This window comes from Dendrobates tinctorius, unplaced genomic scaffold, assembly GCF_039654945.1.
Source record: "Dendrobates tinctorius isolate UK_male_01 unplaced genomic scaffold, ASM3965494v1 ptg000032l, whole genome shotgun sequence".
NCBI lineage: Eukaryota > Metazoa > Chordata > Amphibia > Anura > Dendrobatidae > Dendrobates > Dendrobates tinctorius.
In genome coordinates, this window is record NW_027361700.1 from 44,255,250 (window position 1) to 44,399,428 (window position 144,179).

Consider the following 144,179-nt stretch of genomic DNA (forward strand, 5'->3'; position numbering starts at 1 on the left):
GTGAAGGTGGCTCTTCTGTTTCTGACCCCTAGTAACACTGAAATATTGACTTTTATAACTAGCTACTCATACCTGTAATGTGTCCATAGGTATGGTGTTAGGAGTCAGATTTCTGCCTCTCCTTTGCTGAAATCTAGATCCTCACATTCTGCAGTCTCCTGCTCCTCATCTGCTGTAGAGGAGACTGCAGAGGAGATTGCCTTGCGGCAACTCTCTCCAGAGGCGAAGTCCTCTAGTCCTGCGTCTGAGCATGCTCATGGGACGAACTCCCATTGGAGTTCGGGAGTCAGGTGTTCAGGTCCTGTGTCGGATCCCATTTCCTCCTCTTGGAGACCTGGAGATTTCCGGAAGGTCCCGTTCGCTATAAAAAGCGCGCATGGCTGTTCCGCCATGCGCTAGTATAGCCATGCTGCTGCTGTATGTTTGTTGATGGATGCATGGACTGGTGAATGACTCATTGGAAACCCCTACCCTCTGATACTACGTTTGTGAGAGTGCCTGAGTTATTGCCAGTATTAGCGCCAGCGCGCTATTGCTCCATTGCCTCAGCAGCCTAGCGTCAGCATTGCGCCTGCTAGTTAGCAGTGTCTTCACAGCGGCTCTGTCTTTGCCGCGCTGCAGTTGCAGCTCTTCGTGCGTCCGCGGTTTCGACGCTCTACACCCGATCTTGTCGGTAGGTCTAGACAGAGTAAGTACCGCCATCTAGTGCTACTCCTGTGACCAGATACTGCGGGTGCAGCGCTGTAGTTCTGTGTCCTAAACAGACTCAGCATTTTTGTGTTTTGTTTCTGTGACTCTGAGTTCAACAGAGTCTGAGCAGTGCACATTGGGTGCCATTAACCCCTGTGCACATTACCGCCAGATTGCTCTGCCGTCACCTAGCAGCAGTTATTACATCTTCTGCACGGTGGATCCCGAGTGGCGAAGGTACTTTATTTATATTTTTATTTAGTGCCTTCCGCCACTCCTAACATTTGGTGTATCCCCCTGTATCAGCCGCCTACCATCTGTCCATCATGAAACATAAGAAAAACCAGAGAGTTTTTTGAATCCTATTAACTACAATGTAGAAAAAAACAGATAAATTTTAATCCAAGACAACTTTAAGAGAAATGTATAAATTGTCTTTATTAAGAATTGACATTCATGTGAAAACAAATACAAAATCAGTGCTTACAAAAATTAACGTACACAAGAACAGGCGGGCAGCGTATAACCTTGAAGCACCGGAGGGTGTCACACATGAGACCAGAGGTATGCATCAAATCATTAAATAATAAAGTGCATAGTGCAGTCACTAGTAGCCAATTTGTATTATAACCTCATGCAGAAATTAGGTCTCATACACAAGTATGAAAAAGGCAGGGGATAAATAAAGGGCTAAATGCCCATGTTATATAGGATGTATAACATCAAACAGGTAGCATAGTTTGGCAAATCTAAGTAACGATAGTAAATCCCATAAACAATGATAATAATGTAAATCATAAGCCAAAAACCCCTATGCACAGATGGAGCCCAATCTGGAACCTTACCCATGTCAAGACCACTCCAGCGCACGAAAGTCCCAACGCGCGTTTCACTGTTGCTTCCTGGAGGAAGTGTGTCTGGAGTGTGTGTGTTGCTGGAGTGTGTCAGCAGTTCCTGCAAGATGAAGGCATTGAAGCTATGGACTGGCCTGCCCATTCCCCAGGCCTGAATCCGATTGAGCACATCTGGGACAGCATGTCTCGCTCCATCCACCAACATCACATTGCACCACAGACTGTCCAGGAGTTGGCGGATGCTTTAGTCCAGGTCTGGGAGAAGATCCCTCAGGAGAACATCCGCAACCTCATCAGGAGCATGTCCAGGCATTGTAGGGAGATCATACAGGCATAGGAGGCCACACACAATACTGAGCATCATTTTGACTTGTTTCCACTTTAATTTTGTCTTGTTTTGATTTTCATTTTGACTTGTTTCCACTTTCATTTTGGGAGTCTCTCCAAATCCAGGCCTCCATTGGTTCAAAAATTTGATTTCCATGGATGAATTTTGTGTGATTATGTTGACAGCACATTCAACTTTGTACAGAACAACGTATTCAATGAGAATATTTCATTCATTTAGATCTAGGATGTGTTATTTGAGTTTTCCCTTTATTTTTTGAGCAGTGTATATTACTTAGAGAGAGAAGAAAAGCCGATAAAACATCTGTAGGGTTTTGTAAAATCACTGCAGGAGCCGACAGGATAGAGGAGATGGTTTACATACAGTAAACACAAATGGAATAGGTAGATGTATAGATGTCAGTGACAAATACAATTAGTACAGTGTGTGTGTGCAAATTACTGGACATGTATTTAATTAATAAAAGATTATTTTTCCCAAAAAAATTACGTGGGCTCCCGTGCAATTTTCGCAATCAGCAGAGGGTAAGCAGACGGGTGGGGGCCAATGTTTATAGCCTGGGAATGGGGTAATACCCATGGAGCTTCCCAGGCTATTAATATCAGCTCACAACTGTATACTTAGCCTTTACTTGCTATTAAAATGGAGGATCCCAAAATAAAATTGAGGTGGGGTCCTCCTATAATTAATAGCCAGCAAAGGCTATGCAGACAGCTGCGGGCTGATACTAATAGCCTTGGAAGGGGCCAAGGATACTACGGCTAAAAACGTCAGCTCTCAGCCTCCCTAGAAAAGGCGCATCTCTAAGATGTGCCAATTCTGGCACTTAGCCTTGCTCTTCCCACTTGCCCTGTAGCGGTGGCAAGTGGGGTAATAGTTGTGGGGGTTGATATCACCTTTGTGACATCAAGCCCCGAGGTTAGCAATGGAAAGCCATCAATAAGACGCCCCTATTACTAACCCCATAGTCAAATTGTAAAGAAAACACAGACCCCCAGTAAAAAATCCTTTAATTGAAATAAAGACACAGAAGACTCCTTTAATATTCTTAATTAAACCATACTTATGACCTTACCTAATTCCTGCAAAGATATATATATATATATACACACACACACACACACAAATTTTCCATGTTATAAGGGTCATTTGGGTGAACTGTTATTTTCCACTCAAGAGATGTCCTTCCTCATTTATAGGCCTTGTTTCTGAAAGCTTCGAAGATTAACCATGCTTTGTGCTTGCACACGTTAGTTCTGATATTGCAATATCTTTTTTTACAAGGTGGTAACTCTTCTGGGTAAAATGGAGCGCATTAGGAGCTCACCTCTTCATGCCAACATCTCCACTGCGCTGGACCGTTACTTACAGGCAATTAATAATGTTCATACCCAACGCAAGAATGAGATTATTAATGCATCAAATCATCACCAGAAGCATTGGAGACCTCGCCAGAATGACAGCAGAGGTATAAAAAAAAAAAGCAATTTGATATTTACACCCAATAATCACATACCTAAACTGCACAAATATAATAGCTTTCTTCTCTCAAAACAGATGTCTTCATCCTCGCTTTTTCAGTTGGACAAATGGCTATAGCAGCACATAAGGCCCGAACAGTGTTGTGGTGTGCCTTGCAGATGACTTTGCCCAAGTCAGCACCTGCACAAAGTACTGGTGAAGTGGAGCGGATATTGGAGCCTGTTGGAAAGTCGCAAGATCAGAATTGTGTATTTTAATTTAGCAAAAGAAATGTCCCTGATAAAACTCAAGGTTGGATTTTTGCCTAGACTCCTGGTGTTCCTCCTTTCCCTATGGTGCTCTGCTTAAACTCAAATCACATCATATTTTTTCCTCTTATTTCTGATTATACATCTTGTAATTTTGATGTAAATGCTGAACATATGGCAGTAATGTACGCATTTTTACTGCATAAAGTTCTGTGTTTCTCATGCTCTTCCATTTGTAAGAAAACAAAACACGACAGCATATGCTAGTATTACACAGAATGCAGGAAAAATAACGAGATGTTAGAATAGCTTTACCGTGTCCGTCCTCTTTCATTATGTCTTTTGACCTGGCCATACGATGTACAGACCATCAGTTCCCCCCAAATGGCAATGGAAGAAGCCACCAGTAGCAATGGTTCTTGGAAAAAGTCACCAGGAGATGAGAGGGAGCAACAGGAGTCTTGGCAGAACTGGTAGTCTGTTCCTGCTTTTGCGTTATGTTAGTTTATCAAGATAGACCAAAACCACTTGTTAGTTTACTTCTTGTTTTAGTAAAAGGGGAGAGAGGCAGTAGAATTAAGTACATTAAAATATAACTACTGTGAAATACTAATGTAAATGAGGTTACCCCCAATTTGTAAGAGTATTTACAATTCCGCTATATTAAGAAATCTAGGTAGTTAAGCTCTACGATTACTCATCTTTTAGTTTTATCTGCTGTGAAATTTGGCCAATCCAGTTGTTTTTGGTAAAAGTACAACTGTACAATCAATGAAGGCCCTAATATTTTATTGTTTTTTAACATGCACAAAATCTTCCATTTGACTCCTTACCTGGCAGATCCGCTCAGCTTCAGGCAAGTTATCACTGCAGATATTACTGCCTTTACATAGCCAAAATACATGGGCCTCACATATTTCAATTACTGCAAATTACCTAAAGGAATTACCTGCAGCAACCAGTCAGATAATTATTTTTTCCCTAACTTGTACTAGACGATGGAATGTGTATGGTTGCAGTGGTGAACTCACACACGCCTGCATTAATTGTTGACATGAAAACCTTCATGTTTCTCAGATGCTCCGTGACCGGAAGTTTAGTTGCCCGTTTACATGGAAACAGGCACAAACATTGTAATCCATTATTCAGATGCAGATGTATTTAAAAGGATCAGAGTATTTATTTCTTCACATTCTTGAAACTTGATAAATTAGAAATCTTCCAATCCCATTTTAGATGATTGATTATACAGAACAAGAACAATGATTTAGCAAACCATGCTTCTATATAGTATGCAATGAATAGTCTATTATTGCAGTCCATGCAGAACTGCATTTTATCAGTTTTTAATTACAAAGCAATCAGTTCTACCATATAATCTTTACTGGGTAAGCAGAAACGATGATTCTTCCCTTGGTGTGGCATAATAAGTGTCTCTATTAAACAGGCACTTCTGATACTTATGTTGACTTAATGCAATGGTCTCATTGTTCTCAAGACCAAGTTCACAATTAGCAGTGCCTTATTACACTTCATTACTACCGCTCTACTGACCCATGTGTTGGCACAATGGTTGCTGCACTACATGTTCTGAAAAATGTGGTCCCATTTACTTATTAATAACATCTTTCTACGGAGACATTTTTGGGGCCAGAAGCACTAAGGCTACCAACTGTGAACTAGTCTTTAGCTGAAACTGAGCAACATCAGGACAAAGCTATAGTTGATGAAGTAAAAATGTAGGTTTCACTCCTACATCATGACCAAGATCATCGACAAGCTGCCATTGCCCCATGTTTCCTGCACCCTTCTGATTATCAGTGAATATTTAGGACGTCTGAAAACAGCTAGCTCCTTTAAAGATTTTATTTAAGTATTTAGAAAATTTCAATGATTTTTCTGGAGTGTAATACAGTTGTTAGACTTGTTGTGGCTTTAGGAAATTTTGTTAGGAGGGCTTCTGTCTACTGTTGTACACATTTATTTTGTGTGAATACACAATATTTGGTGTGAACAAGATGTTCAAACTATACAGTTACATTCACACATCCAATTTTTCATTGGATAGCATTCAGACCCGTTGAGTAAAATGGATGTACTCACACATCCATTAAAATCACAGGTCCGAGAGGGAGATCAGTATGATTCCGAGCATGTCCGACTTTTATGATCAAACTTGTACATTAACGTGTATGGAATACGCAAGATGCAGATTCAAGGATATATTGCTTAGTATAAATTTGGCATTTTAGGGCCTTTTTATTTGCTTGGAAGCCAGCACACACCTGCAGTGGAAAAAAAAACAAGTACTAGGATGACATAAGAAAAAAATTAATCCTTGTCTCTCAGGTGGTAGCATCACTCTGATGAGTGAATGTAGCCTAATGCAAATTGATTTGGTATCTTGTTTTCTGAACGGGGTATAGCATTGATAAAAAAAAAAAAAAAAAATCAGTTCTTCTAATGGTGCTTTCACACTGCGTTCAGGCACTCGTTCGTGAACCCATTGGGGCTTACCTCTGAACTCCCAGACGTAACCATGCATCATTTTTAGGCGTATACGCTTATTGGACACTCAGACACTCAGAAGTAGTACTGTGCCTGAGTGTCTGCCCCCAGTAGACGTCTACGCCCGAAAATAATGCACGGCTGAGCCCACATTCCCTCTGCCAACTCCATTGTAGTCTATGGCCAGTCAGTGCATAGGCCCAAATCCCATTTGTTGTGAGGTTCGGACGCAAGCCCCGATGTGACCAAGGACCGAGTGATTGCGCTCAATGTGAAAGAGCCTTTAGGGAAGTCAGATGGCCATATAACTCAGACAAGGATCATATTCCTCTGACTGGAAGCTGACCAGCGAGCAGTACAGTCTTCATAGATATACATGCTCGGGTCGGGAGAGCCGACGGCCTGTCCTAGCTTTGCACTGCGATCAAGTTATATGGCCGGTCTGACTCTTCTCCCACCCAGAATTTAGGATGTGTCAGTAGATTATAAATGAAGTCCTGTATCTCTAACTTGATTTGATCGTTTTTTTAAATATGAGTTTGTAATGAATTTGTTACACTAAAGATATAATTTAATATAATTTGGTTTTGATGGATCAATGCACAAACAAGTTATGTTGTAGAGAAGTACATCAAGGGTTATTGTGTGTACGGTTTAAGGTATGTTTAATCTGCTAAAAAGAAATAAAAAAAAATGCAACTGTTAATGGCAATGTAGCAGGTCCTCTTTACTTTTAAAGAATGGTAGAAAGAAAGGGCTGCCATGCAAAAACCACAGATTACTGGATGACATAAAATCATCTAAAGGCCCTTTTACACAAGCTACTAATCTGCAAACTCATTTATGTATGTTTGACGGACTACAACTCAACAAACACACATTCACCAGAAGACTCGCTACACTCATCAGGAGGGCGTTACACTAGAAGAGGGAACGGGAAGAAAAATGTTAGACACGAACATGAAGCCAGAAAATATACTGATGAAGGATATGAGGTGCGGCAAAGAAGACCCAAGAAAACATACTTGGAAGGGAGGTAAGAACATTTCTAAAACAATCCACAGGAAGATGACTGGAACAAAACAAAATCCTCTAAACTGCATGCTCGCAAACACCAGAAGCCTGACAAATAAGATGGAAGAACTAGAAGCAGAAATATCTCCAGGTAACCACGACATAGTGGGAATAACTGAGACATGGTTAGATGAAAGCTATGACTGGACAGTTAACTTACAGGGTTACAGTCTGTTTAGAAAGGATCGTAAAAATCGGAGAGGAAGAGGGGTTTGTCTTTATGTAAAATCTTGTCTAAAGTCCACTTTAAGGGAGGATATTAGCGAAGGGAATGAGGATGTCAAGTCCATATAGGTCGAAATACATGGAGGGATAAATAGTAACAAAATTCTCATTGGGGTCTGTTACAAACTCCAAATAAAAGAGAAATCATAGAAAGTCTACTACTAAGGCAGATAGATGAAGCTGAGGTCCTTGTTTTGGGGGACTTTAACTACCCAGATATTAACCCCGTAGTGACAGAGCCAGTTTGCAGCTTAATGACAAGGCCAATTTTTACAATTCTGACCAGTCACTTTATGAGGTTATAACTCTGGAACGCTTTAATGGAGCCTGCTTATTCTGAGATTGTTTTTTCGTGAAATATTGTACTTCATGATAGTGGTAAAATTTCTTCAATATGTCTTGTGTTTATTTATGAAAAAAAAACGGAAATATGGCAAAAATTTTGCAATTTTAAAACTTTAAATTTTTATGCCCTTAAATCAGAGAGATGTGTCACACAAATTTCTTAATAAATAACATTTCTCACATGTCTACTTTACATCAGTACAATTTTGGAAGCAAAACTTTTTTTTGTTAGGAAGTTATAAGGGTTAAAAGTGGACCAGCGATTTCTCATTTTTACAACAAAATTTACAAAACCATTTTTTTAGGGACCACATCATATTTAAAGTCATTTTGAGGGGTGTGCATTACAGAAAATACCCCAAAGTGGCACCATTCTAAAAACTAGACCCCTGAAGGTGCTGAAAACCACATTCAAGAAGTTTATTAACCCTTTATGTGCTTCACAGAAACTAAAACAATGTGGAAGGAAAAAATTAACATTTAACTTTTTTTTGCAAAAAATTTATTTCAGAACCAATTTTTTTTATTTTCACAAGTGTTAAAAGAGAAAATGAACCACAAAATTTGTTGTACAATTTCTCCTGAATACGCCGATACCCCATATGTGGGGGTAAACCACTTTTTCAGCGCACGGCAGAGCTCGCAAGGGATGGAGCGCCGTTTAACTTTTTCAACGCAGAATTAGCTAGAATTGAGATCGGATGCCATGTTGCGTTCGGAGAGCCCTTAATGTGCCTAAACAGTGGAAACCCCCAACAAGTGGCCCAATTTTGGAAACTAGACCCATTAAGGAACTTATCTAGATGTGTGGTGAGCACTTTGAACCTTCAAGTGTTTCACAGAAGTTTATAACGTAGAGCCGTGAAAATAAAAAATCCATTTTTTTTCCACAAAAATGATCTTGTCGCCCCCAAATTTTTATTTTTACAAGGGTAACAGGAGAAATCATACCCCTACAGTTGTTGTGCGATTTGTCCTGAGTACGCTGATACCCCATATGTGGGGGGGAACCACTGTTTGGGCGCATGGGAGAGCTTGGAAGGGAAGGAGTGCCATTTTGGAATGCAGACTTTGATGCAATGGTCTGCGGGCGTCATGTTGCGTTTGCAGAGCCCCTGATGGGCCTAAACAGTGGAAACCCCCCACAAGTGACCCCATTTTGGAAATGAGACCCCCCAAGGAGCTTATCTAGATGTGTGGTGAGCACTTTGAACCCCCAAGCGCTTCAAAGAAGTTTATATACACAGAGTCGTGAAAATAAAGTATTTTTTATTTCCACAAAAGTGAATTTTTAGACCCCAATTTTTAGACCCCCAAAGTTGGTAAATAATGGAAACCCCTCAATTCTTGCTCCAACCCTAACCCCAACACACCCCTAATTCCAACCCTAATTCTAACCCTAATCCTGTTTCGCCCTAACGGAACGTTAGTGATCAAAATGAATGAATGGAATCTGCCAGCCGGAGCCGGCAGATGTGCGATCACATCAAGAGGAAAGAGAAATTAAATGCAAAATCGCGGCTTTTTTTGCGGTCGACGTTATACGGTTAATAACGGCAATCACAAAAGCGGGTTCGGTAAATACCGACCGATTCATGTTCTCTTCTGGGGTCTCGGCTACCCCCGGCAGCCGAGACCCCGGAGAAAATCCGACACTGGGGGGCGCTATTTACTTACTCCACAGCGCCGTGAATTAGCAGCTCTGTGATTTAAGTACCCTTAATTAAAGCCGTTAAAAGGCGTATCGGCGGTCGTTAAGGGATTATCTGGCAGACCTGCAAAACCCATAAAGGCAACAGGTTTCTGCTAATAACCAAGAAAAATTATCTTTCACAATTTGTGCAGAATCCAGAGGAGCAGCACTTTTAGACCTAATACTATCTAATAGACCTGACAGAATAACAAATCTGCAGGTCGTCGGGCATCTAGGAAATAGCAACCACAATATTGTACAGTTTCACTTGTCTTTCGCTAAGGGGACTTGTCAGGGAGTCAGTGAAACACTGAACTTCAGGAAGGAAAAGTTTGCCCTTAATCTGGCTGACTGAGACAATGTCCTCAGAAATAAGAATACAGATAATAAACGGGAAATTTTTCAGAACATCCTAAATAGGCACTGTAAGCGGTTAATACCTTATGGGAATAACAGGACAAGAAATAGAAAAAGCCCAATGTGGCTAAACAAAGAAGTAAGAGGGGCAAGTAACAGTATAAAGAAAGCATTTAACCCCTTAACGACCGCCGATACGCCTTTTAACGGCGGTAGTTAAGGGCACTAAAACCACAGCGCCGTTAATTCACGGCGCTGTGATTTAAGTGAATAGCGCCCCCCAGTGTCGGATTTTCTCAGGGGTCTCGGCTGCCAGGGGTAGCCGAGACCCCAGAGAACATGAATCGGTCGGTTTTTATCGACCCCCGCTTTTGCGATCGCCGTTATTAACCCTAATAACCGCAAAAAAAAAAAAGCCGCGATTTTACATTTAATTTCTCCTCTGATGTGATCGCACATCAGAGGAGAGAGAGAAATAGGGTCCCCGATCCCCCCCCCCCGGTACCTCTCCGTGGCCCTCCGTCCCCTCCCGGTGGTCCCACGTCCCGCCGGCATCCTCCGAGGGGCGCCGCCATCTTGAAAATGGCGGGCGCATGCGCAGTGCGCCCGCCGGGAATCTGCCGGCTCCGGCTGGCAGATTCCATTCGTTATTTTGATCACTATGATAAACGATCATAGTGATCAAAATAAAAAAAAATAGTACATAACCCCCCCGTTTATCACTCCCTTATATAGGCCAATATAATGAAATAAAGAAAATATTTTTTTTTTCAGTTTTCCATTAGGGTTAGGGTTGGGTTAGGGCTAGGGTTATGGTTGTGCTAGGGCTAGGATTGGGCTCGGGTCACGGCTAGGGTTAGGATTAGGGGTTAGGGGTGTGTTGGGGTTAGGGGTGGAGCAAGAATTTTGGGGTTTCCACTATTTACCAACTTTGGGGGTCTAAAAAATCACTTTTGTGGAAATAAAAAAGACTTTATTTTCATGGCTCTGCGTTTATAAACTTTTGTGAAGCGCTTGGGGGTTCAAAGTGCTCACCACACATCTAGATAAGTTCCTTAGGGGGTCTAGTTTCCAAAATGGGGTCACTTTTTGGGGGTTTCCACTGATAGGCCCATCAGGGGCTCTGCAAGCGCAACATGATGCCCGCAGACCATTCCATCAAAGTCTGCATTCCAAAATGGCACTCCTTCCCTTCCGAGCTCTCCCATGCGCCCAAACAGTGGTTCCCCCCCACATATGGGGTATCGGCGTACTCAGAACAAATCGCATAACAACTGTGCGGGTATGATTTCTCCTGTTACCCTTGTAAAAAATAAAAATTTGGGGGCGACAAGATCATTTTTGTGAAAAAAAATAATTTCTTACTTTCACGGCTCTACGTTATAAACTTCTGTGAAGCTCTTGGGGGTTCAAAGTGCTCACCACACATCTAGATAAGTTCCTTAATGGGTCTAGTTTCCAAAATGGGGTCACTTGTTGGAGGTTTCCACTGTTTAGGCACATTAAGGGATCTCCGAACGCAACATGGCATCCGATCTCAATTCCAGCCAATTCTGCGTTGAAAAAGTCAAACGGCGCTCCATCCCTTGCGAGCTCTGCCGTGTGCTGAAAAAGTGGTTTACCCCCACATATAGGGTATCAGCGTATTCAGGAGAAATTGTACAACAAATTTTGTGGTTGATTTTCTCTTTTAACACTTGTGAAAATAAAAAAAATTGGTTCTGAAGTAAATTTTTTGCAAAAAAAAGTTGAATGTTAATTTTTTTCCTTCCACATTGCTTTAGTTCCTGTGACGCACTTAAAGGGTTAATAAACTTCTTGAATGTGGTTTTGAGCACCTTGAGAGGTCTAGTGTTTAGAATGGTGCCACTTTTGGGTATTTTCTGTCATGTACACCCCTCAAAATGACTTTAAATATGATGTGGTCCCTAAAAAAAAATGGTTTTGTAAATTTTGTTGTAAAAATGAGAAATCGCTGGTCAACTTTTAACCCTTATAACTTCCTAACAAAAAAAAATTTTGCTTCCAAAATTGTGCAGATGTAAAGTAGACATGTGGGAAATGTTATTTATTAAGAAATTTGTGTGACATATCTCTCTGATTTAAGGGCATAAAAATTTAAAGTTTTAAAATTGCAAAATTTTCGCCATATTTCCGTTTTTTTCATAAATAAACACAAGACTTATCGAAGAAATTTTACCACTAACATGAAGTACAATATGTCACGAAAAAATCTTAGAATCAGCGGGATCCATTAAAGCGTTCCAGAGTTATAACCTCATAAAGGGACAGTGGTCAGAATTGTGAAAATTGGCCTGGTCATTAAGCTGCAAACTGGCTCTGTCGCTAAGGGGTTAAACTACTAAAGCAGGATGGCACCGTTGAAGCTCTAAAAAAAAATATAGGGAGAAAAATACTTTATCTAAAAAACTAATTAAAGATGCCAAAAAGGAAACAGAGAAGCACATTGCTAAGGAGAGTAAAACTAATCCCAAACTGTTCTTCAACTATATCAATAGTAAAAGAATCATAAGTGAAAATGTAGGCCCCTTAAAAAATTGTGAGGAAAGAGTGGTTGTAGAGGACGAGGAAAAAGCTAACATATTTTAACACCTTTTCCACGGTATTCACGGTGGAAAATAAAATGTTAGGTGAAATGCCGAGAGACAAAGAAAACCCTATATTAGGGTCACCAATCTAACCCAAGAAGAGGTGCAAAACTGGCTAAATAAGATTAAAATAGATAAATGTCTGTGTCCGGATAGCATACACCCACGAGTACTAAGAGAACTAAGTAATGTAACAAACCATTGTTTCTTACATTTAGGGACTCTTTAGCGACGGGGTCTGTTCCACAGGACTGGTGCATAGCAAATGTGGTAACAATATTCAAAAAGGGCTCTAAAAGTGAACCTGGAAATTATAGGCCAGTAAGTCTAACCTCTATTTTTGGTAAAATATTTGAAGCGTTTGAGGGATGTTATTCTAGATTATCTCAATGAGAATAACAGTATTTTGGTTGCTTACCGTAAAATCTGTTTCTCAGAGTCTTCATTGGGGGACACAGGAACCGTGGGTGTGTGCTGCTGTCACAAGGAAGTTGACACTATGCATGAAAATGTTAACTCCGCCTCCGCAGTATACACCCCTCCGACCGGCTGTAGGACAATCAGTTAGTGAAAAAGCAGTAGCAGGAGACATTATCATGTAAGTCCTCATATATTCATTAAACGTAATAAAATCATGGGAGGGTGCTGTGTCCCCCAATGAAGACTCTGAGAAACAGATTTTACGGTAAGCAACCAAAATCCTGTTTTCTATTTCGTCTCATTGGGGGACACAGGAACCGTGGGACGTCCAAAAGCAGTCCCTGGGGTGGGAAAAGACAGAAACTTCCTTCAGGTCGGAGAACTCACCACTGCCGCCTGCAAGATTCTTCTGCCTAGGCTGGCGTCCGCTGAAGCATAGGTATGAACCTTATAGAACCTTGAAAAGGTATGCACAGACGACCATGTGGCAGCCTTGCACAACTGCATGGCTGATGCCCTGTTGTGTACCGCCCAGGTTGAATGGGCCTTGACCCGGTAGGCTTCCAGAATTGCCATTCTGATCCAGCGGGCAATTGCCTTAGAGGCCGGCAGGCCTCTTCTCACCCCATTGTGGATAACAAAGAGCGAGTCCGCCTTCCTGAAAGGAACGGTCCTGGCCAGATAGATCCTTATCGCCCTGACTAGGTCTAGCTTATTCAAAGAACGCTCCAGAGGATGGGTTGGAGCGGGACAAAATGACGGAAGGATTATGTCCTCGTTCAGGTGAAAGGCCGATACCACCTTGGGAAGAAGGTTAGGAGGAGGCCGCAAAACAACCTTGTCCTGGTGCATAATTAGGATTGGAAGACAACAGGACAATGCCGCTAATTTTGAAACCCGCCTAATCGTGGTGATGGCTACGAGAAATACCACGTTCCAGGACAACAAAGACATGGGAGCTTCCTGTAGGGGTTCAAAAGGTGAACCTGTCAAGGCTTCCAAGACCAAGTTAAGATCCCATGGAGCCACAGGGGATCTGTAAGGAGTGGCCGCATGTGCCACTCCTTGCAGAAAGGTCTTAACCTGTAAGCCGGATGCCAAATTCTTTTGAAAAAGAATATAGGGAGCAGACACCTGGCCTTTCAAGGAACTTAGGGCCAGACAGCCATCTAACCCTGCCTGGAGAAAAGCTAGGACAGATGGCAGGGAACAGGGCATAGGTGTGACGTGATTAGACTCACACCAGCCAAAATAGGCCTTCCAGGCTCGGTAATAGACCCTGGAAGAGGAAGGCTTCCTAGTCTGGATCATTGTATTAATGACTCGGTCGGAAAAACCCGCTGCTCTCAGTATTGTGGTTTTAACGGCCACGCCGTCAAATTGAGCAACCGAGAATTCGGGTGGTAAAACGGTCCCTGAGCCAGGAGATCTGGTCTGTCGGGGAGTCTCCAGGGGGTGCCTGTGAGAAGATTGATAATTTCTGCGAACCAGGCCCTCCTTGGCCAGTACGGGGAGACTAATATGACCGGCACCCCTTCCGCCTTGATCTTCTTTAGCAGCCTGGACAGGAGAGGAAAGGGAGGGAACATGTAAGGGAGTCTGAACTGTGTCAAGGGAATGACCAGCGCGTCAACCCCTATTGTTAGAGGATCGCGGTATCTTGAGACAAACTGTTGGACCCTTCTGTTCTGTCGCGATGCCAGGAGGTCCACATCTGGAGTCCCCCATAGCTGGCATATCTGACGGAACCCTTCCTGGTGTAAGGACCATTCCCCTGCCGCGAGCCCCTCCCGACTGAGGAAGTCTGGGTCTGTGCTGGGAATGTAAACTGCCGGAATTGCGGTTTCTGCCCAGTTGAAGATTCTGGATACCTCGGCCAGTGCCCGGGGACTTCTGGTTCCCCCTTGGTGATTGATGTATGCCACCGCCGTGGCGTTGTCCGTTTGAATCCGGACTGGCTAGTTGTTGAGGTATCTTTCCCAATGTTGAAGTGCTAGAAAGACCGCCCTCAGTTCTAGAATGCTGATTGATAGTGAGGATTCTTGCCTCGACCATCGTCCCTGGACAGTCAGGTGGCGGAATACCGCACTCCAGCCCAGGAGACTGGCATCTGTAGTTACTACCTGCCAGTGGACAGGGGGAAAAGGCCGTCCCAGATAAACGAGGGGGGAGGTAAGCTACCACTTGAGGGACTCCCTGGTCTGAATGGAGGAGAGGAAGGGGCGATCCAGCAAAGAGATGGACCTGTCCCACTGAAGGAGGATGTTCCTCTGCAGTATCCTGGAATGGAACAGGGCAAAGGGTAGTGCCTCTGAAGCTGCCACCATTCTTCCCAGGACTCTCAATGGCAGTGTGAAAGGATAGAAGCCGGAATTTCAACAGAGAGCGAATTCCCTGCTGGAGGGTAATCCACTTTCTTTCTGGGAGAAAGACCCTTGAGCGGCGGGTATCGATTACCATTCCTAAGAATTCTAGGCATTGTGTTGGCATTAGGTGGGATTTCTCCCTGTTTATGATCCAACCAAACCGGGAGAGCGTGTTTAAAACTACCACTAGATTTTCCTGGGCCTGAGCGAAGGAGGGCGCCTTGACGAGAATATCGTCGAGATATGGTACCAATATTATGCCTCTGACCCTTAATATAGCTACCATCCCTGCCATAATCTTTGTGAAAATTCTGGGGGCTGTTCCCAGCCCAAATGGCAGGGCCACAAACTGGAATTGCTGCTTTTGGACAGCAAAGCGCAGAAACCTCTGATGCCCCTGAAAAATGGGGACGTGTAGGTAGGCGTCCCGGATATCTATGGAACATAGGAATTCCTGATCCTCCATAGACGTAATTACCGACCGAATCGATTCCATCCTGAAATGGCGTACGCGGACCCATCTGTTTAGCCTTTTGAGGTCTAGTATGGAACGAACTGAGCCATCCTTTTTTGGTATCACAAACAGGATTGAGTAAAAGCCGGTAAAACGTTCCTGCTCGGGATCGGGGATGATTACTCCTGCGTTGAGGAGAGAGTCCATTGCTGCAAAAAACCCTAGAGCCATAGCAGCGTCTTTTGGCGGCTGCGATAGAAGAGATCTCGCGGAAGCGCGTTGAAGTCTATCTTGCATCCTGTTGATACTGCCTCCTTTACCCAGATATCCTCTACTGAATTCTGCCAGACATCTCTGAAGAGGAGAAGGCAGCCTCCTAGTCTGGGACAGGTACTGGGAAGGGAGTTGGACTCCCTGCTGGCGTCAGGCTGAAGTGGCTCTGCCCGGCCCTGACCTGACCTGGTAGCTCTGCTGTTGGAACTTCGGGAATGTCATGACGGGGTGGCCCGAAATGATACCTTCCTCCTATCTCTCGGTACTTGCGGCCCCTGAGCATAAGTGCCTGTCGCTGGGGTACGGCGAAAGGGCTGAGCCCTACGTTTGAAAACATATCGACGAGGTTTGGCCTGAGGGAGCTTGTACCCCCCGTTGCATCCTTAATGATTTGATCTAACATTGACCCAAAGAGTCGGGTGCCCTGAAACGGCGATTGGTCAGTGATTTGAGGACAAATCAGCCTGCCAAGTCTTTAGCCAGACCGTCCGCCGGACGGCTACCATGTTACTGGATGCTTGAGCTGCGCAAGACGCAGCATCCAGGGCTGCTGATACCATATACCTCCCGGCATGAGAGATTTGATCTGCGAATTTCGCCAGCTCTGCTGGTGGTGCCCTGGCCAATATGCCCTGTCTAAGCTGTTTGGCCCATTCTGTAACAGACTTAGCTACCCAGGCTGAGGCGAAGGCTGGACACAATGTAGCGGCTGCTGCCTCAAAGGTGGATTTTGCCAAGGATTCTATCCTCCTATCATTGGGATCTTTTAGGGCTGCCCCACTGGCGACTGGAAGGACTGTATTGGTAGCGAGTCTGGATACTGGTGGGTCCACCGGAGGCGGTCCAGTTGGCGGTGAGATCTGGAGGGAAAGGATATAGAATCCCAAAATGATTCCCTCTCTGAAACCGCCTGGTTGGGTTTTCCCTTTCCCTGGCCAACACTTCCTCAAAATCCTTGTGGGAGGCGAAGACCCTAGAGGGGGACTTATGACGCTTAAATGAAAAAACCTGATCATTAGGTTTTGATGTGGTGTCCCCAGTGTTAAAAGTCTCTTTGACTGCGGCAATGAGGCCCTGAACCATATCCTTGACCTGGGACTGTTCTGGTCTGTACTCAGAACACTCCTCTCAGTGTGTCTCTGATAGTGCCTCACCTGATTCCGGGGATGAGGACCGGGAGGAGGCAGATGGCCAGAGGAATTCTGGCAGTGAGATGGAGTGAGAAGGGGACCTGGGTTGGTGGTCCTGTCCAAACCTTTTACGGCCTCTAGAAGGCCCAAAAGGAGGCTCCTTTGGTGCTCCTGTGTCCACTGGAGTCTGAAGTGGCAATCTGTTAAGCACCGTTACCAAGGTCTGTGATACCTTGGTAAGGTCGGCCACGGACTTGGATAAGGAAGAGGCCCATCCTGGACACTCACTGTCTCCCATGGCGATGGATGGCCCCTGGGCGGCAGGCAAGGTGGCTTCCTCCTGCTCCAGGGGTAATGTGGGAGCGCTGACCGGCAAAGCGAGGGGGTTGCACCTGCTCTCTAGCATAGGTCTGCTGCAATCTGAGCAGAGTGGCGAGGACTGACCTGAAGGAAGCCTGCAACGCATTTGGTACATACAAAATATTTGACCAAGGTCACTGAATAGGATGAGGAGCGGGACTGCTCTCCTTTGGGCATACTGACAGGTTTTACATGGTGCCAACCGTCGGGGGTAGAGAGCGAAGTGAGGGAGCAACCTGTAGTGCAGTACTCACATACCCACAACCTGTGTTCCCGCCGCAGTTGCCACCCGAAGGCTGATGAGAGAGAGCGAGGTGAACAGCCCTGCCGCTGCCTAGAAGCCTTATGAAATCCCCGCCCGGAAGTGGTGGGCGGGGCCCTGCTCTGGCATCCTGGAGCACCAAGATGGCGCAGGTACAGGAAGAGGAAGCCGGGGGGCGGAGCCTGCCAGGAGCCGGAATCTGACGTCGGCCGTGCTGGGCTCCTGCTGGAGCCCAGGGCCATAACGCTGCCACGGGAGGAGGCTGAAATCGTGCTGTACCGCGTGCTTGAAAGTAAGTGTTGGCTCTTAAATTAAGTATAGAACCATGGGCTGCAAGCCCGAGTGCTGATTACAGCAGTCACATTCAGCCAGAGCAGCTGGTGAGCAGATCATACAACGCTGCAGCCTCTTACCTCCAGTTTACCTCGTAACAGGGGTCAGTTTACCTGCATGAAAAGATTGCTGTCCCAAACCTTTTCTGCAGGGCGTCTCTCTCAATCATCAGGCTCTGGTGGGCGAGTGATGGGAGACGAAGGTCAGGACCAGGAGCTGCCACTTGAACATGAGTCCTGTGTTAGGGGATAGGGTCCTGCCTGCGGGATTTATGAGGATACGGGGTGGCAGTACACACCGTACTCATCCCGGGGTGGGAATAGCCGATCTACTCTGTATCCCTCCATGGTTACCTGAAAAGGAATGACGCACATTGATGTAGGCATGGGTCTGCAAGAGACCTCTACCCACCTCCTGCTGACACTAAGCAAAAACTGATTGTCCTACAGCTGGTCAGAGGGGTGTATACTGCAGAGGCGGAGTTAACATTTTTTTCATGCAGTGTCAACCTCCTAGCAACAGCAGCACACACCCACAGTTCCTGTGTCCCCCCAATGAGACGAAAGAGAAAACTGTTAGCATGGGTTTGAGGAATTACTCCTGTCAAACCAATCTAATCAGTTTTTATGAAGAGGTAAGCTATGGAATGGCGAGTCATTGGACGTGGTATATCTTGATTTTTCCACATCGTTTGATACCATGCCACACAAGAGGTTGGTACACAAAATGAGAATGCTGGGTCTGGGGGAAAATGTGTGTAAATCGGTAAGTAACTGGCTTAGTAATAGAAATCAGAGGGTGGTTATAAATGGTATAAATCTAACTGGGTCGCTGTGACAAATGGGGTACCGTAGGGGTTGGTGTTGAGACCTATTCTCTCGTACATATTAACTATCTGGTAGAAGGTTTACACAGTAAAATATCAATATTTGCAGATGATACAAAACTATGTAACACAGTCAATACAAGAGACGACAGTATTCTGCTACAGATGAATCTGGATAAGTTGGAAACTTGGGCCTAAAGGTAGTAGATGCGGTTTAACAATGATACCATGGGAAGAAGGAATCAATACCACCATTACTCACTGAACGGGTAATCTGACCTGGAGAAGGACTTGGTGATCCTAGTTAATGATAAACTTACCTGGAGCAGCCAGTGCCAGGCAGTGGCTGCCAAGGCGAACAGGATCATGTGGTGCATTAAAAGAGGTCTGGATACACATGATGAGAGCATTATACTGCCTCTGTTCAAATCCCCGGTTAGACCGCACATGGAGTACTATGTACAGTTTTGAGCACCGGTGGTCAGGAAGGATATAATGAAACTAGAGCGGGTACAAAGGAGGGCAACAAAATTAACAAAGGGGATGGGGAACTACAGTACCCAGAGATAAGCAAAATTAGGATTATTTAGTCTAAAAAGGACGACTGAGGGGCAATCTAATAACCATGTATAAGTATATAAGGGGACAATACAAATATCTCTCCGAGGATGTTTATACCAAAGAAGGTGACAGTCACAAGGGGGCATTCTCTGTGTCTGGAGGAGAGGTTTTTCCACCAACATAGATGAGGATTCTTTACTGTAAGGCCATGTGCACACGCTGCGGTTTTTGCTGCGGTTCTGCAGTTTTGACCGCAGCAGAACTGCAGCAGTTCTGCAGACAGTGTACAGTAGCATGTTATCCTATGGGATTAACATTCTGCTGTGCACATGCTGCGGATTTTTACCTGCGGAAAAGCTGCGGGGTTTTTTCCGCAGCATGTCAATTGTTTCTGCGGATTCTGCTGCGGTTTGCCACCTATTCCATTGTCCAGGTGGCAAACCGCAGGTCATTTTACCTGCGGTTCCACAAATATGAATCCGCAGACGAATCTGCAGTGTGTGCACATAGCCTTAGGGCAGTGAGAATCTGGAATTCCTTACCTGACAAGGTGGTGATGGCAAACTCGGTCAAGGGGTTCAAGAGAGGCCTGGATGTCTTCCTGGAGCGCAACAATATTGTATCTTACAGTTATTAGGTTCTTTAGAAGGATGTAGATCTGGGGATTTATTCTGACGGAATATAGGCTTAACTGGAAGGACAAATGTATTTTTTAGGCCTTGCTAACTATATTACTGCATTGAAATCAGTTAGTGGAAATGGGCCATAAGGCATGGATCTGAAAAAAATGGGAGGTCTGAAACAAGGGAAAGTGCCTAGTAATTATACCCTCGAATATAGTGCCATGAATTGATGTAACAAAACCAGCACTTTAGGCAGGATGTTCTAGCAGACCAGGTATGTGAGCTATGTCTTGGCATCTATCGTTTGAGGTGCATTTAGCTGAGCTGTAAGTCTGATCATTATCTGTGTATTTGTCACCCTGTGTAAACAGACCAATTACTAAGCGCCGATTGACCTAAATATAGCCAATCAGTGCTTGTGACAGTCCGAATTCAGCCCTTCTAAAAGGCCATTTTGTTTGGACAGTATCAGACAATTTTTACATAATTGGTACAGAGACCTGGGAGAAAGAAACATCAGGCATGTTGGATACCAAACTGCTTAAAGGGGCTTTCCACTTTTTGAAAAGTATCATACGTTGAAAATCATGTAAAACAACAAAAGCAGATATTAATCTCCCTAACCGGGTCTAGTGCTGGCTGTGCCACTACTCTGATCTCAAGTGTTTTGGCTGCAGCAGTGGTATTAAATTGACAGGTCGCTCCACTACTGCAGCCGATCATTGAGCTCAGCACCATTAGAAAAACTTTGCAGTCACAGCAGAGTTTTCATTTTCTACTAGACAGTTTTCACAAATTTCACCTATAGTGTGCTTATCCTTTACTGGCTACTTGCAATCACTTTGCCACAGCATTATTAGCTAACAAAAAACTATTAAAAGTTTTACAGACAATATGTTCTCGCAGACATTAAATCGGCATATGTTATACAGAACACATCAACGGCATATCTTTACCAATGTCGGCTTGCCGGGCAGTATTTATTGTAATTAATTTACAAATGTATAAATATATTTTCAGTGCAAAGGAGACAACCCCACTATTAAACATGTCTTAGACAGAAACCGTAGTGTTCATGCACCACAATCTTGGTGGGAAGGAGAATATCAGTTCCATATCATCACTGTTCTGTTGTTACTTGGCTTCTATGCAGTAGGCTATATTGGTTGCACCAGTTATTCTCGAAGTTAGAAACATCAGTGGAAGAATCTTGTGTCTTAAATGATCCACATAGTTTATACACCCAGCCCGTGGAAAAGTCTGTAACACAGGCGAATTATCGCTTGCGCTCTCCCTTTTGTGTGCGCTTCTTCTCCTTTTCTTTTCGATCCTGCTTGGCTTGTTTGTCTTTGTCCCGTTGTTGCTTGTCTTGCTCTTTCTTCTTTTGAGATGCCTCCCGCAACGCATCTCGTTCATGTTTCCTGGCATTCACAAGGTCTTCCAGATTGGTGTTCTTGAAAAGAGCTGAACTGCAGTTAAAGAATCTCAATGATCATATTTAAAGAGAATCTGTCACCTCCCAGGACATATGACCTATTAATATGGGCATACAAGTAATAGAAATGTTACACTAGTCCTACCTGTATGCCTCATATTAGGCCTTGTTGCTAACAAATCTTATTTCCTTATGCTAATGATTTCTTTCAGGCTCCGGCGCATGTGGTGCCTGGAAGAAATCCCTGCCTCCTGTCTTCATTGTAATACTTACCTCCTCCAATCATTATCAGTTATGGCCCCGGAATCCTGTGCCTACACCCTGCACTCCCTCAGAAATACATACTCAGCCTCCCTTCTATTGGCGCTGCGCTCAGGGATCTTCTGCGCAGACGCCAGCGATTTCCACTCCAGTGACCTCCGATAAGGTGCTCTCCCCACTTCCTCCCTGCATAGTCATCGCTGTTTAGATAATTCCTAGCGATGACTGTGGGGAGAGCATATCATCAGCACGCAAACCTGAGATCACAGTGATTCGCCTGCACAGAAAATCCCTGAGTGCAGTGCTCACAGTAGGGAGGATGAGATATGTATTTCTGAGAGAGTGCAAGGATTTCCGGGCCGAAGTGCCCACGTTGCAGAAATGCTGCAGAAATGTCCGCAGCTCCCTGTCACAGGTAAAACAAGCGTTTTTAGCTTGCAGAATGCTTGCGCTTTTCAAGCGATTTAAAGCATCGATTGGAAAAGTGATTGACAAGTTGGTCACACTTGTCAAGCATAGTGCTTGACAAGTGTGACCAACTTTTTACTATTGATGCTGCCTATGCAGCAGCAGTAGTAAAAGATAGGATGTTAAAAGTAATTTAAAAAAATAGGGATATACTCACCTTCTGGTGGCTCCCGGAGTCGTCCCACCCCTCAGCAACGCTGCCAGCATCTTCTGTTCCCAGGGATGCCTCGCGACAATGACCTCTGATGACGTAGCATCTAGCGAGACTGCTACGTCATCAGAGGTCATTCGCACAATGCATCCCTGGGAACGGAAGATGCTGGCAGTGTGACTGACAGGCGAGAGAGCTCCGGGGGGCCGACAGTAGGTGAGTATATCCTGATTTTTTATTTTCTATTTTTAAGAGGAATATGGTACCCAGGGCATGGAGGAGAGCCTCCTCTCCTCCAGACCCTGGATACCATCCGCACATGATGCGCTCACTTCACGCATGGTGGGCATAGCCACATGCGTAAAGTGAGTGTTTCAATGCAATCCAATGGCGGCAATTTCGCAGTAAGGATGGACATGCTGCGGATTTTACCGCTATGCAATTCGCAGCGGAAAAATCCACAGCATTGACACAGCAACTGCGGAATTAAATGGGATTGCATGGGAAGCGTTTCCGAGGCCACAAAAACGCGGCGGAAACGCATAAAAACACTCAACGTGGGCACACAGCCTGTCGTGCATGGGAGGCGGTAAGTATTACACAATTTCTGTTATAAAGTGCCGGGAGTAGAGGCAGGCAGCAGCATCAGTGTGAGAAGCGTCTCGAGCAGCTGAGGACCAAAGGGCAAGTATTACTGAAAGGGAGAAAGGCATTGTCAGCGTGATCAATAGGCATTTAATTCAGGTCAGAACTGTAGGTGTCTACTTTTTCCTACCTATGGACTTGGCTTTGGAAAGCATGATAGTGGGTTGAAACTAAATAGAGCTGAAGGAAGTGAAATACCAGTTAAACTATGATAAAAAAAAAAAAAAGGTTTTTATCTACATTCCTGCTACGGTCAGTAGAAATGTACAGTTTAGGAGGCAAAAGTCCTCTTTAAAAGGCAGAAATCCAGGGCCTTCAAAAAAAATAAGAACCATTTAGACCGGTGATTTGAGGTCAGATTCCTTATAACTTGTCAGTACAGAGCAAGGTACAGGTTGGCTGGATAAAGTTGAGGGGTAATATTCCCCCTTGTGGAGATCCAGCTGATACAGAGGAGAATCCCCAAAACACTCAACAGATGACGGTTTCATCGAGGAAACAACGATTTGGCTAAAGCACCACATCATGTTTAAAGACTAATTTATGTTACAGGTGGCAGAGTGAGCTTTTTTTTTTTCCTCTCTAGTAGACAATATCAGAATACCTTTTCCCAGGGAATTTTGTCTAGAAGACACCTTATACCTGTGCTGTTCCATCTAAGGTTATGATTGTATGCTTATATAATTGTTATGTTACCTTTCTTTGTATTCAGTTTTGCATTTGGTCTGCTGCCACCTGCTGTCCTTTTCTATATAGCAGACAGCATGTAATTAATTCTAGTACATGCCTCCCACTTCCAGGTCAGTGACTCCTTCTCTTCCTGCCGGTGGCCATTACTAGTTTCTTTTTCACCCGAGAGAGACACACTTACCAGGCTGTGGAAGGCATCAGTTTTTTTTTACCACAATTTGCTAAAAATTTGCTGAATCATCATGCTGCATACATCTTGCTGTACCACCTGGGTTGTTACACCTGCATTTCTGGAGAAATACTGCATTACCAATCATACATTGTATGTCCAAGTTTCCAATAAACAAGTCTGGACTTAAGAATCATAGAATCGTAGAGTTGGAAGGGACCTCCTGGGCCATCTGGTCCAACCCCCTGCTCAAAGCAGGATTCGCTAAATCATCCCAGTCAGATGTCTGTCCAGCCTCTGTTTGAAGACTTCCATTGAAGGAGAACTCACCACTTCTCGTGGCAGCCTGTTCCACTCATTGATCACTCTAACTGTCAAAAAGTTTTTTCTAATATCTAATCTGTGCCTCCTCCCATTCAGTTTCATCCCATTGCTTCTAGTCTTTCCTCGTGCAAATGAGAATAAAGTTGATCCTTCTAAAATGTGACAGCCCTTTAGATATTTGTAGACAGCTATTACGTCTCCTCTCAGTCTTCTCTTTTGCAAACTAAACATTCCCAAATCCTGCAACCTTTCCTCATAAGACAGGGTTTGCAGACCGGTCACCATTCTGGTCGCTCTTTTCTGAACTTGCTCCAGTTTGTTGATGTCTTTTTTAAAATGTGGTGCCCAAAACTGGACACAATATTCCAGACTTCACAATATCTGGTGTATATCATCACTCCGGACACATGAACAGCAAAACAGCAACAATGGTCCGGTCTGCTCTGCATTGAGGAAACGGAAGGTAGGAATCTCTCCCAGCCCCAATCAACTATACCTCCATTCGCCTCATGTGGGGACAGAACAGTCAAAAAACTGCCTTGAAGCCCGGCAAAAATAAATCACCCTTATATCCTAACCCGTCTGCCCGCTCACATACTGCAGCCCTGCTCTGCAGCGTCACCCCAGACTGCATTGTGCATAGAGATTGCATATTATACAACATTGCTGCAGATTGTCGGACTGCAAAACCCCACAATTCTCTAAAGACACATTGGGGATCTCGTCAGGACATCTTAACTAAGCTGCACTGCGATTTCAAGCCCCCAATTCAAAAGTTCAGTTTCTTAAAGAGACAGTGCACCTTAAATCAAAATGGCCAAAAAAGACCCTACACAGTCTCCCACTGCTGAAACAGAGCACATACTACCTGATACTGTCCATTATGAAGAGGGGGACCAAGACTCACGACCAAAACGCTTTGTCAAACCAACTATAAAGGCTGTCGAAAACTATCACAGTACAAAGGATGAGTTCAATGACAACCTGGATGACCTATGGGAACGAGTCACCTCCCTCATGTCAAGCATCCAACACCACAAAAATGATGCAGTGAGTCTACAGGACACTATAAAACGGCTAGACACGGCCCACGGAAGATACAAGAGACTTAGGAAGGCATCGTACCTTGCGGACAAAGACTAATATTGAAGCCTCATCAGAATTAAGCAAAGTGGATTCCACAGAAAGAAAAAGGGACGCCGCTGTGCAAGACGCCAAAAGATAAAGCGGAGCTCCGTATCGCTTATCTGCAAGAAGCTGGATCTCACAGGTCAGGCTCATCCAGACACTCTGCTCGGTCATACAAACCATCCTGCTCAAGAACTTCAGCCCTCAGCGACAGAATCCTAGAGGCCCGTTTAAACGCAGAGCGATCCAAACTAAGACGCTCCTACACAGAAAAGAAAACAAGCAGAGGTTCGGGCAAAGATTCTTCAAATAGAAATGGAGGGAAAAAAAAAAAAAAATTATCGCATTAGCTGAAGTAAAAATACGTGAGCAAGCATTGAATCAAAACCTCGACCCGATTTGCCTACCACCACTGGAAGAAGAGGACCCAGAGCCGTCCGTACCAGTGATTACGTGCAGAAACATATCTGCAGCACACACCTTCTCCAGCGACGTTCAACCCAACAATGTGGAAACGTCCAAGTCAGCCCAACTTATGGTGCCAGTGTTACCCACAGCATCTGCAGAGACCCAAGACCAACGCCATGATGTGTCTCCTCAGGTGCAGCAATCACCACAAGATGCACTCCAGTCCATTTCCACAGTTCAAGCTGCAGTCATCGAAATCTCCAGAGGTTAAACCACAGGTCAACCCTGCAGCAACATCATTCTACCCGGGAACAATTCACCCTTCCACGCCACACAGCTTATACGCCCGAGAGGCAACACAAGCTAACATGGTAACAAGGCGTGAAGGATCGGACATGTCTGAGTTAGCCAGGTTTATGGTGAGCAAAGAGCTAATCAGCACCAGCCTCTCAAAGTTTGACGACTGCAGAGAACTAGAGCCTGGAAAGCAACCTTCAAGGCCACCATTGCTGACCTCAACCTATCTGCAGAACAGGAGCTCGACCTCATGGTAAAATGGTTGGGTCCTGACTCAACAAACCGTATCAAGAGTCTTTGGACCGTCTACATGGGGCAAGCTGAAGCAGGTCTTGCTGCAGCCTGGCTGAGACTCGAAAGAACCTATGGCAGTGCTGAAGCCATATTCAAGAGACTGCAGAACGTTTCAAGGATCAACCTTAAGGAAGCCCACAAGCTTAAGTGATCTGCTTATGGAGCTGGAACTTGCAAAAAGAGACTCTCGTCTGTCTGGATTATGCTACCTGGACACTGTCCATGGGGTGAACCCAATCGTCTCAAAGGTGCCACATAGTCTGCAAGAGAAGTGGGCAGTATGCGTTTCCAGGTACAAAAGATCACGATGTTACCTTTCCTCCGTTCGATCAGTTCTGCAAGTTTGTCGACGAACAGGCCCAAATGAGGAACGACCCTAGCCTAGACTTCCTGGAGTCTAACACTGCAGCTCCAGCAACACCCTCATCAAGGTATGAAAGAGTCTCACATAGACGCAAGGACTTGATGAGCAGTCTAAGTGTCAGAAAGACTAACCTGCCACCACCTGCAGTAACTGCCGATAAACAGTACACTAATTCCATCGAGAGATAAGTCTTTCAATCGTGAGTATCCCATTCATAAAAAAACCGCACTCACTGAATAAATGTAGAGGCTTCAGATCCAAAACCATGCAGGAGCGCAAGAAAATCCTCAGCGAACTTGGGGTATGTTTCAAGTGCTGCGCCTCATTAGAACACATGGCCAAGGACTGTAAATTTGCCATTAAGTGTGAAGAGTGTCATAGTGACAAACACCCATCAGCTTTGCATCCAACCTCAGCCACCAGCGATCCAGCAGGCGCAGTTACCTCTAGTCCAGTTACAAGCCATGGCGGGGAGCCACAGAATAACACCAATTCTACCACGGCTGTCTCCTGCTCAGAGGTATGTGGGGAGAGCCAAAGTGATAAATGCTGTGCCAGGATATGCCTAATCAGAGTTTATCCAGAAGGGCATCCAGAGAAGGCAGTAAAAATGTATGCCATCATTGACGATCAGAGCAATCGATCCCTAGCTGGACCTAAGTTCTTTGAAGCCTTTGGAATCAAGGGACCAGCAATGCCATATACTCTGAACACTTGCTCAGGCCGCATAGAGACTAGCGGCAGGAGGGCACAAGGTTTCATTGCTTCTGTCAACGGAGGCGTAGAAATACCCCTACCTACGCTAATCGAATGCGATCAAATACCCTACCAAAGGGATGAGATCCCTACCCCGGAAGCTGCGTTCCACCAACCACACCTAAGGCACCTAGTCAGTGTTATCCCACCTATGGACCCAGATGCTGAAATCCTACTTCTGCTCGGCAGAGACAATTTAAGGATACATAAGGTCTGCCAACAGTGCAATGGTCCCGACTATTCCCCCTACGCACAGAGACTCGACTTGGGTTGGGTAATCATAGGAAATGTGTGCTTGGACCGAACAAGAGTCGATTCCTTTAAGACCTATGTACGCAGAGACAGACGAGCTACTTTCTGCAAACCATGCCCTCATCACTATGAGGTGAAGGAGAAGCCTCCAGATCCAGTACAGCTGCCTGATGTCATTCCTTCTCACTATGCAGACAACTTGGGAAGATCAGTGTTTGATAGCGTTGGTCCCCTTAAAAATAGTCTGGGTGAAATGGTGGATGAGGATGAGGAAAAAGCCAATATGCTTAATGACTTTTTTTCAACAGTATTTACACAAGAAAATCCCATGACGGATAACATGATCAGGGATAAAAATTCTCCATTAAATGTCACCTGCTTAACCCAGCAGGAAGTACGGCGGCGTCTAAAAATCACTAAAATTGACAAATCCCCGGACCCGGATGGGATACACCCCCGAGTACTGCAGGAATTAAGCACAGTCATAGATAGACCATTATTTTTAATCTTTAAAGATTCCATAATAACAGGGTCTACCACAGGACTGGCGCATAGCAAATGTGGTGCCAATATTCAAAAAAGGAACAAAAACTGAACTTGGAAATTATAGGCCAGTAAGTTTAACCTCAACTGTGGGTAAAATCCTGGAGGGTTTTCTAAGAGATACTATACTGGAGTATCTGGAGAAGAATAACCTTATGACCCAATATCAACATGGGTTTACAAGGGACCGTTCCTGTCAGACTAATCTGATAAGCTTTTATGAAGAGGTAAGTTCCGGTCTGGACCAAGGGAATGCAGTGGACGTGGTGTACATGGACTTTGCAAAAGCTTTTGATACGGTGCCACACAAAAGGTTGATACATAAAATGAGAACAATGGGGATAGGGGAAAATATGTGTAGGTGGGTTAAGAGCTGGCTCAGGGATAGGAAACAAAGAGTAGTTATTAATGGAGCACACTCGGACTGGGTCACGGTTAGCAGTGGGGTACCACAGGGGTCAGTTTTGGGCCCGCTTCTTTTTAACAGATTTATTAATCACCTTGTAGGGGGCATAGAGAGTAGAATTTCAATATTTGCAGATGACACTAAACTCTGCAGGGTAATCAATACAGAGGAGGACAATTTTATATTACAGGAGGATTTATGTAAACTAGAAGCTTGGGCTGATAAATGGCAAATGAGCTTTAATGGGGATAAATGTAAGGTCATGCACTTGGGTAGAACGAACAAGATGCATAATTATGTGCTTAATTGTAAAACACTGGGCAAAACAGTCACTGAAAAAGACCTGGGTGTATGGGTGGACGACAAACTCACATTTAGCGGCCAGTGTCAGGCAGCTGCTGCAAAGGCAAATAAAATAATGGGATGCATTAAAAGAGGCATAGATGCTCATGAGGAGAACATAATTTTACCTCTATATAAGTCACTAGTGCGACCACACTTAGAATACTGTGCACAGTTCTGGTCTCCAGTGTATAAGAAAGACATAGCTGAACTGGAGCGGGTGCAGAGAAGAGCGACCAAGGTTATTAGGGAACTAGGGGGTCTGCAATACCAAGACAGGTTATTACACTTGGGGTTATTTAGTTTGGAGAATCGAAGGCTTAGGGGTGATCTTATTACAATGTATAAATATATGCGGGGACAATACCAAGACCTTTCTGATGATCTTTTTACTCTTAGGCCTGTGACGGGGACAAGGGGGCATCCTCTACGTCTGGAGGAAAGAAGGTTTAAACATACTCACAGATGCGGATTCTTTACTGTAAGAGCAGTGGGACTATGGAACTCTCTGCCATATGATGTTGTAATGAGTGATTCCCTACTAAAATTTAAGAAGGGACTGGATGCCTTTCTTGAAAAAGTATAAATATTACAGGGTATATACACTAGTTTCCTTAATATTGAGTTGATCCAGGGAGCTAGTCTGATTGCCGTATGTGGAGTCGGGAAGGAATTTTTTTCCCCAATGTGAAGCTTACTGTTTGCCACATGGGTTTTTTTTGCCTTCCTCTGGATCAACATGTTAGGGCAAGTTAGGATAGGATATGGGTTGAACTACATGGACTTAAAGTCTCCCTTCAACCTTAATAAATATGTTTCATACAACTAAGGATGACAACAAAGTAGCCCCGTCAATAGAAGACAAGGAATTTGTCAGGATAATGGACAACAAGTTCCTTAAGGACGAGACTAATCACTGGGATTTTCCCCTACCCTTCCAAGCTACCAGGGTAAGACTCCCAAACAATCGTGAACAAGCCTTGTCCAGATTCAACTCTCTCCAGCGCACACTTAGCAACAAACCAGAGATGAAAGAACACATCGTCACCTTCATGAGCAAGATATTCCGGAATAACCATGCGGAGCCAGCGCCTCCCTTAAAGGAAAACGAGGAGTGCTGGTAACTACCCTCATTCGGAGTATATCACCCATGGAAACATAAGCAAATTAGAGTGGTCTTTGATTCAAGCGCCAAACATCAAGGCGTATCTCTCAACGATGTCCTCCTCACGGGTCCTAACCTTACAAACAACCTAGTAGGAGTGATGATGAGGTTCCGGAAAGAGCCCATTGCCATCACCGCCGACATTGAACAGATGTTCCACTGTTTCATAGTCGGAGAAGACCATAGGAATTTCCTGAGGTTCCTATGGTACAAGGACAGTGACCCCAGCAAAGAGATGGTGGAGTATCGCATGAGGGTGCACGTATTCGGGAACAGCCCTTCCCCCGCAGTGGCAACCTATGGCCTGCGGAGAACCGCTCAAGAAGGAGAGTCTGAATATGGAACAGATGCCAGAGACTTTGTAGAGAAAGACTTCTATGTAGATGATGGATTAAAATCCATATGCTGAACCAAGCTAAGCTTAGATTGCACAAAATTGCTTCAAACATCCTGGTTGTCATGAGAGCCTTTGATTCAAGTGACCACGCACCAGGATTCAAGGACATAGACCTGGGACCAGACTGTCCGCCTGTGCAGAGAAGCTTAGGCTTGAGGTGGAACCTGTCAGTCGATACCTTCAGTCTCCAAATCAACTGTGCAGACAAACCATTCACTAAACGTGGTGTCCTGTCAGTGGTGAAAAGCTTATACGACCCACTGGAGTTAGTAGCACCAATTACCATACAAGGTAAATCCCTTCTGAGACAGCTTTCTGAAACAATCAAGGACTGGGATGCCCCACTCCCTCCTGAGAAGGAACCAAAATGGGAAACCTGGAAGCAGTGTTTGTGTGCCTTGGATGAAATCCATTTACCAAGATGCTACGCCAGAACCTCACTTGCAGCCAGCACTAGGACGGAACGCCATGTGTTCTCAGACGCATCCACAGAAGCCATTGCAGCTGTCGCCTACTTGAAGGTGACGGGTCCCGACAATCAAGATCACGTTGGGTTCGTTTTCGGCAAGGCTAAGTTGGCTCCCAAGCCTGATCACACTATTCCCAGGCTTGAACTCTGTGCAACCGTGCTTGCAGTAGAACTCGGAGACTTTATACAGCACGAGATGGACACCAACATAGATGACGTGCAATATTACAGTGACAGTAAGGTTGTCTTAGGTTACATCTACAACCAAACAAGGCGCTTCTACGTGTACGTTAGTAACTGCATCGAAAGAATAAGGAGGTGTTCCAAGCCTGAACAATGGCACTATAGCACATCTGAACTTAATCCAGCTGACCATGCCACTAGACCTATGTCTATAAGGTCCTTTGCTAACTCTTCTTGGCTTTCAGGTCCTAAGTTTCTGTTGGAACAGAAGGGAAGTGAATGTTTCCAGGAAGTCTTCAACATCAAGAATCCGGATGGCGATCCAGAAGTCCGCTCTGAGGTCAGTGCCTTGGCGACGAACACTAAACCAACCTCCAGCCTCGGTTACCAGCGCTTCGAACGCTTCTCCAATTGGATGAGACTCGTCAAGTCTATCGCAAGGTTAGTCCATATTGCGAGATCTTATCACAACTCATGTGGAGACAAAGACCGTCACGGCTGGCACGTCTGCCACAAACCACTCTCTACCAAGGACGTTCCGGTAGGATGAACCACGAACAGAACACTGCTCTACTATTTCGTCCATTAGATTACCGTTGGGTCGGACACAGTTTGGCCTAGTGCGGCTTCTCCGATCCGAAGATGGGTACCATTGGATTGTCTCAGGAACTGTCATCTACCTCATTTTGAAGTTATTATTGCATGCATATTTGTGTTTCCTTTCTAGGTTATTGAACTTTACTTAAACAAAAAACATTAATATAGTGAAATCCCTTACGGAATTTCAGACGGGGAGTGTGCTGTTCCATCTAAGGTTATGATTGTATGCTTATATAATTGTTATGTTACCTTTCTTTGTATTCAGTTTTGCATTTGGTCTGCTGCCACCTACTGTCCTTTTCTGTATAGCAGACGGCAGCTAATTAATTCTAGTACAAGCCTCCCACTTCCAGGTCACGTGACTCCTCCTCTTCCTACCGGTGGCCATTACTAGTTTCTTTTTCACCCAGGAGAGACACGCTTACCAGGCTGTGGAAGGCATCAGTTTTTTTACCACAATTTGCTGAATCATCTTGCTGCATACAATCAACTATACCTCCATTTGCCTCATGTGGGGACAGAACAATACGTGCTGTGTCTCAGCAAAAAAAAAAAAAAGACTACTCACCTTGCTTGAAAAAAAATACTCTCATTACTTTTGAATCCAGTCCTGAAATCTGCGCAAAAACTACGTGTGATTACAACCTATATTGTTAGCTCACTTAATGTTTGTCTCATGAACAATTAATCAATAGATTTTCGAATAATGATAACTTCCACAATTGGATGTGTTTAAATAAAATGTTCCTGTGCTGAAATAATAAATGTGCCCCTGCTGTGTACTGTGTAATGGCTGGGTCTGACCATATAGGGACATGGTCTGCTCATACCACAGCTCCTGGGCAGGGGAGGACACAAAAGAGAGGATACATATAGCACAGCACGGGATGGCAGCTGATACTTTGAGGTAAAACACTTAAAAAAAAAAAAAAAAAAACACGCAGGGAAATGTTTTATCTCACAGAAAGAATCAGCTGTGATACCATGCTGTGTCTGTATACTCTCTTGCTTCCCCCTCTACCCATGTTCCTGCAAGGTCAGACACAGCCATTATTACACAGATTTCAGGACAGGAACTTTTTTTTTTTTTTTTTAACATCAAGTTGTGGAAATTATTCCAAGACTTATTGATTAAAATTAAAACTTGTTTGTGAGAAAACTCCTTTCTGACATTGGGCGTACATTTATGCTGATGTCGGATTCCGTCCCTTTGATGTGGGCTCTAGCGGTGAGCCCACATCTTTCCCGGTACAGTTCAGCTGTTTTGTACAGCTGACAGGTGCCCAGAACAGTCACGGGTGGAATTTAGATCCACCTGTGACTATTAACCCGTTAAATGCTGCTGTCAAACACTGACTGCGGCATTTAACAAGCGCTTCAGACAATCACGACGGAAATTTGTCCACTGGTGGCCCACGAAACGTGATCGCAGGTCACCGGTTGGTTGGCATGACAACCGGAGGTCTGGAGAGCTCTATGGTTGTCAATGTCAGCGCTCATAGCAAGTGAGTAACTGTAATACATACAGGCGATCTGATCATCACCTGTACGTAGCAGAGCCAATTGGGTCATGGCAGCTTCTAGTCTCCTATGGAGACTATTGAAGGATGCCAAAAGTAAAAAAAAAAAAAAAGTTTTTAAAAATATTAAAGTTCAAATAACCTCCCCTTTCGTCTCATTCAAAATAACAATAAAAGAAAAAAAAAAAAAAAAACACATTTGGTATCGCTGTGTTCACAATCGCCCGAATTAACCTGATCGCTAAACGGCCTAGCGAGAAATAAAGTCAAAACGCAAGAGTTACGTTTTTGTTGGTTGCCGCGATATTGCATTAAAATGCAATAACGGGCGATCAAAAAATCGTATGTACATCAAAATGGTATCATTAAAAAAAGTCAGCTCGGCGTGCAAAATATAAGCCCTCACCCAACCCCAGATCACGAAAAATGGAGACGCTACGGGTCTCGGAAAATGGCGCAATTTTTTTATTTTTAACAAATTTCGGAATTTTTTTCACCACTTAGATAAAAAAGAACCTAGACATGTTTGGTATCAATGAACTCGTAATGACCTGGAGAATCATAATGGCAGGTAAGTTTTAGCATTTAGTAAACCTAACAAAAAAGCCAAACAAAAAACAAGTGTGGGATTGCACTTTTTTTTGCAATTTCACCGCACTTAGATTTTTTTTCCTGTTTTTTCGTACATGACATGGTACAACCAATGGTGTCGTTCAAAAGTACAACTCGTCCCGCAAAAAAAAACAAAAAAACGGAAGCCCTCACATGGCCATATTGACGGAAAAATAAAAAAAAGTTATGGCTCTGGGAAGAAGGGGAGCAAAAAAACGAAAATGCAAAACCAAAAATACCTCCAGAGGTTAAGGAGGTTAAGCCTATGAAATGTCCATCTACACACTTTTCTTTAGAGGGCACATTGGTGAAGAATTATAGCCAATGCCAAAATGTGTCCACCAACAAAATTGCAATATATTGTTTTCTCTAGAAAGAAGGTAGATCATCAGTGCATTTAGTAAGATAACATCATACATTCAGATTGATGTGAAAAGGTTTCATCTTACAGCACAGGCACCGAGGGAGCAAACCATACGTGCTATGGCAAAATTCCAATCAATATTTTAGAGGTGAATGTTATAAAACGGTAGGAAGCATGTAACTCTCTCCTCTGCTACCAGGGAATGACCATATGAAGCAATTATTCAGTTCTTGTTAGATTATCACAGTAATTGCCATTTCTATATAAAACCAGGATACATCTTTCATTGCTCTGGACGGCAGCAGCACTGGCAGCGTCCTCATCTTCATCTGCAGTATCAATAGTTAAGGGAAAAACACTGATAACAAAGAGTTAAACTAGAAAAGAATACAATTAGAAATGAGCAAAACAATTTTCAGGACCCTGGGTAAGCTGCTTGACCATTTACAGGGTAAAATAATCTGAATGTATGTGAAAACGGTCAACAAAGCTGGTAAGTTACTGGTTGCGGACATTATCATTCAAGCTATGGCTTGTGTAACTATCCAGTTTATAAAGACAAATACTTACTACTATTAAAGAGGTCAGCTACTTTCTCTTACTAGTGCAGCTTTCTTCATACACTGACCAGCACTTCTGTCCATACAATGGCTTCTATGGAGCATGTGACCAGACCTGTCCATCAGCCTCCTCCAATAAAAAAAAGCAGCTTTCCCATGGGAGGTGCTTTACAATTTGAGGAGAGTGATGGACAGGTCTGGTCACTGCTCCTCCACCAGCGGCCATTGTATGGGCTGAGGTGCAGGAGAGTCTGTGAGGAAAGCTGCACCAACAAGAGAAAGTGGCTGATCACTTTAATGTCCAAAACACCTGATTGACATTAGCTTACCTAATATTTGCTATAATTTATATATCGTATATACCAGTGTATAAGCCGAGATTTTCAGCCCATTTTTTGGGGCTGAGAGTCGTCTCCCCCCCCCCCCCCAGCTTATACGCGAGTCATATACGGGGGGGGTGTCAGAGACCATACTCCCCCCTCGTGGCACGGTCTCTGCAGCCCCGCTTCCCCCATGATCTCAGTGTTCCAGCATTCAGCGGTCACGTGGTACCGCTCATTAAACTCATGAATATGCGCATATTTAGTGAGCGGTACCACATGACCGCTGAATGCAGGAACAGCCTGAGACGCCGATGATATGCTGGAAGCAGGGGATGAAGAGACCGGGCGCCAGGAGGGCGGTGTGAGCATGACAGGGGAGCACAGCAATACTTACCGCTCCCCGTTCCATCGCTGTCTCTGGGTCCTCTGGCTGTGACATTTAGCGGAGGGCACGATGACGTAGTCAGTGCACGCCCTCTGCTAACGTCACTGCACAGGACACGGAAAAAACAGCGATGGGAACGGTAAATATAGCCAGTGCCGGGGGCCTGAGCCAGCAGCAACACCGGCACCTGGCCCCCAGCGATGGAGAGGTGAGTATGTCTTTTTTTTTTTTTACTGCAACCCTTGTGCAGCAATATATGGGGGGTATTTATGTATCTGGCATCTACTTTGGCCACCATTAACCCTTGTGCAGCAATATATGGGGGGTATTTATGTATGGAGCATCTACTTGGGCCACCATCAACCCTTGTGCAGCAATATATGGGGGGTATTTATGTATGGAGCATCTACTTGGGCCACCATTAACCCTTGTGCAACAATATATGGGGGGTATTTATGTATGGAGCATCTACTTGGGCCACCATTAACCCTTGTGCAGCAATATATGGGGGGCATTTATGTATGGAGCATCTACTTGGGCCACCATTAACCCTTGTGCAGCAATATATGGGGATATTTATCCTTGGAGCATCTTGTTGGGCCACCATTAACCCTTTTGCAGCATTCCATGGGGGTATTTATCTATGGAGCATCTTTTTGGACCACCATTAACCCTTGTGCAGCACCACCCTCAGCTTATACATGAGTCAATAAGTTTTCCCAGTTTTTGTGGCAAAATTGGGGGGGGGGTCTGGCTTATACACGAGTATATACGGTAATAAAGTTTTCCTAATACTGACATAAGTTGATTGGATACATCAATGTCCAGCAGTGAGGACCCCCAATGGTCACTGTTTTTTTTAACCAAAGCCTCATTCACATGTCAGTGTTCAAGCAAAATGTGAAAAAATGGTACCGTTGTGTGTCATCATGTGCCCATTTTTATCATTAGTGGGTTTTCATGGATAAACTATAAAGCTTCTTCTATCCTTCGCCATGTTAATTGTTTGTTTTTCGCTGACCCATAGACTTGTATGCCCTTGTTGTCTGCTGCCGCAAAAGAAATGGATACATCTCCGTGTAGTTTGCACAGACACAGGCTCAGTGTAAAAACATGGACATGTGAACAGCAGCATATATTATAATAGGTGCGTGTTTCATCCGTGAAAAAAACCTGACCCTGCCAGCCAGTCAGTCATTTGGTGCGGTAAGAGTAAAGGATATGCTTCATCATCTGTAACATTGGCATACTGTGCCAGGAGAGCAGCCTTTCTCTGTTGCTCTACTTCTGACACCTCCTTGGGCTTTACCACAATTTGTGCCTGTTTTTCTATCATGCTGGTGAGAGCTTCCACGTCATCTAAACCGAAAGACAAAAGAAACCATAAGACGAACAGGATAAAATGTATTTTATTATACAATTAAAGAAAATCCAGAATGTACTTAGAACTCCTAGGGCATCTCAGTGGTGGGAAGTTTGGGGCATTACACAGGTGCTTCAGCATCCGGTCTGTTGATGCATGTAAGGCTGGGTTCACACCGTGTTAGGTGCCATCCATTTAACGCATCCGTTACTAAGCGGCACTAACGCTATGTACCGGATGCATTAATGCACCCATTGCCAGCCATTATCGTAACGCATCCTAACGCATGTCAAATTCGGCATGCGTTAGCGATGTTCCATTACTTTGATGCCCCTTCCAACACGGTCTACCGTGTTGTTGGGTACGTTAGGTCTAACAGCGAACGGATGCGTTCACTGTGCATAGACCTCCATTACTAACGCATGCAGACGCAAGGGTACCTTGCGTTAGCGCATGAATTAACGTGATTGCAGAAAAAAGTCGCTTTTGGCCATCAGTGTTAGCGGATCCGTTAAACGGATGGCACTAACGCGATGTGAACCTAGCCTTACACCACTAAATTCAACAGGCGTTGCATCTGGGCCTTTGGGACAGCATCACTAAAAGACCCACAGACAGTGAGGCAAAAGGGATGATTTACTAAGCGGCTTGGAGGGACTAGCAGTGGTGTGATAAATGACGGTGTTCAATGACATTTCAGTAGGTGTTTCTAAAAAAATAAGCCAATTTACTAAGTTACATGTGCAAGAAGTCTGGCTTAATTTGCATTAAAAAAAATTACATATCTTACACCACATGTCTTACTTGTTTTATACATGCTTTTTGACACCTAACTTGACAAGGTGGGTAAAAGGGTGTAGCCTAATCGGATACCGTGCACCAAAAACTAAGACACAGCTTGGTATAACTAAGATCAAAATACGCCAATCAATAGGTGGTGTAAAAATTCTAAATTTGCACCAAATGTATCAAACAGCATGAACCACAGTGATAGATCTGGTGCATTTTAAGACCGTAGCTTTAATGCATCCTCTACATCAGGGGTGGGGAATCATTTTCCTGCCAAGGGCCATTTGGATATTTATACCATCCTTCGGGGGCCGTACAAGCTCCACCCACAAGTTACATCCTGACTCTGGCACTGGTGTCAGGATGTAATCTTTCACTGCATGCCCTTCAGTGTTCATTAGTGAACATTGGTGTGTGTGCTAACAGAGCAAGAAGAAATCAATGAGTTTGTGGCAATCAAAATACAGCTCCCTGCCCAAGAATGCAGTCCCTGAGAATCTGCCCGAGGGCCTGATAAAAGGTCATCAAGGGCCATAAATGGCCCTGGGGCCTGAGGTTCCCCATCCCTGCTCTACATATTGGTACTGCCAGTGATCCCCTTTCCTCCATAACCAAACTGCAGGATAAAAATATATCAAAGAATTCAACCCCATGCCAACATTTCTGAATGCAGTTATGACATTACGCTCTATTATAATTTTATTATGCGGTATTTCAATCTTGTGTGGTTTAGCCGAGGAGATTTGTGGTAAGTTCCCACAAGATATTTCAACTCTTGACGTGATCATGTAAGTGATTTTTTTGGAGGGGCACCAAACTTTTATCAGCATGCACAAGAGACAACAAATACGCAGAAAAACCTGCTCTTTGTAAGTAGCTTCTGCACTGCCAAGAAAGCAGGTTTTGCCTGCAGGTACAAAAACGCAATGTCTGAACATACACTTACTGCCTGACTACGGGGAAAAGGAGCAGAGCGTTTGTAAAACAGCGTTTGAGTGCGGACTCTTGCTAGCGTAGCAGTTCAAAGGAGTGTGAACTAGGCAGTTAAAACAGTATTTTAAGCATACTGTTTGGGAGAAAGGGAAGAAAATGAATGTAATTGAATATTTTGCAATGACTCATAACTTGACAAAGGCTGATCAGTAAGTAAAAAAAAAAAAATGAAAAAAGGTTATACATTTCACTCTTTGCAATGCAAAGGATGAAATCAGCCACATAAATTGAGATATTGCAGAAATTCTTGGTTAATTGATGCTTCTGGCAAAGTAGCACATTTAAAGCGCTAGTATAGTAAAAAAGGAGATTTTCCATCTGGAAAATCCGCTGCATTTGCACCTGGTGGGAATGCAACCAAATGGGTTGGCCTGGCTTCTCATATTGCAGACCTATCGGAAGGAGCAAAGTAGCTGAGCTCCTATTCACTTCAATAGGAGATGAACAATCCCGGCATAAAAATGGGTCATCAGTATCTCAAATCTGAACCGTCCCTTCAGCTTAATTATTTAACCATCTAATTTAATTATAGTGGCCTATTGAATATAGTACCCCTAATCATGTCAAGGGAAAGATGGGTCAGGCATGTTGAATTTTGACGCCTGATCCTTTTGGTCCAGCAGGAGATGAGCTACCAGAAGCTCTTCACGCCCTCCACCACTAAGATTACATGCACGCTTGGCCACTGGTATGTATGGTCGGAGGAAGGGTTCAGACGAACGTTACTAAAAAAGTGTGTTGTATGTATGGACGGTTACCATCTGCTTTAGCCTGGACGCTGGATGCCTTCTCGGCTTCACACCACTTGGTGACTATCTCTAGACAGACATCTTCTATGGAGTCTTCTTCCTGATATATGAAAAGCCAATATTGTCAGAGTAATGTCCAGCTGTCGAAAAGGAAAACGTCTGGTATAGAATGGCACTCACTTTATTTCTGCAATCCCCACTCAGATTAAAGGGAGAGCAGCAGACACCTCTGCAACACATCTGCCACATGTGAACACGGCTTTAAAAAAAAAGAAAAAACAAACTTGCCTGTCGGTGGCTGGGAACCTTCATTTGAAAAAAACAATCCCTGTAACGTGCCAATTCTCAACAGAAGGAATGCTCATAGGAACACTCATTCCTGATCACTGCCTGTGTGAACGTGCCCACTGTTCCTCCACCAGGATGACTGCTGTAACATGAGAATAGGATGGCTTCCTAGATCATCTGCTTGAGCAGTACAGTCATGGCCAAAAGTTTAGAGAATGACAAAAATATTATATTTTCACATGATCTGCTGCCCTCTGGTTTTTGTGTGTGTCAGATTTTTTATCACATACAGAAATATAATTGCAATCATATTATGAGTAACAAAAGGTTATATTGACAGAATGAGTTAATGCAGCAAGTCAATATTTGCAGTGTTGACCCTTCTTCAGGACCTCTGCAATTCTCCCTGGCATGCTCTCTATCAACTTCTGGATCAAATCCTGACTGATAGCAGTCCATTCTTGCAAAATCAATGCTTTTATTTTGTCTGAATTTGAAGGTTTTTGTTTGTCCACCCGTCTCTTGATGATTGACCACAAGTTCTCAATGGGATTAAGATCTTGGGAGTTTCCAGGCCATGGTCCCAAAATCTCTATGTTTTGTTCCCTGAGCCATTTAGTTATCACCTTTGCTTTATGGCAAGGTGCTCCATCATGTTGAAAAAGGCATTGTTGATCGCCAAACTGCTCTTGGACGGTTGGGAGAAGTTGCTCTTGGAGGACATTCTGGTACCATTCTTTATTCATGGCTGTGTTTTTAGGCAAGACAGAGAGAGCCCATTCCCTTGGCTGAGAAGCAACCCCACACATGAATGGTTTCAGGATGCTTGACAGTTGGCATGAGACAAAACTGGTGGTAGCGCTCACCTGGTCTTCTCCGAATAAGCCGTTTTCCAGATGTCCCAAACAATTGAAAAGGGGATTCATCAGAGAAAATGACTTTACACCAGTCCTCAGCAGTCCACTCCCTGTACCTCTTGCAGAATATCAGTCTGTCCATGATGTTTTTTCTGGAGAGAAGTGGCTTCTTTGCTGCCCTCCTTGAGACCAGGCCTTGCTCCAAGAGTCTCTGCCTCACAGTGCGTGCAGATGCACTCACACCTGCCTGCTGCCATTCCTGAGCAAGCTCTGCACTGCTGGTAGCCCGATCCCGCAGCTGAAACACTTTTAAGAGACGGTCCTGGCGCTTGCTGGGCGCCCTGGAGCATTTTTGGCAACAAGGGAACCTCTCTCCTTGAAGTTCTTGATGATGCGATAGATTGTTGACTGAGGTGCAATCTTTCTAGCTGCGATACTCTTCCCTGTTAGGCCATTTTTGTGCAGTGCAATGATGACTGCACGTGTTTCTTTAGAGATAACCATGGTTAACAGAAGAGAAACAATGATGCCAAGCACCAGCCTCCTTTTAAAGTGTTCAGTGGTGTCATTCTTACTTAATCATGACAGATTGATCTCCAGCCCTGTCCTCATCAACACCCACACCTGTGTTAATGGAGCAATCACTGAAACGATGTTAGCTGGTCCTTTTTAGGCAGGGTTGCAATGATGTTGAAATGTGTTTTGGGGGATAAAGTTAATTTTCTAGGCAAATATTGACTTTGCAAGTAATTGCTGTTAAGCTGATCACTCTTTATAACATTCTGTAGTATATGCAAATTGCCATTAGAAAAACTGAAGCAGTAGACTTTGTAAAAATTAATATTTGTGTCATTCTCTAAACTTTTGGCCATGACTGTAGGGCCCTTGTGGAGGCTGAGAATCTGTCATAGGACGATCACATTGGTGCATTGCTCCTTACAGTGCAGGTATCAACAGTGTGATCATTACAGGACAGATCCAATGGAGAGATGATCATTTGATTTTCTGTGCCAACCCCTTTAAGGACGTACCCAAGAAATTTCATTGAATTTCTATAAAGTGAATCTCATCTGTCCAGTTTCACATCATTGCTCAGTTAAAGATTAAGCATTTATAGCCGCGCCAGTGACCATTGCGCAAGTTCAGCCTCAAGCAGTCCCATGAATAGAAACCTGAAAAAAAAAAAAAAAACTTGGTATGGGCACAAACCCAGTACAAGCTAAACGGTCACCTTTGGGTTATTTGTACATGTCGTATGTGAAGCAGTTTCAGATCCGGATCATGATCATGTGTGTAAAGCGCTGTGGAATTAACGGTAAAATAAATTCTTTCAGTGATTTTTATGCAGCGTTTCTCCTGCCAAGAGACCCGGTTTTGATGCAGAAATGTCTTCAGCAAAAACTTAGGGTATGTGCAGACGTTCAGGAATTGGCAGCGCTGCCGGCTATTGAACGCAGGTGATTCTGCATGTGTTCATTGAACCGTGCGGATTCACCGCGTCCTATACATTGCACAGGCTTGCATCTGGAAAGACGCGCCGCGTGTCTGTCTCCACGAGTGAGCCATGGGCGTCTGTGGACACATAGTGGGCATGGGATTTCAAGAAATTTCATCCTCTATGCTGTAACATCTGGATGCTGCGGGTTGACCGCTGTGCAAGTACGCAGCGTCCAACCCGCAGCGTTTACTGACCGTGTGCATCTACCCTTAATGTGTGCACATACCCTTGGATTGAACAAGTGGCCAAATTTTTAGGGGATATTCCCAGTAGGTGAATATGCAGATGAAAAATATTTCCAGGATACCGTCTTTCTTCAAACTACTAAAATGTTAGTGCATGCCCTCATCATCTCCCGCCTCGACTACTGCAATATCCTGCTCTGTGGCCCCGCTGCTAACACTCTCGCACCGCTACGTTCACACAATGAGCTTTTGGGAAGTTTTTGATATTGCAGATTTTCTGCACCCATTAAGTAAAATAGGTTACTTGCATTTTAACAAACAAGATACGCAGCATAAAAAAAAAATCAAATACTCTGTGAGAATGTAGCCTAACGCCACCTTTCTCCTCGCTATTCCTTCACTTCTCGTCTCCGCAAATCCCTTCATTGGCTCCCTATTTCCCAACGTACTCAGCTCAAATCACTAAAACGTCCATAATCTGTCTCCTCCATATATCTCTAATCTCCCGATATCTTACAACATGTAATATCCGGTCCCCACAAGACCTCCTCCTCCACATCTTTACATTTGTCACCCAATCGCCTCCAAAACTTCTCCTGACTATCTCCCAACAAGGCCGATTATCCGCCACACTCAGAACTTTCAGACAGAACAATGAATGCTGGTACTTGTAGTGCTACTGAGGACAGTTCTTGGGAGGACCCCCTGAGCAGACCTCTCCATGTGGCATTGTGTGTGTGGGGGGGCTAACAATGAATGCTTGTACTTGTAGTGCTACTGAGGACAGTTCTTGGGGAAGACCCCCTGAGCAGACCTCTCCATGGGGCAGTGACGGGGGAGCTCACAATGAATGCTTGTACTTGTAGTGCTACCGAGGACAGTTCTTGGGAGGTTCCCCTAAGCAGACCTCTCCGTGTGGCAGTGTGTGTGGGGGGCCTCACTCACAATGAATGCTGGTACTTTTAGTGCTATTGGGGACAGTTGTTGTGAGGACCCCCTGAGCAGACATCTCCGTGTGGCATTGTGTGTGTGTGTGGGGGGGGGGCTCACAATGAATGCTGGTACTTGTAGTGCTATTGGGGACAGACCTCTCCATGTGGCATTGTGTGTGGGGGGGGGGGCTTACAATGAATGCTGGTACTTTTAGTGCTATTGGGGACAGTTGTTGTGAGGACCCCCTGAGCAGACCTCTCCGTGTGGCATTGTGTGTGTGGGGGGGCTCACAATGAATGCTGGTACTTGTAGTGCTATTGGGGACAGACATCTCCATGTGGCATTGTGTGTGTGTGGGGGGGCTCACAATGAATGCTGGTACTTGTAGTGCTATTGGGGACAGACATCTCCGTGTGGCATTGTGTGTGTGTGGGGGGGCTCACAATGAATGCTGGTACTTGTAGTGGTACTGAGGACAGTTCTTGGGAGGACCCACTGAGCAGACCTCTCCGTGTGGCATTGTGTGTGGGGGGCCTCACTCACAATGAATGCTGGTACTTGTAGTGCTATTGGGGACAGACATCTCCGTGTGGCATTGTGTGTGTGTGGGGGGCTCACAATGAATGCTGGTACTTGTAGTGCTATTGGGGACAGACCTCTCCGTGTGGCATTGTGTGTGGGGGGGGGGCTTACAATGAATGCTGGTACTTGTAGTGGTACTGAGGACAGTTCTTGGGAGGACCCACTGAGCAGACCTCTCCGTGTGGCATTGTGTGTGGGGGGCCTCACTCACAATGAATGCTGGTACTTGTAGTGCTATTGGGGACAGACCTCTCCGTGTGGCATTGTGTGTGGGGGGGGGGGGCTTACAATGAATGCTGGTACTTGTAGTGGTACTGAGGACAGTTCTTGGGAGGACCCACTGAGCAGACCTCTCCGTGTGGCATTGTGTGTGGGGGGCCTCACTCACAATGAATGCTGGTACTTGTAGTGCTATTGGGGACAGACATCTCCGTGTGGCATTGTGTGTGTGTGGGGGGGCTCACAATGAATGCTGGTACTTGTAGTGCTATTGGGGACAGACATCTCCGTGTGGCATTGTGTGTGTGTGGGGGGGCTCACAATGAATGCTGGTACTTGTAGTGCTATTGGGGACAGACATCTCCGTGTGGCATTGTGTGTGTGGGGGGGGCTCACAATGAATGCTGGTACTTGTAGTGCTATTGGGGACAGACCTCTCCGTGTGGCATTGTGTGTGGGGGGGGGGGCTTACAATGAATGCTGGTACTTGTAGTGCTATTGGGGACAGACCTCTCCGTGTGGCATTGTGTGTGGGGGGGGGGCTTACAATGAATGCTGGTACTTGTAGTGGTACTGAGGACAGTTCTTGGGAGGACCCACTGAGCAGACCTCTCCGTGTGGCATTGTGTGTGGGGGGCCTCACTCACAATGAATGCTGGTACTTGTTGTGCTATTGAGGACTGTTGTTGTGAGGACCCCTGAGCAGACCTCTCCGTGTGGCAGTGCCGGGGGTCCAGCGCTTCCTGATCAGGTTCCGGCACTAGTTGCTGTCCCCACCCCACAGGGATCTCCCACTGATCATTACCCGGCTACTTTCCAATCTCGGGCACTACAACTCCCAGCATTCCAATCCAGACACTACCGTCCCAGCGGGCAGAGCTCCGACCTGTAACAGCCATCCTGCCCTGCACTCACCAGGAAGGCGGACAGGATGCCTCTTAGCGCCTCGTCTCTCTCCTCGGCATTGTCCTCCTCTCGCAGCACCCCCTTAATGTAGGCCGGGTACACCTCCGGGTCCATCCCCAGAGCCTCCAGCCGCTCGTCCAGCCATGACCCAAAATCACCGGCCACCACCTGCTCGCTGGGCGCCGCCATCTTCCATCCGGGCTGGGGTCCTACCCGAGGAGGCGGGGCTATGCGCGGTTGCAGTGCGCATGCGTTGCCTCAGATCCGCTTTGTGGCTCGGTTTGGCCCTTACCGCTCGCCGTACGTGTTATGCTCGGGCGGGAGTGACTACATTTTAAATTCTGGATTTCAGTGAGAGTTCGATGTGGAGGAGACGCTGACAAAACGGGTGAGTGGCGGCGCCAGTGAGGGGAGATGGAGGACGGGTGACACATAACAGTGGTTGGGGGGGAAACTAGGAGGTGGTTTACTCACCAAAGTGGGTCGTATTACCTGAGACTTCTGGGATTAGTAGTCCTACACGCAGAAAGGCTATCATCTTGTTTATAATAGACCCATAGATAACATAGTTCGCCCTGATACCTGCACCACCCATATCAGATACTTGCTGACTCTTTCCAGTCAGTGGCTTCTATGGTGGCATAATCTCCTCAATAATAATAATCTTTATATAGCGCTAACATATTCTGCAGTGCTTTACAGTTTGCAGACATTATCATCACTGTCCCTGATTGGGCTCACAATCTAAATCCCCCTTCAGTATGTCTTTGCAGTGTGGAAGGAAACCGGAAAACCCGGAGGAAACCCACACAAACACGGGGAGAACATACCAACTCCTTGCAGATGTTGGCCTTGGTGGGATTTGAACCCAGCTAACCACTGAGCCACCGTGCCGCCCTCAATGCCCAGCCATTGGTTGGAGAGGGGTGAAGCAGACATAATGGGGGGCTCACCATAGAAGGGGGCATGTGACGGCAGGACGGAGATAACAAGGGCTTCACATTTATGTAGCTGGCTTTCTGTCTCGCAGGTACGATGTCAGTGCGGAGCCCGGTGCCCTGTGGTAAGTATCCTCCATCATTGTTACAGACAACGGTATTATATAGGACATTGGTGTATAGCAGCACAGATGGCAGATACATCACAAGAAGACCACGTGCCTGACGCCGTGCTGCCAAACCGCTCTGACCCCTCGAGGCACAGATATTCTACAAGGCCTTCTCTGGTGTCCTGTGACATCTGGCACCAAGACTATACCAGCAGCTCCATGTCCGAGTGTCGGTCTAATCCTGGTATTATAATGTGCACTTTGAGTCTGTGTAAGCTAAAAGAAAAAATAACACATTTATTCTGACAGGGATTACCAGTATCAGCACACCAGTGTCATCAGGTCTAAGAGATCGAGTTAGTACATGCTTTTTATGTTGTAAGGTTTGGTGATAAATGAGCTCTAATGTGCGAGGCAGCATCTCCGTGGACTTACTTCCCAGCAGATGCTAGATCCAATTGTGATCTGGAATCTCGTCACTGTTATTATATTTATTATGTTTATATAGCGCCATCATATTCTGCAGCGCTTCACAGATTTTATCACTGTGATCAAAGGGAACCTGTCAACTGATACATACTGCCCAAACTGTGCAACATGTATCAGCCACCGTCTGTCCTGTCCCAGCCATATATGTAAACTCTGCTACCAGGGACTGGGGCAGATCCTTTGTGGCTTCTCCCTGCCGCTGATATTGATTGGCTAGCCTGTGTCTATATGCTCAGGTAGGCAGAGGCTTGCCAATCACTGTCAGCAGGTGTGGAGAAGTCACTGGGGACCTGCCTGTATGACTGGCCAATGGCTTGGAACCCTGCAGCTATTAAAGGTATGGGTGGCTGAGACATGCTGCACACGGTTTTGGCAGCGTGCATCAGCTGACATGTACCTTTTGATGCATTTATAAACTCCACTGTAAAGGTATGTGCAGATCCGCAGCGCATTTGGCCCTGTGGATCCGCAGCAGTTTTCCAGGGGATGTACAGTACCATGTTATCCTATGGAAAACAAAAACCGCTGTACACATGCTGCGGAAAGTTCCTGCAGCATGTTAATTCTTTGTGTGGATTCTGCAGCGTTTTTACGCCTATTCCATTCTATGAATCCGCAGGTGTAAAAACGCAGGCTGAGTCTATGTGCACACGTGTGGATTTTATACGTCTTTGCCGCGTTTTTTCACCGCGAAAACACATTAAATAAGTAACCCATTGAATTCAATGGCATTCCGTACATGCTGTGCTAATGCTGCGTATTTTTCCACGGCGGAATCGCATCGCGGAAAAATATGCAGCATGCTCATTCTTTTTGCGGAATCGCGGTAATTCCACACACAGGAATGCATTGTTCCGCTTACTTTCCGCATGTGGCTATGCCCACCATGCGCAAAGTAAGCGGAAAATGTGCAGATGGTACCCAAGGTCTGGAGGAGAGGAGATTCTCCTCCAGGCTCTGGGTACCATATCCCTGTAAAAAAAAATAGAATTAAAATAAAAAAATTGTGATATTCTCACCTTCCGGCATCCTTCCCAGGCCTCAGCGATGCTCCCAGCAAGTCCCGTTCCCAGCGATGCCTTGTGACAATGACCTGTGATGACGTAGCGGTCTCGCGAGATGCCACGTCATCTGGGGTCATTGTCACAAGTCATCGCTGGGAAGTGGGAACGGGACTTTCCGGGAACATTGCGAGGATCGGGAATGCTGCGGGGGACGCCGGAAGGTGAGAATATCAGGATTTTTAATTTTTTTTTTTTATTATTATTTTTAACATATCTTTTACTACTGATGCTGCATAGGCAGCCTCAATAGTAAAAAGTTGGTCACACTTGTAAATACTATGTTTGACAGGTTGGTCACACTTGTCAATCAGTTTTCCAAAGGATGCTACAGATCGCTTGGAAAACGCTAGTATTCTGCAAGCTAATTACGCTTGCAAAAACGCTAGTTTTACCCTTCGCCACGACAGCACCCACTGGAGGTATTGGATCCGCCCCATTGGAACAGGAAACCCTACAGAAAGATAAAAGGGGGGCCATCCGCCTTTTCTCAGTTTTAGTTTCCTGTTCCCAGGGAACCTCAGGAAGAATCCTTCGGAAAGCATACCTGGGCCAGTGCACGCCGTCTGTGCAGTATCTGTGAGAACGGCAGGGGCTGCGGTCCAGAGGCAGCATCGGGGGAGTTTCCGTTAGCCGGCTCCCCCCTCGTCTGGTGGATAGATGAGTGATGACCGGGTCCGGGGAGGGCCGCCCGGTCTCACTCAGGAGCGTGCCGGGCAGCGCCGAAGAGTTCTCAGGAGCCGCTAGTGGCGTGAAGAAGGGGAAAAAAACGCGGCAGCTGAGAGATGCGGCCCCGTGTACAGAGCGGGGCCTGCGCATGCGCCGCCCAACGCAGGTGCTCTGAGCCCCGGAAGTAATGAGTGAACTTCTGGGCATGATGGCTGAGGCGGGGCGCCCACAAGCGCGATTGCGCAGGCGCGAGGAGCGCGATTGAACCCGGAGGGACTTCCGGGTCAAAAAAAAAAAAGAGGGAGGAAGGCCCTATTTAAACAGACGCCGCGGAGCAATCGGCGATGAACCATGTCATCTCCAGGAGACGTGCACGCTCCAGCAGGGGACTCTGCAGGGGGCAATACTTCCCAGGACCGCACTGCCAAAGGATCCACGGACACCGCTCGCAGGAGAATCAAGATCCAGGACTGGGTCTCAGCCATCTGATCTGGTACCATAAGCTTCACTGGGTGAGTGCGCAAAAGACATACTCTGCCTATTAAGATGACACTCCTTTTTTCTCACCATGTCTCCCCCCTCTTTCCAGACGAAGAAAAAAGACAAATCCAAACACAAAGAATGTGCTTTATGCGCTCAGCCTCTTCCTGACTCCTACCCCAAAAAGCTCTGTAAGCAATGCACCAGAGAGACTAGACAGGGAGCCGCAGTGTCATCAAAGGACGTACGGACCATAATTAGAGAGAAACGACAGGCTATCACCCGTGCTAGTACTCCCTCAAACTAGGAGCAAAAAACAAGTGACTCTCGGTTCAGATTCGGAGGAGGAACAGGAGATAGTCTGACTCCTCACTCACGTCATCATCAGAAATTGAGGGACGATCATGTTTTCCCCTGGATAGTGTGGATAACTTGGTCAAATCCGTAAGAAACACTATGGGGTGTGAGGAGACAAAGAGCGCCCAAACCACGCAAGACATAATGTTTGCGGGTTTGGCGGAGAGAAAAAGGAGAGCTTTTCCAGTAATACCGGCAATTAAGGCCCTAATAAAGAGAGAATGGGAGAAACATGATCAAAGAAGTTTTCTCCCATCGGCCTCAAAAAGGAAATATCCATTTAGCGACGACGAGCTATTGAAATGGACAAAAATTCCTAAAGTTGACGCTGCTGTAGCCTCCACCTCTAAACAATCTACTCTTCCGGTAGAGGATGCAGGCTTACTGTCCGACCCACTAGACCGTAAAGTGGAGTCATTAAAAAGGTCTTGGGAAACAACAATGGGCATTTTTAAGCCAGCAGTAGCCAGCACATGCACAGCCAGGTCAATGCTCTTGTGATTAGACTAATTGGATCAACAAATCGAGCAGAAGGTGTCTAGGGAAAAACTACAAGCCGCTATTCCATTAATTAGAGGAGCGGCAGCCTTCATGGCCGATGCATCGGCAGACACCCTACGCCTAGCAGCAAGATCGGCGGGTCTTGTAAACAGCGCCAGGCGGGCACTATGGATGAAGAGCTGGAAGGGGGACGCACAATCAAAATCTAAGATCTGCGCAATCCCGTGCGAGGGGGAGTTTCTCTTTGGGAAAGCCCTAGACGACATACTCACCAAAGCCAAAGAAAGGAAGAAGGCTTTCCCTGATTCTTCTATCCCTTTCTACAGGAGAACCTTTAAAAGGCAGCCGTTTGGGAGAAGGAGACAAACGGATAGATCAACTAGATGGCCCACAAAAGAAGAGAAGCAAAAGGGTAGCATGTTTAGAGGTTCAACATTCCGAAAAGAAAATAAATACTGAACAATCAGTCCCCCCAGTAGGGGTTAGACTGAAACTTTAATTTTCAAAATGGGAAGCAATAACATCTAGCTCGTGGATTCTAAATATAATTAAAGAAGGAATAAAATTTAGAATTCCTTCACATTCCCCACGACTCATTTATTATAACCCGCCTTAACTCAATAATACAACAAAAAGCCCTCAAAATGGAAATTCGGAGTCTACTATCCAAGAGGGTTTTGGTAAAAGTCCCAGAGGGACAAGAGGGTAGAGGATTCTTCTCTCCTTTATTTTTAGTTCCCAAACCAGATGGAACGTTTAGAACAATCATAAATTTGAAGAAACTTAATACGTTTATTATAAATTTAAAATGGAATCAATCAGATCCACCATTAAACTTCTTTTCCCAAACTGTGTAATGGCAGGAATTGATTTGAAAGATGCTTACTATCCTCTCCCTATTCATGATAGATACCAAAGGTACCTAAGGGTCGCAGTAGCATTCGGAGGCAAGATCCATCACTTTCAAGATACGGCCATGCCCTTCGGTCTCTCTACAGCACCACGAATCTTCACCAAAGTGATGTTGGAGGTGATTGCCTATCTTCGTCAGAAAGACAACTTAATCGTGCCTTACCTTGATGACTTCTTAGTTATCGGGAACTCTATCACCCAGTGTACTAGAAGTGTGGCTGATACGGTCTCATCTTTGCAGGATCTAGGCTGGATCATCAACTTCCAGAAGTCCAGACTTGTTCCACTCTCCCTCCAGATGTTTATAGGGTTCCAGTTAGACTCTATGACCCAGAGATGTCTACTCCTTCAGGTAAAAATTACACTCATAAAAATAAGGTTGAGGCAGCAATGGACAGACCACGCATGTCTCTGAGAGAGACAATGTCGCTTTTGGGGTCGCTCACTTCTTGTGCCCCGGCAGTTCAGTGGGCCCAGTATCACGTCTGCACACTGCAACATCAGATCCTCCAAGAGGACAGACGACATGGTGGTCACCTCGAGAACAAGATCACCCTATCCCAGGAAGTCTTGACTTCTCTAGAATAGTGGCTAGATAGTAATCATTTGTCTACGGGAGTTCCATGGGTAATATTACCATCTCGTATCTTAACCACCGACGCTAGCCCCCACGGCTGGGGAGCCCATATGGGGAATAGCTTCTGTCAAGGAAGGTGGAGTAGGGAGGAACTGCAGTACTCATCTAATTTAAAGGAGCTGACGGCAGTTCATTATGCTTTACATTTTCTTCCACAGCTCCAGCAGAAGCATGTCAGGATCTTATCGGACAACACCACCACAGTGGCGTATTTAATCAGACAGGAAGGTACTCGATCAGAGACTCTGATGTCTTCTGCGGCAATAATCTTAAGCTTAGCCGAAAATTATTTGTCCCTTTCTGCCCTCTATATCAAGGGAAAGGACAACCAAGAAGCAGACTTCTTAAGCCGACACACACTTCGGCAAGGGGAGTGGCGCCTCAATCACCGAATTTTCAAGGACATAGTAGCTCTATGGGGGCAACCTCAAGTGGACCTCTTTGCTACGAAAGAGAACAGACGACAAGTAAAAACATTTGCCTCCCTGTCCCCGTCAGATCATCCAGACATACTGGACGCCCTCCAGGCCTCATGGAAATTCAACCTAGCATATGCCTTTCCTCCAATAATCCTTCTACCACAGGTCATTTGGAAGATCAGAGAGGACAGGGCGAGGGTAATTTTGATAGCACCATTCTGGCCCAAGAGACCGTGGGTCTCATGGCTACGAACCATGTCGGTGTCAGATCCTTGGGTTCTCCCTTCGATTCCCAACCTACTCTCCCAAGGCCATTTTTTCCACCCCCAAGTGGACAGCTTACACTTGACGGCATGGAATTTGAAAGGCAGCTACTAAAATCAAGAGGGTTTTCCGAAACGCTAATTGCTACGCTCCTACAAAGCAGGAAGCAGTCCACTACTCAGATTTATACGAGAATATGGAAAAAATTTCTGCAGTTCCATACAACCCCTCATACCACAGAAATCCCAATAGTTCTTATCTTGGAATTTCTACAAAAAGGAAAAGATTTAGGTCTGGCAGTAAATACGCTGAAAGTCCAAGTGTCCACATTAGGGGCACTTTATGGCCATAATATAGCAGGGAATAAGTGGGTGTCATGATTTATTACAGCTTGTGAACGAACGGCCCCTATTCACATACCTACAATCCCTCCGTGGGACTTAAACTTGGTCTTAGATGCCCTAATGTAAGCCCCCTTCGAACCAATAGACACGATATCTCTAAAATACTTGTCGCTCAAGACGGCCCTCTTAGTAGCACTAACGTCTGCTAGGAGAGTGAGCGACATCCAAGCTCTATCTATAGACCCACCCTTTTTTTCAGATATACCAGGATAGGTTGATGTTGAAACCAGACCCCTCATACCTTCCTAAGGTATCGAAAAAATTCCATAGATCTCAAGAAATGCTCCTCCCGACCTTCTTCAGAGACCCCTCCACTCCTGAAGAACAGAAATTCCACACCTTGGACATTAGTAGAACTGTCTTAAAATACATTGAGAGATCCAGGAGCTGGAGACAGTGTAGGGCTCTGTTCATATCTTTTCAGGGCTGTAAAAAGGGGTACAGAGTCACAAAGAGCACCTTATCCCGGTGGATCAGGGATGCCATCCGTTTAGCCTACTCCGCGAGAAGAGGAGTGAAGATCCTCCGGAGAATATCAGAGCGCATTCTACTAGAGCAATGGCATCCTCCTGGGCTGAGAGGGGAGGTGTTCCAATCGAAGCCATATGTAAGGCGACAATTTGGTCAACCCCTTCTACTTTCTATGATCACTGTAGACTTGACCTTTCATCAACTTCTGACCTAAGCTTTGGCAGGACTGTCCTTGGCACGGTGGTCCCACCCAGGTGATGGTCTCTGGAATCTCTCCAGTGGGTGCTGTCGTGGCGAAGGGTAAAAAGCCGGATTACTTACCGGTAATGTTCTTTTAATGCGTCCACGACAGCATCCGCTCACTTCCCTCCCTATGAAGATAACAATAGCAATAAATACACCACATATTAAAGTGTATCTCCTAAAAGTAACTAAGTTAAACTTAAAAATGCAAGAACATTGCCTAACTCTTGGCGGTCCTCCTGGTACTCTGAAATGCAAAATGAAGAAAGAAATTCCCAGCTACTAAAAGATCCATTTATTGAGTAAAAAGTAAGACAGAATTCACATGAATGTCTCTGATGCGTTTCGATCACCCACACTGTGTTCTTTATCAAAAAGCTGACGACAATGCTGGCAAATACCATTTTAAACACAGCTATAGCCAATAATGATACACATGTGTCACATACAATTAATTAAAATTACCACACACAGGTAAAAGATTACTATGACCTATAGAAAAACGTATTATCAATTAAACATAACAAGAAAAAGAAAAAAACAAAAAAATTTACATCATTTGAAAATTTATTATCCGCACATTGATAATGGTATAGGATCTCTTTGCGTGCATTTAAACCGCTCGGTGTGCACGTTCCTAAACAAGATCCAATAAGCTTCTCTTGTCAATAAACGTTTTCTGACATTCCCTCCTCGCGGCTGCTTTATAATTCTTTCAATGCCTGTTACTCTGAGAGATGAAATGTTTCTCTGATGGTAAAAGATGAAATGTTTAGAAGCTGAAGAAACATTGCGGTTAAAACTTCCTACCGAAACAATATCCGTGATATGTTCAGAAATGCGGGTTTTTAAATGTCTGGTGGAACACCCAACGTAACTAAGATCACACGTCATACAGTTAATCAAATATACAACATTCCTAGAGTTACAATTAATATACTGAGAAATCCTGTATTGTTTGGAATGGTCACAGTTAGAAAACTCATGGGTCACCACAGAATGAGCGCATGTTCTACAACGCATAGAGCCGCAATTAAAAAAAAAAAAAAAAACAGAATAATTAAGCCATGTTTTTTGACCTTTATCTGGAGAAAAACTGGGAGAAATTATATTGCTGATGGTGATTGCCTTTTTGGCTACTATATGACAACCAGGTGACAAAATGGATGATAAAACTTCATCCTCATACAAAATGGGAAGATGCTGTGCTGTTGAATAATCGATTTAATCGAATTAAATTGCGGACTATATTGTACAGATGGCACTTTTTTTTTTTTTTTGTAAATAATCACCTGGTTTATTACACTTGGGAGCAAAAAAGTCGCATCTGTTTTTCCTCCGGACAATATTAGTGGCTTTATTTAAAGACCATTCAGGATATCCCCTCCTTCTTAATTTATTGCAACACAATTCCATCTGTTTCTTGGTTTCTAAAGGATTACTGCAATTTCTAGAGACTCTGGTTGATTCCCCCACAGGGATAGACCTGGTTGTATGATGTGGATGGCTACTGCGAGCATGTAGAATGCTATTCCCAGACATAGGTTTAGAGTAGGTAGAAGTAGAAATACACATACCAACATAATCCCGCAATGTGAGATCTAAAAAAAGAGAGAAATTATCAGATTCACGGGTAAACCACAAGTTGAATTCATTACTGTTCAGATAATTGACAAATTCTGGTATGGCAGATACATCGCCTCTCCAAACAAGGAGGGTATCATCGATGTATCTGCCATACCAGAATATTGAAGACACAAAGGGATTGGATGAGGAATAGAGAAAAAGTTCCTCCCAATAGGACATTACCAAATTTGCTACAGATGGGGAATGTTTGCCACCCATAGACACTCCTCTGCATTGAAGATAAAAATTCTGATCAAACAGAAAATAATTATGATGTAATAAGAAATGCAACACCTGCAAGACAAATTGTGAGAAATCAGAAGTATATTCACTATATTTATACAGATGATGTTCTACAGCCATAATGGAAACCTTTTCAGGTATGGATGTATATAATGCAATTACATCACAACTAATCCAACAAAAATTATCCTTCCATACCACATCTGAAAGTTGTTCAAGTACATCTTTAGTGTCTCTAAGAAAACCAGGTGTGCGTGTGCAGAGGGGTTGTAATATAGAATCAAGCCACTGACTAAGATGTTCTGTGGCTGAACCTATCCCAGAAATAATAGGGCGCATTGGTGGCGGTAAAACACCTTTATGAACTTCAGGTAAAGCATGCATGATTGGAAGTACAGGGCAATCAATCCTAAGATAGTCATATTGGGATTTATTAATAACACCTAAAGAAAATCCCTCTTCAATCAATTTGAATGTTTCTTTCTGATACTGTATAATAGGATCACCTTTCAATTTGATATAGATAGTGTTATCCTGTAATAAAAGGTTAATTTGATTACGATAGACAGAAGAGTCCATTGCTACCACTAAGCCTCCCTTGTCTGCCATTTTTACAACTAAATCTGTCATGTTTTTAATTTCATTTAGTGCTTTATATTGAGAAGGGGTTAAATTGGCATGCCTATTATTTTTAGTTAGTCTGTCCAGGTTTTTTAATTCCCTTTCAATGACATTTTGAAAACGATCCATGCAACCAACCCGAGAATTAATGGGAAAAAAAATCATGATTTTTTTTTAAACAAATCAATCAGATTGATGAACATTTTTAACCCTTGACACATCCCCTTGATTCAATTCTTGTAAATTCTTCCAAGGCCACCTTCTCTGCAAAAGAGAACATGCGGTACTCATTAATGCTTACATCTGGTGGTTCCACATTTGTACCATCGGATGAAAAAAAATGCCTTTTGATTGTGAGATTTTGTACAAACTTGTTCACATCCAATATAGTATTAAACAAATCCAAACGTCTGTCTGGTGCAAAATTCAGTCCCAGGGAGAGAATGTACATTTGATCCTCTATAAATGTGCGACTACAAAGATTCAAAACATTTGAAAAACAGTCCTTTAATTTTTCTTGCGATGACGAGTTGTCATTCCTGCGGCTGTGGCGGTGTTTTACGGCCCGCCGTTTTGGACTTTTTTGGTGAAAAAAATAGCTTTTTTGATCATCTATAATATATGTTGTCGTCTGAAGAAATTTCATGAGTCCTCATGTGAACTGCTGTCAAACGATTCAGGCTCATTCGAGCTGAAGGATACTCTCAGACCAGGGGACTCTAAGGTGTTACTGGCACGTTTGAGAATGGAGCGGGTTGTTTTCAGAATTATTCGCCACCTCCCTCATTCATACACCTGGTCATCTTTAAGATCACGTTGAAACTTTTTTTTTTACGAGATATAATCGTATTTTCCAGTTTAGAAATATTTTGTTGGATTTTCTCCAAAGAGATATTAAATTGTATTTCATCCACCTGTTCTGCATGACTGGTTTTAAGGGTATGTGCACACGGTGCGGATTCTGCTGCGGATCCGCAGCGTTTCTGCAGCTGCGGGTCCACAGCAGATTTAGGTGCGTTGTACAGTACCAATGTATTGAATGGTAAACTGGAAAAAGCTGTGCACATGCTGCGGATTTTTCCGCGCGGTTTTGCTGCGGTTTACAATCCGCAGCATGTCAATTCTTTTGTACAGAAACGCTGCAGTTTCATACCTCATCCGTCCTGCGGATTTATCTGCGGTTTTCACTACAAAATCCGCAGAGGCAAAAAACTTTGTGCACATAGCCTAACAGAAGAAATTTCTGTCTGTATGTCTTTAAGTTTCACATCTTCATATTTAACAATAAGCTTCATTCATTTTATGGAACATGATGACAATATTTGGTTCCATTCAGTAACAAATTGTTTAGAAAAAACAGAGGTAGGAATCTTTTTGATAGGAAGACCTCTTGGGATCATGTTTCTCTGGATATAATTTTCCAAAGTTGTATAGTCCCACTAAATTTTCATCTCATTTGTCATTAATTTTTCCAATCTCTTGAAATCAGTAAATGGAACTTCATTACTTGCTGAGCCATTATCCGATTCAATAGAAAACAATTGTGCAGCTTTTAATTTTCGGTTAGAGTCTGTATCCCTAGTAAATTTAAATATGATCTAAAACCACACCACCACAACTGAGGCTATTTGTATAAGCACACTGCATAAAAGTCAGTCCTTGTGAAAAATAATTCAGTGAGCATGGTAAAAAGAAGACTGAACAAGGAGAGAAAAAAATCTTACCAGCTCACTTGAAAACAGCCTGTGGTGTGTGGGAGCAAGGAATCACGTAGTCCAGCGTGTAGTTAGTCCAAAATGAAGAAAGAAAATCCCAGCTACTAAAAGATCCATTTGAGTAAAAAGTAAGACAGAGTTCACATGAATGTCTCTATGACGCGTTTCGAACACCCACACTGTGTTCTTTATCAAAAAGCTGACAACAATGCTGGCAAATTCAAGCATAAAAATCAATGCTGGATTGACTTTTATGCAGTGTGCTTATACAAATAGCCTCAGTTGTGGTGGTGTGGTTTTAGATCATATTTAAATTTACTATGGATACAGACTCTAACCGAAAATTAAAAGCTGCACAATTGTTTTCTATTGAATCGGATAATGGCTCAGCAAGTAATGAAGTTCCATTTACTGATTTCAAGAGATTGGAAAAATTAATGACAAATGAGATGAAAATTTGGTGGGACTATACAACTTTGGAAAATTATATCCCGAGAAACATGATCCCAAGAGGTCTTCCTATCAAAGATTCCTACCTCTGTTTTTTCCAAACAATTTGTTACTGAATGGAACCAAATATTGTCATGTTCCATAAAACTAATGCAGCTTATTGTTAAATATGAAGATCTGAAACTTAAAGACATACAGACAGAAATTTCTTCTATTAAAACCAGTCATGCACAACCGGTGGATGAAATACAATTTAATATCTCTTTGGAGAAAATCCAACAAAATATTTCTAAACTGGAAAATACGATTTATATCTCGTAAAAAAAATAACAAAGTTTCAACGTGATCTTAAAGGTGACCAGGTGTATGAATGGGGGAGGTGGCAAAGAACTCCGAAAACAACCCGATCCATTCTCAAACGTGCCAGTAACACCTTACGGTATTGTCACACTTAGCGATGTACCAGAGACCCAGACCAGCGATATGACGCGGTCAGGATCGCTGGTACATCGCTAAGTGGCCGCTAGTGAGCTGCCACACAGGCAGATCTCACCAGCGACATCGCTGGGGACGGGGGTCGCTACTTACCTGTCACACCAGGCGATCCTGCGTCCTCCCGCCCGGCTCCACGCGTCGCTCGTCGTCACAGCAGGAAGCTGACGACGAGAAACAGTCCAGCCTGTTCTTGCGCGATCAGCGATAACCAGCGGGGGAGCGGGTTGTAGGTAAGTATCACACACAGCGATATCGCTAGCAATATCGCTATAACGTCACAAGTTATAGCGATATTGCTAGCGATATCTCTTAGTGTGACAGGCCCTTTAGAGTCCCCTGGGTCTGAGAGTATCCTTCAGCTCGACTGAGCCTGAATCGTTTGACAGCAGTTCACATGAGGTCTCTCATGAAATTTCTTCAGACGACAACACATATTATAGACGATCAAAAAAGCTATTTTTTTTCACCAAAAAATGTCCAAAGCGGCGGGCCGTAAACACCGCCACAGCCGCAGGAATGACAACTGGTCATCGCAAGAAAAATTAAAGGACTGTTTTTCAAATGTTTTGAATCTTTCTAGTCGCACATTTACACAGAATCAAATGTATATTCTCTCCCTGGGACTGAATTTTGCACCGGACAGACATTTGGATTTGTTTAATACCATATTGGATGTGAACAAGTTTGTACAAAATCTCACAATCAAAAGGCATTTTTTTCATCCGATGGTGCAAATTTGGAACCACCAGATGTAAGCATTAATGAGTACCGCATGTTCTCTTTTGCAGAGAAGGTGGCCTTGGAAGAATTTACAAGAATTCAATCAAGAGGATGTGTCAAGGGTTAAATATGTTCATCAATCTGATTTGTTGTAAAAAAAAAAAAATCCTGATTTTTATTCCATTAATTCTCGGGTTGGTTGCATGGATCGTTTTCAAAATGTCATTGAAAGGGAATTAAAAAACCTGGACAGACTAACTAAAAATAATAGGCATGCCAATTTAACCCCTTCTCAATATAAAGCACTAAATGAAATTAAAAACATGACCGATTTAGTTGTAAAAATGGCAGACAAGGGAGGCTTAGTGGTAGCAATGGACTCTTCTGTCTATCGTAATCAAATTAACCTTTTATTACAGGATAACACTATCTATATCAAATTGAAAGGTGATCCTATTATACAGTATCAGAAAAACATTTAAATTGATTGAAGAGGGATTTTCTTTAGGTGTTAATAAATCCCAATATGACTATCTTAGGATTGATTGCCCTGTACTTCCAATCATGCATGCTTTACCTAAAGTTCATAAAGGTGTTTTACCGCCACCAATGCGCCCTATTATTTCTGGGATAGGTTCAGTCACAGAACATCTTAGTCAGTGGCTTGATTCTATATTACAACCCCTCTGCACACGCACACCTGTTTTCTTAGAAACACTAAAGATGCTCTTGAACAACTTTCAGATGTGGTATGGAAGGATAATTTTAGCTGGATTAGTTGTGATGTAATTGCATTATATGCATCCATACCTGAAAAGGTTTCCATTATTATTATTATAATAATAATAAAAAAATTTATTTCTATAGCGCCGACATATTCCGCAGCACTTTACATTTCAGAGGGGACTTGTACAGACAATAGACATTACAGCATAACAATAATCACATAGATCATAACAGATACCAAGAGGAATGAGGGCCCTGCTCGCAAGCTTACAATCTATGAGGGAAAAAAAGGTAGACACAAAAGGTGGGTGGTAACAGTTGCCCTGGTTGTTTGGACCAGCCATAATGTTAAGTGTGTAACAGTACAGACACAGAGGGCTAATGGATGCATAAAGCATGTGGGAACATGATGCGGGGAACCTGGTTATGGTTAAACCTTTGGCTGTGCCACAGGGATAGATTGGGTTAATGCGTTGAGGCAATAGGCTAGTCTGAATAAATGCATTTTCAGGGCACGCTTAAAATTGTGGCCATTGGGGACTAATCGTTTTGACCTGGGAAGTGCATTCCAAAGAATTAGCGCAGCACGTGTAAAGTCTTGGAGACGGGAATGGGAGGTTCTGATTATTGAGGATGCTAACCTCAGGTCATCAACAGAACGGAGGGCGCGGGTAGGGTGGTTGTTATGAATGAGTCACCGAGGAGGAAAAACAAGCTAAGCCCCAGAAACCAGAGAGGTTGGTAACTAAGCGGATTGCAGACCCCTGATCCTATCCACACAACTGATTAAATTTGCTGATGACACAAAGCTAGGAGGGATAGCTAATACTAGAGAATAGAGAGAGAGGATTCAAAAAGATATAAATAAACTGGAGCAGTGGGCAGCAACTAACAGAATGGTTTTTAACAGGGAAAAATGCAAAGTACTACATCTGGGCAATAAAAATGAAAAAAGCATATACAGAATGGGAGGAATAGGGCTAAGCAACAGCACATGTGAAAAAGACTTGGGTATACTAATAGATCACAGACTGAATATGAGTCAACAGTGTGATGCAGCAGCAAAAAAGGCAAATGCAATTCTAGGATGTATTAACAGAAGCATACAGTCTAGATCACGTGAAGTCATTATTTCCCTCTACTGCTCTTTGGTCAGACCTCATCTGGAATATTGTGTCCAGTTTTGGGCACCACATTTTAAAAAAGACATCAACAAACTGGAGCAAGTTCAGAAAAGAGCAACCAGAATGGTGACCGGTCTGCAAACCCTGTCTTATGAGGAAAGGTTGCAGGATTTGGGAATGTTTAGTTTGCGAAAGAGAAGACTGAGAGGAGACATAATAGCTGTCTACAAATATCTAAAGGGCTGTCACTTTGTAGAAGGATCATCTTTATTCTCATTTGCACAAGGAAAGAATAGAAGCAATGGGATGAAACTGAATGGGAGGAGACACAGATTAGATATTAGAAAAAACTTTTTGACAGAGTGATCAATGAGTGGAACAGGCTGCCACGAGAAGTGGTGAGTTCTCCTTCAATGGAAGTCTTCAAACAGAGGCTGGACAGACATCTGACTGGGATGATTTAGCGAATCCTGCTTTGAGCAGGGGGTTGGACCAGATGGCCCAGGAGGTCACTTCTAATTCTATGATTCTAACTAGCAGTAGCCGTGGAGCGTACCTACGATGATCCTAGACGCCTCATCACAGCCGGAGAACTAAATAAGCCTAAAGCAAGAAAAGTGGAAATCTAAACTGCCCCAGAGCAGACCCCAAAGCAATAGACAGCCCCCAAACATGTATTGACGGTGAGACAAGATGAAAACACAAAAAAATAGGCTGAGCAAACGATGGGGCCCACACTAACTAGAAAGGACAGGAAAGGAAAGATGCTGTCTGCAATCACGCACAAAACCCTGCCAAAAAATGTCCAACACTTTCTGATAACAAAAACCCTGAAGTCGCTAGACTTCAATTCCCTATATCAGCACTGTGGTATATTCTGAAGGCAGAGCAAAAAGAGACCAGTCTGATCAGGGACAAAAAGCAAACTGGCATAAACAGAGACATAAGAATGGAAATTCAGCACAGCCCCAGCAGGGGCTGGCTGACCACAAAAACAGTAAACCAGACCAAATCTCATGTGAAAAATAGCAGAGTACACTTGGCTTGAGAAGGCAGGAACAGAACTGGAAACCAGAACCTCAGGGCAGGAGAAAATCACCAGCACAAAATTAGGGAGTCGGCTGTCTTAAATCCATTCAGAGACTCCTGATGTCCACTCACAGTCCTCCTCCTCAGGTGGCAGGTCTCTGCAATTTAGATCAGCTTCATTACCTGCTGTCACCACCAGAGGGAGCCCGGATGGAAAACTCACGACTCCTCTGTCAACACAGCCATCTCCACCACCCTCACCAGAATCCAGAGGTAAACCAGAAAATGAGTTCACAACAGGTGGTATACTGAAACAAGGGAGATGTAGGGTGGTGCTGAGCCATGGAGGGCTTTGTAGGTGAGGGTAATAAGTTTATACTGAATTCTGGAGTGGATGGGTAGCCAGTGTAATGACTGGCACAAGGTAGAGGCATCGGTGTAACGATTGGTGAGGAATATGATCCTGGCTGCAGCATTCAAGACAGATTGGAGAGGGGAGAGTTTGGTAAGAGGGAGACCAATTAGAAGAGAGTTACAATAGTCCAGACGAGAATGAATAGGAGAAACAGTAAGAGTTTTTGCAGAGTCAAAAGAAAGAAAAGGTCGAATTTTAGAAATGTTTTTGAGGTGCAGATGACAAGAGCGAGCCAGTGATCGCATGTGGGGGGCATAGGAAAGCTCAGTCAAGTATGACCCCAAGACAGCGGGCATGTTGCTGGGGAGTAATAGTGGAACCACACACAGAAATGGCAATGTCGGGTATAGGTACATTAGTAGAGGGAGGAAACACAAGGAGTTCAGTCTTTGACAGGTTCAGTTTCAGATATAGTGAGGACATGATGCTAGACACTGCGTATAGACAATCGCCGGTGTTTTCTAGAAAGGCTGGCGTGATGTCAGGAGAATTGGGTGTCCTCAGCATAGAGATGGTACTGGAAACCAAATCTACTGATTGTTTGACCAATAGGGGCAGTGTACAAGGAGAAGAGGGGGGCCTAGAACCGATCCTTGAGGAACCCCAACAGTAATGGGAGAGGAGGAGGAACCGGCAAAAGATACAGTAAAGGAGCGGTCAGAAAGCTGGGAGGAGAACCAGGAGAGAACTGTGTCCTTGAGGCCAATGGAACGGAGCATAGTGATGAGGAGCTGATGATCCACAGTGTTGAATGCTGCAGAGAGATCCAAGAGAATTAGCATGGAGTAATGACCATTTGATTTAGCTGTTAGTAGATCATTAGAGACTTTAGTGAGGGCAATTTCAGTAGAGTGTAAAGAGCGGAAACCAGATTGGAGAGGGTCGAGAAGAGAGTTATCAGAGATAGCGGATAAGACGGGAGTGGACCAGGCGTTCCAGGAGTTTAGAGATGAAGGGAAGATTAGAGACAGGTCTATAGTTAGTGGCATAGTTTTGGTCAAGGGATAGTTTTTTAAGTAGCGGATGTATGATGGCATGCTTAAATGAGGGAAAGATACCAGAAGAGAGAGAGAGGTTAAATATTTTAGTTAGGTGAGGGGTGACAGCAGGGGAAAGGGACTGGAGGAGATGTGACGGAAATGGGTCACTGGTGCAAGTGGTTGGGCGAGAAGATGCAAGGAGCCTGCTTACTTCTGTGACTGGTTCAAAATCAGAGAGTGAGCTAAATGCAGTGGGGGAGGGAGGACAGTGCATGGTATGAGGGGATTGGGAGATAATTTCCTGTCGAATCTGGTCATTTTTTTCTTTATAGCTGTAGAACATCTGCATAAATATAGTGAATATACTTCTGATTTCTCACAATTTTGTCTTGCAGGTGTTGCATTTCTTATTACATCATAATTTTCTGTTTGATCAGAATTTTTATCTTCAATGCAGAGGAGTGTCTATGGGTGGCAAACATTCCCCATCTGTAGCAAATTTGGTAATGTCCTATTGGGAGGAACATTTTCTCTATTCCTCATCTAATCCCTTTTGTGTCTTCGATATTCTGGTATGGCAGATATATCGATGATACCCTCCTTGTTTGGAGGGGCGATGTATCTGCCATACCAGAATTTGTCAATTATCTGAACAGTAATGAATTCAACTTGTGGTTTACCCGTGAATCTGATAATTTCTCTCTTTTTTTAGATCTCACATTGCGGGATTATGTTGGTATGTGTATTTCTACTTCTACCTACTCTAAACCTATGTCTGGGAATAGCATTCTACATGCTTGCAGTAGCCATCCACATCATACAACCAGGTCTATCCCTGTGGGGGAATTAACCAGAGTCTCTAGAAATTGCAGTAATCCTTTAGAAACCAAGAAACAGATGGAATTGTGTTGCAATAAATTAAGAAGGAGGGGATATCCTGAATGGTCTTTAAATAGAGCCACTAATATTGTCCGGAGGAAAAACAGATGCGACTTTTTTGCTCCCAAGTGTAATAAACCAGGTGTTTACATTTAAAAAAAAAAATGGTGCCATCTGTACAATATAGTCCACAATTTAATTCGATTAAATCGATTATTCAACCGCATCTTCCCACTTTATATGAGGATGAAATTTTAACATCCATTTTGTCACCTGGTTGTGATATAGTAGCCAAAAAGGCAATCACCATCGGCAATATGATTTCTCCCAGTTTATTTTCTCCAGATAAAGGTCAAAAAACATGGCTTAATTATTCTGGGTTTTTTTTTTTATTGCGGCTCTATGCGTTGTAGAACATGCGCTCATTCTGTGGTGACCCATGAGTTTTCTAACTCTGACAATTCCAAACAATACAGGATTTCTCAGTATATTAATTGTAACTCTAGGAATGTTGTATATTTGATTAACTGTATGACGTGTGATCTTAGTTACGTTGGGTGTACCACCAGACATTTAAAAACCCGCATTTCTGAACATATCACGGATATTGTTTCGGTAGGAAGTTTTAACCGCAATGTTTCTTCAGCTTCTAAACATTTCATATATCACCATCAGAGAAACATTTCATCTCTCAGAGTAACAGGCATTGAAAGAATTATAAAGCAGCCGCGAGGAGGGAATGTCAGAAAACGAAGCTTATTGGATGTTCTGTTTAGGAACATGTACACCGAGCGGTTTAAATGCACGCAAAGAGATTCTATACCATTATTAATGTGCGGATAATATTCAAATGATGTAAAAAAAAAAAAATTTTCTTGTTAAGTATGTTTAATTGATATACGTTTTTCTATATGTCATAGTAATCTTTTACCTGTGTGGTAATTTTAATTAATTGTATGTGACACATGTGTATCATTATTGGCTATAGCTGTGTATAAAATGGTATTTGCCAGCATTGTCGTCAGCTTTTCGATAAAGAACCCAGTTTGGGTGTTCGAAACGCAACATAGAGACATTCATGTGAACTCTGTCTTACTTTTTACTCAATAAATGGATCTTTTAGTAGCTGGGATGTTCTTTCTTCATTTTGGATTAACTACACGCTGGACTACGTGATCCCTTGCTCCCACACACCACAGGCTGTTTTCAAGTGAGCTGGTAAGATTTTTTTCTTACTCTGAAATACAACTGAGGAGGAAAGGCGGACCGCCCCCTTTTATCTTTCTGTAGGGTTTCCTGTTCCAATGGGGCGGATCCGATACCTCCAGTGGGTGCTGTCGTGGACTCATTAAAAGAGCATTACCGGTAAGTAATCTGGCTTTTTTTTCATGAGAATTACGCATGCGGCTTTCTCACGTATTTCCCGCAGCAGGGAGTTGCGGAATTCCGCACGCGTGCACATAGCCTAAGGCTATGTGCACACGCTGCGGTTCCGCTGTGGTTTTGGCCCTGCGGAACTTCAGCAGTTCCGCAGACATGGTACAGTACCATGTAACCCTATGGGTTTTAAAAACCACTGCGGTTTATAAACCGCAGCATGTCGATTGTTTCTGCGGATTCCGCTGCGGTTTCACACCTTTAACATAGTAGAGGTGTGAAACCGCAGGTCACTTTACCTGCGGTTCCGCACGGAAAAACCCGCAGGTGAATCCACAGCATGTGCACATAGCCTTAATCCGCAGGTAAAACGCAGGCATTTTGACCTGCGAATTCTGCAGATTCCATGCTGAAAAATCGTCAGACGAATCCGCAACGTGTGCACATACCCTTACTCTATACATCAAAAATGTGAGGTACTTAGTTAACATCTTTTAATCAGTAACAAAAAAAAAAAAAAGCATATAGCATCCAACCACTCTGAGGTGACCTCGTATGGTCCCTAACTCTAATTACTCATTTAGGGACCATCCATACTGAGATCACCTTGTGGTGGCTTGATGTCTTTTACACTTTTTAACAAAAAAAAGTTATCTGGCATGTATCCGACACTAGCTGCCCGATTTCAGCCCTATGTGTGTTTGACTCTACGGTGTTTTAGAGAAAGACATACTCTGAAATCCACCTGCTGCCCTTGAGTGATGGGTCTGTCCCTACAAGTATGTATATTGAGAGACATGCCACTCCAAGGCAACTGGTATGGAGAAGCCTCCAGGGATCCGCATGTCTGACTAGTCTCCCAAGCGGCTCGGTCCCCAGCGGCTTTTCTCTCAAAAACCGCAGCATTTCAAACACGCACGACTTAAATCATACAAGCAGTGCCTTATTCATGCTGACCGACCTACTGGCAGCTTGTATCAGCTGTCAAAAGACTGACCGGCACATCCAAACAGAGAACAGGTGCTTACTAAGAGTAGATGCCTCCATATACATATTGTTGGTAGCATGTATCGGCTGTCAGGCTCCCTTTAATGTTTTATATTCCCTGAACCTGTGTAAATGTTAGACTAGTGTGTTATTATACTCACCTGTCACCTTCTTCTCCAGTCCTCTTCTAAGTGATGTGATGTCTGTTCGGAGACTCTATCACACGGCACTCAGTGTCTGAGCTGGAAGCCTCGTTCTGTTGCACAGAGTGCAGTGTGACTCCGAGGGTCAGAAATTGCTGTCCTGTGACTAAGAGGAGTGGATTGGGGCTGGATACTGAAAAAGATGGTGATTGATGAGTATATTACCACACTTGGACTACAACACACTACACTGACATTTAGGGCTCTTTAACACGGCAGTTTCTCTCATGTTCAGCGGCCCCCTTGGGGCTGATGTCCTATCGCCGTAAAATGGGATTCAGGCATTGCCACCTACAGTGCAATTGAATTTAATGGTGAAGAATGAGTCACCATGTGCTCTGTCATGCATCATTTTAGGCCATATACACTTATTGGGGGCTAACAGATCACTTTACATTACAGTCCCAAAGCGTGAAACCTTTCATATGACAACACATCTCATGCTAGATACTGACAGGTACAGTGTGGTGGACTGGATAAAAAAATCTGCATCCATACATGGTCGTCATTGCTGCACCTAATGTCATTAGTCACTCTTCATGCTTTGGGCCTATCACTTTTACTACTGCTCTGTTTGTTGGTATGGTTGGATGTTTGTGGTATCAGAAAAGTCATCATTTTTGCATTTGTCTTAAGGTCAACATGTTGAAAGGGCCCTGACTCTGGACAGAAGGAAAAGAATCAGCTTTACGGGAAAGTCGTTCTACCTTGATCTTCCCCATAACAAACATACACAACTCCTAACTAAAGCCATATGTAGCCTGGGTGGGGTGAGTAAAGGGGTCTCCATTCAGAAACATTGGTTGTCTGCATGTCCCTGTTAATGTCTTTTTTAGCTTTTGTTCTATAAGTTTCAATCAGTAAAGTGCAGATAGCAAGACCACAAACCTGCAAATGTGACCTTAGCAGTGGTGCACTCTGCCACCATCTGTACACACCATTTTACTTGTACTAGATCTATTCTAAGTGGTTGTGCCTTCAGAGCTGAGATCTTCCGGTGTGACCTGCTTGTTCAGTATCTGCACAGTTGGTCAATGCAATTGCAGGGCTGGCCGCTAGAGTTGAGCGACTTTGGTCGGATCAGGTTTCATGAAACTGGTCCGACTAGGGCAAAAAAAGTCGGAGTTTCGTCCGAAACCCGACCCCAATGCAAGTCAATGGGGAATAAAAGTCGGCATTGAGTGGATGAAATTTCCCATTGGGGTCGGGTTTCGGACGAAACTCCGACTTTTTTTGCCCTAGTCGGACCAGTTTCATCTGAAACAAATTTTGTTTCATGAAACCCGATCCGACCAAAGTCGCTCAACTCTACTGGCCGCCTAGAAGTGTTCGGATGATTATATCAGAAGCTGTTTAAGATTGGTAAAGTTTTATTTTAATAATGCTTCTACTTGAAGATTTTGCCATTTTTCTATTCTTGTGTTTGTAAATGTGGCAACCAGGTTCAGGTCGTCATTAGCTGAGAAGCTACTGCGAAAGTGACAACAAATGTGACTGATTCAGTGGTTGCAATACAGATCACTGACCATTTCTGACTTTTGATTTAGTAATATTTATGACTATTGTTTTTACTTTTTTCGGTACTTTATTCAATTCTTAATCTGTAGCATCTACGTGATGTTAAAACATCACTTCAGCATGTGTTTGTTTTTCAGCGCTGAAGTGTCGCGTTACCTATAAGCCCCTTGCCCCTGTTCTTATACTCTCCTTGTAATGGCTTCAGCTTTTACCGACTCCGGCCCCATAGTGCCATCTTGTGCCCATAACGTCTGACTGACCGGTAGTCAGAAGTTACGTCACAAGAGCTCAATGACAGTCTATGAGAGCCAGAACGATTCCCTCATAGAGATGTATTGAAAATTAACCTCGAGCATGCTCCATGAAACACTGGATCTACCCGGCATAACATTTTCTGCCGGACGGGAGCGACCCTACAAAAGGATGAAGGTAGCAGGCGAGTATGAGACAAGGAGCAAGAGAATTACATTTAAAGCACCACTCCAGCAGTGCAATAAAGAGAAAAACACTAGTGGTTCTTGAAATAACTTTGTGTATATACTATTTGCTTATTGAGTAAGAATCCTGAGTAAGGCCTCATTCATGTCAGGTTTTTCTCATACAAGTTCTACCAATGTTTTTAACAGACAGATCAAATGCCTATTACAGTCTATGGGGCTGTTTAAAAGTCCCATTATTTTTGCAGCCTGAGTGTTTCACACAAAATGGCAAAGACATGTTTGATCTCAGATCAATCTCTCCACTGCAAATCTATAGGTCACTGCAAAAATCAGACATCACTTGGATGCCATCCTTGTGCTGTTCTTTTTTTTCAAAGACTGTTTAATAGGAGAGGAAAAAAATAAGTCCCGCACACCTTTTTAGTATGAAATTATTGTACACGTGCATAAATACACTATGTAGCAAATATACGACCATATACATACACTGATTAATACTGTAACTACATGAACTCCGATATTGCTGTAAATGTTAAAGGTAAGGTTCTTTGCATTTTTTGATCAGAGTGCAAAAGCCATCCAACTACCTCAAGGCACCTTTTAATATTGATGGTCAATCACTAACCATTATATGTCCTACCACTCTATGTGCCAAACCAGCCTCATGTGAATTGGGAGTGAAAAGGAAACCAGTCATGGCTCGCAATTAAAGGGAATCTGTCAGCAGTTTTGGCCGATATAAAATGCGGCCACTGCTTTTCAGGGCTTATCTACAGCATTCTATAATGTTCCGACCTGAAAGATAAAATAAATAAGTTTTATTATACTCACCCGGGGCGGCAGTCCGGTCCGATGGTAGTCGCGGGTCCAGCGCCTCCCATCTTCTTGTGATGCCATCCTCCTGCTTGCTTCATCGCTCCCCCCCACCGTGCTCCTGCGCAGGTTTACTGATTTGCCCTGTTGAGGGCAGAGTAGAGGCGCACAGCAGACAGGGGTGAGCACTCCTTCCGTCGAGCACCGGCACCATGTAGGCCCGCGCTGGAGCATCCCCACCGCTGCCAGTAGAACTTGTGAGAAAGAAGTGCAGTGCGCCCACTGATCGTGACTAAGCAAGAAGCTGAGCTCTCTCCGGGTGCCGCTTGAGAGAGACAGAGAGTGGAACTGCTATCAGCGCTCTGCTTCCTCATTATACTTTTGCCGGACCACGCTGGGCTCAGACCGTGCGTTAGCTTCTAGCCACACTCGTACTTGGACTAGGGGCTCAGCAGAAGGTACGGGAGACCACCACTGCCACCAGAAGACTGCCCACCGTTATTTTCAGGACCTAAGTGGACAAGCGTCGAGTCAGCAGTTGTTGGCGCCATCACCGCTAACACCCACGGCCTGAGGACCAGCGGATAGGATAAGTTAACCCCACAAGAACTGTCCCTACTGTCTTCACTGTTCTTTAACCCTACCCACAATTTAACCATTGAACTGTTTTATTCCCTGTTTAACCCTTTACCTCCCTGCGTGGAGTATCCCACTGTTGATGAAAACCCAGTTAACCCTTGCTCTGTCTCCTGCCTGTCACTGCATCCCGCAACCTGCTCTCGAGTATAATAAAACATATTTTTCTTATCTTTCAGGTTGGACCCGGGGCTTATCTACAACATTATAGAATTCTGTAGATCAGCCCTGAAAGGCAGCAGCCGTATCTTGTATCGGCCAAAACTGCTTACAGGTTCTCTTCAAAACCTTGTGTGGATAAGGGTGATGAGTGATCGTGCTCGGATAAGGTGTTATCTAAGCATGTTTGGGTGCTAACCGAGTGTCTTGGGCATGTTCGAGACTCTGTAGCTGCATGTCTCACGGCTATTCGACAGCCGCAATACATGCATGGTTTGCCTGTTTGTTAATCCCAGCTTGTGTTGCTGCTGTCGAACAGTTGCGAGACATGCAGGCGTGGGGATTCGAACGTATTCTAGCACGCTGAAGACACTCGGTTAGCACCTGAGCATGCTTTTGTTAACACCTTATCTGAGCACTCATCATTAGTGCTGAACCCTGGAGGGGGCCACACACCCCTGGTATGTGCTGCAAAATATGGGTCCCGCACAATTTTAGTATTAATGTACAGGTGCACAAAGGCGCTATGTGGCCAATATACGAACTTATACATACATTATGTGCCAGCACACTGCAACTAATAAATACATAAACTTCACTACTGCTGTAAACTTTTCTTACAGGTTATTGAGAGCTTCTTGAGCAGGGACATCAACTACGTGGTGACTGGGAACAGAAAAACTGCACATGTCGCTAATGTAGAATCCTGTGATGGAAAAGGGGGCAGCTCCCAACATCCGACTACAGAGAAGATAGAGGTCAGGCCATGTTCACATGCTAAAGTTTTGTTTTTGTTTTCTTTCCTGTGTATTTCCAGAATATAGATGTTGCATGGACACGAATGAGAGCATATCTGGTGTCCAGTGTATGTGAAATAGAAGCATTTATAGGGATTAATGCAATTTTTCCACTGACTTCTGTTTGGCCGAACATAATTTTGTAAAAGATACAATCCTGAATTTTACATATAGATGGTTGCCCTCATCCAAAGGAACATTAAGCTACTGCTGATTCTCCAAAATAAGACATTACATAGATTCTCAGCCTCTTGCTCATTGCTTTTTATCTTGTTCTAGAAAACTCCATACAGCCGGGGAAAGCAGCTTCTGAAAAAGGTTGTACAGAGCCAGGTACGCGCTTTGGAAGGATTGCACCCCATCCTACTCCACTTATGTGCCATTTCCTTCATGTCCTCTGTTTTCACATGCCTCCTCCACCTCTCTTTATTGTGACATTGATACAGCTAGGACCTCATTGTGAAAAAATATTTACTACATCGTTGCCCCCTGTATAGAAAAGCAAAGCCTGCTGCACTTTTCTCAATTGTATTAATGGTATGAAAATTTTCATACCATTTGAATTTTCGACAGTGGTCAAAACAAGACTGTCTCCTGCAGAAACTGCTAGTTTTTTTGTTTTTTTTGTGTGTGTGCGCATTTGGCCTTATTTTGCTCCATCCACTCTCTTCTAAATTATTGTTTGCCTCATTATTCCCCTTTCTCAGGAGTGCAGCAGTATACTTTCCAGCGCCCGTTCTTGGGGAGTCTGTATCCTCCATGTGGACGGTATCCTTTTTCCTATATATCAGTTTGGGACTTTGTATATATTTTGTATATATTTAGTGCTCATTACTGTCCAAGATTATTTATAGACCATCAAAGAGGATCGAGCTCAGTGAAGAACTCTACAGTAATGCTAAAGTCATGTCTTTAGCCAGCGTAGTACCTCTGTACTGCCTATAGATGACGCCTTATGCTTCTGCCAAAAAAGAAATGTAACCATTGCACTTGCCTGTTTCTTCTATGCCCCTTAACCGTCTTATTTCTAGAAGTGTTGGAGTATCTTGAGTGTTCCACAGAAAGGAGAGCAAAGAGGCCTGTTGAGGTACAATGTGTGACAGCCAAAATATGATTGTGTCATTATGGACAGCACCTGATTTTCTTGTAATACTTTTCATGAATAAAAGTGGCATGTGTTGTTGTATGTATTTCAGGGAAAAGGACCTGCTGGTGCAAAACAGACCCTAAAGGGTGAGTGTACACCTGCCCCTGTACTGCAGATCAAAGTGCAGATTTATTCTTGTAATTATTCATTAAGAAGCATTTCAGGCCCCTGTATTGTCTGCTAATCATGGTGATCTCTGTTAGAAATATACGTTACAAGTGCTGAAGAGGAGCCCACTCCGCACTCCTACATATAATGTGGGATTTCCTTACAAGGTCTTGTAATTACATTTTCTTCATGTTTCTCAGTTGGTAAACTGAAAAGCCCCTTCCTGAAGATTGAGGATCGGAGCCGGTGAGTGATCATTGATTCCTTAATTTTTTTTAACTCCTTTTCTTCAAGATTATACAACATAACAAGGTTGAATACATAAAAACAAGGAGTCAAGGCAGTCGGTCTATAATATGTAATACTAAAAATGTTTTTGTACATCATATAACATGTATAAATATATCAATAAAAATATAGTAACATGAAGACAATAAGATAATTAATGGAGGACTTGGGTAAAGTAAGTCTGGGGTCAGCACATAATAGTATACGGATCAGGGGGAATTATATTCCTAGATAAAAGGAGAGTGATGTCTCTATTCCAATTTGATGTAAATATCCCTTTTAGGAGATTCACCTAAATGCACATAACTAGACTTGCCTCCAATATATATATTTTCATGAACCAAGTGTTATAGGAATGTTTATTACCCATGTATCTTCATGTTACTATATTTTTATTGATATATTTATACGTTATGAAACAATAAAAAGGTTTTTGTACATCTTATAGACAGACTGCCTTGACTGCTTGTTCTCCTGTATTCTATTGTATGCTTAGGAATATTTCTGTTGCTCTTGACGACTTTTACTTGTGGCTATTAGGCCCTAGTCACCTTTTGTGTGATGTGTATTGTTCTGACATATTTGTCTCAACATAACAAGGTTGCACCATAGAAGAAAAGAATAAAACACATTTCTCATATTTCTCATTGCTCATTAATACTGTCTGGCAAAGTTATCCCTGTCCTTAAAGCCTGTGTAGGGTTGAGCAGGTTCGCAGGATGCAGTGAAGACACTAGACGAATGGTGGTTTGCGAAATAACTTTTATCTAACTGTAGCCACTGGGCTTGGCTGAACAAACATAAAATTAAGGACAAAAACAAACAGTCCACGCAGGGACTCAACAATCTTAACAAAATTATAATGCCACTTAGCCTTCCAGGGACTGCTGGTGTCGTGAGCGTGGCCGCATAGAGGTCGCTGAGGCGGCTGTCCTGAGGCCTCGCTACTCCGGGAAGGAATGGGGCGCAACAGGCCCTGAAGAAAGCGATGCCGCTGGGGCGCAACAGGCCCTGAAGAAAGCGATGCCACTGGGGCGCAACAGGCCCTGAAGAAAGCGATGCCGCTGGGGCGCAACAGGCCCTGAAGAAAGCGATGCCGCTGGGGCGCAACAGGCCCTGAAGAAAGCGATGCCGCTGGGGCGCAACAGGCCCTGAAGAAAGCGATGCCGCTGGGGCGCAACAGGCCCTGAAGAAAGCGATGCCGCTGGGGCGCAACAGGCCCTGAAGAAAGCGATGCCGCTGGGGCGCAACAGGCCCTGAAGAAAGCGATGCCGCTGGCGCGCGGTGATGACGCAGTTCCCCAGATGACCTGTAGCCGTCCTTTATCAAGGAGCCTCTCCCAAAGCCTGGGTAGTGGGCCTCTTATCTCGCCTGTGACGAGGTGGCGTATCTCCAGGCCGGTGACGGCCAGGTCGGCGTGATAGGGGAAGGCTGGGGGGAAGTGTCCAGGCCTTTGTGACCTAGTTACGTGTACTCACGGCCACAACCTGAGGTAAAGTTCCTCTCCCACCAAGGCGGGGGGCAGCGGGGATGATTCTCTCAGAACGGGGGCGGGGAGCAGTCTCTGGTAAGTCTCTCACGTCTCTCTTGTCGGTCACTGCGCAGCTTTCTCCTCTCCGTGCCCCTGCAAGTCACCCTGCTTCCTGCCTTCTCTCTGGCTCTCTCCCAACTGCCACCTCAGCGCGCCCCCTGCTCCTTGTGTCCTAGCCCCGCCCCCTGTTTCCCTGACAACTTCAGTCGCATGTCTCCCTTTGTAATCCCCCTGGTGTGGTTCCTTCAATAACCCTGATGGCGGTCTCCCTGGTTCCGGCCCAAACACTATATGGGGGTCCTCCTCCCCACACCTGTTTCACACATCCTGATATTTCTGGTACCGGAGGTGTCAGTATGTCAGTGTCCAGTACTGTGGCATATGTGTGGCAACTGTGTGCCACGACAGTTCCACATGCACCGGCACCAGAGAAGCAGCGGTACAGTTACCGCTGTTGACAGGTGCTGAACACTGCTCGCATTATTCTTCCCCTGCTTTGCCAGCGATCAGTTGCGAGCAAGGGAGAATGATGAGAGATGTATTCAAGTGATTACAGTGAGAGCGGGCGGCGAATGAAGAGACTATTATTCCCATCAGCCTACACGTGCTGCTGCTAATAGAGCAGCAGCGGCTGATGGGAGTATTCATCAGTCTGCGCTATAAATAAATAAATAAATAAATAAAACAAATCACGTGAGTGCCCCTGGATTTTCTATAACCAGTCAGGCAAAACTGACAGCTGTGGGCTGCAACACTCAGCTGTCAGATTTAGAAGAATAAAATGAAAAAACAATTTATACTCCCCTTAACACCTAATCCCCTGAAGCCGTTTTCCCCTTTAAAAAAAAAAAAATATATAAAATAATATCCCTCATCTGTCCGAAGTTGGAAGAATCCATAGAGTCCCACGCCATAATCCATCTGTGTGATATTTGCTCATTAGCAAGGGGAGAATGACTCACTGGCTGCAGTGAAAGCGGGCCCATGAACCACGTTGACCTCAGTGAGATTATGGCAGTTCACCGCACAGTCTCTGCTGGTTTTTCTCAGGTGCCGGTACCTGTGATATTGACGTGGCATACGTATGCCACACGTATGAAACACACACACAGATGTTTTCAGTACAGGAAACATCAGGACGTGTGAATGAGGCCTCAAGGGGGTTTTCCACTAACAAAGTTAATTTTTAAAGTTGATATTAATCAATACATCTTGGAACAACAACAACAAAATTTCCATAATTGGACGTGTTTAAAAAATAATGTTCTTGTGCTGAGATAATCTTATGAATATGCCCCTGCTGTGTACTGTGTAATTGCTTTGTGCAGGAACATGGTCATACCACAGCTCCCACGATGGGAAAGAAGGGTATACAGACAGGACAGCATGGGATCACAGCTCATTCCTGCTGCTGTTAGAGGCACTTGATGGTTGATTAAATCGGCCATCACGTGCAGGGAAATATGTGGGCTCAGCGTGCAAAAGCAGGAATGCGACATGTACGTCAAAGGTATTGCAGGAGTTAAAGACGTTGCCCACTACCCAGATTCTATTACTAGTTTTGCCATAAATGCTTAAGAGTAATGGCCCTAAATATTCCCATATACCTTTTTCTGGCAGTTTTATGCCTTTTTACTTCGTCCCCTGGCAGCAGCTTTGTTGCCATAGCGATTACTTCCTCTTCATATTCCTCTGCTCCCCTATGACTACATTTACCATCATTCCTTTTTGCTGGGCCATAAGCCAGCAGTGAGCACACCCCCTGCAATTCTGCCTACACCCACCACCACCCTCCCCCCTGCTTCCCCACATATCTGCATCATCTCTTGTACAAGACACTGCAGGGAATAGAAGTAATGTACAAAATACCATTACACCAGCCCTGACAATAAAGATTCCCCTCACTGACATGGAGGCTAGGATAGCGGCTGGAGAGAGATCAGAGTGTAATGAATGAAGACCAATGCTTAACTGGCAATGCCATACCAAAAAGAGAAGTGCTGTAAAGCAACAGTCTGATTACATTGCTACCAATAACTGAAAATTTAAAGGAATATTATAGCTGTATCACAGCTTTAAATAATAAAACTAAGGTTAATAAATAAATCAAACTATAAATGGCATACTATCGGGAGAGATAAGTAAATCACCCTCACTATGTGTTTATAAATGTCCATCGTGTATCCATATGATGAAGGACCCGTATTTGTTGTCCTGTGGATATAACAAGGAGATTCATTCAGTCTTTGGTGTATGCATTTCCTTTAAGCAGGTGCCTGGTGTACAAATTTGCCTTTAGGTAAGGCCTCATACTCGCCTGCGTGAAAAAAAAAAAAATGGACAAGTAAAATCCAATAAAGAAAAAAAATGAATGGCACTGTGGCTAATGTTGCTGTTTGATTCACTGCTCATCTGCGGTGTCTGTGTGTTTTTGTTTTTTTTTTTTTTTTTGTTTGCTTGTTTTTTAACGGTATATGGACTTTAATGAATTGGCCCCAATAAGCTGTAGCTTTCTATGTTTTAACTCGTTCCAGGCTGCTGGTTTACTGTTTGCAGCATGAGATGCATGATTTGGCCCCCTGAGTGCAATCATTATATAATCCTGGACAGGTGTATTTACCTTATGAATAGGCCATAATGCACTATAAATGTTTTTTTATCTGGTGTATTCACTCTAGGCTGCGGGTTTATCTTTGCAGCCTAAGATGTATGGTTTGACTCCCTTTAGCACAATCAAAATACCGTATTAGTGTTCGTGTGTGTGTATGTATGTATGTGTGTATATATATATATATATATATATATATATATATATATATATATATATATATATATATATATATATATATATATATATATATAAAAATTTTTTTTTTTGGAGAGTGGCAATCTCTTCCTTTTTTCATGCATGCGCACTTTACACCTCATTTCCAGTGCCTTACTTACACTGATTGCGTAAGAGCGATATTTCTATGTGTTTTGTTTCTTTGCACAGCGTCTACCCCAGTGGGAATATTGTTAGCTCTATGTATATCGTGTTTGCGCATACGTGACAATATTTTGTCTTGTTGCTGATGATTTTATTTTTAGCCGTGGCTATTTAATGCCTGGCAATTATATGGAGTTACCAGACAGTATGGTTTAGGCTAGTACCACCTACAAGCGCGCCTGCATTCTTGCTCCTCCTGTATTTTCACTATAGCATATGGCTTCTTGGTATATTAACTGCGCAAGCGCACTCCTCAATTTTAGACTTCGAGTCTTGTATTGCAACTTATACTGCGCATGCATGATTGGCTGACATCCAGTGTCTCTTTATAATCACTCAATTATAACGTACCCTATTGGCGTCTCGTCGACGCATGGGTAGTCTCCTTACGTTCTTCCATTTTCTCCGGGACACATTTTTGTCCTGTACATCTGACTTCCGGTATCTCGCTGCATTATGCAAATCCATTTCCAGTTTATGAACGCTGCAACACACAGCTGATGAGGATTCTGCTACTTTGGTATGCTTTATAGACTAATGGGTCACACTCACCACCTCACTTGTCCCTGATGAAGCCACCGCTGTGGAGACACGCATCGGGCTCTCCTGGCCCCCGGACCTCCTAACATCATTCTCTCTGGTCATGTTCTTTAGGTATGGTTGCTCCATCCCTGGAGGGTAGTTTATTTTAACTACCTACCAGCTTTTCCTAATACCTAGGCACCTTTTGGGAATCCTGTTTTCTTTATTATGGTTTTTGATCTAGGCTATTTCTAGCCCCTTTGATATACAGGATATTTTAATGCATCTTCTAGGGCTACTTTGAATATATAATCTGAGCTATTTTGTTGCCATTTTTTTTTTTTTTTACATTCCCTATGTTCTGCTGTTACACAGGGGGTTACTGCATACAACCATTTGAACTTGTTTCTTACGTTTTAACCCAGTGTACACGAAGAACCTTTTTCATCATGGTGCCCTTTTTGCACATGCATCTGTCCTTTCTGTCAGGTTCTCTTTAGTACATTTTGCGTAATAAGGTACTCTTATAGGCCATATAGGCTGTCAAAACCAATTTGACTAGTGACCATAGGTTTAAAGATGGATTATTACATAATTTGGTTACATCTTTATTTCTTTTGAGGTCTTTTGGTTGTCCAGTGGGGCATGCACACTAGGAGTTGTATTCAACATGTTTGGTGTGTTGAAGCTAATAAAATTTTGATATTTTGAATATTTAATTGTTGATAGCATGTTTTTCTTTTTTTTTTTTTTTTTTTTTTTTTTTTTTTCTCAGATCGGACTGAAAAAAAAAAAAAAAATAATTGTAGCATGCTGCGCATTGGCCACGTATATCGGCCGAGACTTGCTAATGCAAGTCAATGGGTGCTAGAAAAAAATTGCATGGTCCGTGTGCAATCTGATATTTTATATACCCGCCATTTTATCAGCCAAGTACAGTAAATTATGTGACCCCCTTCTAAATAGAATAGATGTATAACGTATATACTGGAGTATAATTTTACCACAAAAATGGAAAAACTTATTTACTAGAATATAGGTCAGGTATGCACTGTCCCCTCAGCCCCATCCTTGTATGCATGGCCCCCTCTTCATCCTGATCCTGGTCTGCGTGGCCTCCTCTTCATCCTGATCCTGGTCTCTGTGGCCTCCTCTTCATCCCGATCCTGGTATGCATGGCCCCCATCAGTAACATAAAATAAACCATGCTACTTACCTTCCCTCGCAGCGTCTTGTTCTGGTGCCAGCATCAGCCAGATGATCACGTGTTCCCGCTACTTATGGGAATAAATATTCACTACCCATGGGCTTGGAGGGCCGTGAATATTCATTCCCTTAAGTAGGAACATGTAATCGCCCAGCTGCTGCAGGAAGCTGGTGGCTGTGACTACTGTGCCCACTATTACAGAGAAATGAATGTTCACTGCCAGAGCAGTGACTATTCATTTCGCTTTAGCAGGTGGAACAGACTTTAGCCACAGCCTCTTGTGACCCCTCCATATTCTGGGACCCTCACTCCAGTATAAGCCGAGGGGCTTTTTTAGAAAAAATAAGTGCTGAAAAGCTCTGCTTATACTCAAGTACACACAGTACATTGAATAGATAAAAAAAGATGTCCTTGACTTATATAATTAGTGCAGTGCGTGCATAGTTTAATGTTCATGTATTTAGCTCATAATTCAATAACTTGGAGAGAAAAAAAATGACGTGGAATCCCCCAACACTTTAATAACCAGCTGAGGGAAAGCGGACAGCTAAGAGCAGATGTTTATAGCCTGGGAAGGGGGTAATAAACCTGAAGCATCCCAGGCTATTTAATATCCGATCACAGCTGTCTACTTGGCCTTCACTGGTTATTTCTAATGATTCACCCCCCCCAAACCAACAAAGGTTAGGTAGACAGACAGTTGCAGGCTGATATCAATATGCTAGGAGCGGCCATGGATATTTGCCCCCTCCCAGGCTAAAAATATAAGGTTTCAGCTGCTCCAGAAATGACGCATCCATAAGATGTGCCAGTTCTGGCACTTGGCCTCTGCTTTTCCCACTTGCACTGGTGCGGTAGCAAGTGGGGTAATAGCATTGGGGCTTTGTATTGGCAGCTGATATCAAGCCCAGGGGTTAGTAGCGGAGAGGCGGCTAGAAGACTCCCCATTACTAAACCTGTAGTAAAATTGTTTAAAAAAAAAAAAAAAACAGCCCGAATAAAGTCCTTTTATTTGAAATACTAAACCACCATATGCCTCACATGTCCGACGAGAATATAATCCATTTGTCCTGCAACAAGTCTAGCTCTCCTACGTCTAGATGCCATACTGAACGTTGGTGTGATGTGAGTGTTCAGCCTGGCATCCAGCAGAAATGCTGAGCTGCACATGAACTCCATTCACCTCACTGAGCTCACCTCAGAACTTTCTCACGCTAGTGGTGATGTCGGGGGAACAGAGTTCATCGGCTGTAAACTCCGCTCACCTGCACGTCACTGAGAGACACTGATGCTGTGCTATCACACGCAGCTCAGTGTCTCTGCTGGATGCCAGGCTGAACACTTGCGTCATGCCAACGTTCAGAATGGCATCTAGATGTGGCAGAGCTAGACTCGTTTAGGAACAAATGGATTATTTTCTTGTCGGACAGGTGAGGAATATGGTGGTTTATTATTTTGTCTTTTACAGGAGACATGGGCATCAGTGGATTATCTTCTCGTTGGACAGGTGAGTATAAGTTTTCTTTTCTAGTTTCAAAATTAAATGGGTAAAAAAAAGGGGGGTGATTATTTCAAATATTGGACTTTATTCAGGTTTTTTTTTTTTTTTTTGTTTTTTTTTTTTGTTACAATTTGACTATTGGGTTAATAATGAGGGCATCTAATAGACGCTTCTCCATTACTAACATCTGGGCTTGTTGTTAGCTGCCATTATAAAGCTGACATCAACCCAAATACTATTGCCCAACCTGACACCGCACCAGGGCAAGTGGGATGATTGGTAGCTAAGTGCCAGAATTGGTGCATCTTTGCGCCTTTTCTGGGGCGGCTGATTGCTGATGTTTTTAATCTGGCGGTGGGGCAATATCCATGACCCCCTTCCTATCCTGTTAATATCAGCCCGCAGCTGTCTGCCTAGCTTTTGCTGATTATTAGTTATGGGGGGGGGCTCCCCATTTTGGCAATCTGTAAATGCTACATATATAGCTGGGAGCTGATATTAATAGCATGGGAAGCTTCAGGCTAGAAACATCAGCCCCTCAGCTGGTTATTCAAATTTTTGCTTACCCCAAGCCATTATTTTACTTATGAATTAAATACATCTACAGTAAACTACACACGCAAAGCAATGCTTGTATATCTCACTAGCATATTTGTACCTATGTATAGAAGAATATTTTGTTTAAATGTAAATGACATAGAGGAATTCTCTATGTAAGAGCTAATGTTAAAATCTCATTGCATACTAATGTCATACGGATGCTAGGTGAGAAATATCACATTTTACTCACATGACACACGTCTGACTTTCCAGGAGCAACATCGGACTGATTTAATTAACGCTGGTTGGTATGAGCCCTCAGTGGGTGTTTCCCACTCATCAAGTTCCAGGACCCAGAAGTGGGAGAATCTGACATGGCATCATGAGAATTGGCAGATTCTCAGCCACAAAATCATGTGACCGAGGGCAGCTCAGGTTACAGCAAGAATCAGCTGTAATCCCATGCTGTCCTGTCTATAGACTCTGTTGCTCTCCAAAAAAAGCTTCAATAAACCCTCATTACCACCACCCCCTCTCACACCCTTCATAATTTACAGTTGATGCATTCTAGGTATACTATCGGAAGACAGTTTCTGTTGTGGTTGTAAACAGAACATTGTGTTCATATTTCTAACTCTTACCTCTACAGAAAATACCGTCCAATCCACCGCTCCTTCTCCAACTTTCCCGAGTGCTCATTTATCTCTTCAGACCGAGGTCCTTTTGAGACTGCGCTAACCAACCACAGTACACATAAAGACAGAGATGTTGGGTAGGTCCTACTGGCCATGTGCCTTCAGACGGATATGCCTAATGCAACTAACTGCCTTTTCTTAAAGTGATGTATTTGTACATAAATGTGTTTTCTCTGTACATCTTTCATCTGTACTAAATAATCCCAGGTTTGCTATTATTTCATAGTATTGCAGTTTTGTACTGCACTATTCTATTAACGTGTTCCTATATCAGGTGCATGATGGGTACATTGCTGTATCTGCATGCACAGGCCCTGAGCCCGGCTGCAGGATAACTGCTCTGATCACTTTCATTCAGGCCACTTTACTGGGCTCTTTTTCATGTGACATGTGAAGCATCTCTTTTGTAAATACAGATGGGTGACTCTAAACTGGCCGCCGGGGGGCCTAACAAAACGTTCTTCAGGTCTGTATAGTGATCCTTGAGAGCATACCAAAGTACAGAAATGTCTCACAATGAAGCTAAAGTTTAAAAAAAAAAATAAAATATATATATATATATATATAATTTATTTATTTTTTACAAGGACGTTTTAATGAACCTGTGCTGTAGACTTTAAAACTAACACACCTTTCTATTTTTTTATGAATTTTTCATTTAAAGGAGTACTCTTGTCAAAAGGTTTTATCCTTTTAATATATTGCAAACATCATATTATACAGCACTGTGTATTTACAATTGCTCATTTTGCCTTTCTACCCGATAAATTATTCTTTTCTCTGCTTTTTGTAGAAACAGGAAATTTATTTTCCCTGCATTTATTATTTATTACAGTGCAGTTTATTCCATGGTGCTTTACATGTGAGGAGTATCATCATCCTCTTTAGCTCCTGACCCAGCTGCTCCCTCCTTACCCTTCCATATACTTTAGCAGTGACCTACAGGGAAAACTGACCACCTATTTCTACATAGAGCTTAGAAGGCTTCAGCTAGTCAGTTTGTAATCACGTGACGTCAAAGATCTAATAGAAAAGAGAAGAATTAGCTGATAGGAGGGCAAAATGAGCAATTGTACGTACCGTACACAGTGCCATATAATGTAACTGCAATATATTAAGAGGATACAAATTTTGGTGGGAGGAGTGCTTCTTTTTTTCTTACTCTGAGTGTTCTCATGATGCTGGGTGTTATATGTACTGATTACTGAACTAATGTGGAGCTTCAACAATCTATTTTTTGTTTATTTCATTTGAAGCCTGCACATTTGTCCATGCCACACACATTGATATGGATTATATGCCTACATAAGGCCTCTTTCACACTTCATTTTTTTTGCATCAGTTCAAATCCGCCAAAAAGTCAGACAAGCGGATCCGTTCTCAGCTGATGTGAACGGATGGCACAGGATCCGTTCTGAAAATGAGGAAATTTAAAGGAACCGCTGGCCGAGAGAGAGAGAGAATTCGCCAGAGAAAAAAATGTTGCAAGCTCCGTTTTGAAATCTTTGAGTATGGTGACGGACAGCAACTTTTGGCGGATCCTCAAAAAAAACGGATGCAACGGACGGCAATCCGCCATTAATGGAAGTCAATGAGGAAAAAAAAGGATCCTCAAAAGAAAATTGAGGATCCGTTTTTTTCAAAACCTGGCGGATTGTGACTGATTGTAAAAAAAAAAAAAACTGAAGTGTGAAAGAGGCCTTAGTCTGGCTATGATCAAGGCATAGAGAAAGTGTTAGTGTCAACCCTCCATCCCTCTCATTTTGTTGACTACCTGTGTATATTAATATCTGTTCCCATTTTAATTAGGGAACAGGACAAGGATGCGGGTGAAAGACCACAGAACTGGGAGAAGAGTGGATATTGCGAATGCTGTCACATCACCTACAGAAAGCTTTGTGAGGTAAGGGGAGCGTCTAATTAAAAGGTAAGAATGGAAATGATGAATACAAGATCACACATGACTTGTTCCGTCACTTCTGCAGCACCTGATCAGCAAGCAGCACTGCTTCTTCGCTCTCAATGCTTCCAATTACACAGTCATTGATGACATCACATCTCATATTGTCTGCGAGTTTGTTCCTTTGCCTCTTGGGTAAGTGCTATCAAAGTCCTCCATCGAATGGTATTTTGCCTGGATCCTTTAACCCCTTCACCCTGGGCCATTTTCCTTTTTTTGCTCCCCTTCTTCCCAGAGCCATAACTTTATTTTTCCATCAATATGGCCATGTGAGGGCTTGTTTTTTGCGGGACGAGTTGTGTACTGGAAAATAGGGGAAAAAAATTCCAAGCGAGGTGAAATTGCAAAAAAAATTGCAATTCCAGAATTGGTTGGTTTGTTTGTTTTTTCACCATGTTCGCTAAATGCTAAATCTTCCATTTGTGATTCTCCAGGTCATTACAAGTTCGTAGATGCCAAACATGTATAGGTTCTTTATTCGGTCGTCCATGACAGCACCACCTGAGAGAGGGGTTCCGCCCTTCAGGAACAGGAAACCTACAGATACAAAAGGGCGGCACCTCTCCCACGCATCAGTTGGTTTCCTGTTCCTATAGGACGGGACTTCCTACAGATGGTCCATCATGGAGTCGTCGAGGGATTCCCAGGCCGGCTGACCGACCCAGGTAGCGGGGGGGTCGCCTACCTCGGTCAAGCTCGGGTCCCTGGATGCGCCACGGTGGGGCCGGGTAGGTCACCACGACAGTGGTTGGAGCAGGCGGAGCAGAGGGTCCGGTGGACAGCCGTCTCCATAGGGCCGGCACAAGGTACGTATTACCCCTGGAACCCCTCCTGTTGCATCCCCCCGGTCTCCTCTCTCTCTCTCTCTCTCTCTCTCTCTCTCTCTCTCTCTCTCTCTCTCTCTCTCTCTCTCTCTCTCTCTCTCTCTCTCTCTCTCTCTCTCTCTCTCTCTCGGCTGGCGGTCGCGCCTGTGCAGCGGGCGCAGGTCGGCGCATGTGGGGGCGGCAGGCATTCCGGAGCTGGGGGCGCCGTGCCGGCTCCTTTCCGCGCGCTCCCGCGGTCTTGATCGCGCGGCGGAAGTGACGCAGCGGAAGGGGCGGGGCCGGGAACGCCGAAACCGGAAGTCGGGTGCCGGCCGGCTTTCCGGGATGCGCGTCTGGGGCGGCGCGCGGTACCCGGGGAGGGGGGGGGGGTGGACCCGGGGGAGGAGGTGCCGCGCCAGAGCCCTGCTGACCCGGACACTGTGGGAGGCATTAAAAGCAGGAGGTGACGCTGCTGGGGTGCTTCTGAAGGCCCAGCAATGGATTCGACAGAAGCCCCCACAGAGCAGCAGGACGAGGCGCAGGAGCGCCCAGAGAAACAGGCCACAGTGAATTCACAGGCGAGTGGCCAGCAGAAGAGGAAACGGACGGGCGAACAAAGCCACAGAAGTTCCTCCAGGCTAAAGGACCCTCCTGCCTCCCTCCGTGACCCGGTACCTGCCTCATCTGCATGGGTAAGAGATCTCCGTGAATGTACCCTGATGCAGTGTTTTATTTTTGTTCTTTCGCAGGCAAGGAAAGCTACGGGGAAGCAGAAGCACAGGGAATGTGCCCTCTGTAATTGCCCTTTGCCAGACGGCCACCCTAAAAAGTTGTGTCAGCCATGCGTGCGACAAACGGTAGGGGTTGGATAGGGGTACCCTAGGGGTAGATTGACAGGCCCTTACACTCTTCCCCGTCCATACAGGTGGCGGAAGAAACACCGGACTTCACCACAAGCCTGAGGGAGATAATCAGGACAGAAATGAAGGCCCTATCTAGAAAAGACTCCTCTAAGGGAAGAGATGTTAACCTCTCTGGTTCAGAGTCCTCGGCCGCACCTGGAATCGATATCTCCTCAGATTCCCCGGCCTCCACTTCATCATCTTCAGAAGAAGACTCGAGCCGTTTCTGCTTTCCCTTAGACCAGATGGATAAGTTAGTTAAAGCAGTAAGGTCCACTATGGGGGTAGCAGACACAAAACCGGAGCTTTCAGCACAGGACGTGATGTTCGGAGGCCTAGATCCCAGAAAGCGCAGATCCTTCCCGTTGAATGATAAAGTCCAGAACCTAATAAATAGAGAATGGAAAAAGCCTGAAAAAAGAGGTTCTTTGCCACCTGCCTTCAAACGAAGGTACCCGTTTGATGACCCAGTGGTAACCAAATGGGACAAGGCCCCTAAGCTGGACGCGGCAGTGGCCAAAGCCTCCAAAAAGTCCTCCATACCTTTCGATGACATGGCCTCCTTAAAAGACCCGCTAGATAAAAAAGCGGATTCTTTTCTGAAAGGAACATGGGAGATGTCAGCGGGTGCATTGAGACCAGCGGTAGCGGCCACATGTACGGCCAGATCCTTGATGGTCTGGCTGGATCAGCTGGATTCCCAATTGAAGGATGGAACCTCGAGAGCATACATTCGAAAAGCCTTACCAGTTATCCAAAGTGCTGCTGCTTTTCTGGCTGATGCGTCAGCAGATTCTGCGAGGATGGCGGCCAGGACCGCAGGTTTATCCAACGCAGCTCGAAGGGCTCTCTGGTTAAAATGCTGGCCAGGAGACATCCAGGCCAGATCTCGACTCTGTTCCATTCCTTGTGAGGGCGAATACCTGTTTGGGCCCGTCCTGGATGAACTTTTAGAAAAGGCCGGGGACGATAAAAAGAAGTTCCCCAGCCTGCCGAACCCCTCTTTTAGACGCCCCTTTACCAGGAAAGGATATTTCCGTAGGAGGCCGTCCAGGGATCAGGGCAGATGGGACGACAAAAGAAGGAGAGGTACTGGATTCATGTTCGGAGGAGGGGGGCGCCAGGAAGGTCCAGCACGGGACACTAAAAAGCCGCCCCAATGACTAGTTGCTCCGGTAGGGGGGAGACTAGCTGCCTTCTACCCGGCCTGGGCATTAATCTCTAATAGCAACTGGATACTGGGGGTGGTAACTGCGGGCCTACGACTAGAATTCTCCCGGGTTCCCCAAGATCGTTTTAAGGTCACTCCTCTTAGGTCATCCTCATCAGAACAGTCTGCCCTGGAAGCTGAAGTTCGGGATCTTTGCCATAAAAAGGTCCTAGCTAAAGTTCCAGAGGAAGAAAGGGGGAAAGGTTTCTACTCCCCTTTGTTCCTGGTCCGCAAGCCAGACAGTTCCTTTAGGACCATAATAAATCTTAAATCCCTCAATGAATTCCTGGTCACACGTCCATTTAAGATGGAAACAATTAATTCAACAATAAAGTTACTGTTTCATAACTGCTTCATGGTGTTGTTAGATTTGAAAGATGCCTACTACCATATACCCATTCATGCAGATCATCAGAGTTTTCTCAGAGTGGCAGTGCAGTTAGATGGGGCAGTTCAACATTTCCAGTATGCGGCCCTCCCCTTTGGGGTAGCAGTCGCTCCCCGTGTGTTTACTAAAGTAGTAGCGGAAGTTATGGCCCATCTACGTGAATCAGACATTTTAGTAGTTCCCTACTTAGATGACTTCTTGATTGTAGGGAAAACGGCTAACCATTGTTTGCAACAGCTACAAAGGGCAAGGTCTGCCCTAGAACGGTTAGGATGGCTGCTTAACATTAAAAAATCCCGGTTACAGCCGATGAGAATCCAACAATTCTTGGGCCTCATCCTAGATTCCGTAAAATAGGAATGCCGTCTGCCCCCAGAGAAGCTGGTTCGCCTACACTATCAGGTCCTGAACGCTTCCAATAACCCGACCATGTCCCTCAGGAAAGCCATGTCCCTTCTAGGTTCACTTTCCTCCTGTATCCCGGCGGTCCAGTGGGCCCAGTTTCATTCAAGAACTCTACAGGGCGAGGTCTTAAGGCATCAAAAAATGCTTGGGGGTTACTTAGAGGGCCAGCTAACCTTGTCCCGAAACACAAGGGAGTCCCTAGAATGGTGGCTAGATGAGAATAATTTATCCAGAGGGGTTCCCTGGGAATATGACATATCCCGCATAATCACCACGGATGCTAGCCCTTCCGGTTGGGGGGCTCATATGGGGGAAATTCTGGTCCAGGGCCTATGGGAACACCATCAGATAGAGATGTCATCCAACTTGAAAGAATTGACAGCAGTAGAGCTGGCGGCTAAAGAACTGCTTGTGTATCTACAGGGCCATCATGTGCGAGTGTTCTCCGACAATCTGGTCACCGTAGCGTATATCAACCACCAAGGCGGGACCCGTTCCAAATCCCTGATGAATGTAGCAGAACGGCTGTTCCAGCTAGCAGAGCAGCATTTCCTATCATTAACAGCTCTACATATAAAGGGGAAAGAAAACACCACGGCAGATTTCCTGAGCCGCAATCTCTTAAGGCAAGGAGAATGGTCCCTAAAAAACTCTATCTTCGACCTGATTGTACAGAAGTGGGGACTGCCAGAGATAGATCTCTTCGCCACCAAAGAAAACAGGAAAGTAAGACAGTTTTGCTCACTAAATCCCAGAGAAGACCCCCTGGCGGTAGACTCCTTGCTGATAAAGTGGGATTTCGGGCTTTCCTATGCCTTCCCTCCCCTATCGCTATTACCTCTAGTGGTGAGGAAAATCAGGAGAGACAGAGCGAAAGTTATAGTGATCGCTCCGTTTTGGCCCAGGAGGGCTTGGTTCTCATGCCTCAGGACCATGTCAGTGTCCGATCCTTGGGTCCTGCCGGAGATCCCGGATCTCCTATCCCAGGGCCCAGTCTTTCATCCTCAGGTGGCTGGCCTACATCTGACGGCGTGGAGTTTGAACGGACACTGCTGAAAGATAAAGGCTTCTCCCCAGACCTGGTTGACACTCTACTTAAAAGTAGAAAGATCACTACTACCAAGATCTATGTCAGAATTTGGAAGAGATTCCTAAAGAACTCTAGAGTAGTCGCTGGGGGTTCGGCTCCTATAAATCAAATCTTAGAATTTCTTCAGAAAGGTCTAGAAATGGGGCTCTCCACTAGTACCCTCAAAGTACAAGTTTCAGCCTTGGGGGCCCTCTTTAGCTGCAACATCGCGGGTAATTACTGGATCAGTAGATTCATCAAGGCAGCAGGTAGATCCAGGCCAGTGGTGAAGGATAGATTCATGCCATGGGACCTGAACCTAGTCCTCACAGCCATGACAGAAGCTCCATTCGAACCCATCTCATCAGCCTCTATAAAAAACCTGTCCCTCAAGGTAGCCTTCCTGGTAGCTCTAACCTCAGCTCGTAGAGTAAGCGACATCCAGGCATTATCTAGGCGTCCTCCTTATTTACAGTTTAAGGACGATAGGGTAATACTCAGACCTGACCCGGCGTTCTTACCGAAGGTAGTTTCTAGCTTTCATAGAACACAGGAAATAGTCCTTCCATCCTTCCTCCCTAATCCAGCTAATGAGAAGGAAGAGAAATTACACACCTTAGACGTTAGAGAATGCCTTAAAGAATATCTAGCGGTTACTGACCCCTGGAAAAAGGAGAATGCCCTATTTATCTCCCATCAAGGTCCCAGGAAAGGCTGTAGAGTGTCAAAAAATACACTAGCTAGGTGGATTAGAGAGGCTATTTCAATTGCATACACCTCAAAGGGCAGACCGGCACCTGCAAAAGTGAGGGCGCATTCCACCAGAGCCATGGCGTCCTCGTGGGCCGAGAGATCAGAAGTCTCCATTGACCAGATATGTAAGGCGGCTACTTGGTCCTCTCCGAGCACCTTTTATAATCATTATAGGCTAGACTTGGGTGCTTCCACAGACCTCTCTTTTGGTATAAGGGTACTGCAGGCTGTAGTCCCTCCCTAAAATAGTTATTACTCTCTGTAAATCTCTCAGGTGGTGCTGTCATGGACGACCGAATAAAGTCTTAGTTACTCACCGGTTAACGGTATTTTTCGGAGTCCATGACAGCACCCGTATATTCCCTCCCTTTAGTTTAAATTTGGGTGTTCACTTCTTCCTCTTGTATGTACACCGGTAAAGAATAGTTGTGTAAAGTACTGTATATAAATTATGCTATTAACCATTGTGGTCCTCTTGTGCTCTGTAATCCAACTGATGCGTGGGAGAGGTGCCGCCCTTTTGTATCTGTAGGTTTCCTGTTCCTGAAGGGCGGATCCCCTCTCTCAGGTGGTGCTGTCATGGACTCCGAAAAATACCGTTAACCGGTGAGTAACTAAGACTTTTCTTTATTGCTTCAGTGGGGGACACATGTTGCCATGGATGTATGCTGCTGTCGCTAGGAGGCTGACACTAGGCAAAAAAAGGAATTGGCTCCTCCCCAGTAGTATACACCCACTGACAGGAACCAAGTACTTCAGTTTAAGCTTGGTGTCTGTAGGAGGCAGACCTGGATCTAACCTCAGATTTGCAGTTTTTTCCTTTTCAGGTCTTGTTGTGTTCTATTAATCTTTTCCCTTTTTCAGACTCTTCATCTTCAGGCTTCCAGACCATCCAGAATTTCTTTCACAGGGCCCCCTCTTCCTCCACAGTTCTCAGTCTCTGATTTCAACGGCATGACCGTTGAGGCCACAGTCCTAAGGGTGACCAAACTTTCCCATCAGGTTATTCAGACCATAATTAAGACAAGAAAATCAGCATCTTTGCTAATCTATCACAGATACTGGAAGGTCTTTTTTTTTCAATGGAGTGTGGACAAAATTTGGTCACTACCCTTAAGGGTCAGGTTTCCGCTCTTCAATCCTTTCTCAACGAGATCTGGCTTCTTGTTCCCACGTAAAGACCTTTCTTCCAGGAGTCGCCCACCTGGCACCTCCCTTGTCGTCCAGCGATGGATCCATAGGATCTTGTTCTTTGGTGCTCTCCAGCTCGCTCCCTTTGAGCCCATTCAAGTTTTTCCGTCTTCTCTCCTGTCATAAAAGTGGACCTTCTTAGTTGCCATTACGCTTATCAGGAGAGTTTCTAAGTTAGCGGTTTTGTCCTGCCGTTCCTCGTTCCAGATTCTCCATCAGGACACGATGGCTCTCAGGCCCGTTCCTTTCTTCTTACATAGGGTGATCTCTTCACTTCTCGTTAGAGAAGGAAGGACAGTTTCTTAATTATGTCCCTCTCCAGTTCATCCCCTGGAGAAGTCCCTTGACAAGTTAGATCTGGTCAGAGCTATCCGAGTATATCTCTCAAGGACTGCTCCCTTTCGCCTCTCAAATGCCCTATTTGACATCTCTGAAGTTCGTCGTAAGGGATTCCCAGCCTCCAGGTCCACTGTTGCCTGTTTTGTTTCCTTCGGCAATATTGGAGGCATACTTCGTTCAGGACTAACAACTTCCTCCGAGGTTTAAGGCTCACTCCACCTGGGCAGTGGGAACTGCATGGGCAGTTTGTCACCCAGGCTTCGGCTTAACAGATTGTTAGCTGCAGCCTGGTCTTCATTGTACGCTTTTGCAGCGTTTTTTAAGTTTCATACCCATGTCTCGTCTGATGCAGACCTAGGAAGGAAGGTGTTACAGGCGGCGGTTATGCACTGGCCGACCTAGGTTTTTTTCTTTGCATTGTTTTCTGTTTCCCACCCTTGGGGACTGCTTTGGGACGTCCCATGATGACCTTTGTCCCCTAATGAAGTGATAAAGAAAGAAGGATTTTTGGTACTCTTCGTAAAATCTTTCTTGGAGCCTTCATTGGGGGACACAGCACCCTCTCTAACTGTTTGTACCGTTTTTGGGCCTACGTGCCTTTTGTTGCTGAGTTGGTGCATATGTTGAGTTTTTGGTTGCTTCTCCTACTGCTTTAACACTAACTGAGGTACTTGGTTCCTGTCACTGGGTGTATACTACTGGGGAGGAGCTAATTCCTTTTTTTGCCTAGTGTCAGCCTCCTAGCAACAGCAGCATACACCCATGGTAACCTGTGTCCCCCAATGAAGGCACCAAGAAAGAGATTTTACGGTGAGTACAAAAAGTCCTTTTTAATTTAAGATGGATAACAAAAATCTAAAGTTTCTTTAAAAAAAAAAAAGTCATTTTCCGAGACCCATGGCATCTCCTCCATTTTTGGGATCTGTGGTTGAGGACCTTTTTTGCGTGCTGAGCTCACGTTTTTATTGGTACTGTTTTGGTGTAGATATATTTTGATCGCCCGCTATTTCATTTTAATTGCGGCAACTAAAAAGACTTTTTTTTTTTTTTGTTTTTTTTTCTTTTTTTTTTTCTCGTTACGCCATTTTCTGATCTGATTTAAAAAATATATATATTTATTTATTTTACATTGCCGTTCAAAATTTTTGGGGTCACCTAGACAATTTTGTGTTTTCCATGGAAACTTAAAAACTCATACTTTTATAAATCAAATGAGTTGCCAAGTGAATTTAAAATCTACTCCAGCCATTGATAAGAGTCGAAAAAAAGATTTTTATTTGAAATACTAATTTTCTCCTTCAAACTTTGCTTTCATCAAAGAATGCCCACTTTGCAGCAATTACAGCATTGCAGATCTTTTAGCATTCTAGCAGTTATTTTGCTGAGGTAAACTGGAGAAATTTCACCCCATGCTTCCAGAAGCGCCTCCCACAAGTTGGTTTGGCTTGATGGGCACTTTTTGCATACCATACGGTCAAGCTGCTCCCACAACAGCTCAATGGGGTTGACTGCACTGGCCACTCCATTACAGATAGAATACCAGCTTCCTGGTTCTTCCCTAAATAGTTCTTGCATAATTTGGAGGTGTGCTTTGGGTCATTGTCCTGTTGTAGGATGAAATTGGCTCCAATCAAGCGCTGTCAACAGGGCATAAGACATAGCGTTGCAAAATGGAGTGATAGCCTTCCTTATTCAAAATCCCTTTTACCTTGTACAGATCTCCTACTTTACCAGCACCAAAGCAACCGCAGACCAAAGCAACCGCAGATCATCACATTACCTCCACCATGCTTGACAGATGGCGTCAGGCACTCTTCCAGCATCTTTTCAGTTGTTCTGCGTCTCACAAATGTTCTGTGTGATCCAAACACCTCAATCTTGGATTCGTCTGTCCATAACACTTTTTACCAATCTTCCTCTGTCCAATGTCTGTGTTCTTTTGCCCATATTAATCTTTTCCTTTTATTAGCCAGTCACAGATATGGCTTTTTTTTTTTTTTTTTTTGCCACTCTGCCTTGAAGGCCAGCATCCCAGAGTCGCCTCTTCACTGTAGACGTTGACACTGGTGTTCTGCGTGTACTATTTAATGAAGCTGCCAGTTGAGGACCTGTGAGGCGTCGATTTAGCACACTACAAATTCTAATGTACTTGTCTTGTTGCTGCGTTGTGCAGCGGGGCCTCCCACTTCTCTTTCTACTCTGGTTAGAGCCTGTTTGTGCTCTCCTCTAAAGGAAGTAGTACACACCGTTGTAGGAAATCTTCAGTTTCTTGGCAGTGTCTCGCATGGAATAGTCTTCATTTCTAAGAACAAGAATAGACTGTCAAGTTTCACATGAAAGTTCTTTTTTTCTGGCCATTTTGAGAGTTTAATGGAACCAACAAATGTAATGCTCCAGATTCTCAACTAGCTCAAAGGAAGGTTGGGTTTATAGTTTCTCTAATCAGCCAAACTGTTTTCAGCTGTGCTGACATACTTGCACAACGGCTTCAATGGCATTCTAACAATCCATTAGTCTTCTTAGGCCGGTTTCACATTAGCGCTTTTTCAGCGCGCGCACGGCCGGGGGTAGCTCCGCCCCCGAGCCGGCTCTCTGCCCGGCGTGCCCGCCCCTAGCTTGTAGCGCCGCCTACTAGCGGACAGCGGCGCCTGCGATCGGCGCACCCTATCTTTAGCATAGGGTGCGCAGATCGTGCGCAGGCCGTGCGCTAGTTGCGCTTTGACCTGCGCTGCGCACTTTTGACGGTGCGCCGTGCGCGCCAAAATCCGAAAAGTTTGATTTTGGCGCGCACGGCGCACCGTCAAAAGTGCGCAGCGCAGGTCAAAGCACAACTAGCGCACGGCCTGCGCACGATCTGCGCACCCTATGCTAAAGATAGGGTGCGCCGATCGCAGGCGCCGCTGTCCGCTAGTAGGCGGCGCTACAAGCTAGGGGCGGGCACGCCGGGCAGAGAGCCGGCTCGGGGGCGGAGCTACCCCCGGCCGTGCGCGCGCTGAAAAAGCGCTAATGTGAAACCGGCCTTACACAGTTAGCAAACACACAGTACCATAAGTGAGTGATGGTTAGCAAACACACAGTACCATAAGTGAGTGATGGTAGTTGGAAATGGGCCTCTATACACCAATGAAGATATTGCATTACAAACCAGACGTTTGCAGCTAGAATAGTCAATTACCACATTAACAATGTATAGAGTGTATTTCTGAATCATTTAATGTTGGCTTCATTGGAAAAAAAAACTGTTCTGTTCTTTCAAAAATAATGAAATTTCTAAGTGACCCTAAACTTTTACACGGGGTGTGTGTGTGTGTGTGTGTGTGTGTGTGTGTGTGTGTGTGTGTGTATGTGATATATATATATATATATATATATATATATATATATATATATATATATATAATCTTTATTTATATAGCGCCAACATATTCCGCAGCGCTTTACAGTTTAACAGTTTCAAAACACAAGTCATAAGTAACAACGCTAACAATACAATAATTAAAGCAAAATAAGACGAAATAAGACGACCCTGCTCGTGAGAGCGTACAATCTACAATGAGGTGAGGGAGATACAGAGTACAGGTGTGTATTTACAATGGTGTATTTACAATGAAGGTCCAGCCATCTTGCAGGAGTGACGGATGGATGGAGATAGTGAATGGGCTACGCACGCACACTTACACAGAGAATGACTTTGATTAGTGAATGTGATAGGCCGCTCTGAACAGGTGTGTTTTGAGGGAGCGCCTAAAACTATGCAAACTGTGGATAGTCCTGATTTCTTGGGGTAGAGCATTCTCATATATATATATATATATATAATTTCTGAACGTAGAAATCCCAGACGTGTATTTTTTTTTTATTTTGAATGCAGAATGATTTAAACTGAAATATTTTTATTTTTAAAAATCCTTTTTTTTTTTTTCTTACCCTACACTTGCTTCGATAGTCTCCGTGGATTGCTTGTGCTACAAAGAACAGGGCTCAAGCGCTGCTCTATGTAGCAGAAATACTCACCTGCTATGAGCCCCGACCATTGGGCGGTGCTCATAGCAATCCGGCAATGACGACCACAGGGGTCTGCTGCAGACCCAGGTTGTCATGCCAACCCATCATCTACCCGCAGTCATTTGATACAGGTGCCAATGGGTGGGATTAGTAACACGCTTCCGGCGCAATCATGTTAAATGTTGCTGTCCGAGATTGACAGCGGCATTTAACAGGTTTACAGCCACGGGTGGATCGTGATTCCACCCCGGCTGTTAGGGCACATGTGAGCTATTCAAATCAGCTGACGTGCTGGAAAAGATGTTGGCTCAGCACAGGAGCCTACATCAAAGAGAGACACGCGACATGCGCCATACATGTACGACTTATGTCTTGAAGGGATTAAAAGGAATCTGTCATGTCTGGAAACACTGTTTGCCAACATGAAAATAGTCAGTCTGCAGATAAATGGCGTTAAAATCATGCTTCCTTTACCGAAAGCATGACTATAGGTAAAAAATGAATTTTTATTCTCCCTGCATAAGCTCACTTTTAGTCGTAGGGTCGCCACTCACTCCGTCACTTTGACAGCCTGCTCAGTCTATATGCAGAGTGGACTCAATGTGCCAGGGAGTGATTACAGCGGCATTCACTGTCTAGTGAGCGGTGATTGTTTCATGCACAGCACAAATAGCTGGAAGCAAGTGGCTGCAGAGCGGATGCAAGTTTGTTCTCTCTGTAGCTGCTGCTTCAGTAAGGCAGGCATGATTTTGATGATATTTACCTGCAGATTAACATATCTGCAGGTAAATGTGTTTCTCGATGCGACCGGTTCTCTTTGTTTTACCTCGGTATTCAGAACTTTTATCATTTAGTTGCTGCAATAATCTTTAAAGCCTATCCCATCCTGCCGTGTCAGCAGGAGCATTACATGGGCTTTCTTAATCTACAAGACTCTAGCTTACAGGCTCACTGATGGTTATTAATGGTTTATTTTTCCTCAAGGGCTTTTATTAAGATTGGCAAGAAGTAGTCTGATGTTATAGACTAACTTATAACTTATTTGCTTTCATGGACAAAGGATTATATATATTCAAAATATGTAGAGTCATTGGTTGTCATGAACACAGCACTGTAGCTTCACAGCTCTGGGATCTTGGGTTCCAGTACCACCAGGGACAATATCGGCAAGGTGTTTGTGGGTTTCCTTCAAGACTTAAGTACAGGGAATCTAGATTGTGAGCCCCAGTGGGGACCGTGATGACAGTCTGTAAAGCTCTGTTGTGTATGATGGTGCTAAGTGACCATAATAAATAAACATTGTAGAACAATTTGCTTTAATTTGGTGAAATCACAATAGTGTAAGGCACTGAGGAAAATCATGGAGCTATATAAGTAAAATAAATGCATCTGGAGTCTGCATGGAGATGTATATAATCCATCACTTTTCAGGTCTTGCTTATATAGAATATATCGTGTATCGCTGTACTGTAAGCGGCTGTCTGATAAGTGATTGCAATGGATTAGGTCATGCAGCCCTAATTGTGCAAGAGATATTACTCCTTGGGTTGGCTTCTTCTAGACTAGTTTTAAGAAAACATTAATGCAATCGATAGTGTGCTGCTTAATTTACCTTCTGTATATTCAGCACTGCACCATATCTAGGAGTCTGAAGTTTACTTTCTGCCTGTGCTTAGCTTTTAAAGTGCTTGGTCACATTAGATGAATGTCGGCAGGGCTGGCCCATCTAAGGTGCATTGGCGGTGTCCATAATATCCAGGGGAAAAAGCGTCAGGCATATTCAATTTAAACCTGTCAAAACCTTTTAGTGTTCTTTGGAGCTACAGATGAGTCCTTCCTTACCTTTTCTCTTCACTTGAGATCCCACAAGATCTGCTTTGGGGGGGAAAGAAAAACATTTGTGTTTCTTACATTCCAAAACAGAGCAGTGAGCATAAGTTGTATGGTAGTGTAGGAGCTTTCTATGTTTTATTTAAAGTGTACCCATATGTTAAAAATGGGTTTTGTATTGTTTGTTTTTTAAGTCTTTAAAATTGTGCGTACATCTTGTGAATTTAGCGCAATGTCAAAAATGGCCTTTTTTCCTGTCTTGAACTGTTTTTTGTAACTGTTTGGCAACAAGAGTCACGCGCTTTGCAAAATGGTACAAAAATTGAGGCAAATGCTGACGTAATTAAAATTACATCAGCGGAAGACTGGGATGGAGTTGCTAAAATTTTACAACTTGGAAATTTATGAATCTGGCAAAAAGAACTAAAATCCTCCCACAAAGGGAGGGAGGAGGGAAACACCGGAGAGCACATATAAAATAGATTTAAAAAGGGTGCAAATAACACTTATTTTTTTTAAACAATTATTCTAAGACAATGATTCTTTCTTCTTTTGAGCCCATACAGTCCTGTGCGCCTACTCATTCAAGAACTGAGCTGTTTTGCAAAGTATTTTGAGTAACCAGTGGGGGTCTCGGGCTGCATCTCTACCGGTGTACATCCCACTTAAGTGTCTCTTACCTATAATGAACTTTTTAACCATATTTTTAAGTCATCTTCTTAAATTTTAGGATCTGTGACGTAAAGGACATATTTGGAATCTATCCTTTTACTAACTGTATTTTCCTAATTTATATAGCACCATTAATTGCATGGCACTTTACAGACATTTTATTAGACACTGTCCCATTGGGGCTCACAATCTAGACTCCCTATCGATATATCTTTGGAGTATGAGAGGAAACCAGAGTACCTGGAGGAAACCCTTTCAAATGAATTGCAGACATTGTCCTTGGTGGGATTTGAACCCAGGACCCTAGAGCTTCAAAACAACCGTGATATCCACTGAGCCACCGTGCTGTTGCCAGCTTCTTACTCTCTCCTCCCCATTGATCGGCTGAGCCTGTTGACCGAAGAGGTGTTTGACAGAGAATTATGTACAGTTTATGGCAGCTTAATTATTTACAAGAAGGAAGCCATTACTTCCATTTTATCATTCTACCTTGTCTACTGGCTGCAAAATAAATCCTCAGACTGGTGCTGCTCGATGGGAGTTATGGTTCTACAATAAGCTGTACACCGTGTACTAAGCTTCTGGGATATTCATTACTACTGCTGCCTCCTCCATCCAGACCAATTTCATAGACCTGATTACTTATTTGGCCACACTCCACACTCAATGACTCTCGGCCCAGATATAAGCAACCTCTCTGTCACTGGCCACCAAGGCGTACTTACAGAAATAGGATTTTATCTGTACCGGTAATCTAAACCCCCTGTAACATCCTGTGTGCAAGGACCTATAAATTTAGAAGTTTAGTGACCTATGTGACTTTGCGGGTAGTGTGTGGTGATAAGTTAGCCCCTGCAATGAACGTCTTCCAGTCATCTAGACCTTCATGTATCAGCATCTACTATATGACCTGATGATCATATAGAACCTTTCCATCGGTGGTTGAACATGCAAGAGTGATGTGAATTATGAAGTGATGTAATAGGAAAGGATAGAAAAAAAATAATAAAGAAAAGAGGAGGTTTGGAGCCGAAAGGGGTTCTGTGTAAGGCTGATGGCTATGGAGAGTGAAGTAAGAAGGTGCTAAAACTTTGTCCCTTTAGAGAAGATTGAGAGCAGATTATTACTGTATTGAAAAGCACAATCGTAGCCTATCCACAGGGACCAGGTCCCAGGAATTTGTGATAACGCTGTGCCAGGATAGATGACATCTTTCTTTGTCCTTCCTGTACCAGTTGTCGCCTCTTACACTTTACAATTCTCGAAGGTCATCTTTCATGCAAGAGCATTTTTTTTGTTTGGCTAAAAAATACATTTCTTCGTGTCTTGGGGCATGTTCTCAATCCTTGTTTGAAAAGGGGGAAAAAAAAGCTTCCCATTTAGTCCTTCCCTATGTTATGGCCTGTGACTGGGTGGATAAAAGAAATACCTGAATTCTAAGTCTGTGTGTGAGGTCAGGCCCATCAAATGGGAAGCATGTCTCCAGGTGATTGACACCTACGAAACAAATCAAATGCACAATCTGGCGCTGTGTGAGCTATTCTGTTGAATCATATAATCTATAGAGATGGATATGAAGGATGTTTTATGCATGACCTTTTGCGCACTCTTGCAAGAAGACTTCTAGCTTTTTACATGTTGTTCCTCTGATTGCACAACCTAAATCTGGTCCCCATGCTGTGTGTATGTAGTCATCAGTACAACCCAATTTGAAACATCAAGCTCTTAGGAGTAAAATGTGTACTTGTGGAAAGTTCCTAGTTGGCGTTGGAAGACTTACAGGTCCTGCAATGCTCCCCTGTGAAACTAAATATGCAAACCGTTTCTTCCGAGGAAGAGCACAAGAACTCTAGTGTTACTTGTTGGAGGTATTTCTCTAGCAGTCAGTATCAACCCTTTACAGGGCCTTACCACATGAGTTTGGATAAGAAACCAAACCAAAATCTCCATCTGCAGACAGCTGTTTCGGGTTGTTTGCTCCTCATCAGTATAATCCAGGAGGACTGGTTGGACAGATGAGGCCCATTATCAAAGTTTCTCCCAAGTAGAGTTGAGCAAATATCTTCGGTTCCCCCGTTTATTCGACAACCTATAGCGCTTGCCGAATAAGCTACAGCGAGAACCCGGCTCCCTGGATCACGCCGGTTGAATAGCTGATCACCACTGCAGCTGCATGTACCGCGACTGTGTCACAGCACATGCATGGAGAGCCTGTGTCTTGGGCTCTCTATACATGTGCTGTGACAGTGACGCAGCTGCAGTTGCAATCAGCTGTTCAGCCGGCGTGATCCAGGAAGCCGGGTTCTCGCTGTAGCTTATTCGGCAAGCGCTATAGGTTGTCGAATAAACGGGGAACTGAAGACTTTTAAAGGAGGATGACCGGGTCTCTACAGCCCCGAAACACGTGTCTGAAAATGGATGTTTTGGCTTGGCTGAAAATCTGAAGTCATGTGACCACTATCTTTAAAGGTTTTTTATTGACATTTGGGAATTGCTACATGTGAGTGGTGGCACTAGACACTCTGCTCTGTTCCTGTGGAAAAAGGCTGTTTACATACATAGGAGATGTACAGCCAGCAACTATTTCTTCTAGGCCATTTAATTGATGCAAACTGCTAACAAACAAGTATTCGCTCACTCGTTGACTGTTTGCGCAAGCTGTTTTCCCAGAATGAAGTTGCTCACAAATTCTCTTTTAGATGCTTATTGGTCCTTGTAAAAGGCACATGCATTTAGTCCTTAGAACTCATAAGAGGTTGGGGGGGGAAGCGTTTTTAAGGAGGATGGAGATTTAGGCTACTTTCACACATCAGTTTTTTGCCGTCAGGCAGGATCCGGCTATTTTTAGAAAAAACGGATCCGGCATAAATTTTGGAGAACTGTAGAAACGGATCCGTTTTTCTGCTGGATCCGTCTAGCAGGTTATATCTGTTTCCTGGGGGCTGGGCAATTGGATCTGAGCATGCGCAGACTTAAAAAAACGGATCCGGTGGCTGGATCCGTCTTTTTCTGGATCCGGCACATTGCGGCGCTCATAGACTTTCATTGTAGCAAAAAGCCGGAAGCGTCGGATCCGGCACTTCCGGCTTTTTTGCCGGAGACAAAAAACGTTACAGTAGCCGTTTTTTCCAGACGCCGGAATGAGACAAGTAGCCGGATCCGGCAAAAAACAGATGAAACGCAATGCCATCCGGTGCGATCCGGCGCTAATGCAAGTCAATGGGGAAAAAACTGGATCCGGCATTGCATTTCGCCGGATCCGGTTTTAAAAAAAAAAAAAAAAAAAAAAAAAAAAAGCCGGATCCTGCCTGATGGCAAAAAACTGATGTGTGAAAGAGGCCTAAGTGCTTGAGTTAAAGGTAGAGGGAAACTTTATTTCTTCTAAAGTGAGGTAAGATGTGGAATGGCTGTAAATGTGGGCCAGCCCTTATACAGACTAAGCCTTGCGGGGTAATATACATTATACACCATATGTAAGGCAATTTTATTAATGACCCATGTATCTGGAGCATTACCGTGCATCTACAGTTGTTAAGAGAAAAGGCTTATACCAGACTGAAGCGACAGTATTGACAAGTCTGAGAGCTTCTGCTTTGGAAATATAGATTTGTAGTTGGGTGCTATGTTTTAATATTTTTTTTTATATTCGTTTTTAAGGTTTAAACCCAGTGAAGATAAAGCCCCACCACAGAGTTTAGAGGAGCAGCCCCCACTAACAGAAGAGGAAGGCTTGGGGCAGGAGCTCAAAAATCGTGCATCCACCGACCAACCAATGGATCAAAATGTACAACTTCTCATAGAGGAACTCAGTCTGGTCTCACCAGAGAAACAGTTTGTAAAACAAGATGCAGAATGTCCCCTACAGGCTAAGGAGGCTTTATCCAAGGATCCACTAGTGGAAAACATGGTGGTAGATTCAGTACAAGAACATTTGGGGGATGTACCAGAAAATGTATTTTTAGAAGACCATAGACCCCAATGTACAGTGAGTACTATGAATGCAGAGGTGCAATGTGAGCTACACTTACTAGATACCACGGGGGCAGAGACGACGGCACCTATGGGACTTGTTACCGAGGTTTCTTGGTACATGGAGGAAGCAGGGGTGTCTTCCTTGTACACTGTCCAGTCAGTGGTTATACCTTCAGCTCAGGTCCTCGATAAACTCCCAGAGCTGACCACGAAGAATGTATTATTACAACCACCTTTGTGCCTCGATGACCTAGGAGATCCTGTTCATGCTCTGGCACAAGGTGGCTTTAATCAATCATCTAATGAACCAGTACAAGAAGATCCTATTATCACTGCATGCATAGATCAACAACTGCATAATGTGACTCCTTCCGAAACTAATGTATTACTGACTGATGCTCCACAGGACACACCAAGTGCTGCAGCTTTTATAGCACCCTTCCCTGCGCCTCCTACTGAAAGGGAGTGCACATTACATCTGGATACAGCAGGGCAGTGTCCAGTGGCAGATGTTTCTTCAGGCACAGAGGTGCCATTAGTAGAGGCGGCCACTGATCAGCACCAACATGTGCTGTTGGTTTCCACACAGGATAAGCTGTTAGTAAATGCTCCATGTGAATTGCAATCAGAACCAAGCAACAACTTCTCTATAGATCAGTTTACATTGGCACCTTGGCATCCAGCAGCAGATGGTAATGTCACTGTTATGCCAGGTACTGAGACTTTGGATGGTGCACAAAACCCAGAGCTCCTGGTGCCCAACACTGGCTGCTGTGGGGGTAAACGAAAGCACTGCTGGTCTCCATGTCACCCTCCAGCAAAAAGACTTCCTCTACATTGTCTGCCTATGTGGTCATTTCACCAGCTTCCTAGTTCAGTGCAGCAGCCAACGATCCCTGTGTTTAGTGACTGTGTGGACATAGACCGCAAAAATAGACTAGCTGAAGTGGGTGAAGGCAGCCCTACCACACTCTGTTTCGACCCTAAGCTAGCACAGTATGAAGCCTCATCAGAATCTGACTGGGACTTCCAGCTTGTGTCTCAGCACCACAATAACCCTCAGCAGAGTGCTCACCTTGGGGACCTGACGACCGCCCAGGTCAATCTAGACGAGAGCTGGTATGGAAAACGCCTGGGATCAGTGCTTACGCATGAACAAGCTTTGGGGTCCCCCAGCACCACACAGACTGTAACCGTGTCACATGCATCATATGACCTTTATCTTAGTGGGGTGGCATCGTGAAGGGACTGGTGTGATCAGTAAATTGACTGATAATCGGTGGCATCATCTTCTGGTGTACACTGCATATTTATCTTGCTCCCATTTGGTCCATTACTCCAGATTTCTGCATGTCTCTTCCCCACCCCCCTGCTCTTTCCGGGATGGATGAGCTAGCGAGCCCTCTGCTTCTCCCCACAGCTATTAAGTGCATCTTAATGACTTCTAATGGCACAGACAAGTTCTCACTGGAGTTGAAATGCTGAGCCTTGTAATCCTGCCAAGAACCAGACAAATCTTATACCTGTGAAGCCTGGAAAAGCCAATACATTTACATCTCCGATCGAAAAAAAAAAATTCCCCCTGCTCACCCACCCCCATGAATGGATTTGCTAAATGGTGAGATATAAAACCTAAGGCACATGGCCTGATGGCACAAACTAATAATTGTCATTAAATGTGAATTTATATTATGTGGCAAGACACAATTGATCTCTGGGTCTCTTCATAGGGTTGGACAGACTGTTCAAATTAATATTGCATTAAAGGATGCAAATCATAAAACCATGTGGTTGGCCCAGCATGACTTAAGGTATATTCACATGCTGCAGAAAATGTCACTCATCTGAATGGAGGCTACATAATGTCATGTGCTCCAAAAACCACTTCAGTCAGATGAATGCGATGGTCATCGAAATTTCTGCCGCATGAGACTCCCCTTATCATTAGGAGGGTCACCAGCTGACCCTCGCACCCAGACGTCTCGCTCAATGTTATGAACCTCTTCTTGGTTTAAGTGCGCTCTGTACAGTGACTGACTGGTGGGAGTAGTGATCCTTCCTCACATGTATTCACTTTCAGAAACACCTGGTTGACGGCAAATTTATTTTTTTATTTATTTTTTTGCTGAACTGTCACTATGGCATGCTCCACTACTGAATGGCAAATCTGCAGATAGAGGGGAGCTATGTATATACTGGTGAACTACCAGTCAGGAGTTAGGATAAGTTGTGTTGTTAAATTTCTTGTCACCCCACTTCCCCAGAAATTGTAATAAATGCATCCAACAAAAACCACATATACCGGTAATATGCAAATGTCTCCTTACCCGGAGCTGCGTCTTGTGTGCTAAATAGCAGGAGTGGACAAGTCCCTCTAAAATAAGTCTCTTTTCATAGCAGATGTGCATTCATACACAACCCCAGCGGATTGGCTTGTCTATAGACCTAACCCTTTGGAAATATAATCCAAAAATAAAAATGTCTCTTGAACCTTTTTTTTTTTTTTTTTTTTTTTTTAGGCTATTTCTAATATTTCGACAAGACCATTGGGCTATGTTGTCACCAGGAGAGGTTTTTTTTTTTTTTTTTTTTTTTTAAATGAGCATATTGTATACCATAGTCATTATGTGGGACCGTTTGTTTCTTTTTCTCCCCCAGATGACTGTATTTCTTACCGTTTTTTTACATTTCCTGGCATTGATGGATTCTGCCCTAAGAATAGGTATGTCCACAGTCATTGTAATATGGATTTTTAATATATGTTTGTCTGTCAATGTTACCCTACCTCTATGATGTGATTTTGCAACTTTATTTTTTTTTAATAAAAAAATAAACACATTTAATTTTTTTTTTTTTTTTTTTTTTTTTAAATCTAAGTACCATGAATACTGTTTCTGAATGTATACTTTAAGAGGGTGAATGAGACAGAATCTTTAGTTGTGTTCCTAATAATTCTATAGAACAATTGCCCTTAATCCCAGCAGCTCCAATTTCTTTTTGTGCTGCCCTCAGAAGAGGGTTTCTTATACTGGCATGTGACTGTATGTAACGGGGGGCTATATGACTATTCCAAAGGCTAAGCCAGCCCCCTTCTATGTGGCAGTGAAGGAGGCTGGCTTAGCTAGTGAAATGTGCCAGCCTCTTTTGTATAGAACATTTAAGAAGTTGTCCATTACCTGGACAACCCCTTGTCATACCCCATGCTTGGCCCCAATAAAATTTAAAAAAACAAAAAAAAAAAAGCTTGTACTCTCCTCCCATGCTGGCGCTGTTCCCGCGGTGTTAATTCTTGCTTTTCCTGTGGCTCCCTAGTGGTTGTGACAAGTGACCCCGGTGCCCAATCAGCCCTGGCTTCACTGTCCCTGGAAAAATTGAACATTAAGAAGTAGTCCGAACTGCAGCTGATCTCACTTCCTCTTCATGTTCAATTTGTCCAAAGGACGGGACAGTGACTCCATCACCGATTGGGCGCCGGTGTCATGTGTCACAGCAACGGTGCGTAAGAGCCCTGGGACCGTCAGTGTCTACACCATGGGAATGGCAACAGCACGGGAGGGGAGAATATGCTTTTTTTTTTTTTTTATCCTGGTCAAGTGTGGGGTATGAGAAGGGGTTGTCCCAGTAGTGGACAACCCCTTTAATGATGCAACAACACAGGAAAACCTGCCCTGCATTGAGCACAAACTGGAAGATTTGCTCTTCTGACTGAGGTTGATGGCTGAAGATTATATTCTGTGCTGACCTGCAAGATTTTTGTTGTTTTTTTTTTTTTACAAGATTCATGCAGACTTTTCCCCATGCTTTACACTGCATCTATGATTGTTCCCACTAGCTATTGTCTTTCCACATTTAACAGCTGATATTTCATTATAACGCAGGTGCCTGAAATATATATTTTATATTCCTCTCCCATCTCGACACACCCTAAAAACGTTTGCATCGACTGAGCAGTTATGTTTACAGGAAAGGGATATGGGGCTCCAAAGACACCACCTGGCAATATTTATCTACCAAGGCAACAAAATATGAGAGTTTAAAGTAGACATGCCCCTAGATTTCACAGTACATCCTCCATACATTATGAGAAAGATCTGTTAGACCTGATGACTCTGGTGTACTTGCTTTGCTCATCCAAGTCTAAATAGCATTTACCATCAGGTAGATCGGCATTGGTAGACCTAGGATTTTGGTATATAGGAAGACCACCTTAAACAGTTTGTCCTTTGCAGAAATAGAAGTTTGTGATTTCGCATGAACTTCCAGAATGGGGTAATTTTATGTCCACTTGTAGAGCCAAACTTGCATCCGGTCAAGGCCAAATATTGCTCAACATTTGCAAACAAGGATGTCAAGGAGACACAGATAACCACAAAGATATTAGCTTAACGCAATCCAACATATTTGGTAACATCAATACACATAAATTATGTGAGAGATGCCAATTTATACAGACGAAACAGGACCGCTCCCATCATATATGATCCTACAAAGAAATGGAGTATGACGCCCAAGAAAAATTCCTGAATACTATTATCATGAAAAAGTCTTTATTACATCAATACATTGAACATAAGATGCGTATTAAAAATTCAGTAATATTGATCATAGAATAGTGATGTGTACAGCCCCCCACGAAGCCCAGTGCGAAACGTGCGTTGGGGCTAGGGACCCGGCGTGCAGTTCCTGTTGTCCCACATTGGTAAGCTTTAGGCTGGTAGCAATGTTTCCCTCTGCACGTGGCACTTTTCAGCGCATATCGATTAATTTTTTTTTTCTTTGCTGTTATTGAGTAATCACATACCAGTTCCCATTTTTTGCACTTTGGCTACTTTCTGGCTGGTACTTAGTACTATGATGTGAAAGCAAACGAGTTATAGTGGATGTGCTCTGTATATATGGGACGCTAGTTATTTTTGCCTATATAGCACAATATGCTATTGCCATTTGGGTCTGTTGTGTCATCACTATGCTATGATCAATATTACTGAATTTTTAATACGTATCTTACCATGTTCATTGTATTGATGTAATAAAGACTTATGAACTTTTTCATGATAATAGTATTCAGGAATTTTTGTTTGGCATCATACTCCATTTTTTTTTTTTTTTTCTTTTTAGGATCATAACCACAAAGATATGTTTAAGTCCGGGGTAACACAGCCGTCAATTATCTAATGCTAGAGAATTGGGCCAATTAAGTTAATGTCCCTCGGATCAAACTCTGTCAGTGTCATCTTTGTATGATCTCATTATCTTGCATGAGAAAATCGTAACACAGGTGCGGAGGGGATGGAGAGCTTAATTTCTCCATTGTCTGTGACCGTGGTAACGGACTGCACTCGGATGACATCTGTGTGCAGTTCGTTTCAAACGCACTCATAGATCCAATTTGCAGAGCCACTCGCAGCATGCTGAAATTGATTTCTCATGCCGAATCGGCATGAGAAAAGAATCGCTGATCTGAGCTGCCCCATAATATAACACTGGGCCGAGAGTTATTTGATAAAACATCACATAGCACTCGGCCGTGTTATACGCCCGTGTGAGCGAGCCCTCAAACTGAACTCAGAAAGGAATTTAACTATTTCACACCGACCTGCTTTAAAATCAAAATGCCTAATTCATACTTTGGCTGTCAATGTTTGCGGAGGATTCAGTAGATACTGTATAAATTTGTGGGGTCATCCAAAATGAAATGCCACAGAAAAACATGAAGGATATAATGGTGTGCGCTCTGAGGCGCACTACCCAGGTGTGGTTCCCTGGCGCGGCCCGTTGGCATTCTTCTCAAACTCTGTGCTGAGCGTTGTCTTATAAGTCAATACATATAATTGTGGGTGTGTATAGTACAAACGTGACATTCCTGACCTTTCCTCTCTCCTACACCATCTGCCATTTTTGGCTACAAGCATTAAGCGTTCATTTGGTGTCTTTGTTGCTAGTTTGTGGTGGTCGTCTTCCAATATGTGCCCACCTTCCCTGTAGGCCTGAGTGATGGCTCTACACTGAATCATCCCATTATACATGAAAGCTTGTTCTCAGATTGCCAGCTGTAAAGACTCCCCTGCAACTCCCATCTCTGCCAACATCCCCTTCCTAAACTTTGCCGTAGTTTTACCTTGATAAGGGTTTTTGGAGAAAAAAAAAATAGTAATCTGTATCAAATCTATTTTGTCTTATGGCTCCTTCCATTAATATAGTTTGAAACCCCAAATGCGGGAGTATGTCTTGTTGGGTTTGGGGACAATCCTTGTGAAAAAGAAACGTTCTCTTGGGTCCGACTTAAAGGATGACCACCGGCGTAACTACTCCAAATTGACAAACTCCAGCACACCCCCTCCTCAATACCGGCGTGAACAACGTCAGTCGTGATTAGAGTTGAGCGACTTTGGTCGGATCGGGTTTCGTGAAACCCGAATGAAACAAAATAAGTTTCAGATGAAACTCGTCCGACTAGAGCAAAACATAGTCGGAGTTTCGTCCGAAACCCGACCCCAATGCAAGTCAATGGGAAATAAAAGTCGGACGAAACTCCGACTTTTTTTTGCTCTAGTCGGACGAGTTTCATCTGAAACTTATTTTGTTTCATTCGGGTTTCACGAAACCCGATCCGACCAAAGTCGCTCAACTCTAGTCGTGATCAATCAAGGAAACCGGAGCATGGAACTCCAGTGTGCTACACCGGAATGGAGTAAGATTTCTGGCATAGGGCTCGCCACAAATGAGACCGGCTGTGGGGTCACGCCCCAGCTCGGCTGATTCTGGTCACGCATTCCATAGCCGCCTCCTCATTAATTCTCCCACTTGCAGTAGATACTGTACCCATTATTATCTAATGAGTGCAGCGGCTGTGGGGCTGCGTTTGGCATTACAGCTATGTTTCTGTACCCTCTTATCTCCCTAAATTTCTTATGCCCAGAAACAGAAGACCCCTGTCTTCCCATCCAACATTTAGCCCTGGGCAGTGACTTTTACTTGTTCACCCACAGTCAACAAGCAGTAACGCCCTGTATTTTCTTCCTCTGTTGTACGAGCCATGATGTTTTATATTAATAGCTTATGTGTTGGGTCTTTTTTTCTGCTCTGACATTGTAGAGTCTTGTGACTTCTGTTGTCTCTTAGTTGTACATTGATTTTTTGTCATTTCATTTTTTATTATATTGTCACCCATAACATTAAACTTTTTTTTTTGCACCTGTTATTGGCTTGTCCAGGGTGGGATATATTAGGCAGCGAGAGAACAGATATCAAAGTCAATAATTATGTTGGAAACTGGTAAAAAGTGCAAGCATAAGGATGTAAATGATAGCTGGACGACTGGGCAAGAGCAATCTCTAAGTGCAGAATAACCAAGGCGCAGACAAAAGAGTCCTGTTCTTCAATACAAAAAGTGAAACTTATATAGAGTCATTACAAACTGAGTGATCTATTTCACGTGTTTATTTCTGTTAATGTTGATGATTATGGCTTACAACCAATGAAAACCCAAAAGTCATCTCAATAAATCAGAATACTTTATAACACCAGCTTAAAAAATGATTTTAAAATCCAAAATGCTGGCCTACTGAAATGTGTGTTCAGTGAATGCACTCAATACTTGGTCGGGGCTCCTTATGCATCAATCACTGCATCAATGCGGCGTGGCATGGAGGCGATCAGCCTGTGGCACTGCTGAGGTGTTATGGAAGCCCAGGTTGCTTTGATAGCAGCCTTCAGCTCATCTGCATTGTTGGGTCTGGTGTCTCATCTACCTCTTGACAATACCCCATAGATTCTCTATGGGGTTAAGGTCAGGCGAGTTTGCTGGTCAATCAGGCACAGTGATACTGTTGTTTTTAAACCAGGTATTGGTAATTTGGCAGTGTGGGCAGGGGCCAAGTCCTGCTGGAGAATGAAATTTCCATCACCATAAAGCTTGTTGGCAGAGGAAAGCATGAAGGGTCCTAAACTTTCCTCGTAGACGGCTGCACTGACTTTGGTCTTGATAAAACACAGTGGACCTACACCAGCAGATGACATGGCTCCCCAAACCATCACTGATTGTGGAAACTTCACACTAGACCTCCAGCAGCTTGGATTGTGGCCTCTCCACTCTTCCTCCAGACTCTGGGACCTTGATTTCCAAATGAAATGCTAAATTTACTTTCATCTGAAAACACCACCTTGGACCACTGAGCAACAGTACAGTTCTTTTTCTCCTTGGCCCAGGTAAGACGCTTCTGACATTGACTATTGGTCATGAGTGGCAGACACAAGGAATGCAACACTTGTAGCCCATGTCCTGGATACGTCTGTGTGTGGTGGCTCTTGAAGCAATGACTCCAGCAGCAGTCCACTTCTTGTGAATCTCCTCCAAATTTTTGAATGGCCTATTCTTAACAATCATTTCAAGGCTGCGTTTATCCTGGTTGCTTGTGCACCTTTTTCTACCACACTTTTTCCATCCACTCATCTTTCCATTAATATGCTTAGATACAGCACTCTGTGAACAGCCAGCTTCTTTAGCATTGCCCTTTTGTAGCTTACCCTCCTTGTGGAGTGTGTCAATGACTGCCTTCTGGACATCTGTCAAGTCAGCAGTCTTCCCCATGATTGTGGAGCCTACTGAAACAGACTAAGGGACCTTTTAAAACATTTAGGAAGCCTTTGCAGGTGTTTTTTTTATTAATTACTCTAATTTACTGAGATAATGACGTTTGGGTTTTCATTGGCTGTAAGCCATAATCATCATCATTAACAGAAATAAACACTTAAAATACATCACTCTGTTTGTAATGGCTCTATATAATATAGGCGTTTCACTTTTTATATTGAAAAACTGAAATAAATTACGTTTTTGATATTCTAATTTTATGAGAAGCACCTGTATCTCATACTAATCCTCAGTTACAGTTTCTGTAATATTCCAGAACTGTATTCATGATTCTGCCAGCTTTAAACCCAAACATATAGCGGCGATCATATTTATCATCATATTTGCCACATTTACTTTCTATTTTTCTTGCCTCATTAGTTAATTTCTTATGAACCTTTCAATTATGTGTTTTTCAGATATCACAGCTACATAGCTAATAGCAAAAATGACATTCGTCTTCAGATAAGATATTTATCTCCAGCCATAATGTACAAAAGGATCATGTTATACAGAGATGGAATAATAGAGGCGATATAGGAAGGTTATATGGAGTAATAGGAGGAGATATAGGGAAGTTATATGGAGTAATAGAAGATTGTCACGATAATGTAAAATATGACGTAAGATTTCCCTGATTATCACATTTTCTGGAACAGTCAAGACTCTTCTATTCACACTCTGAAGTTTGCTATGCCCAGCTGTGAGGGTCTGACCCCCCCTTTCCTTTCCTTTGCCTGTCACAACTGCGGACCTGTTTCTCCTGAGCTCTGTAACATGAGACTACAGCTCACACAAACACTCAGTATAACCTGGAATACCAGTGACTGGTTTCCCGCATCACAGTAGGGGGTTTCTTTGTCTTCAAAATGTACTCAGCTACTCTCATAGACTATCATTAGAATCTGATCATTTGGTCATAAAACGCTGCGAGTTTAGGATAAAAATATGAAAGTTACATTTCTGCAATGTGCGCCGACAAGGCTTCATAGCCTGTGTTTTTCATGGTTCCAGCGCCAACAGAACCAGAGAAATGGATTTCTCCTGGACGGTGTGAAATAACTAGTTCGGGTTTGGTTTTGAATGATCGCCACCGACAAGCTGGAAAAGATGATACTATGTGCCTTTCTATATGAGGTACCCTCTGCGACTTATGATTATTATAAGTTTTTAGCCAGATTTTACCTCTGAAAGCAAGGGGAGGAAGCTGGAAAAACCAGTCCCTTAAGTCATGTCACAAGCCCAAATGTATAAGGTATTTTCCTGTACCCCCCATTCATTCTAGCTTGGGATGCTGTGGCAATAAGATCTCAAGTGCATTGTGATGTTTGGCTCCTCCTCCCCGCATAGTTTTGCCTAAGATGATCTGACCAACATGTGAGTTTATTTCTTTCCTTAATACTGTTTTATTTGCATTTGCATTGTACATACTTTTAATTGTCTCATTTTTTTGTAAAATCCTTTTTATAACTTCTGTAAATACTGCCTACCCTTTTTTGCAGTAAATAAAAAATTTATTAGTTCCGCCTCCTTGCTCTGTGACGAATTCATACGTGCCTGAAGATAATTACGCTACTAATTTGGGTTGGCTTCGTACCCTTTTATTAATTTTAAATATTAATAGAACGGAAGCTGGTGGCAGCAAAGTGTGTTTTGGCTAGGTGGGTAGAGCTGGCAGTGACTGAGTGGGTTTTCTAAGCTTATTGTGTGACTGTGGCCAAAGCATTTATAACTTCCTTACTGCAAGTGGGCCTAATAGCCATTGCACAACAAGTAGCCCGTCTGGCGACTAATTATCCTAGGTACAGTTCGCTGACTGACCTGAGGGTAAGGGGGGCGCCGGCGAGCTGCGAGTTCCAAAGTGGAACTGGAAAGTGGGATATACATAAATCCCGGCAGTTCATGACATATTGTGGCAGCAGTGGGATATCTACAATAAGCCCCTGAGATAAATTTTTAGGGCAAGACTAGCTTGCTGTTTTCGTCACATTGTTGGCAGCGGTGGGATAACTAAGATAAGCCCCCCCCTGCACATGTGATAGCCGTGTGCGGCCAAAGGTCATACAAACCCTTTTCATGACATTTGGTGGCAGCGGTGGGATCCTAGAGCATTAGTGATCTGGTTTGAGCAATCATTCCTCTCACTAAAGACTAGCATGGTTCTTCCGAGGACCCTGCAGCAAAAGTTTTGGAGAATGGAACTCTGTGTTTATTAGTCCTGAGACAATAGGGAGGTTATATGGAGTAATAGGAGGTTATATAGAGTAATAGGAGGAGATATAGGAGGTTATATAGAGTAATAGGAGGAGATATAGGGAGGTTATATAGAGTAATAGGAGGAGATATAGGGAGGTTATATGGGGTAATAGGAGGAGACATAGGGAGGTTATATAGAGTAATAGGAGGAGATGTAGGGGAGGTTATATGGAGCAATAGGAGGAGATATAGGGGAGGTTATATGGAGTAATAGGAGATATAGGGGAGGATATATGGAGTAATAGGAGGAGCTATAGGGAGGTTATATGGAGTAATAGGAGGAGATATAGGGAGGTTATACGGAGTAATAGGAGGAAATATAGTGGGGTTATATGGAGTAATAGGAGGAGATATAGGGGAGTTTATATGGAGTAATAGGAGATATAGGGAGGTTATATGGAGTAAAAGGAGGAAATATAGGGAGGTTATATGGAGTAAAAGGAGGAGATATAGGGAGGTTATATAGAGTAATAGGAGGAGATATAGGGAGGTTATATGGAGTAATAGGAGGAGATATAGGGGAGGTTATATGGAGTAATAAGAGGAGATATCGGGAGGTTATATGGAGTAATAGGAGGAGATATAGGGAGGTTATATGGAGTAATAGGAGGAGATATAGGGAGGTTATATGGAGTAATAGGAGGAGATATAGGGAGGTTATATGGAGGAATAGGAGGAGATATAGGGAGGATATATAGAGTAATAGGAGGAGATATAGGGAGGTTATATGGAGTAATAGGAGGAGATATAGGGGAAGATATATGGAGTAATAGGAGGAGATATAGGGGACGATATATGGAGTAATAGGAGGAGATATAGGGAGGTTATATGGAGTAATAGGAGATATTGGAGAAACTCGGACGAGTCTCGCATCTTAATACCCGGCACTGCCGCCAGCACTTGGGAGCAGAGCATGCGACTGCATGTATTTCTATGCATTTGGATGTTTTGGGTTGTCATTATGATTTAAAAAGAGTAAACACAGTATTTTGACAATAAATGGCTTCACCCAACCACTAACCAAAAGTGGAGAAAATGTTTTGGTGTTATCATTCATATTCTCTGAAAAAAGGCCAAGAAAGCAAAACTTCTGCTGGGATATGTAAACTTTTGAGCACAACTGTATGAGGTTGACCTGACATTACAATTTATCGCTGTACTAAGCTTGGTTTTGTATACATACAGTGTTGGTAGTTCTGGCGCTGCATTCATGTACTGATAATAGTTCTGATCTTGTACACATGTAGCAATCCATAACATGCCATGTTAAAACTTAAAAATCTTCAAAAAATAGATTTTTAAGCTTATGTAGAGGATTTTATGTGATTCTGCTTAGTTTCTGCTCCAAAAACTGTGTAAGTTAATTTATGTTCATGCCTATTTTTTTTTTTTTTAGCAGAATCTTTCCACCTCCTCCTCAAATACTCAAAGCTTGATTTTGGTGATGTATTCATGTACTGATGGTGGTTTTGGTGATGTATTCATGTAAATACACCTTTAAGTATTTTTGCAGCCTTTAGAATTGGTTCAGTATGGTACTGCAGCCCTTGGACCAAAAATGTTGTGTACCCTTTTTGTATGTGATCAAATTTTTAGGTTAATAACCTCTTGAGTTATTGGAGTCTGACTTGTTATCAGATGAGCAGTTCTGCTTCTAAGGAATAGATATTTTTGGCAATGTATGAATAGGACTGATCACGTCTTGGACTATGTACAGAGATGTCCAATATACTGGAATATGACTTGTGTGAAGTTGGCACCCCATGTTCTCAAAAGATGAATAAAAATACACCATTTGTTTGTGCTGGTTTGTGCCGCAAAAATGAACGTTTGCGCCGCTTTGGTTCCAGAGATATTGCGCGTTATATTTTTATGAAGCTCCGCCCACTTTCCACCCCATGTTCTTAAATTTTAAAAATGAATACACCATTTGTTTGTGCTGGTTTGTGCCGCAAAAATGAACGTTTGCACCGCTTTGGTTTCCGAGATATTGTGCACTCAATTTGCTGAAACTCCACCCACTTTCCACCCCATGTTCTTAAATTTTAAAAATGAATACACCATTCGTTTGTGCTGCGTTTGTGCTGGTTTGTGCCGCAAAAATGAACGTTTGCGCCGCTTTGGTTCCAGAGATATTGCGCGTTATATTTTTATGAAGCTCCGCCCACTTTCCACCCCATGTTCTTAAATTTTAAAAATGAATACACCATTTGTTTGTGCTGCGTTTGTGCTGGTTTGTGCCGCAAAAATGAACGTTTGCACCGCTTTGGTTTCCGAGATATTGTGCGCTCAATTTGCTGAAACTCCACCCACTTTCCACCCCATGTTCTTAAATTTTAAAAATGAATACACCATTCGTTTGTGCTGCGTTTGTGCTGGTTTGTGCCGCAAAAATGAACGTTTGCGCCGCTTTGGTTCCAAAGATATTGCGCGTTATATTTTTATGAAGCTCCGCCCACTTTCCACCCCATGTTCTTAAATTTCAAAAATGAATACACCATTTGTTTGTGCTGGTTTGTGCCGCAAAAATGAACGTTTGCACCGCTTTGGTTTCCGAGATATTGTGCGCTCAATTTGCTGAAACTCCACCCACTTTCCACCCCATGTTCTTAAATTTTAAAAATGAATACACCATTCGTTTGTGCTGCGTTTGTGCTGGTTTGCGCTGCAAAAAAAAAACGTTTGTGCCGCTTTGGTTTATTAACGTTTGTGCCGCTTTGGTTTACGAGATATTGTGCGCTCAGTTTGCTGTAACTCCACCCACTTTCCACCCCATGTTCTCAAATTTTAAAAATAAATAAATACATCATTCGTTTGTGCTGTATCTCGCACTGAGTTTGTGCCTCAAATCACTGTAACTGATATATGGATAAAGGGAGATAAAAAGAAATGAAAAACACCGGCTAGCCATAGCAATTTTATAATAAAAAAATGTATAAATTGTTCCTTACTAGACCCCATACTTCATTTCGATTTCCTGCTTGTGATGCCCCTCCCCCACACACTGTAACTTGGGGAAAGGCCTAACAATTTGACTACTAGCTGAGAGACTCCCAGGGTAAATCAAGTGTACTTACTTATTTGAACTGAAAATGTGCTAAACTGTCTTGGTAGATTTCTGCAAAGCTATTACCTGAGCAAAGAAACTTTAGTTCAATCATGGAGTTGTACTTTTATCTGTCTACAACAGTGTTTCCCAAGCAGGGTGCCTGCAGGTGTTGCAAAACTACAACTCCCAGCATGACCGGACAGTCAAAGGCTGTCCGGGTATGCTGGGGGTTGTAGTTCTCCAACACATCAAGTTGTTTGTAATTACAGTAATGCTTTAACCCATTAAAAGAGTACTCTGCTGCAAAACTTATCCCCTATTTGGTACTGACCACTGGGACCCCCTGCAATCTCCTGCAGTGGCCCTCAGTGCTCCCCTGCATGGAGCAATCACCGCCCTGTGCAGAGTGACTGCCAACCACAGGGCTTTGCTGTGGCAGGCACGCCCCCACCATTTATTACTATGGGAGAGGCAGAGATACACAATACACTTTTCATCTGTAAAAGTAGAGAGAAGTGAGCATGCTAAGAATAGGATTATTTAATCTCAGTACAGTGATCCCTCAACACGTACAATGGCCCCAACATACGATCATTTCAACATATGAAGGACTCTGTTGAATGCAGCATCACCTGCTGCTCCAGTATGGTTTTAACATACGATGATTCACCTGGAACTAATTACCATTGTATGTTGAGGGACCACTGTATCTTAACTATTAAAAATTATGTAATCAATTATTTTCCATATAATACACTGCATGTAAAACTAATAAAAACATTTTTTGTTTTGATCAGATGCCCAGGAAGCCAGCCTGTGACTATGATGACATTATAAATGTCATCTGTTCTTCACATGAAAAAATTATTACAGGACAGGCAATAGCATTCCCCTCAGAAAAAGTATGGGTAGACTTGTGTCAAAAATTAAATAACAAAATGTCACCAAAAAACCTTTACACGTTTGTAAAGACAAATCGGCACAATGTATGGGAAGCCCTTGGTCTGTACAAAGATGTTACAAATATCCCAAAACAACCTTCCAACAGTGAGAGCTCAGAAGGAACAGAGAGTCATTCATCAGTTCAGTGCTATGACATTCAGTTTGAGTTCAGTCTTTCTTTTCAGAGCTGGATCAAAATTTGGCCTGAAAAAGTAATTTACAATGACAAATCTATGTATGCTGATAAAAGAGAATACACAATCTTAAAACCTGGTACATGGACTCACATATTGAATGAGGAGATCTGGAAAAATATCAAGTCATCGTGCACACTTAAATTCAGGAGGGCAAAGGTTTATCCAAATGTTGTATCTAACTACATAGATATAACAGGGTGCTGCACAGAGTGTGATGCACAACTATCCATAAAAGTTGAAGAAATACCAGAGATTGCTAAGCCAGTAGTGCTTAAGTGTATGATCTGCAATATTGATGACAGTCTCCACACAGGAAAATCAAAACGTAAATTATCAGGAGATTTAAGAAAAAGGTTGTCAAAAGAACTCTGGGAAGGACGAAAACAAGCACATGTATGGCGAGCAGCTGAGGCTTATAAAGTTATGGATGTTGGTGACCCTGAGCCTAGCCATCTACCAAATCTAGCAACGTTAAGAAAAGCCAAGCAAGAGATTGGCGAAAGAGAGTTAATGCACAAGGACCCAATTCTTTCATTACATCTCCTGAAATACAGTGTTCCTCAGACTGGAAGCATACACAACATTGGTCTAGATAAATTTTTTTTGCCATTACTGGACCCAGTCTCAGATGCAAGTCTACCAAATAAAGTCAAAGAACTTGGGTTCCTATGTAAGTTTTGATGCAACAGGTTCAGTAGTGAGAAAACTAAAAAGACCTGTTGGCATTTCTGCACACATCTTTTTGTACCAAGGGGTTTTGTGTTCGAGTGGAGATCATATCCCAGTAGTGCAGATGCTTTCTGAGAGCCATACTGTTAATTCTATAGCACAATGGCTGACTGAATGGAAACAAGCAGGTGCTACTGTTCCAAAGGAAGCAGTTTGATTTCTCCCTCGCTTTGCTTGGAGCTCTAGTTAAGGCTTTCACTCCTTACCCCGACTTGAAGACATATATAAATCAGTGTTTTGGAGTGTTGACCAGGAATGTTGCATCAAAACTACCACCATGCTTTATTAGAATTGATGTTGCGCACTGTATCAAGCTTATTAGCCGATGGGAATGTCTGAGGCAAGCTGGAAACAGAGTAAGGGAATTCTATCTCAGAGCAATGGCACAACTTCTACAGTCTACATCATTTGATGATGCGAGAGAACTCATTCATTCAATTTCAGTTGTTGCTTTTAGTGAATCAGAAGGGAATGATGACAGAGGCACACCAGTTTTATCAGAGACTAGCAAAGTTCAACTGAAGAGACGGATTGCAGAGGGACGTGTTTTACCCACTGTCACTGAAGATGACTATGGAGTAGAGATGAAAGAACAAGAGGATGAGCCAATTCAACCATGCCAAACAGACCTGAAAATATGGGCGACAGAAATTTGTGAAAGGAGTAAGATGCTTGCAGCAAATCATGGTGACCGAGACAATTTACATTTCCTTCCAGAACTTGTTCCAAATCTTTTAAGAATGGCATGTTACCTTCCACTTTGGACAGCCATAATGGTTCCACACTTTAAAAGTGTGAACATGACAGCAAGTTCTGCAAATGTTGAGGCTGAATTTAAGAACATAAAAAATGGACTCTTTAAACATGAATGTCTCCATATTAGAACCGACCGATTTGTAATTCGTCACCTTGAATTTATGGAAGGCAAAATGAGACTTTCCTCAGCTCCCATAAAGAAAACCGAAAGCAGTGAAAATATGAGCCAAGAGAATGGGCAAAAAAACAGCAACTGTGAGGAGGATTCACAAGTTCACATAAAATTGGGTGATGAAAGTAGCTTGCAGGAGCAGCCTGTTGAAAATTGGAAAGGTCTCAGTATTCCTCCAAAAAAGAGATTGTCCTACCTAACCCCATGTTCCGAGTTGCTGCACATGGACACAAAATTTAACCGAAAAAAAAAAGGTGAGCATTTTGAAAAATGGTAACCATCTAGCTAAAAAACCAATACAAGTAAACAAAAAGCTTATAAGTATCATTAATACCTGTGCATTTGATTCATTTTGCCAGTGTCTTTGTTGTGCATTCTGGGACAGTGGATTATTTTGCAATTATGTCATCAAAGAAAACACCGTTGAAATTTTTGAATTGGTGCAGACAATTGTGACAAAGGGAGTTGGAAAGGAAGTTTATGCAATGAGGGCTAAAATACTGTCTGGAATATTTGAATATGTTCAGCTGAAGTCAGGTGTGAGGCAGGTCAATGCTGAATGTAATGTTGCACACATAATCTCAATGACAATGAGACAGGTACCAAGTGTAATAATTAAAACACAGTGTTCTTCTGTGTACTGCAATAGAAATATAGCTAATTCAAGAGCAATCCCTCTTCTGCCAATCAATATACATATTTTAGAAACTAATGGACTTAGTAAACTTCAGCTAGCATTGGAAGATGGGCTACACCTAAATGTTTCAAAATGTCTAAAGCCATTAAAGTCACCTCAAGAGTGTCCAGATGGCTTGAAAATTCAGGATGCATCTTCATTGAAATTCCTTTGCAGTGGTTCGGTCACGCACAGCTGCACCACTGGACAAGTACTTTGTATTGAAATAAGTGCAGAAACACAGTATACACTGTCCGAAATACCTGTGAACATACATCTGGACAGTCATTCATTTGTGCTACGAGGGGTTGTTGCCTTCATTCCAGGAACTGGCAATATGTCTCTTGGTCATTATGTTGCCTATTGTAGAAGAAAATTTAATGGCTGGGAGAAATATGATGACCTGTGTGACTTTATTACAACAGCCTCTGCAAAGACCAAGATACAACCCCATGTTGTAATATTTACAAAGGAGGAGTGAATATGTGGAGAATCTGTCTCATCATGAGTCCCGTGGCAAGTCACAGGCTCCAAGATTGTTGTGGAAAGTTTAAAAGTATCCTGGCACCAAACAAAGTGTTAGTAATGCTTTCCTCTAAGGTTGTTTTGGTGCTTAAAGTGTATGTTTAAAATAACCTAAAATATGCCTTACCAATATTTTTTTATTCTGTTAACATTTTGTTAATGTGGATTTCCCATTATGATTAAACCGTTTCATGGTTCTTTAAACAGTTCTGCTGTCTAAAAAGTTTCATCTGTTATTGGTAATTCCATTTTTATCTGTGTTTGATTTGCAAAGATTTATTAAGCTCTGAAGGTCCTGTTTAGTTGGACAGCTATATTAAAATAACAATACTTTTGTTTTGAGCCAGACACAAAATCATGGTCTACCACGGTTTTGAGTCCAGCAAGAAAACCACATATGGAGCAAAAATGAGCCAACTAGGGTCACTTGCGGACCCCAGCCAGATCATAGAAATGAATGGAGCGTATGCCCAGTATGCCCAAATGTAATGTTAACCCAGCCATATTTACACTGCAATCCAAAGCCATCACACACAAAGTGGTGATGTCTACGGTCATTGCATATTTATGCAAAGATTTTCATAGAAGATGACAGTCACTTTACATAAACTGGCCAACGTCAAAAGTAATCACAATCTTTTTTTTCCCTGGAATTCTTTTTATAGTGCAACGTAATTTGGCTAAACAATGTGTTAGGCCTGCTGGGTAATTATAAAAAAAAGAAACAAAACCCCTCAGCAGGCCCAGATGGAACTATGGGAGCCACTGGGTCCTAAAACCCTCCCTGCAAGGTGACGTCAGCAGGGAGAGGACAGCCAACACTCACGTGGCAAAAATAACCAATAAGACTGCAGCTGAAAAGTCAGACACACCTCTGGCTGAGAAACCACAACAGAAAATATATACAATAATTTAATAACGTTGAGACCAGGTGCGGACCACTGGTGCCCCCGCCGATCTAGATTTCCTACGCTGCAACCCTAACTAGACCGTCAGACTTCACACCCGCAAGGGCGATCCACCCGACCACCATCTCCCTAGTCTCACTCCTGTCTCCAACCTGACTAGGGTGGGGGCCCTAGGGTTACAGCTGGTAGTGGCAGAATGTAAATAGGGCACCAGCAGTCCACAGATGTTCTTACCTGGTCCGTAGAAGAAACTGCAGAAGCAAACAGTATCTCGGAAACCAAAGCGGTGCAAACGTTCATTTTTGCGGCACAAACGCAGCACAAACAAATGGTGTATTCATTTTTAAAATTTAAGAACATGGGGTGGAAAGTGGGCGGAGCTTCATAAAAATATAACGCGCAATATCTCTGGAACCAAAGCGGCGCAAACGTTCATTTTTGCGGCACAAACCAGCACAAACGCAGCACAAACGAATGGTGTATTCACTTTTAAAATTTAAGAACATGGGGTGGAAAGTGGGCGGAGCTTCATAAAAATATAACGCGCAATATCTCTGGAACCAAAGCGGCGCAAACGTTCATTTTTGCGGCACAAACGCAGCACAAACAAATGGTGTATTTTTATTCATCTTTTGAGAACATGGGGTGCCAACTTCACTCAGGTTGGAATATGTATAATAAGTTTCTGTCTATCCTCATCTTGGGCTGTCTATATTTGTTCCTCTTCTCCCATATCTGTGACATCTTTCTAGCAGCAGATGCAGTTTTTTAATGTATTCTGTGACGTCTTATCAACCTCTTGTGTCTTCAGACATGTGATACTTGATTTCTCTGTGAAAACCTTTCTCCAGGCTTGTCTTTATCTGTCTATGTCATATTTGCTGCACAGTACTAAGTATCCTGCTGAGTGTGAGTGATCCCTCACCTTTCGCTCTTCCACATATAAAATAACCATGTACACTCCTTATCCTCCTCAGTTTACAACAGCATGATCAAAGGTTCATAAATTAATTATTCACATTCCCCAGCAAGGGAAACATTCACTGGAAATATTCATTATTTATGCATCAATATGCATTAACTTCGCAGATATGTAGTCTCTGACTATAATATTAAGGCTGATAGTAATGAGTAATGTGCTATCACATGGAATGGGCAATATAGGGGCGGTCTCACGGGAGAGGAGGCAGAACAGTACAGACTTTACAGAAAGGGAATAAAAAGGTACTCAATGTTTCATAATCCAGCTAAGGGCAGTTTCAGACAAGTGCAACACGAACACTCGCAAATCATGGTCTGTCTGTGGGTCTAATGACCATATAATAATAGCAGTCAAGGGCTGCATGATGCTTTTAGTTCAGGTCTTGTAGTCTGCATGTAACCTTAATATAGAGGAATAGCTTTTCAAAATTGTGTGAAACATTTTAGATTTGGTAATATAACGATCAGCAAATTACAATCTATATCTTGTTGAATACGTCTTTCTTCCCAGCACCAAGATGTCTTCAAAGACACAAGATACATTACAGCATCATCTGTCCTCCTCACTTTCATGCTTATAACCTTAGACAAGCTGACAATTTACTACAGGGTAATTGAAGCATACACTTTTGTTCCTTTCCGATGTGTTACACTATGGATCTTTTTTTTTTCACATTTGCTCACGTGCACTCCTGCTGTCCACAATTGCCTTGCACCCTTGAGCATGGCAAGACTTTAGGTATTACAGCAAAGATGCAAAGATCGAAATTAAGTAAACTACATCTGAGAATAGCCTATTGTAATTATTTAGTCCGGTGTCCCCTGTTCATGGCTATCTTGCTGTTTGTTCACTCTGTTTTTAGAATTGTTTCTAATAAAATATATACCTTTTAAATTCATTACTATTGTGGGATCTCTTCTTATGCCCTTCATATATTTATGGGGGGACTAGTTGTGTATTATATGGTTGAAGTGCCCTATTTATTCCTTGGATTTTTTTGTTGATATACATCTGAGAATAGATGACTGTTGTCCTTGTGCTCCCAAAACATCTCGAGTCATGGACTTAGGATTTACCCTCCTAAGAAGGGTCACCAACTGGCCAGAAATTCTTGCACAGTCCAAAATAATTAGGGAACTTTTTTCCCATACTTTAGACTGCAAAGGGCCCATTTATTGTTCTTGCACATGGACTCCTTTTTGTCTGTGTCCTCTCCTGTTCGGAATATATGGAAATAAAAGTATATTAGTGAAGATGGGATCAAGGCGTGTTTGTTGTAGGCCTGAAATGAGTTCTAGTTGCTCTGAAACCCCTCTTCTAAACAGAAATCTGTGTGGAGTGTGTGGTGGAGTACGTTCCGTGCTCACTTTTGCTTCGGGAGCCCTTGATACCTCCTCGTCCATGGGACAGGTTCCGGCCACAAACAAGACAGAAGACCTTGGGTCCAGGTTAACAGGTCCGACTTTACCGTGCAATTCATTTACATATGGCTGTAGCATACAGATTAAGACAAAGTCACTTTTTATTGATGGTCCCTTGGTTTTGTGCTCCATCAGTCCTTGTCCCCATCCTGTCCTGAGACCCACAATCTCCACCATCCAACCCGGCCGACATCTTCCTCATCAGGGAGACAGAGGCATGACACTTCTGGACCTTAAGCCCAAGACTGTCCCAACATCCAAAAGTGGCTGAAGATGTGCCCTCATTCTTCTAGGAGACTAGCAATGACTGAGCTCGTTCTTTGCTGCACCTTGACTGCACTAGAACCTCCTAACTCTGCCATGTTTAGCCTTGCTCATTACTGCACCCAGAAGTTGCACTTGACTAAGTTCTGGACTCTGACTGACTGACTGTAACCTGGAAAGCCTGATGCAAGTAGGGGAGGAGTCAGTTAAGCCTCTATACGTGTGAATAGTTTGCTTTGACTCCATCGATCAATGACTACTTGATTTTAAACAATACTTGGCAACTTATGAGACCCTTTGTGTCTACCATAAAAGCTCTCACTAGAGCATATATGGGAAATTTGGCCCAAGGACCAAATCTGGCCTGCAGTATATTTGGCCCACAATGATGGGCGGGTCCAATACAGTTGAAAGCAATGATGGTGGAAGAGTGCCAACTGACGCTGCCTCTCCTCCCATTATTCCCCCTCTGCGTCTGATGTCTCATAGCAGCAGGCACGATGACATCATAACAAAGCGCCCAGTGTACAGAGATGTGCAGAGGATCTGAAGACACCATGAAGAGACCGTAGCAGCAGGGGAACGAGAAGACGTCAGTATTTATTTCTTTTAATGTGCAACCTCCTACTCTTTGGCCTCCCCTCTAGCACTCTGGCACCACTCCAATCTATCCTAAACTCTGCTGCCCGACTAATCCACCTGTCTCCCTGTTATTACCCAGCCTCTTCTCTCTGCCAAGCCCTTCACTGGCTTCCAATTGTCCAGAGGCTCCAGTTCAAACCCTAACTATGACATACAAAGCTATCCACAACCTGTGTCCTCCATTCATCTGTGACATGGTCTACCGGTACTTACCTACACGTAACCTTCGATCCTCTCAAGATCTCCTTCTCTTCTTCCCACAACCGCATACAAGACAACTCACCTCTTCCGACAACCCTACACTCCCTGACAGAAGTTATGTTGCTTATCCATGTTATGTAAATAAAAACTTATAACATGACGCTAAATTCATCCATTTGTTGTATAAATTATTCTTTTGAAAGCTGAAACCCTCCGCAATGTGGTTTAGGTTAAGAAAATAAATTGGCATCAATGCAGAAATATTGATCATTTAATGGACACGGAATGGTCAGATTTTGGCAAGACAAAAGTTTTGTCGCCTGGTCATCTAATGCACCCAATCCTAGTTTACATCCTCACCTGTGCTCAGTAAATGATCGGTTAATTAGTGGGTGTGTATAAAAAGAAACCCAGCATCCCAGACCTTCACTTGAGCTCTGACAACATGCCAAAAATCTACCCTGCGACTAAAGCCTGGATTATCAAGAGGCTGAAGACCAGATCCACTGCAGTGATGGCTGGCACCTTTAATGTGTCTCAGCGTCAAGTACAAAGAATTAAAAAAAGATTTGAAGAGACTGGAGATGTGTTTGACAAGCCCAGGTCCAGCAGACCCCGCAAGACAACTGCTCAGGAGGAACGTTTGTTGGTTAGAAAATCCAAAGCAAGCCCCTCTTCCACTGCAGCAGAGCTCCAACAGGTCTGGTCACCTCAAGTCCCTGTGTCAATTAGAACAGTTTGTAGGATTCTGTCTCGAAATGGCCTCCATGGTTGAATCAGTGCCTAGAAGCCAGCACTAAACAAAAGGCAAATAAGAAGCCGAGGGCATTATACTGTATGGCACGCTATGTGAGGCCTTCATACTTTATGGAGCACTATGTGAGGCCTTTAAACTGTATGGGGCGCTATATGGGGCCCATTATACTGTATGGAACACTACGTGGGGCCATAAAACTGTATGGAATTGTAACAACCTTGCTGGCGTCACTGCATGGCCTCCCATCCCCCGCACACCAACTTACTTTCTGCTTCAAGCCTTGCTGTGAAATCTGTCTGTTGCCAGCCCTGAGCTCCATGTGCTATGCATCTTGTTCTCCTGCTTGCTCTCCATGTTTCCTGACTGTGTGTATAGGGGGGCGGCGCCTGAACTCTCTGGTTCTTATGCAGTCTGGGTGCACCTGGGTAATCTGTCCCTGACCAATCACCTGGAGCCCTTGACTATTTAGTTTCACCACTCCCACTGAAACATTGCCTGTGCAATGTCTATACTCAGTTAGTATCTTGCTGCTGAGCTAGCCAGGCCCTGTTCTGTGTGTCTCCTTCTCTGGAGGATTACTCTAGTCTTGCTTTGTACCCTGTCCGCCTGCCAGGAGGCTGAATATCCTGGCCCTTGAGTCTTGTTCCCAGTTCCTTGTCTGTACTCTGTCCGCCTGCCAGGAGGCAGGATTTCCTGGTCCTTGTGTCCTTGTCCCTGTGTCTCTGTCTGAGCACAGTGTTACCTCTGTCCGTCTGTCAGTCTCCTTGTTTGTGGTTCCTTCTCTGCCGTGTCTTTCCTTGTGTCCTCGCAGCTTTATCTGTGCATCTGCACCCTCGCAGCTTTATCTGTGCATCTGCACTCTAGCCGCTCTGTCTGCACGGCTCCCTAGCCGCTCTGCCTGCTCCGCACTCCTGCGGCTCTGCCTGCTCCGCACTCCTGCGGCTCTGCCTGCTCCGCTCTCCTGCGGCTCTGCCTGCTCCGCACTCCTGCGGCTCTGCCTGCTCCGCACTCCTGCGGCTCTGCCTACCTGCACCTCCTGTGTGAACAGGTCCAAACCTGTTCCTTCATATTCCACTCCTTCCTGCCTATATCCATACCTGCTCCTCCTGTGTGAACAGGTCCAGATCCTGTTCCAGCATACACCACTCCCTCCTGCCTACACCTGCTGTGTGAACAGGTCCCTACCTGCTCCTTCTCATACCACGCCAATCTGTCCTGTGTCTCCAAGCCGTGCCCGCCTGTCCTGTGTCTCCAAGCCGTGCCCGCCTGTCCTGTGTCTCCAAGCCGTGCCTGTCGTGTCTACCTGCCTGCCTGTCTAGCCTGCTTGTCACTTGCACCTGTCCAGGTGTCTTGTTCCCGAGTGGGATCAGCAGCCACAGCCAGACACCACCCTGGAGTGGCACCCGGCAGCTACCTGCCGCACAAGCCTGACCTCACCATCAGAGGCTCCAGTGAAGACCAAGGTAGCTGCCGTAGTTACGCCCCTTCCAGGGTAGTCTGGTTTGTGGCACAGTGGGGCCACAACCCCCCGGCTCGCGCCATTCAGCCAAGGCGCGAGCGTGACAGGAATACTATGTAAGGCCATTATGCTGTATGGAACGCTATGTGGGGCCATTAAACACGTGATCAATATTGTTGGTACCCCTCGTTTAATGACAGAAAAACCCACAATGGTGACAGAAATAATTTGAATCTGACAAAAGTAATAATAAATCAAAAATCTATGAAAATGAACAAATGAAAGTAAGGCTAGCTTCAGACTAGCGTTTTGGACAGCCCCGCCCCCTGCCGGCTCCCTCCGGTCATCTCCGCCTAGTATCGCACACGGCTGCATGCGATCTGCACACCCTATCTTTAGCATACGTTGCGCTGACCGTGTGCTAGTAGAATTTTGCGTGCGCTGCGCCCTTTTGACGGTGCTCTGAGCGCACCAAAATGCAACATGGTGCGCTCGGCGCACACCGGCGTACCGTCAAAAGGGCGCAGCGCACGCAAAATTCTACTAGCACATGGTCAGCGCACGGTCTGCGCACTCTATGCTAAAGTCGTGTGCGATACTAGGCAAAGATGACCGAAGGGGGCGGGCAGGGGGTGGGGCTTAGCGGAGGCCGTGCGCTGCGGCCCAAAGCGCTAGTGTGAAGCTAGCCTAAGACATTGCCTTTCAACCATGCTTCCACAGAATTTAAAAAAAAACAAAATTCATGAAATAGGCCTAGACAGAAATTATGGTACCCTTAACTTAATATTTTGCTGCACAACCTTGTGAGGCAATCACTGCAATCAAACGATTCCTGTAACTGTCAATGAGACTTCTGCACCTCTCGACAGGTATTTTGACCCACTCCTCAAGAGCAAACTGCTCCAGTTGTCTCGTGTTCGAAGGCTGCCTTTTCCAGACGGCATGTTTCAGCTCTTTCCAAAGATACTCAATAGGATTTAGGTCAGGGCTCATAGAAGGCCACTTCAGAATAGTCCAATGTTTTCCTCTTAGCCATTCTTGGGTGTTTTAGCTGTGTGTTTTGGGTCATTATCCTGTTGCAAGACCCATGACCTGCGACTGAGACTAAGCTTTATGACACTGGGCAGCACATTTCTCTCTAGAATCCCTTGATAGTCTTGAGATTTCATTGTACCCTGCACAGATTCTAGACACCCTGTCCAGATGCAGCAAAGCAGCCCCAGAACATAGCAGAGCTTCCTCCATGTTTCACAGTAGGGACAGAGTTCTTTTCTTGATATGCTTCATTTTTCTGTCTGTGAACATAGAGCTGATGTGCCTTGCCAAAAAGTTCCATTTTTGTCTCATCTGTCCATAGGACATTCTCCCAGAAGCTTTGTGGCTTGTCAACATGTAGTTTGGCACATTCCAGTCTGTCTTTTTTAAGATTTTTTTTCAACAATCGTGTCCTCCTTGGTCGTCTCCCATGAAGTCCACTTTGGCTCATAGAACAATGGATGGTGCAATCTGACACTGATGTTCCTTGAGCTTGAAGTTCGCCTTTAATCTGTTTAGAAGTTTTTCTGGGCTTTTTTGTTACCATTCGTATTATCCATCTCTTTGATTTGTCACCAATTTTCTTCCTGCGGCCACGTCCATGGAGGTTGGCTACAGTCCTATGTTAAATTTCTGAATAATATGTGCAACTGTAGTCACAGGAACATCATTCTACTTGGAAATGGTCTTATAACTTTTACCTTTAACATGTTTGTCTAGAATTTTCTTTCTAATCTCCTGAGACAACTCTTTCCTTCGCTTCCTCTGGTCCATGTTGAGCCATGTTGAGTGTGAAACACACCATGTCACCAAACGGCGCAGTGAGTATCTGTAGCCCTCTATACAGGCCCAGTCACTGATGCTAATTAGTGGACACACCTTTATTTAACATGTCCCTTTTGTCACATTTTCAGGGGTACCATCATTTCTTTCCAGGCCTATTTCATGAGTTTTATTTTTTTTTAAACTCTGTGGAAGAATGGTTGAAAAGCAATGTCTGACCTTCATTTGTTCATTTTCATAGATTTTTGATTTATTATTACTTTTGTCAGATTCAAGTTATTTCTGTCACCATTGTGGGTTTTTCTGTCATTAAGCGAGGGGTACTAACAATTTTGACCACCTGTGTAATTAACTTCCTATGTATTGTAACAATTATGTCATATCTTATTTGATATGTGATATATGCATTCATTTTAATTGTGCTGATCCAAAAAAGATATAATATAATCTATAATAGGTAGCTAATGCACTACTCACGATGAGGGAAATATCTTTTTCCTGGCCCCATAAACAGAACAGGATTACATCCCTGGATCTTCCCCTCCCCCTTCCCTTAATATAGTTTAATAGCAGCTATTTCCTGTAACAAAGGCATTTAAGGCACTTTTAAATCCACTTAAAGAATTGATCATCACCACTTCTATTGACACAGCCCTATCTGCATTATGTTTCGTCTTGGTTGTCTGTAAAGAGCTGTCTCGTATGTTCATGACTAAGAAATAACTAGAACAGAGACCTCAATTGTCCTAACTGCTCCTTTCAGCTAGTCTTCTCAATAACGTCTCAGCACTGTCCTACAAGTGGATGAACCGGGCTGAACATGTAAAAGCATTTATATTTAATTGACTCTACCCTTTTTCTTTAGTCATCTCCTGTTCCTTTAAAGGGAACCTGTCAAGTGAAAACTGCTATTAACCTGCAGGTATTGGGATAATTTGCAGGTTGATACTGTAGCATTCTGAAGCCATGTGGCTGCCCGCACTGAATTCTCAGCTACTGGGAGAAAATGAAGTTTATTCCTCCCAGCAACCTCTGGCCTTCAGTCGTAGGAGTATGACCGGCTGGGCTTCAGTCACCGCTAAGTAAATAGTGAGCGGTGGCTGTAACCGCACCTCAGCATTGACTAATTGCCGCTCTGCACTCAGTCAGTGCGAGGGGCAAGGTTACAGCCGCCACTCACTATGTACTGAGTGGTGACCGAATCCGCACCTCTATAACTAATAGCTGGAGCCTGTATACTTCTGGGAGGAATAACGTTCATTTCCTCCCAGTAGCCAGGATTTGAGTGCGGTGGCTATACCGCTTTAGAAAGCTATTAACATGTGGATTAATCCCATATCTGCAGGTTAATAGCTTTTTTTTACATTTACATTACATTAACTAAGTAAAATCCTATGTATGAAGCGTAGATGTGTAGGGAGACAGAGACAAAGAGTAATGGTTACAGCTGTCAATGCCATATACTTCCAAGGTGCAACAGCAGAAGAACGGCCCAACGCAAAGTTGTTAGAAAAGGGGCTTCAATGGGGGAGTCAAAATACATACATATCACATATGCAACCTGCAAAAACACCCAATAAGGAGGAGAGCTTAATTACTACAGTCAAAAATGTACTATTAGATTTGTTCAAACGGGAAATTAGTTCATTAATGCCATAGTTTGAAATGACTGAAATATTTTTTAAAGAAAAAATTAGGAGATGCCATATGAGAGCAAGTGGCCCATATACTGTGCCTGCTCAACGACTCTTTGTTGTCTGCTTGTGCGCTTCACAAAATGTATTTATTATTACTTTTGTGGTAACAACGTAAAAAATGTTGACCCCACACAATAGTGTATACTTGTTAAAAGTTTATATTTTAATGCACAAAAAGACACAAATATATACACAAGAAAAGTGCTGGAACATAAAATAGGGAGGGACTACAAGTCCATGGAATATCACATCCTAACACCACAATTCACCAAAGAACAAGTAAGGGGATAGGAAAACAATTCACCCAATATCCTACAAATCATCACCTTGCAATAGTAAAACATTTACTGGCCACATCATTTATATTAAGACGTTTTATTGCTGCATAAAAGCAGCTATATCTAATTATCCCAAAAAAAACCTCAATTGAGGTAAAATTGATGGTGGTGAATATAGTAAAGGCTGGACGGTTCTATACCTGTGACTGTGGGTGGAGATGCCTGGACGTCCCTCGGCCCCGATGCGCGTTTCGCACTGCTTCTTCGGGAGGCGTGTCAGGGCAGGGGGAGATCCGGTTTATATACCAGTACCACATGTGCATAATCATTAAAAATTGTGCAAACCTGCGTTCACTATGTCCACCATAATAGATCGCTACTGACGCCTGCGCAGAGAACAATTAACCGTTGTGGGAAATCAGTGGCGACGCCTGAGCAGTATAGGTCTATAGTCTTGGTCACCATATCAAATGATCAACTGCGCCTGCCTGCGATGAACACCAAAGGTCCTGCTCAAATCCTAATGCTGAGGTATTTATGACGCATGCGCTGCATCACGTGGGACGTAAAGTCCAATGGGAATAATACTTCGCGGTCACATGATAAGGTATCGCCAGGTCCTATATGGAGATGTGCGCACCAGATTCATGGACAGACCGCTTTGCATTTTCCAACGTCCCCATATACCCCGCATGCGTACTACCACAAAAGGGTGGGCATAAAATAACACGACCACAGTTCCATCATATCATATTAGTGAATACATAGCAATAATAAAGTGACAGTGCAATTCAAGTATCAATCAGTAAGTCAATAAAATAGCTATGTCTAAATATTCATATGTAATGCAAACATGAACTTGATTGTGATATTCTAATGCCCTGTCAGTGTCGAAAAGGAATATATATAACTTTTATACGCTATACTAGGATTAACCAATTGATATCACATGATAATATTCCTCAGCAGTATCATACTTTTGATTACAGTATTTAACTTATCAAAAATTATGCACAATATTTGAAAACTGTACTACAATGGTATTATTGATATTGCATAGCGATATCACCCAGCAACATCACCACTCACAAGAGATGATAATGTCACAACGGGGCATCACTGCTGCGGTGCCAACCAGAAACAGCACAACAAAAATTATCATGGTCATTTCATATCCATAATGGCATCCATCCATCTATTAATGTAGGACAGCGAGACTCCAATCCCATCATAAGAAATCCTCTTCATGATCCCATCTGAGGAAAGATGTACATCATTCTGCAATACGAAACGGAGTGGAGGCAGGAGTACTAAAAATAAAAATATAATTAAAAACGACACATAAACTAATAAACACATAAAAAAACCCTACCCTCAAAATAACGACCCCCAAAAGTTCTCAGAGATAAGCGCTATATTACATGGTTCACCCTCCCCCGTCATACTGACCCTCATGGCGTGGCCTCTGCACTTCCCTGCTTCTCCGATGTCCCGGGAATGGCAGCTCCTTCCAGTGCTGAGTGGTCACTTGGTACTGCTCATTAAAGTAATGAATATGCGCTCCACGCCTGCATATTCATTACTTTACTGAGCGGTACCATGTGACCGCTCAACACAGGAAAAAGCTGCAGGCCCCGGGACGGAGATACAGGGATGGAGACCAGCGATGGCGCAGAGGAGGGTGAGTATTATCTCTTCAGCGGCTGCAGCTGCTCCCCATCCCCCCCACTGGCTTTCTGGCGCATGACTCATGTATAAGCCGAGGAGGGTGTTTTCAGCACAAAAAAAATGCTGAAAATCTCAGCTTATACACGAGTATATACGGTAGTTAATTTCTGTTCTCTAAATTCAATAAAATACAAGAAAATACAGCAGAGTCATGCAAGAATTGCTTATGTTTCAGTTATCATCTGTCTACGTGTTGATATCATTATGGCCTGATGGTTTTTCTTACATTTCCCAGAAATTGGTCAAGGACATAGTTTTGTTTACAAATTCTGTGGATTCAGCCCAATTCTTCCTCTAAATGTCAACTTTTCAACCAGGTCACACTATGGAAAGTTCTGTATAGTTCCCCCCACATTCTCTTATGTAATCTATCTTGCGTCTCAAGATGTGTTTGACAACCCATTGTATAACTCATATTTCTGACAGATTATCGTGTAATGCCTCATTTCCCTTTGATCTTGGACTACAAAAGATCACCCTGTCAATAAACTTTGGAGACTATTTGGAAAGACAACGAGCAGTCTGTCTCTCCGATTACTGCTTCATAATTTGGGTACCCATTATAAGGGGAAAGCCTGAGTAGGAATAGAAATCCCCCCTCTGACAATACAAAACACATAAAAGATGACAGATCCTCTATATTACACCAAAAGGGCTGAGTGATACTCTACCATATAGGAGAGCTGACAGATCCGTTATATGGTACACCACACAAGAGAGCTGACCAGAGGCGTAGCTAGGGTTTAGGTTTGGGGGGGGACAAAAAATTCTCAGTGAGCCCCAAACCAGGTAATCTTGATTACAACTGGGTGACGCACACTAATAGTGGAGGGGAACCTCAGCAGATGACCGCACTGTTACTGAAAATAATCTCTATACAAACACCAACATTGATATTACCGCCATATGGTCAGTGGTAGATACTAGTCCTACATAACATATAAGAGATTACAGTACAGTTACAGTTGGTGTCTTACCGCTGACGTTCTTTCTGATGGAGTTGTTCACTTTTCCCATCTTTTCCATCTGGCCCAGACCAACATGATGACTCCTCCAGCCAGGACTCGGCTACAGAGAATACAACAAAGACACATTTCACATTTCCTGCACCGTCACCATCTATTCCCAACCTGCATAAACTGCTCATCCTGTTGATACCCCAATGCTGAGCTGCTGCTGCCATGTGTCCCTATTACTGTACCTATTGTGTGGTTCTGTGTGATCTCTAAATTCTAAAGCAACTCTCTAGAATATAGTAATGCTGGGCGCAAGTGCCCTAGAAAACAGTGCCCACATTTTGTCCCATAGAAAGTAATAATGCCCTCTGTGTGCCCGTTTGACAGTCACAGTAACCTATAACTATAAGTGCCCACATTACCGTATTTCTCAGCGTATAAGACGACCCCCAATTTTTCCAGTTAAAATATAGAGTTTGGGACATACTCGCCGTATAAGACTACCCCTCTTCCAACGCACATGTGATAAAAATTAAAAAAACATCAGATTTGATTTCAATATGGTAATTTGAATTCAAATGCTTATGACATGCAGGTACTTAGCAGGAAACTGTCACTTATAAACATAAGGCTGTTTATCATCAAACATACAATAAAATAGTGCAAGTGGATTAAACTTTTTCTAATTCACTCTAAAGGCCCCATCACACACAGCAATCTTGCTAGCGAGATCGCTGATTTTGTGACACCACAGCGATCTCACCAGCGAGATCGCTGTGTGTGACGGGGATCAGCGACCGGCCCCCCATGCCGGTTATCGCTTATCGTCCTCTATCGTCCTGGGCCATTTTTTTCATCGCTGGTCTCCCGCTGGCCAGCACGCATCGCTGTGTGTGGCAGCGAGAGACCAGCGATCAGCGAAGCTGGACGCAGGTTTCCAATGTAAACAGCGGGTATCTAAGATCCGCAGTTCCTGGATACCCAATGTTTACATTAGAAACCAGCTTGCTCGCTGGTCCTGATCTCTGGTGGGGCTGTCTATGTGACAGCTCACCAGCGATCAGCCTAACGATGTCCCAGCGATCCCATCCATGTCGGATCGTTGGTGGGATCGCTTGGACATCGTTATGTGTAACGGGGGCTTAAAGCTGAAAGGAAGGATAAGACAATAAACCGATAGGAGCTGCCATGCTGTTTGTTTTCTAAGCTGTGAACCAAACTGGAACTGATAATGATAGGAGGAAGATAACAAACAATAGAGAGAGAGCAAGTTGCGGGCAAGTCCCTGGCGAGTTAGCAACGCCCATCATAACTGCAAGCTACGGTATTTTTTTACAGGTTTTGCTGACGTGACAGTTTCCCTTTAAAAGCCTTCAAAATCTTCCTGTTCGTCATCTGATATCATAAGTACATCAATGACATCTTGTGATACATTTGTAAGGCAGTCATCGTATGGATCGAATTCCGTATCAGATGGTGTGGGCTCAGCTTCAGCTTCCTCTTCATCTTGTAAAAATAGTCGTCCTCCATACCATCTAATGAATTTGATATGCCACACGTCTTGAAAGACTTGACTGTTTCTACATCAATAGCATACCAGGCTTTTATGACAAACTTGCACAAAACATCCAACTGTGGAGCATGCATGTTTCCTCCTTTTGTGAATGACTTTTCGCCACTAACCATCCATTCATTCCACTGTTCTCGAATGCGATCTTTAACCCCTTCACCCCCACGGGTGTTTTGCACGTTCATGACCAGGTCAATTTTTACAATTCTGACCACTGTACCTTTATGAGGTCATAACTCTGGAACGCTTCCATGGATCCTGGTGATTCTGACATTGTTTTCTCGTGACATATTGTACTTCATGATAGTGGTAAAATTTCATTCAAATAACTTGCGTTTATTTGTGAGAAAAACGGAAATTTGGCGAAAATTTTGAAAATTTTGCAATTTTCCAACTTTGAATTTTTATGCCCTTAAATCACAGAGATACGGCACACAAAAAACTTGATAACTAACATTTCCCACATGTTTACTTTACATCAGCACAATTTTGGAACCAAAATTTTTTTTTGTTAGGAAGTTATAAGGGTTAAAATTTGACCAGCGATTTCTCATTTTTACAACACCATTTTATTTTTACGGACCACATCACATTTCAATCAATCAATCAATCAATCAATCAAATTTATTATCGCCAAGTACATATTACATATATACAAGGAATTCTTTGTGGCAAAGAGGCAACATAATATATAACAACAGATACAACAAGTAACATCTAACAAGACAGATACAGTATATAGTCTACACATGACGATTTAATTGTTGAACAGAGAGTGGATAGAAGCTGTTCATATGGCGGTTGGTGCTGCATTTGGGGACTCTGAAGCGACGTCCTGAAGGGAGTAGTTGGAATGAGGAGTGTCCCGGGTGAGAGGGATCGGATGAAATTTTCAATGCGTGGGATCGAATACTCTTATCATAAAGATCCTGGATTTTAGGCAGGGGGGAGCCTATAATTCTCTCTGCTGTTCTGAAAGTCCTTTGTAAGCGGAGTTTGTCATGCGCAGTGGCTCACCCATACCAGACTATCAGAGAGGAACAAATCACAGATCTGATGACAGCATTAAATATAAGATCAGCAGATTCTTAGACAAACCATATCTTTTCAGCTGACGCAGGAAGAACATCCTCTGTTGTGCTTTTCTTATAACAGCATCCACGTTTTTCCCCCATTTAAGATCATGAGAGATGATAACACCAAGGAATTTGGTCTCTGTGACCCTAAGAACCACTTCGTCATGGATGTAGATTGGAAGTATCTCATGTTGATCTTTCCTAAAATCCACAACCATCTCAGCAGTTTTTTTAGTGTTGAGTACAAGATTATTGGCTTTACACCAGTCACATATTCTTTCCACCTCACTCCGATACAAGTCTTCAGCATTTCCCCTGATGAGACCAATCAGTGTCATATCATCGGCAAATTTCAAGATTTTTACTGAGTTTGCTGAAGAGATGCAATCATTCGTATAGAGAGAAAACAGTAACGGGGACAAAACACACCCCTGAGGTGCCCCGATGTTTGTGACCAAGGTGTCCGAAGTGAATGGTCCAACTTTTACACTCTGTATCCTGGCTGTCAGGAAGTTATAAATCCACAAGCATAAGTTGAGAGGGACTCCATGAGCTACCATTTTCTTATGAAGTAAATTCGGATCAATGGTATTGAACGCTGAGCTAAAGTCCATGAAAAGAATCCGGACATATGAGTGCCGTTCATCTGTATGATCCAAAATGTACTTCAGTGCCAGATTGACAGTGTCGTTTGCCGAACGATTCTCCTTATAGGCAAACTGAAGCGGGTCCCATAGCTTCTGCGTGAATTTTATCAGGTGGGACATCATAATTCTTTCGAAGACTTTCATAGCTACAGATGTGAGTGCTATTGGTCTATAGTCGTTCAACTCAGAGGATCCCACTTTCTTGGGGACAGGGATAATTGTGGAATTTTTCCAACACTGAGGTACAACGCACTCTTTCAGTGACACATTGTATATATTTGTCAGTATAGGGGCAAGCTGGGTAGCACATACTTTCAGACACATTGGAGATACACCATCAGGGCCAGGTGCCTTTTTGACCTTAAGTCCCTTCAGGATGCGTATCACCTCTGCCTTGGAGATCACTACTTGGGTGTTGCACAATGAATGATCTTTATATGAACAGACTGAGGAGCTTAGAGATGAATAGCCACTGTGTGTAGAGCTTGCCTCAAATCTGCAGTAGAATTCATTTAACTCTGCTGCCAGACTTCTGCTGGGGTTCACTATAGTGGGGTGGCTTTTATAATTGGTGACCTCTCTTAATCCTCTCCATGCAGATCTAGTATCTTTTGATGAGAACCTTTCCTCTAGAATCTTTGCATACTCGTGTTTGGCTAACTTGATCTCTTTAGATAGCGAGTTCCTAAGTTTCTTGAATTCAGTAATATCGCCTGCTTTATAAGCCTCCTCTTTTCTCTTACGGATCAACCTGACTTTATTTGTAAGCCACGGCTTGTTGTTTCCCAGAAAGTGGACAGATTTGGATGGAATAAACGTGTCTTCACAAAAACGGATATATGAGGACACTGCATCAACCCATTCATCCAGACCCGAGCATGTTTCCTGGAATACCTCCCAGTCCGTGCATCCAAAGCATGCTTGTAATTGCAATTTTGCCTCCTCAGACCATGTCTTCTTTGTATAAACTGTAGGTTTGGATGTTTTCAACCTTTGCCTGTAGGCTGGAATTAAATGAATTAGACAATGATCTGAAAAGCCCACTGCTGCTCTCCTCGCTGCCCTGTAGGCCCCTTTTAAGACAGTATAGCAGTGATCAAGCGTATTGTTCTCTCTCGTGAAGCAGTTTATATGTTGAGTAAATTTGGGGAGATCCAGGTTGAGTTTTCCTTTGTTAAAGTCCCCCATTACGATCACAAATGCTTCAGGAGATCCTTTCTCCCATTCTGATATTTTGCAAGCTAATTCACCAATAGCAGCTTTAACAGATGCTTGAGGGGTAATATATACTGCAACCAGAACCATAGATGAAAACTCTCTTGGAGCGTAAAATGGTCTACAATTGAGTGCAAGGTACTCTAGATCTGGAGAGCAACCTTTTCCCAGTATGTTAACATCACAGCACCAGCTAGTGTTGATGTAGAGACATACCCCACCCCCCCTTTGTTTACCTGAAGCTACACAATCACGGTCAGCTCTGTAGATAACAAAACCAGGTAGATCCAGACTACAATCAGGGATGGTGTCATTCAACCAGGTCTCAGTAAAACAAAGAGCAGCTGAATTGGCCATATCAGATCTCATGTTACAAAGTAAGTTCAGATCCTCCATTTTGTTAGATAAGGAACGGACATTAGCCAAGTGGAGTGAAGGAAGAGCTGTTCTGAACCCTCTCCTCCGAAGGCGTGCCAGGACGCCTCCTCTCCTGCCTCTCTTGCAGTACACCTCCACAGGTTTCACAGAAGTAATGGATTTTATGTACTCAATTGTTGAATTAGCAATCATGCTCCAAGAAGGGGAGTCCATGAGAAATTGCGGATGATTCCAGAATAATAAATCGTCCCTTGAAATCATAAGAGTAGGTTTACAGAGTGCAGTGGCCATGACTACACTCAGCTTGTAGCTATAAAGACTGAACAGTCACAGCTTAGCAGAGTTAAATATACAACTTTCCATAAAGGGTGCTTCCAGCACTGCTGGGGGGTAGGGCATGGGTGCAACAAGACAGGGACATCAGGGGACACGCCAACAGTCAGTCCAAACCTGCCCAGCTCACCCTTTCAGCTCCACCTGGATCACAAGATCTCCAGAACATCTCCAGCACCGCACACTCCACCAGCTTTCCTATCCCGGGATCATCTGCATGCTGGAAATGGGTACAAATGGGTACATTTGAAGCCACTTTGAGGGGTCTATATGATAGAAAATACCCAAAAGTGACACCATTCCAAAAACTGCACCCCTTAAGGTGCTCAAAACCATTCAAGAAGTTTATTAACCCTTTAGGTGCGTCACAGGAATTTTTTTGAATATTTAAAAAAAAATGAACATCTAACTTTTTTTCACAAAAAAAATATTTCAGGTTCAATTTTTTTTATTTTACCAAGGGTAACAGGAGAAATTGGACTGCAAAAGTTATTGTGCAATTTGTCCTGAGTACGCTGATACCTGATATGTGGGGGGGAACGACTTTCGGCGCGTGGCAGAGCTCAGAATGGAAGGCGCGCCTTTTTCAATGCAAAATTGGCTGGAATTCAGATCGGACGCCATGTCGCGTTTGGAGAGTCCCTGATGTACCTAAACAGTGGAAACCCCCTACAAGTGACCCCATTTTGGAAACTAGACCCCCCAAGGAACTTATCTAGATATGTGGTGAGAACTTTGAACCCACAAGGGCTTTACAGAAGTTTATAACATACAGCCGTACAATTAAAAAATCATATTTTTTCCACAAAAATGATCTTTTCACCCTCAATTCTTATTTTTCCAAGGGTAACAGCACCCTAAAAGTTATTGTGCAATTTGTCCTGAGTACGCTGATACCCCACATGTGGGGGTAAACCACTATTTGGGCGCATGGCAGAGTTCGGAAGGAAAGCAGCGTCATTTGACGTTTTTGGCTGGAATTGAGATCGGACACCATGTCGCGATTGGAAAACCCCTGATGTATCAAAACAGTGGAAACCCCCCACAAATGACACCATTTTGGAAACTAGACCCCCTAAGGAACTTATCTAGATGTGTGGTGAGCACTTTGAACCCCCCAGTGCTTCACAGAAGTTTATAACGCCCGGGCGTGAAAATAAAAAATTCGTATTTTTTCCACAAACATGATCTTTTAGTCACCATTTTTTTTATTTTCCCAAGGGTACCAGGAGAAACTGGACCCCAAAAGTTGTTGTCCAATTTGTCCTGAGTAAGCTGATACCCCATACGTGGGAGAAAACTACTGTATGGGCACACGTCGGGGCTCGGAAGGGAAGTAGTGACGTTTTGGAATGCAGACTTTGATGGAATGGTCTACGGGTGTCATGTTGCCTTTAGAGAGCCCCTAATGTACCTAAACAGTGGAAACCCCCACAAATGACCCCATTTTGAAAACTAGACCCCCTAAGGAACTTATCTAGATGTGTGGTGAGCACTTTGAACCCCCAAGGGCTTCACAGAAGTTTATAATGCCAGGGCATGAAAATAAAAAAATCGTATTTTTTCCACAAACATGATCAATTAGTCCCCAATTTTTTTATTTTCCCAAGGGTAACAGGAGAAATTGAACCCCAAAAGTTGTTGTCCAATTTGTCCTGAGTACGCTGACGCCCCATATGTGGGAGAAAACTACTGTATGGATACACGTCGGGGCTTGGAAGGGAAGTAGTGATGTTTTGGAATGCAGACTTTGAGGGAATGTTCTGCGGGTGTCATGTTGCCTTTGGAGAGCCCCTAATGTACCTAAACAGTGGAAACCCCCCACAAATGACCCCATTTTGGACACTAGACCCCCCACGGAACTTATCTAGATGTGTGGTGAGCACTTTGGACCCCCAAGTGCTTCACAGAAGTTTATAACGCTCGGACGTGAAAATAAAAAAATCATTTTTTTCCACAAAAATGATATTTTTGCCCCCAATTTTTTATTTTCCTAAGGGTAACAGGAGAAATTGGACCCCAAAAATTGTTTTGCAATTTGTCCTGAGTAGGCTGATACCCTACATGTGGGGGTAAAACACTATTTGGGCGCATGGCAGAGCTTGGAAGGGAAGGAGCACCATTTGACTTTTTCAACTCAGAATTGGCTGGAATTGAGATCAGACGCCATGTTGCATTTGGAGAGCCCCTGATGTGCCCAAACAGTGGAAACCCCCAATTCTAACTCCAACCCGAACGCCAACACACCCCTAACCCTAATCTCAGCTCTAGCCCTAACCCTAGCCCTAACCCTGACCCTAGCCCTGGACCTAACCCTAGCCCTAACCCTAACCCTAATGGAAAAATGGAAATAAATAATTTTTTATTTTATTATTTTTCCCTAACTAAGGGGGTGATAACGGGGGGTTTGATTTACTATTTATGGCGAGTTTTTATGTTTGGCAGCTGTCGCACGCTAAAAGACGCTTTTTATTGTAAAAATAGTTTTTGCATCACCACATATTGAGAGCTATAATTTTTCCGTATTTTGACCCACCGAGTCATGTGAGGTCTTATTCTTTGCGGGACGAGTTGACGTTTTTAATGGTACCATTTTCGGGCACGTGACATTTTTTGATCGCTTTTTATTCCGATTTTTGGGACGCAGAATGAACAAAAACCAGCGTTTCATGAATTTCTTTTGGGGGGGTTTGTTTACACCGTTCCGCGTGCGGTAAAATTGATAAAGCGGTTTTATTCTTTGGGTCAGTACAGTTACAGCGATACCTCATTTAGGTCTATTTTTATGTTTTGTCGGTTTTATGCAATGAAAACTATTTTATATAAAAAATAATTATTTTTGCATCGCTATATTCTGCGAGCTATACTTTTTATTTTTTTGCTGATGATGCTGTATGGCAGCTCGTTTTTTGCGGGACTAGATGATGTTTTCAGCGGTACCATGGATATTTATATGAGTCTTTTTGATCGCGCGTTATTACACTTTTTGTTTGGCGGTATGATAATAAATCATTATTTTTTGCTTCGTTTTTTATTTTTATTTTTTAAGGGGTTTGCTAAAGGGGTTAACTAATGGGACAGTTTTATAGGGCGGGTCGTTACGGATGCGGCGATACCTAATATGTGTACTTTTATTGTTTTTGTTTTTTCTTATTTCCTAAAAATGGATTTATTGGGGGGATATTTTTTTTTTTTTCTAATTTATTTGGCAATTTTTTTTTTTTTTAAATTATTTTAACACTTTTTTTATTTTTTTTTTAACTTTATTACATAGTCCCAGGTGGGACATCACTGTCCTGTGACAGATCGCTGTGACAGATCAGCGATCTGTCACAGGCAGTGCACAAGGCTTCCTCATGCCTGCGCTTTGCAGGCACTGAGGAAGCCAGCTTCCTGCAGGCCCCCAAAGGCCCCCGTCGCCATCTTGGATTCGGGGGCCTGCAGGAAAGGAGCCCCCCGCAGCAGCGCTGCACATTGCGCTGCCGTGGGGGGCTCAGGGAAGCACGGAGGGAGCCCCCTCCCTGCCGATGCTTCCCTTTAACCCCCGGTACACCGCAATCATGTTTGATCGCGGTGTGCAAGGGGTTAACGTGTCGGGGCGGTCCGTGACCGCCCCTGACACATTGTGCCGGGTGTCAGCTGTGATAATCAGCTGACACCCGGCCGCGATCAGCGGCGCTCACCACATGGGCGCCGCTGATAGCGGTAGACGTACTATCCCGTCCATGGGCATAGGGGCCCGGGTCCCATGGGCGGGATAGTACGTCGGATGTCAGGAAGGGGTTAAAGGGAATCTGTCACCCCTTTTTTCAAATATGGGCTGCCGGCATAGACATCAGGTGCTTATCTACAGCATTCTGTAATGCTGTAGATAAGCCCCCGATGTAACCTGAAAGATAAGAAAAAAGAGTTAGATTATACTCACTCTGGGATCTGGTCCGGTCCGATGGGTGTCGCCGTCCGGTCCAGTGCCTCCTATCTTCATACGATGCCGTCCTTTCCTTCCTCTCGTGGCTCCTGTGCAGGCGCACTGCTCTGCCCTGTGGAGGGCAGAACAAAGTCCTGCAGTGTGCAGCACCGGGAGAGGTCCGGCGCCTGCGCACTGCTGTATTCTGCTCTGCCCTCAACAGGGCAGAGCAGTGCGCCTGCGCCAGAGCCGTGACGGGCAGGAAAGAATTGGACGGGATCCATCGCTGCAAGATGGGAGGCGCTGGACCAGACGGCAACATCCATCGGACCGGATCGGATCCCCGGGTGAGTATAATCTAAGTCTTTATTCTTATTTCTCAGGTTACATCGGGGGCTTATCTACAGAATCACAGAATGCTGTAGATAAGCCCCTGATGTCGGTGCCGGCAGTTTATATTCGAAAAAAGGGGTGACAGATTCCCTTTAAATGGCTTGTTCAGGCATACATCCAGTGGCTGTACTAACGATGTCAATCCTGCAGGAATCACTGCCGCACGTGTGTCTTGCAAGCATTTGCTTGATGCTGGGAGTTAAATGAGGCCTGAACATATCCCACACCAGTAGACTACATTTTTTAATAAGTCCACCTGGTCGCCTACTCCATACATTATCAAGCCATAGCTTTACCCCTTCTTCATCCATCCAGCCTTTTTCATTCACATGTACAAAAACAACCAAAAGGGAACTTGCGTTTCGGCATTGTTTTTCTTTTAAAAATAATCATTGGTCTCAGTTTGGCGCCATCAGCTGTGCATCCTAACACCACTGTAAAACGGGACTTCTCATGCCCCGTTGTTTTAATTAAAATTGTTTTTTCACCTTTTTGATACACAGTTTTATTTCCAACCATATCAAAATTCATTGGAGTTTCATCCATATTTCCAATATTACTTAACGGACAGCCATGTTTAGTGCGCTGCTGTATTACGTATTGATGGCAACTAATTACTTTGCTATCAAGATCTGCAGGTAATTTTTGGGCAATTTTCTTCTTTTGCCTCAGTACCATACGTGATGTATAATGGCCCCACATGATGCTCCATACTGTATAATGGCCCCACATAGTGTTTCATACGGTATAATGTGCTCACATAGTGTTCCCTACAGTATAATGGCCTCACATAAAAAAAGAAAAAAAAATACTGTATATACTCATGTATAAGCAGACCTGAGTATAAGCCAAGGCACCTAAGTTTGACACGAAAAACTGGAAAAATATTGACTTGAGAATAAGCTGGGTATGCATTGTCCCCTAATCCCTATTCTGGTATGCATGGCTCCTTTATCCCCATCCTTGTCTGCATGGCTCCTTTTCCCCGTCCAGGTATGCATGGCTATTTATCACTATACTTGTATGCATGGTTCCTTAGGCCGGTTTCACATTAGCGCATTTTCAGCGCGCGCACGGCCGGGGGTAGCTCCGCCCCCGATCCGGCTCTCTGCCCGGCGTGCCCGCCCCTTCCTTGTAGCGCCGCCTCCTAGCGGACAGCAGCGCCTGCGATCGGCGCACCCTATCTTTAGCATAGGGTGCGCCGATCGTGCGCAGGCCGTGCGCTAGTTGCGCTTTGACCTGCGCTGCGCACTTTTGACGGTGCGCCGTGCGCGCCAAAATCAAACTTTTCGGATTTTGGCGCGCACGGCGCACCGTCAAAAGTGCGCAGCGCAGGTCAAAGCGCAATTAGCGCACGGCCTGCGCACGATCGGCGCACCCTATGCTAAAGATAGGGTGCGCCGATCGCAGGCGCCGCTGTCCGCTAGGAGGCGGCGCTACAAGGAAGGGGCGGGCACGCCGGGCAGAGAGCCGGATCGGGGGCGGAGCTACCCCCGGCCGTGCGCGCGCTGAAAATGCGCTAATGTGAAACCAGCCTAATTCCCATCTTTGTCTGCATGGTTTCTCATCCCTATACTTGTATGCATGGCTCTTACTCCCGATCCCTGTCTGCATGGCTCCTCATCCCTGTCCAGGTATGAATGGCTCCTTATTCCCATCCGTGTATGCATGGTTCCGCAACCTTATCCTTGTATATATGACCCCCATGAGAAAAGCATTAAAAAACCCAAACATCCTACTTACCTTCCCTGCGCGCCCTCGCAGCATCTTGTTCCAGCAGCTCCTGTGGCCAGCTGATCACATGTCCCGCTCATTAAGGGAATGAATATTCACTCCACGCCTATGGGAGTGGAGAGAGGTGAATATTCATTAACTTAATGAGCTGTGATACATGATCGGCCTGCCGCAGAAGCTGTATTACACCATGTGATTTTTAAGGATGGAATAATTGAATAAAGGTTATGTTTTATCCTCATTTTCTCTGGTGCCTCAGAATCTTTGATTTTCTATGGCTTTGGATCTTGTGGGGATCTAACCGAGTCAGCACGGGGTCACCAGTGGTGCATAAGAATCACTCTTGAACTTTACCCTAGTAGTAACACTAACCCTAGTCTTACTCTTAATGCTTGTCCATTTTCTAACTAACACTTGGACCATTATTATTTTATGGGTCCGTGCAAATGTCAGATTTTTTATTCGGAATATGCATGCCCAAGTTTAATTCGATATTTGGATCACACTTGGCCAAGCAAGTCAATGAGTTAATGAAAAACATTGGCCTGCACTCGGGTGACATCTGAGTGCAGTCTGTTTTCTAACAGATCGGAGAAGGTGAAGAAAATTTTCACCCAGAGAATAGGTTCACGCTATGCTGAAACTGTGATTAAACTTTCAATAACAAAAGCTTGACCGTCACTTCCAAACAGAAAACAGGATAAGAGAGGCATGTTTTAGATGATAGGACCCATCAGAGAAGTGTCACCATGTCGCAGTTGATGTGCTCACATGAGTTGGCCAATTTATGCACTAATAATCTTCACTTTTGTAAGTAATTTAAAAAAAATTTTTACTTTTCATTACAGTTTACTCAGCAATAATGATAGATTTTGTGTTCGCATTTATATTGGTCTCTACAGAGTGCTGCTGCGTTCCTCCTTTTTGCAAGTTATATATTCATTGAAGTAGGCACCTGTTTATATTATATGGAGGTGCTGGTCAAGTTTTATGCAGCTGTAACAAGGTGGCACAAGGTGGTAGTCATGGGT

The 144,179-nt window shown here is 43.8% G+C and overlaps 3 protein-coding genes across 7 annotated transcripts in view; 2 read left to right on the top strand and 1 right to left on the bottom strand.

Moving 5' to 3' along the window:
- The window catches only part of MEIOC (meiosis specific with coiled-coil domain), a 206,715-nt gene extending 199,878 nt beyond the window's left edge, over window positions 1-6,837 (top strand). For all 4 annotated transcript variants that reach the window (XM_073572851.1, XM_073572850.1, XM_073572852.1 and 1 more), the window contains 2 exons: window positions 3,178-3,361; window positions 3,451-6,837. In XM_073572851.1, the coding sequence (XP_073428952.1) occupies window positions 3,178-3,361; window positions 3,451-3,632 (366 nt within the window). In that variant the 3' untranslated portion in view covers window positions 3,633-6,837. The remainder of the gene's footprint in view (window positions 1-3,177; window positions 3,362-3,450) is intronic.
- Window positions 6,838-20,989: 14,152 nt separating this feature from the next.
- On the bottom strand, window positions 20,990-45,104 carry CCDC43 (coiled-coil domain containing 43). The gene is made up of 5 exons (XM_073572857.1): window positions 44,925-45,104; window positions 39,457-39,547; window positions 36,777-36,912; window positions 34,564-34,619; window positions 20,990-21,506 (listed from the first exon to the last, which is right to left on the bottom strand). Exons 1-5 carry the CDS (start codon window positions 45,102-45,104, stop codon window positions 21,319-21,321), a joined length of 651 nt encoding a protein of 216 aa, XP_073428958.1. The 3' UTR covers window positions 20,990-21,318.
- Window positions 45,105-45,145: 41 nt separating this feature from the next.
- DBF4B (DBF4B-CDC7 kinase regulatory subunit) lies at window positions 45,146-103,688 on the top strand. 2 transcript variants are annotated; one of them, XR_012231625.1, is made up of 14 exons: window positions 45,146-45,303; window positions 45,946-45,978; window positions 67,097-67,230; window positions 70,650-70,784; window positions 71,103-71,156; window positions 71,531-71,591; window positions 71,855-71,910; window positions 72,020-72,056; window positions 72,279-72,324; window positions 81,306-81,428; window positions 83,161-83,254; window positions 83,337-83,446; window positions 100,536-102,468; window positions 103,509-103,688. XR_012231625.1 is itself a non-coding variant. In XM_073572856.1 (13 exons), exons 2-13 carry the CDS (start codon window positions 45,951-45,953, stop codon window positions 102,091-102,093), a joined length of 2,436 nt encoding a protein of 811 aa, XP_073428957.1. In that variant the 5' UTR covers window positions 45,146-45,303; window positions 45,946-45,950; the 3' UTR covers window positions 102,094-103,688. The 2 variants fall into 2 exon arrangements, 1 of the variants encoding a protein (XP_073428957.1); XM_073572856.1 differs by having other exon boundaries at window positions 100,536-103,688.
- Window positions 103,689-144,179: the final 40,491 nt, after the last annotated feature.

Coding starts and splice junctions, on each gene's coding strand:
- CCDC43 (XM_073572857.1), bottom strand. CDS start 45,104: ATGGCGGCGCCCAGCGAGCAGGTGGTGGCCGGTGATTTTGGGTCATGG. Junction 36,913..39,456: donor CGTCCAGGCTAAAGCAGATG/GTAACCGTCCAT, acceptor CTTTCGGTTTAG/ATGACGTGGAAGCTCTCACC. Junction 21,507..34,563: donor CGTCCAGAGCAATGAAAGAT/GTATCCTGGTTT, acceptor ACTGCAGTTCAG/CTCTTTTCAAGAACACCAAT.
- DBF4B (XM_073572856.1), top strand. CDS start 45,951: ATGTCAGTGCGGAGCCCGGTGCCCTGTG. Junction 67,231..70,649: donor CCATATGTAGCCTGGGTGGG/GTGAGTAAAGGG, acceptor CTTTTCTTACAG/GTTATTGAGAGCTTCTTGAG. Junction 71,157..71,530: donor AAAAGGTTGTACAGAGCCAG/GTACGCGCTTTG, acceptor CCCCTTTCTCAG/GAGTGCAGCAGTATACTTTC.